Source organism: Podarcis melisellensis (assembly GCF_964234715.1).
Source record: "Podarcis melisellensis genome assembly, chromosome: 3".
Lineage (NCBI taxonomy): Eukaryota > Metazoa > Chordata > Lepidosauria > Squamata > Lacertidae > Podarcis > Podarcis melisellensis.
In genome coordinates this window covers 46,898,379-47,035,233 of record NC_138530.1, presented here as the reverse complement: position 1 = coordinate 47,035,233, position 136,855 = coordinate 46,898,379, and the positions used below count along the sequence as shown (strand labels likewise).

The following is a 136,855-nucleotide window of genomic DNA, read 5'->3' as shown; positions in this document are numbered from 1 at the left end:
TCTGATTCTTCTGGTCATTTTAGCCATTTTGGCATAATCCAGCAACTTGATCTGCCATTCTTAAATAATAATAATAATAATCCTGAAGAAGTGTATCTGAAGAAGTGTGCATGCACACGAAAGCTCATACCAAGAACTAACTTAGTTGATCTTTAAGGTGCTACTGGAAGAATTTTTTTTTGTTTTGACTATGGCAGACCAACACGGCTACCTATCTGTAATAATAATCCTGTCAGACTGGGAATATCCCCTCACTCACTCATGTTTAGAACATCCCACCAATCTTCGGCAGAGTTGCTTTTCTTTCAGCAAAGTAAGTAGCTCACGTATATGTCAAGCAAAGCTTTAATAATGAAGAAAATTGTAACACGATAAACTACTGTCTGAGAGAAACTAAAACAACGTCATGAGGCGAGAATGACAGTTGGCCTCTCTAACTGAACTAAACTGAACACCCAAAGGGAGGGGCCGATTCTAGCGCACAATACTGAAGCCCCGCCCACCAGATAACAGACATTCTACTAATCAAATTAGGCCCCAGTGTTTTTCTTACATTTTGTTCCACTGTCAAACAGCTCTTACTGTCAGAAAGTTATTCCCAATGTTTCCCTACCCCTCTCTGGGTATCATTTTAACCCTTCCATTTTCAAAAAGCATTGTCTTTTATATCTGTAATCTAGATCTGAAGCACCTCAAGAGAAACGGGAGGATTTAACTCTTCCCCCCTCCCATGCTATGGCAGCTCTGTCTCCACCCTCTCTCCTGGTTGCCTGTGGTGCCTGACAAGCAGTATGGACCAACACTTGTGAATGATCCAGGGCCGGAGGACTAGTTTGGCAATTCAAGTAACTCCCTGGGCATGAGTCAGAGTGGTCTTGGGTTGTTCTAATGGGATGTAGGTTGCGTCACATACACATCACGCAACAGCGGCTTAAGCCCTCAGGCACATCCTTCCCTGGGAGACATTTTATTTTTTGATGATGTCAATTATGAAAATGATAAAGCATAAAAAGAAAAGAAAACTCAGGTAGCAATACTTATCAGTTAAGAAAAAGATTCAAAAGAGGCAATGGGGCAATAATGCCTTTCTTAGGACCAGTTAAGTGCTCATTATTTTCTGATGATTTAGCTGGGTTGCTAACAAGGATTCTTTTGTTTTTATGGCATAGTGCATATTAATGCTTTTACATTAAGTCACTTGGATACCTTTGAGTAACAAGGAATTAACTAGTATAACAACAACAACAACAACAACAACAACAACATGTTGTACGCCACCCCAATCTCTGAGTGGTGCGAGATTCCAGGGTTCATGTTGCCTTTACAAGTGAGGCCAAGCGGAGTCTGTCCTGTCTACAGACACACAACCTGAGCCTAAGATGGAAGGATCACAGCATTAACACCACAAAAAGGTCTTGTAACTATAATCTGATACCTTTAAGACCATAGGTTATATAGTTATATGCACAGGGCAAAAAGAGAATGCAAAAAGAGATCAGATTAGCCCTATTCATAATGCATTGGGAGCTGGGAAACAAGTTTGCTTCTAGCACTTTGACTCCTGAGAAATGTTTTTAAAAGAATGTTTGATCCATTACCAGTCTGAAGTGAAATAGGGTGCTGTGTCGCGCTCTAAACACACACACATGTGGAGGCAAACCAGACTCTCAGTTTAGTTTAAACCAAGTTCCCTTACTAAACAACAATTTTCCAGATTTCTAAAAGAAAAAAATACAATAGCTGTATTCAGACTGTATTCAGACTATAGACTGAATCCAGGCCTGTTCTTCCATTGCAGGGGTTGGCATTTGCAGACTGAGATCCAGTGCCAGATCCGTCCCCTACCTCGCAAGGAAAGGGAAATGATTTTTTGTCAATTCTGCCTGAAGCTTTCCCTTATTATTCCAAAGGGTACCCCAATACTCCAGGGCAGATTTGGGATAGTGCAGGGGGAAGGAATTAGTGACAAAAAAGATCTTCCTACTTCTCTAGTGGAGTATCCCATAAGTGGAGTTGCACTTCTAGGCTTCCTGGATTCACACTACACCGGGCACTGCTGAAATTGATAAGTCCAGCATTGACCTATATTCTGACATCCTTAGACAGCAAATCTGAATAGACATAATCTGATCTCTTTTTGCATGTTTTGCTCTACCAAAAAAAAAAAGTTTGTAGGCTGATTTAAATGCCACCAAACCCATTTGAAGCACTGGAGCAAGTTCTGCTGATTATGTGTATTGGCTTAAATCTTTTATCAGAAAGTTGGTTTACATTTTGAAACAAGTTCTGTAATTGGGAGCGTTTAAAACGTCTGCTTGCAATTTACATATTTTTCTGGGTCGTTGTTTTTTTTCTTTCTCATTTCGGTTTACAATACCTAATTTGCTAAAATCCCCATCTGTCACAATAAACGACACTTTTACAGCAGCATTTTTCTTCTGGAAATGTCAGTATGCCTCTCAAATGTCAATTTAGCACCACGTCATTCACGTAGCATACAGGCCTCCAGAGGAGAGAAGACAAAATTCATGTATCAGAAGGGTGTGGCTTTCCATTTTTGAGTAGGGAATAGTTCCTATCAAATGAAGTGGCAAGAACGGGGGGAGGGGTTGTGGCACAATTGGCATAGCTTAAAGAAAGAAGAAGGAGGAGATAAGTGATGGACCCATGGAAATTGTGCCAGAGTATGGCCTGTGCATCTGAAGCAGAAGCAGTCAAGCCAGGGGCGTCTTTAGCAGATGCGGCACTGGGGTGCAAATATCCGCCCAGCGCCCCAAATTTACCATGTAAAGGGGGGGCGAAGGTGCACACTGCCAGCCATGGGGGGGTGCAACCACCCCCTATGCTGCTGCGGGACAGCAATCCCTGCAGAGGCTTGGGAGGGAAGTTGCGCCCCTCCCAAGCCTCCATGGGAGGAGAGCAATCCCCGTGGAGGCTTGGGAAGGAATCTGCCACCTGCCAGCCATATAGTTGGCGGGGTGCAGCCAGCACGCGTGCAGGGAAAGGGGAGGCTGGCAGCAAAGCCGCGCAGCTCCCCCATTCGCTGGGGCACCCCTGAGAGGCCTGCACCCTGGCACAACACACCACTAAGCCCTATGGGAAAGACGGTTCTGAGTCAAACAACATATAGGGCAGAATTAGAATCACATATGAGGAGTCCAGAGGGGGGAAAAACATCGCTAACAGGAAGAGAAATATCTTCTCCTACCACTATGTTCAACTGTGGATTGTCTTTCAGCTCAGTTCATAAGGATTCACAATCCCCAAATCAATCCCATTTTCGAACGTGTTTCTGAGATCCATGACCATGAATGAAAATGCACCGTAAAAACTATCACCACTACTAATGCATCTATATATTGAAAGTAGACGTGTGTCCTACTTTACAAAGGGCAGTCCTTTGTCTATTTTTAGGGGTTGTCCAGCCCAAATCTGGTTAAGAGACAAATAATCAAAAAATGGAGAACAGCAGCCTTGACCTAGCAGTGGTGAGAAAGGAATTACTTGAGGGGAAAGGGGCTAAGGGAAACTGACATGTGTTTGGTAGGGCTAGTAACTTGACTTTACAAAGCAGCCTTATGCTAGCGTCTGTATTTGAAAGCAACTGCTATTTAAAAGAACAATAGCCTCTTAAAAGCAAGCATAAGTCTTAAAGAAACAATTTAAACATAGTATTTATTTTTTATTGACTATAAAGGTAAAATGAACATCTTGTTATTTTTATTGACTTATAAAGTGTGTCAGGTTGGTTGTATCATGTCTAAAGTACCACAGGTTATCATTAAAGATGTTGGTAAACTGCATAGTTTAGCTATATGAAGCTAAAGAATCTGGTTCTTGACATATAAGGAGGGATAACTCCCCACAAGGAGACCAAAAATGAAAGAAACAAACAGCAGCGAATGTCTATAGATTGCCTTTCATATATTTCATAACAAATGTACCATGCTCATTATCATTTTCCATTTGTTATGAAATTGAAAAACATTAGTTAATTAATAGTATTCATCCAGTGGAGACTCCTTTTCCAAACAGCAGCTGTAGGAACTGTTATTAAGTTACCTTCATCTGATTTACAAACCTGGAGTTATCATTATAATTCAGATTCAGAGGAAGGACATATCCAGATACATTTTAAACAAACGGTAACAAAATGTTCAATTTAAATGAAACTGAAAAGAGGACCATTGTATGACCCTTCTAAAAAAAAATGCACAAGGAATGTCATTTATCCAGGCTTCGATACAGTTGATCTTTTTAAAATGAGAATGGGCTGGTTGTCTATTTTGATTCATAAAGTAATTAAAGAATCCCAAGTGGAATGAAAAGAGTCCTGTTTAACCAGTTTCTTCATCAAACTTTCCAGGGAACAAAGAACTTTTTTTTTAGTTAAATCAAACAACCTGAAACTGTTTTCTCTATACTGAAGGTTCCAGAAAGAAAAGGTTAAATCATTCACCAAGGAGAAAGGAATACCACCTATTTTTAAAAAATAAGTCATATGAGATGAGGTCACATGAGTAGTGGTTGCATGCTATCATATGCCTTCCATGACCCTTAAATGGAGTGCATTGTCTGGAGAGGGAATAATATCAGAATATTTTTTATCATGGTCTTCAAAGAATTCTAAGCACAATGAAGATATTTGCTGGTCTGAAAAGGTCCCCTGGCTTCACTCCTGCAAAGAATTGAAGAACTGAATAACAATATAGAATTAATTGTATTTTCACACACCCACACCACCAAATTTAGCATGGATTTGTGTATTCAAAATGGTGCCAAAATTAGACAAAAATCCACGGGAGTACCCACTGACTGTGAACCAGACAAAAAGCCTGAATGCTTTAGTCTTCTGTGGCATCACCCAGACACTACCCACAAGTGTCTCATTAATTTAAACAGTCTCTAACATGACTATTAACTAGCTGACACCTCTGAGGCATAATTTTAGGGGAGGCTTCAAATGAGATCCAAAATTCTTCCTGTTCTTATTGTTATTTCACATCTTCACAGAAGGCTTCATGATTATTGGTTTGGAACATTAACATGCAAATGATAGAGGAAGCAATAGATATTTAAATGTACAGTGTCAGCTCAACGCAAAAGATCTTCTGGAGCAAAATCACAGTATTTCCCTTTGAGTAGGTGAAATAAAAAATGAATGGAAGTGTGTTTGTGCATGTGTGTGTGTCTGTGCGTGTGTGCGTGCGCGCGCACACATGCACACATACACACACAAAGAAAAAGGGGACCCTGCATTTATTTCTACCCATGCTTTGTTGCTCATCCTGAATAGAAAGGCTGTTAGCTGGGGGGTGGAGGGAGGAAGAATGGTGAAATAGTCATTAGTGTAAATGTAACCCTCAGCTCACTTTGGGCTTAGCAGATGTCAAGGATACTTGTAGCACTAAAAATCTGTGCTGGTTTTGGAAAGAAGAGCAACAAAGCAGAGCGTTCCTTCTACAGCCTTTGTCATTTAGAGAATCAGCATCTTTCACACAAAATAACAGAGTGAAGGAAGTGTAAAGGAGGATGAAACATGGACAGAATGTCAAATACCTCCCTTCTTTAAATATGAAATGCAGGTGTTTGTCTTCTCCGTTTGGTTTAGGGCTGATTCACATAAACATCAGGCTTGCCATTGTGGCCTCTTGACATGCCTGGGTGTGCGCTGGCTCCCTGCCGGCAACCAGGCAGTTGAGTGCAGGCAGCCAGCCACCACACCATGAAACCACATGCTGACATACTCACACACAAGCCCTGAATACTGCCTGGTTTGGTGGCTTTACACAACTGGCTCACCATGGGCAGGAAGCTATGAGCACTGATGTGCAGGCTTTCAAAGGGGACTAACACATACTTGAGTGCTTCTATCATTTTTTGGTTTCAGAGAGGCTGGAGAAAAGACTCTGCAGCCTGTTTCCTGGTCTGGTAAAAAGCAATCAAACTGTACGATGGTGCATGGAAAATAAATATTTGGAAGATGGTCCACCTGCCTCCCAGGGACAAAATAAAATGAAGAACCCTTTGTGTGGTTGCTAAGATGACTGATTGTAGTTAGAAGCTCAAGGCCTCTCTAATGTGTTTTTATCCTAGAAACAGTGTAAGTTCATTCACAATATGTGATTTTCATTAATATATGGATTTCATGCACATTTTCCCTAATAGATGCATGCGTTGATGAACTAAAGTGCGCTGCGCTGCAAAATTCAGAGAAATATAAAATATGAAGGACAATTGTGTTTTGGTTCATGTATTGTTTTAAGAAATGTGCAAACCAAATTTATTTTCTCCCCATCCTGATCTGGAACACAGTGTGAAAATCACTGTTGATATTAAAGGGGGAGACTGTTGTTGTTTTCAGATTTGCTGCCTTATCTCTGAAAGCATAACTGTTGTCTGGCACTTTTATGTAGAAATGCAGGTCGGTTACAATTTCCTCTCCTGCCTTGCCCTGCTCCCAAATTAGTGCCGTCAGACTGAAGCCTGTTTACTGTTCTGCGAGTTTGCTTCCCTTTCTGCTGGGTGTTTGGCTTTTTAATCTGGCAAAAGGCAGGGCACAGAGACTTCAGCTGTCTCAGCCGATGACTGAATACGATTTTAAATGATTATGAGTGCAAATAGAATGGAAATAGTTCAGAAACCTCTTCCACATTATGTGAGCGTCAGCGACAGTTTTAAAGGAATGCACACTCAAAAACCTGTAGTAAATTTGCAGAAGTACATCTGAGCCTAACTGGTGCTTTCTGTACAAAAGGTAGTGGGGTTAATTACTGTATTTTTTGCTCTTTAAGACTCACTTTTTCCCTCCTAAAAAGTAAGGGGAAATGTGTGTGTGTCTTATGGAGTGAATGCAGGCTGTGCAGCTATCCCAGAAGCCAGAATAGCAAGAGGGATTGCTGCTTTCACTGCGCAGCGATCCCTCTTGCTGTTCTGGCTTCTGAGATTCATAATATTTTTTTCCTTGTTTTCCTTCTCCAAAAACTAGGTGCGTCTTGTGGTCTGGTGCATCTTATAGAGCGAAAAATGTGGTATTTTGGTTTCGGGGTAGAAAAACAGAGCTGAAATGATAGAGAGAGAAATAGTTCTGCAAACAGTTGGTCCATATTATAAAGCAGATTTCAATTTGGCCTCAAAATTGCAAAGGGGATCCCCAATGATATGCTGCAGAGTGGAATACTGTTGTTTGGGGTTTCCATCAGTCAGCAAAGCCCTCTTCTAGTATACACCATTCCATCCTCTATTCTTATTTTCTAATCTCTTCCACCCTTAACAATCAGTCAGATTTTTGTGCCAGGAGACTTTTACATGCACACCTAACATCAGACAACTAGTTACTCTCAAAGTAATATTGTTCTGTGTTTCAGCAAAAGTGCATCAGATTACAGCAGGAAATTTTGACAAAAAGCACCGTGTGCTTTCATAGCACACATTCCATTTTTTTAATCATTTATTTTGGTTCCTGAGGATGGTTCTGACCTGGCTCTTCTCCATTCACATCTTTAAAACATGTGTAGGGAGGAAATGGCCAAAGATCCCAGATTGTGTAATGTTGTAACAGCCAGATGATTAATTGGCCACAGGCAACCACTGCACAACCTTAGAGAAGCTTTGCTATCTGTATGCATCAAGCTCAGTTCTTACTATTTCCATATTTCAGAGCCTTGTGTCTTCAGCTTTTCTCCCCCCCCCCCCCCGAAGTGGGGCTCTTTCCTCATTCACACAATATGAAATTAGGGTTGCCATATTTCAAAAAGTAAAAACCAGGATACCCTGAAAGTTGTTGAGTGGTTTTTTTTTAAAGAAACCACCAGGAAATCCTCCCCCCCCAAATCAATTCTGCCTTTGAAATCGGGGTAATGTCCAGGAAAATCTGGACATGTGGCAGACCTAATGAAGTTGAATATTGTCCACTGGCCATGAGTCAAGCTGATCACTCACACAACCTGCTAAAGATTACAACTCTGTCCCCACCTTTGTGTGAATTGTGGCCCCACCTAGACATGATGAGCAAGCAAGCAAGCAAGCAAGCAAGACAAACTTATTCATGTGCTAATGCACCTACCTGGATTGGATTAATAGCCTGAACAGCTACTTTATTAGTGTTCTAACAGTGTGTGTGTGTGTGTGTGTGTGTGTGTGTGTGTGTGTGTGTAATATGGCTGACAGCCTGGTTTAAATGACATGCTAGGTTATAAGCAACAAATTCAGATTTGTTCAGTAAGCTAATTTCTACACACTCTCTCTTTCCTTTCAGTAAAAAAATTGGATTTCATATTTTTTCATATGTGGAGCTCCAAATGTATAGTTCCCAAAAGACCAATATATTGGCAGATCTGCTGAGAGCAAACCACAAATAGCCTTCAGAGAAATTTTAGTTGGGTCTAGCAGTGTCCGTTGGGGCCAATGACTTGATCAGGATAAAAAGTCAAATAACTAAGTCAGGTTATTTTTACTTTTATCTGACACAGAAACATTAGCAAATAGATATTTAAGTAGGTAATTTTAAATCTCAGGGAGCAAAATGGCAAAAATAAAAAAATTTAAAAAATGCATTCTTCCAGTTCCTTTTCTTTGTTCAATATAGTATCCGTGCACAAATTCAGTTTAATTTCTCCTGCTCCCTACTTGTAGGGACACAGTTAAGTGAGCTGATGTATAACTTACCTATGACTATGTTTAGTTGTTTGCCTTCCTGCCAATAGCAGGGTATGGTTGGCAGTCCTCAGTGGGAGGACTTAGAAAAGAAAAGGGGAGTCACTCTCATTGAATTTGAGCTACATCTTCTTAACTTATAGAGAGATATGCTAGAATCAGAACCAGGTTTTGCAGCATGCTCTTTTCAAAAATATTTAATTCTTCTTTCACACTCTCCAGCACTGAACTAGAGAAACAATAACCATAGTGGCAACTTGTGGCCAATACACCTCCATTCAAAGCATTCATTCACTTCCAAAAATGGTTGGCAAGTTTGTACATGTGCCTATCTACCTAGAAAATGCATAGCTTTGACCTGAGATGCTGCCCCTCTCTCTATTTTTTCCAGCATGTAGCTTACAAACCCAGTGCTAACCCTTTGCCCCTGTTTATACAACAATGGCATGAATCCCTGCTCACAATAACAGGACTTTGCAGCCGTGCAACAACTTGGCAGGCTTCAGTTTCATAGAGGATCCAGCTGCACAACAGGAGAGAGAGCTCGGTTAGCAAGGAGCAGAGAGCGACACTGTTTCCCTTTCCTAAGCAGTTCAGTTGCTGGGGGGGGGGGGAGCCTTCGCCACAAACCAGAGGCATGTCCGATGCACTCGCCTCCTGTAGCTTTCTGTTTAATTAAGACTGTGCCTGCATCACGGCGGCTGCCATGGCTACTGAGGAATGGCAAAGACATTAGCAAAGCAGAGGCAGCTGTCTCCACTTGCTACCCCACTGACTTGACCCCCTGCTGGAACTCGAGATTTTTCTTCTCTTTCCCCCTCGTGCTTTCTTAATGAGACATGTGTAATCTTATTTCTGCCTCTCCAAAAGTTGGTTTTCCTGGGAAACCCAGCAGCCTCAGTAGCAACACTCTGCATGCTGTGGATTCTGTAAGAGGTGGGAGGAAGAAAAGAGGCTCTTCTGTTTCTAGAGCAGATCATGTGGCGCACTGGCATCCTCTTCCCCTCCCCTCAACACCCCTTCGAGTGAAGATGGTGGTGCTAATGATGGAACCGACCGAAATCCCAGCGGATGACACCATCTGCAGCAAAGCTGATGAATTAGATTCTTAGCACCAGTGGCAGGAACCACAGAGAACATCCTGCAAATGAGACTGATAGGGAGGTAATGGCGGAGGACGCAGTTTGCTTCATTTATAATGACACTATCTTCCAGAACAAATCCCTGCCAAGCTTGTTCTCTCTACGCACCCTCCACTTTCTAATTTATTATGGCAGGTCAAACTGCCAGGATGACTTAGGCAGAAAAGGCGGGCTTTGTATATCCCTGTATTACAGCACAGTCCACTAAAAAAAACCAAACTCCCCTCTGGGTCACCTGAGGATGTGGGTTCTAGCATGGGTTCTAGTCCTGAAAGATCTCTACTGTAACACATTACAGTGGTACCTCGGGTTACATACGCTTCAGGTTACATATGCTTCAGGTTACACACTCCGCTAACCCAGAAATAGTGCTTCAGGTTAAGAACTTTGCTTCAGGATAAGAACAGAAATCAGGCTCTGGAGGCGCGGCAGCAGCAGGAGGCCCCATTAGCTAAAGTGGTGCTTCAGGTTAAGAACAGTTTCAGGTTAAGAACGGACCTCCAGAACGACTTAAGTGCTTAACCCGAGGTACCACTGTATTTATTTATTTTTATTTAACTATGTGTATTTACCCCTTGACAGTACGAAAACTGTTAAGTGCTTTACACAAATATAGAACAAATCATGAAAATTAGGTCATCTGGAAGAGCCCTGAGAGAATGCCGGGGTGATTAATGAGCAGAGTCAAGGAAGCTAAAAAAGAAAAGAAAAAAGGCAAGAAGACTTCCTCTGGAAAACAGCCCAATGGAGAAGAAAGAGGAATGCAAACTCTGGCAAAAGAAATGCAAACAGACAATCAGGGATGCAAAATGAATGAATGAATGAATGAATGAATGAATGAATCAAGGAGCATATCAATAAAAGCATTAAGACCATAACAATTGATTTAAACACAGCAGAAGCAGGAAACCAGCTGGAGAGAGAGAGCTGGACCATTAGACAAAGGTGTGTTAAAGGGGGACAGGGAGACTGCAGTCAAGCTGAATGAATTACTCTACTGAAGAAGGTTTAGAGCAGATACTTGTGCCAGAATCAACCTTTTCTGGAAGGAGTCTGAAAAACTGAGGCTACGGCAGAATCCGAGACCAGGGGAAAGAGACAGTGGAAGAGGACTGGAAGAAGTTTAAATTATATCTTAAAAACTGTTGTAAAATTGAGGAGTGTTGAGATGCCAAGGGGTAAGAAGTAGAGAAATACAGCGGGAACTATTAGGTTTAAGGAAATCTAATGAAAGGAAATTAACAGATAATTTGATCAAAGGGTTGCTAAAGAAGTTTGGAATAAGGATGCAGCGAAAGGGAGGTATGGGGAAGTCGGTATATGTTTAATGTTGTGTATGTTGTTGTTATGTAATGTGTCTGTCTTTTATTATGTGTTTGAAAAATCAATAAAAATTCTTATAAAAAAAAATGAAAAACTGAGGCTAATAGTTGTGACAAGAGCTAAAGTTCTGGGGCTTACTGGCAAGGACTGCTTACCTTTAGCTGGTGAGCAGCGACTGCAGCCTGGGGTAGGCCACTGCAGTGCTGAGGGCAGTCTGCTGGTTCCTGTGCGGCTGGGGATACTGTCATTTCCTCCTCCACTGGCCACATGGGCCTCCGGGGCTAACCCAGGATAAATCCTGCCCAATAATCAACCAGCAGTTGGGTTGCATGATTCAGGATACACACCCAGCGCCAACACCATAAGCAACTTGCATCTGTAATCCATAAAGTTGTAGCCTGTTTCATCACAAAATGATTGTCCTGTGGCCATTGCACCTTCCCATCTCTGGCTCCCCACCACTCACAGCCTCACTGCGCCTGGGCCAGCAAATTAAAAATTAACAAATCACCTGGTCCAGATAGTACCCACCCAAGTGTGATTTTTAAAACATCTAACAGGAATATGTCACATTCATAAGTATCTTTGTCTACACCAGAGCACTGGAAAGAAGCCAATGTAACCCTAATTTATAAAAGGGGATTTAGGAGGAACATGAGAAATTTCAGGCTAGCTAGTTTAACATCTCTTCTGGATATATTGGTGCAAAGCATTTTTAAAGTTAACATGATCAAGCATACAGAAGAACAAGTCTTGCTGAAGAGGAATCAGCATGGCTTCTGGAAAGGTGAACCTGCTCTCATAAAACTCACATCAGTTTGACCCGGTTAAAGAACCGAAAGCAGGGAGTAGGAATAAAGAAACAATTGTCACAATGGAAAGAAGAATAAAGATCTGAATTGGGAACCATTGTTTTAAAACGTGTTCATTAATGATCTGGAGTTAGGATTGAAGAGATAAGAAGAAGAAGAGGAGTTTGGATTTGATATCCAGCTTTATCACTAAGTGGCCAGCCTTGTGTCTGACACCACATTATTCAGGGAGCTAAAGACAAAAAGGTATAGCAAAAAGCTCCAGAAGCATCTCTACAAGCTGAGTCAATGGGCAATGCAAATCTGATTTAAAGGAAGTAAATGCAATGTAAGGCACATAAGGGCAAATATATATATATCTCCTTACTTCACTGATGGAGTCTGAGCTGGTAGTGGCTGTTAAGGGTCATGGTGGACAGGTGAACAAAAATGTTGATCCTGTAAGTGGCAGCTGCAAGCAGACAGACAGACTCCCTGCTACAGAGGTGCCACTTGAATAAACTATGGGGTAAGTCCCACCCACATAAGCAACCACAAGATGCAGCACACATATACCAATTTAAAGGCAATGCCTATTGACTTTGGAGGGGCCCGGTCCCCTCAAATAACTGGGGGAGGGTGTAGCAATCTTGGCTACTAGGAGTTGGCACCTATGCCCTGCTAGAACCATCAGCAAAGGGACTGAAACTAAAGTTGCTAGAGTCCTAATACAGTGGTACCTCAGGTTACAGATGCTTCAGGTTACAGACACCTCAGGTTACAGACTCTGCTAACCCAGAAATGGTACCTCGGGTTAAGAACTTTGCTTCAGGATGAGAACAGAAATCGCATGGTGGCAGCGGTGGCAGCAGGAGGCCCCATTAGCTAAAGTGGTACCTCAGGTTAAGAACAGTTTCAGGTTAAGAATGGACCTCCAGAATGAATTAAGTTCTTAAGCCAAGGTACCACTGTACTTCAAAATTGTGAGAATTTCCCATGGAGTCATATCCTCTGCTTCCTCTTCTTTAACCATTGCTGAGTGGGCAGGTTGCATAGCTCCCTCTCTCCAGTAAGGTGCTTGAGCAGACCAAAACAATGGTGAAGCTTAGGTTCCGGTTCAGTGTCATGCAATGAAATTGCCAAGGAGACAAGCCACCGCGCCTCCCCCTCTGCCACTCTTGAGCCTCCACCCATCGTTTGCATGGGCTGATCACTAATGCCCCACTCCTGACCCTCATGGCTCAAAGTTGCCAGAAAGGCCCGCCAAATGAACCCACCGAGCAACCAAAGAACATTTCCTTATCCTTACTCTGCCTCAAGGAACGTAAGCAGATCTTTTAGGCTTCTCGTAATAAGATGCATGCAAAATGTGATGCACTAAAGCTTTCCCAGTTTGTACAGAGCCGTTACACACTAACCATTTTAATTCCTCATCTAAGCCCAGTGTTTAAATAGGCTTCTGTTTCGGAAGGCTGTTGCTCCACATTGCCCATATGTTTCCTTCACATGTGCCAATGTAGGTAATCTCTCTCAGAGGCAGCAGGCAGCTAATTTATGACAGGTACTTGAAGCGGTGGCCTCCCAGGCCCTTCCATGTATATAGAAGGAGGCATTCATAATACATGTGCAGAACAGGAAGACATTCTAAGAACACCAGCTGAGTATGAATAATTAACACATTAAAATTCTAGCCTAGTTATTGGATTTCATACAAAACATCCTGCCTCTGCTTCGATACCGTCACTCCAATATCAGTTGAAAGTGCTTTGCATCAGCAGAGCTTCAGAGTTAATTCCTGTGATGGACCAACTAAGAGCAGAAAGAGAAGCAGCTTATGTTAAACCAGCCGACTGGCACTGTCCTCAGTTCAGGCGGAGGGGGTGGGGTGGGGTGGGGGCAGGCAAAACCCTCCCTGAATGCAAGGGATGGTCACTGAAGTGATGTATTATGCAATAGTCAATATGAGCAATAGAAAATCTCTGTTGCTTTTAAAGCTAGACTATTTCATATGTCAAGAGACAAAAGTGTACCTAGGCTCCATTGCGCTCATTTTTAAAAAGTAAAGGTAAAGGACCCCTGAACAGGCAACTATGCGGTGCTGTGCTCATCTCGCTTTCAGGCCGAGGGAGCCGGCGTTTGTCCACAGACAGCTTACTAGGTCATGTGGCCAGCATGACTGAACCGCTTCTGGTGCAATGGAACACCACGACGGAAACCAGAGCGAACAGAAATGCTGTTTACCTTCCCAGCACAGCAGTACCTATTTATCAATTTGCACTGGTGTGCTTTCGAACTGCTAGGTTGGCAGGAGCTGGGACAGAGCAATGGGAGCTCACTGCATCGTGGGGATTCGAACTGCCGACCTTCTGATTGGCAAGCCCAAGAGGCTCAGTGGTTTAGATCACAGCGCCACCTGTGCCCATGTACACTGACACACATACACACTGAAGCATGAGGATGCAGCAAGGGCAAATATTTCGTCACCCTGAAGAATAGGCATCATAGGAACGTAGGAACTTGTCTTCTACCGAATCAGAACACTGATCCATCTAGTTCAATCTCGTCCACACTGTCTGGGAGGGCCTCTCTAGAATTATAGTTGGGGTCTCTTGCAGCCCTACCAGGAGGTGCCAGGGATTGAATTTGGACCTTCTGCATGCAAAGCAGATGCTATATCACTGAGCTGCTTGGAAGCAGTCATTGAGATGTACTTGGAAGAGGTCACACTGGAATTTAAAACAAATACATGAACTGATTTAGGATAAAGGTTTTAAAGTACTGGACCTTTGCAGAGATCCTCCCCATGCTTTCTTGCCACACAACTGGAAACTGCCTAGAATTTCCACTCAAATAAAAAAATGGTCTCTCTAACCATTAATTACAGATCTTCCCAAATATATGTCTGGATAACTGAAGAGGGGCTTTTAAAAGTGGAACCACTGGACACAGATTGAAACCAAAGAGTTTTAATGAGTTCATACAAATAATGTAAGACTCTTCCTTTAGTGTACCGGCAGTACACTTACTTGTACATGAAAGCGTTTCATAATAAATAATGTAAATGAAACAATTGTCCCATAAATGACTGGAGGCCATTTTATAATGCATTATGCTTGAGTTTATATGGGAATATTTACTCACTAGTTCAAAATGGACTAATGTGAGAGAGTGAGATGTGCTCCTCTTACCTTCAATCTGCAGACTTCAATCTGATACATTTACGAGGAATATTTTACAAAGTAGCCAACAAAAATGAACTAAATCAGCAATTTGTGGCCCTCTAAATGTTGCTGGACTACAACCCCCATAATCTCTGACTGCTGACCATGCTGGCTGAGGCTGATGGGACAGCTTCTCCACCCCTGAACTACTGTCCATGCTAGTCCCGTTCATTTCAATGGTCTTGAATAAGACAAAGTCTTTGTGGAACGGACCCTAGGATACTAAGAAGAAGTGAGAAACATTCAGAAAATCTCTTTGAGATCTGTCTGACAATCCAACGCTGATCAAAAATTCAGCTCAGCTCCATCGCTGCATTTTTTAGATAATGAAATGTCTGTGTTTTATTCAAGAAGTTTGGGAGGGGCGAATTAGGAAGAAAAGCGTGTTTTAATTAAAAGGTTCAGCTTCAGTGCATATTCCTGTGGAGTAATGTACTGTGTCAGGCTTCCCTTTCCGTCGCCCACTGTGATTAGCACCAGTTCTAGAGAGCGATCATCAGGGTGCAGTCAGGCTCAATGACAACAGCACGTATTCTTCATTCACTTTTAGAGTAGCTGTCTCTTTGAATTATAAAATTTGCTTTCGTTACGAATCGGATACTCTGCACTTCTGGAAGTATAGGTGATATATCCCAAGATTCAGAGGAGACAAGGTACTGTATTCAGGTATGCTATGGAATATCAGCTGCTGGGAGCGACAGGAGGAGGGGGCCACTGTCTTCATATCCTCTTTTGAGGGCTTTATGGAGACTTCTAGTTGACCACTATGGAAAGAGGATGATGGCATTCTAGTTGACCACTATGGAAAGAGGATGAAGGACTCTTCTTATGCTCTTCTGTGACTCAGGTCACATTTGAAAACCTACCTTTCCTGAACAGGGGGAAGTGTTGGTTCAAGGGAAAAATAAATAAATAAATGAAGGATGCCAAGATAGGTTAGGGGCAAGTACTCTGTGGTGAGAGAACCCCAGCAGAGATTTAAAATCACAAAAGTAAAACATGGAAATACAGGCTGTCAGATCTTTAAAATATGCCCTTCTAAGTTCCTTCCAAAATTCTACTCTTCCCCTAGTATAGAAAAAGACCACGCGTTTGGTAAGTTAAAATGGTTTACTTACAAAAAAAGTACAGAAAAAGTACCTTAGGCAGTAAAACTTGGCTTAATTATAGTGTTGAAAGTTTCTAAAGTATTGGTATACAAACTCAAGAGAGGCTTGTTAGAGCCATGTGGTCTGAGCTGGTTGCTGCAGCTCAGACTTCCTCACTTGTTGAGCTTCTCTGGTAGAGTGAAGAAGAAGAAAAGGCTTGATTACCTAGTCCCTCCCAAGGTGAGCTAAGCAGGACAGCTTACTCTAGTTTTAATTCCTTCCCGCGTTAGACTTAAGCATGTTGGTTATATGAGGCTGATTTATTCCACAAATTACAGTTGGAGCAAGTTCCTGTGTAAATCTCCCTACCCCTACCAATCTTCCCATGTATGAGTATTTATCACCTCTGAACCAGTAGCTTTTGCTAAATTCTTTAGCCTTTGAATGATGGCAAAAATGAATAAAGGTGTATTGTGGGAAGGCTGTTACTCAGGTATCCACATTGGAGTCCCATGTTTCTTGGGTGGCCCAAGAATTTAAGCCAGAACTTAATATACAAAGAATTTCACCTAGACATTGGACCTGGACCTGGGTGCTGACCCGAGGGTTGAATAATGGTGTGAATGAATCCAAACTCATGACGGTGGTATAATGTAGTATACAACACTTTTATTGTTTCACTTGAGTGGTATATATATATAGTACAACACCTTTATTGTTTCATTGTCAAGTAGGAAAACTGGCTATTGAAGAACATTAGATGATTCGTATCATTTTACACCTTCTGTAGCCTTATTCCTTTAGGAGACGTTTGGCTGTGAATACAGAAGAATGTCTCTCACTCTGTCTTTCTCACAGCTTAATAATAGGTTGTCAAAATGTTTAGTTTTTTGAAAAATTGTAAGTAGGGGCTTCTCTGTTTGTTGTTTGTCATGCTGTCTTTAAACACCAAGTTGAGATCTTGCTTTTCTGCCAATTTTATTTTCTCAAGGTATGCACATATTGAAGCTCCTGGCCATTTTAACTGTTTTCTTGTGAGCATGCAGACTGCTTCATTCTTCGCTCTTCAAGGATGTCTGTATACCAGGTGCACTGCTGGGTACTGAGGTCTAATTTCCTGGTGTCAGGAACAGCTGACCTCTGCCTCATGTGGCTTAGATCACTACAGCTTCCTAGTAAAGAAACTTCTAGACTGACTCCACCTAGACTCTTCCTGGGCTGGAAGTTGTATTAGAGGGCTTCTTTTGACAGTAGAATTTAACTTGAACAACAGTGACTATCTGGTCTGTCTCTTCTTTGGTCCTGATTCGCCCTCTGATCCCATTCCCAATTCACTCCCAATTACTGCCCACAGCCAAGTCCTCACTCCTGCCAATACATCAAGTACATTAGTTTTAGTGGAAGCAGTTTTCCTATGGCATACTGGGACACAATCTTTCTGCAATTGTTCCTCTCAGATCTAGTTACTGGAAAGATATCAATCCATCTTTAAGATCCATTAGAGTGTTGTATTCAGGATAAAATGTTGGTGGGCTTCCTTGGAATCAGTTCTGAGATTATATCCCATTTATGCAGCGTGATCAGGTCACACAGTCAAGGAGTTAACGTGAAATGGAAGGCAATGAAAACCAAGACTCTTGCCTTATTTCAAGGCAGGTTAACAAAGTATCATGACCATTATCTCTGATAAAGTTCAGAATGCATTGCTACTGCGCAATGATCCAAGCAGGTATGGCTAAAACCCATGGATTCTCTGCTTCCGAAAACAAGATGTATTGATATGTGCTAAAATAATTACACTGATTTAGCCTTAGGGACATAGTCATGAAGAAAGTTGCAGTCACCTCAGAACTATTGGAATGTGATGACTTGTCAGGCCTCCATAGTCATGCCCTATAGCAAGGTCCTCTTTCAAGTATGGGAGATGAGCAGCAGAAGGGCTGGAGGTCTTGCAGTGGATCAGGCATATTAGCAGTAAAGGATCAGAGGCAAGAAGGGAGTCAAGAGATCCTGGCAGAAGGTCAAGTTCCAAGACAGCAAAGAGAGGACTGAACAGGCTCAAAGGCAAGTATCATGATGAAAATACTATATGCAGAATCCTGATGCATTTTCTGAGAACCAACTCTTCATCAGGATATTAATGAAGGGTTTCTTGTAAGTTATCTAAGGCTGCAATTCTTTACACAATTACCAGGAAGTGAGTCTCCTTGAATTAATTTGGCATTACTTTTGAGTAGACATGCTTAGGATTGCACTATAACTTAGTTACTCTTAGGTCCCATTGAAATCAATTTGGAAAAGTTAGTCATCCCTGTATGGGCTTAGCATAGCAGGAACGAGTAAAGCCATTTGAAGGAAAAAAGGAAACTGCCATTCCTGGTAATTAAATTCAGGAGGAAAGCCAGGGTTTATTATGAGGACACGAGATGAGTTATGCTCCAGTATGAAGGATATGTAATGGAAAGCCTGTATTAAAATATAAAATATTCACCATGCATTATGTATAATAGAAATAGTTTCTGTTATGTTAAAACCCTTAATGTGAAATATAAGCTTTTCTCACAAGCCCAGTTGTGACAGGAGTTCCCCCCATGAAATTGTAACGAATGAACAGCCGTAGATTCATAAAGTATTTGTCCATCCATTAGGAAGCCTAATATGGACTAAGCCAGCTGAAGATTGCTTCAAATAACTCCCAAGAATAGACTGCCAATACTGTTGAAGCTTATTGTTGTGGAGCTGCATCTCAGCACCACAGAGGTAAATGGATTTCCTGCCTCTTACAAACATGCATCAGGAAACAATTGCTGAATTGGCCCCAAATGGAGACCAACTACAAGAGAGCAACGGCATCAGAACCAGATGTAAACCAAACTACAGAAGATGCACAGAAAACTAGGTGAACCATCAAAATGTTCAGAATCAAAAATTACGGTGGTCCCAGTTTTGAGATACACGAATACACTGTGGGTGGGAAGGGAAAATGGGTGGAGAGTGAGAGTGGAAACATGCTCCACCCAAAGTCAAATTCAAAAGCACCACACTGTAGACTGCACCATGTCTATTAACATACTGTGGCCCTAACAGACAACCCACATTTGGGGGGCGTTCAGAGGCTCTGATTGTGATGTGGCAAAATATGCAGGTAACCTTCCTTCTAAATGTGCTCCTACCCTCAACCAGAAAAAAATATTTGGTGGGTGGGGGGTACACAGTTGCAGTGAGCAGTGCAACCAACAAGTGTCAATTCAACTGCACTAGTATTTCTTGCTACTAGTCCATACTGGACTGGCCCATCCATGAAGCAGGCAGAATCCTGTGAGCACCCCACCAGACCTCCTGCTGGGGTCGCACAATGTCAGCATAACCCTAGTAAGAGAAGCTGGGTGGGAGATCTTCCTGTTTTGCCTCAGGTGGTGAAATAGGATGGGCCACTCCAGAATCTGTGGGTTCAGTTTTCTGGGAATTGTAGCTCCGTGAGGGGTGAAGACCAGCACCAAGGATTCTTTGGTGGAAGCCATGTGATTCAAATGTGATTTAAACATATGGTGTGTATGCAGGTAGCATCCCAGTTAATTACTGATCACGTAGGGCACAATTGTTTAATTTACCCAGAGCCACAACGAAATCTTGGCCTGGCCCAGTTCTGGATATCATCCTTAATCCAAAGGAGAAGTAGAAATTCAGCCCTAAGATTGCTGAGAAAATAAATATATTCCAGTGTGCTATCACCCCCCCCCTCCAATGAGAGACAGGCAGCTAATAGATAAAGCAAGCAGTGAAGTGGAAACAAAATGTTCCATTTCTATATCGCTGCAATCTGATAACCCCCTCTTTCTACAGAATGCCTTTCAGTTTACCTATTATTTGTGTATGTGTATGTATCTCGGCATCATTAAAGGACCATTTCTGGCAAAATAAGCTGCAAATGAGCCCTCGTTGCCCTTCAGTGTATCATTTTTGGGATGTCACAAAGATAGATTGAGTTGAACCCTCCATAGTTTAGCCAGTTCTGGGGGGGGGGGGGGGACAACATCCTGCATACACCTAACATGCTTAAACAACATTATTTGAGCCAAAAGTAGTTTTCTCCTTTTTAAGAAAAATGTAAGTACAGATTCAGCTCAGAGGATTGTGGTTTCCATTTTCACACCTAATAGGCCTGTGTAAAATATTTTCGCATTTATACAACCATAGGGAAAGGGACGCCAGGCTTGGGCCGGGAAATGAGCAAAAATTGGAAGATAGAAAGATATTTCAAGGGTGACTGGTTTGTGTTGAAAGATTGAGGTCATGAATAGCCATGGGAAAGAGTACATTATTTCTGTATTCATGAAATACAGCTCACATTGCGGTGAGTGCCCTAATACCACTTCAAAGCTATGGATTCACTGGTATTTCCCACATCAAACATATAAAACATTGTATCTTCAGAGAGTTGTGTACACATGATAGGAAACCTGGCTTGGACTAGGAGCACTACATGCATGTACCAATAGGGTTGCGGTTTTCTAAACATGCAGTGATCTTAACTTCCCGTAACTACAGCTGCCCAAAGAGGGAGAGTATATATACAACTGAATGTGTCTTTAATATAAGAGGATTCCTGCTGCATCTGATCAGCTTGTTTTCCACAGTGATGCCTTTTCAGAAGTCTCCAAGTTGGACTTTGGCAAAATGATAGAGAAGTAAGGAAAGTAAAGTGTAAAATCCAAACTAGACTGTACCTTAGATTCCCATCTGTGAGGATATGTATATATACATATTTAAACACAAATTGCCTTTGTAAGGGACCTGATCCTTAGTGGAGAGGATCAGTGAAGGATAGTGAAGAAAGTGTCCATTCTGCAAAGTATCCTGTTGCAAGCTGCAAATTAATCCACAATCTGCTTAAGTATCATCTCCTTAGACTAATATTGGTTTCTGTCACTGAAAAGCAAATAGATCAGCCTCTGAAAGGAAGCTATTAAAGAAAAAACGACAGAGAGGCATATGGCTAACGGAGGATATAAGGGACACCTGGCTGGTCAACATGGGCTGTGATGTCTGGCTATAGTGCAGTTAATCCTTTCCAAGACCACCACCTGCTAAACAACCCAGTTTCCCAACTCAGGAAGTATTTTGACGTAATCTTCTGAGGGGATGCATCACGATCTTCAAAATCTAGCAGGTATTTCACAATGAAGTGACAGAGAGGCGTTTTTGTGTGTGTGTGTGTGTGTGTGTGAGAGAGAGAGAGAGAGAGAGAGAGAGAGAGAGAGAGAGAGAGAGAGGGAGGGAGGGAGGATTTATTGTGTTAAAATATAAAAGGCTTTTCCCTCACCTCACCTCACCCCACCCCACTGCAGCTGTTCAGTGTGACTGCTGGAACTTCACTGCAGCCATGGAGCTGTCCAGCCTTCAAGGGATTCTCTATTGACCTCAGGTGGATTCATGCACCGTCAAGCCAAGCGGCACCGCATGACACAATTGAGCAGCTGCCAAAGGACCCTTGTAGACGACCTTTTCTCTTTCCCTGCCCATGGCACTGCTTCTGCTTCTTTCCCTCATATTGTCACCTCCTCCTCCTCTTTCTCCCTCTGCCCCTGCTCTGTGCAAGGAGGTCTTGCCTACCTGCCTGGCCACCAACAGTGGATTGGTGTAGGATGGAGGAACAGAAGGATGAGAGAGAGGAGATGGCCCAGTGTGGATGGGCATGATGGGAGCAGGGGACAATGAGGAAGCAGGCAAACCTAGTGCCCTGTGTTTGTGTGTGTGCACAGGGCTGGCCTTCCTATGAAATATTCTGCTGCTTATAATGTTTAGGCAGATGCAGAGGGATTGATCCCTGAAACATCAATGCTGAATCCCCTGAACCTCTGTTTTAGTTGCTTTTATATGTTCTTATACTGTTGCTTATACAGGTTGCATTTTTGTTTTATGGACATTGTTTTTTATATTCTATGCACTGTGAGCCATTTAGAGACTTTGGAAATATTAAGTAGTTAAAAAAATGCTTTAGAAACAACATCAAGAAGAAGACTTTGAATTTGTGAAGTACTTTATATACCTTACTGTACTTGCCATCACAATTAGCCAAGAGAGAGACAGAGACAGGCAGGCAGGCAGGCAGACCACCATTCAAATTTTACAGGCGGGAGATCTGAGGCTGAGAAAGAAGCATGACAGAAGTGGGACATGAACACAGTTCCACCAGGTTCCAGCCACTATGCCTTGGAAACACATTGCCTCTTCATTCCTTTTCCTATGTCTTTTCTGAGTAACAGCTAAATCTACCATTTCATTGTTGCATTTATGTGCTTTTATTGGGGGTGGCGAGAGTTGGATTTAATTAACATTTTATCCAGCTGAAAAACCTTCCCCTTCTTTAAGAGCATTATTGTTGTTTTATATGTGAAAGATAACACACGTGTCTCTGTTGCTTTAATTTCACTGTTCCAGGTTTCTGGTCGAGGTGGAGTGGGAGGAGAGAAATGTTAAATACTGTCCTTTCTGCTGCTAATCCTGGTGGCTGAAGAGCCTCATGCTTTGAGAAGATAGAGAGATCCAACTTAGAATCATAGAAGAGAGTTAGATGGCCTTCTGTTTCCTTCAGATGACTCTGAACCAGTACATCCTCCACTGAAACTGGCAAACCTCTAAGAAAATCAGGACGAACATCAACAATGCTGTAATTAATTAATAGCAAATGACACCTCAGGAAAACATTTGATGCAGCGCCATCTGCTCTAGGCTGTAGCAGATCTGGAGCATGGAGAGGATCACAGCAGAAATGTCACTGAGAGAGCTGGAATTCTCCCATCACAGCTTGAACCAGGTGCTCTTTAGTTTGAAAAGGGGTGTCTTTGAAGATATAAGCACTTGCTAATTAATTTTTTAGATCCACTCCATTGTTCCACTGCCACAAAATTTCCATACTTTTGCCTTAGTGAAACTGACATGTGGGGGGCATGGCATTTGGCAGAAGGTCATTTCTCTTCTGTGGGAGGATGTAACCATGAGATCGTAAGAAGAACATGCTGGATCTGACCAATGGTCCATCTTCTCCAGCATCCTGTTCTCATTGTGGCCAACCAGATGCTGGTAGAAGCACACAAGCAGGATCTGAGCACATGAACACTCTAGCGGCTTCCCGCAGCTGGTATTCAGAAGCATTAAGGCCTCCAGCTGTGGAGGCAGAACGGAACAAGCCTGCCAAACACAAAAAAGAGACCTAGGCATCACATCGATTCCCAGCTGGATTGCAGATTTCGCTGTGAGATGTTCAGTTGCTGCTCAAATAAGAGAAGTTATGCATCTGCCAAGACCACAGAGAACAAGGCTGCTTCCCAACAACAAAGTTTTCCTTTGTGGCCCTTCAGATGATTTTGGACCGCAGCTCTCATCACCCCTGACAATTGTCCATGTTGGCAATCTGAAGGGTCACAAATTCTCCACCCTGAGGACTATCGCTTCTATGCAGGAAAACTCTGTGTAGTCCCAGGACAGGTTCTAACTTAATGGGTCCTATCAGTGGGTGTCCTGCAAAAGGCGTTCTACTTGCACAATGGGGCTCCCTCCCCCGGTCTCCTCCAAAATTTGCTTGTGGTGGGGTTCAAGAACAGTGTGTGGAGGGAGGAGGCGAGAGAATTTGGCAAGCCAAAACGTTTGCACCGACAGAATGATCAGAATTAGTGTGGTGTTGAAATAATCTCCCTGTATTTTCCTCCAAGAAAAGTAATGGGTAGGGGAAAAGCAGATGGAGCAAGTATTAAACTGATTTGAATCAAGCAACAGATTTTGTATTATAGAATAGGAGGCATTTAGGAGAGAGACCACAGCCCAGTGGTAGTCAGGACATGCTTGGCATACTGAAAGTCCCTGGTTCAGTCAAAGGATCAGGTTGAAAATATTGTGAAAAATGTCTAGGGAAGACAATAGTCCTGCTGAGGAAGCTTTAATATAACATGAGTGGTATACTTTGAGAGTGTTATTTGGCAGATTCTTACATGGAGCTTAAAGTGAAACAAATGGTTATACTGTATGTCTATTTTTGTAACACACACACACAGAGCGGGAGGCTTGAGGCAGATTGTGTGGGTTGGGTGAGCACACTAAAGAGTAGCAGCCTGGTTGGAACTTGGCACTGGATGAACTGTGAGGTGTGGCGGGAAAGGAGTTATCTGGGGCTCTGAAAAGGAATATTGAGCATTTGCTGCTGTGAGGATGAGAGAGTGAAAGATACCGGAAGTACAACGGCAGGGATCATTCAGTTTGTAACTGAAGGGTTAATTCTGGTACAGTCAAACCTCAGATCCCGAATGCCTCCGTTTCAGAACATTTTGGCTCCCGAATGCCAAAAAGTAAATGCTCCAGTTTTCGAACGTTTTTTGAAAGCCAAACGTCCGGCATGGCTTCTGCTGAGTGCAGGAAGCTCCTGCAACCAATCAGAAGCTGCGCCTCTGTTGTCAAACATTTTGGAAGCTGAACGGGCTTCAGGAACAGATTACGTCCAGCAACCGAGGTTTGACTTATAATGCATACAAAATGTTACAGAAAAGGGCATGGAAAGCGTGTGTGTGTGTGTGTGTTATAATTGAACTCACACATTGTAGCATTTCTAGATGTTGTGAAAGGCATAGTATGCTGACTTCGCCAAGCTCTTAGTTTGTAGCATAATACCTATGAATTATGCTTTTATCTTATAAATCTGTAAGCCATTCTCGTAATAGGCTTGAAAGACAGAAACTGAAACAAATGCCCACACCTTTTTTAGCAGCAGCTACAATGTGCTACTTAGCTCTACCCTTTGGTGTGATTATTATGTTTTCAAGCCATTACGTTAAGATTTTACATTGGAGCAACTTGTCATTTATTGCAGCCACTATTAGCAGGATCGTGGAGGCAGATCTCAGAGCCTAGCAGGATGAACAAAAAAACATGCCGGTCAGTATTAAAAAATGTTGCTCTGGGGAATTATAAATTGCATTTCATGTCAAAAGCAGAAATATAAGATAGCTAGGAAGAGAAGATGAAAGAATGCAGTGAAGAAATCATCCTAGCCAATATTATATCAGTGTACTACAGAGCACACACGCACACAGTTAATGAAGATTTACGACACAATAAAATGAGACAGAATTAGGAAATGCAGCAAAAAGATGGAGAAAAAGGAGGTTAGAATAACTGAATATGGGAATGTAGAGATGTCAAAGGTACAGAGAGGCTGAATTGGAAGCGGGAAGACAGAATGATAAAATGAACAACTGAACCTTTCTTGTAATGTGAATCAGAGATAGGAAACAACGGGTTGGTATCAAAAGAAGATGGTGGTGGAAACAATGCAATTAAAGTATAATAAAGATTATGCAACTGATGATATTTAATGTAATGAATGAAAGCAGGGAAACCTCAACAAATGTAGGCAGCGTGATCATGGAAATTATGAAGCAACATAGACCGAAGGTCACCAGGATTTTTTAAAAAGATAATTAAGACACAAGAAGAATTTTCCTTGCTTAGATCTTTGAGAAATTTGTTCACATCTGGGAAGCCTCATTTGATCAAATACACCTGGAATTTGGAAGACAATTAGAATATTTACATAAATGAACAGATGGATTCAATCGCTTCATGATGAAGGAGCCCTGAAGTGATTTACAAGGACTACAGCATACATATAAAAAGGTAAAGAACCCCTGACAGTTAAGTCCAGTTATGAACGACTATGGGGTTGCGGTGCTCATCTCACTTTACTGGCTGAGGGAGCCGATGTTTGTCTGCAGACAGTTTTTCCGGGCCATGTGGCCAGCATGACTAAGCCGCTTCTGGCAAAACCAGAGTAGTGCACGAAAACGCCGTTTACCTTCCCGCCGGAGCGGTACCTATTTATCTACTTGCACTTTGGCATGCTTTCGAACTGCTAGGTTGGCAGGAGCAGGGACCGAGCAACGGGAGCTCACCCCGTCATGGGGATTCGAACCGCCGACCTTCTGATCAGCATGTCCTAGGCTCTGTGGTTTAACCCACAGCACCACCTGCATCCCTACAGCATACATATATATATGTCATAAAAACCCATTAAAATGAAATAAATATACAGAAAATGTTCTTTCGCAAAAATCACCCAAAGTTAAATTTTATATAGTCTTGCTGGTTTTTTTTTTGGGGGGGGGTTAGTGATTTTATGCGATGGTGTTGTATTTCCATTGTTGTGACCATTCTGGGGTTATTTAGAGATGAAGGCATATGAATTTTACAAGCAAGGAAGCAAACATATAAATGAGCATGCTTGTTTAAGGTAGAGTCCTTGGGGAGCTGCACCCAAGGGCCCATAACTGAAAGGAAAAGAGGGCCAGGATGTGTGTTAGAACTTTTGTAGGTCAGGCAAAGAGAGGATGGCAACATGTTGGCAGGAAATATAGCTAGGAGATGAAGCAGAAGAAGGTTGCAATGAGCCCAGTGGAACCACAGTCAGGATGATGATGGTTGACACTTCTAAGGAGCAAGGCATCTGCATTGCCTATTGGGAAATCCTCAGGCAAAATTCCACCATCTATTACAGAACTGGGTGTCTGCAGGAAACCTGCTCAGTGGAGGGTCCCATTCATATAGCAAAGGAGACTACAATGCCCACAATGAAACTCCAGTCCAGACAGTTGCTGATTCTGGTAAGGGACAAGACATCTCCATTGCATATGAGGAAGGTGTTCTACAAAGAGCACCATCCATATAAGGGTGGGGTATCCTGAGGAAACACACCTAGTGGAGGATATACATGCGCCTATTCTTTGTGGAGGAGATTGTAAAGCCCTTAATGGAGTACACACACACACCTTAGACATCACCCTCTCAAAAAAAAGAGTATCATTCTGGATTCTGGGAGCAACATCATCATCATCATCATTATTATTATTATTATTATTATTATTATTATTATTATTATTATTATAAATTTATATTCAGGTTCACAGGATAAAATCACAATATAAAAACACAGATACAATACAATATAAAAACCTTAGAATATCAAGATAGGAGGCCATTTTCTGTTTGGCTTAGAAGAATAAAAGGATGCCTACATCCAGGTTTGGGCAAGTATTCTTTGGTTGGAGAGCCCCTTGTAGTGATTTCAGCTTTTTAAAGGAATTTTAAAATCCTGATGTTAGAAACAAAGAAACTTGACTTCCCTCCTTCCAAGGTGCGGGTGTGTGACCTAGCTAGGTCTAGGAAAAAGGCTTACTCTGAGGCCTTAACCCCTTCATGCACCAACTAGAGTTGAGCATGCTGGTTATATGAGGCCGATTTATCCCACATTTTCTGCCATAAATTCTAGAGGCCTAGAAGTCAAGCTGTATTACCTCAGATGCTAATAATCCCCCAAAGCCCTTTTCAACAGCCAGAAATGGTTAGGAAGCCAGCAAGGTTGCCCGGAGACCTTGGGGCCTTCTCTCACCAACACCATGCATTCCTGAGGAGCAAGTCCAAGGTGCGAAGGAAAAGTGCTGCCATTCCTGCCGGAACCTATTACTGAGGTTTAAATGGGAAACCCGTCATTCTCCTCCCCATCCCACAAAAATTACATTGCATTTAACTTGCGGTGCTGCGGCTGCATAGCTTGGCTACTGCTCTGCATCAGCTTCCTTGACTTAACTACTGCACACATCAGAATGAATGATATAAGCAGATGTGACTTGGTGCCAAGTTGATGCGTTCAGCTCTAGGGGATCTACAGAGAGAGGGAAAGTAGGTTTAAAAATCCAGAATGAAAAGCCAGCTCACTGCAACTGAGCTCTGAATGGGATGCCAGACATGGGAATTTCACCAGAGGGAAAATGTGCAGGAGGCCATAGAGTGTATATAATGAGAGAGAAAGGAAGAGTGCACTTCTAAACTCATAAAATGCAAGCACTAAGGCATATTTATATGTGAACTGCAGCCTTTCTTGGGTTTGGGAAATAATAAAATCTTGTTTGTTGTTTAGTCGTTTAGTCGTGTCCGACTCTTCGTGACCCCATGGACCAGAGCACGCCAGGCACTCCTGTCTTCCACTGCCTCCCGCAGTTTGGTCAGACTCATGTTTGTAGCTTCGAGAACACTGTCCAACCATCTTGTCCTCTGTCGTCACCTTCTCCTTGTGCCCTCAATCTTTCCCAATATCAGGGTCTTTTCCAGGGAGTCTTCTCGTCTCATGAGGTGGCCAAAGTATTGGAGCCTCAGCTTCATGATCTGTCCTTCTAGTGAGCACTCAGGGCTGATTTCCTTCAGAATGGAAAGGTTTGATCTTCTTGCAGTCCATGGGACTCTCAAGAGTCTCCTCCAGCACCATAATTCAAAAGCATCAATTCTTCGGCGATCAGCCTTCTTTATGGTCCAGCTCTCACTTCCATACATCACTACTGGGAAAACCATAGCTTTAACTATACGGACCTTTGTGTTCCATATGTTCCATAAACAATGTATATTTCACTTTTCAGCCAAAATAGGCTCCTAAATAGCTTATAGATCTTTTAAAAAAGAGCTTGCAATCTAAGAAGTGCATTTTGTCTTTCATATCATTGTGTTTGCAGTAGAGTGTTTTCTAATGCTTTGTCCACATGGTGCAAGCTGCAACCATGTCAGAAACATGGGCTTGCTACCAAACACAGTCCTGGGGTGTGTTTCTCTCCTTCCCAAACTCCTTTAACATAAAACTCTCCCAGCTGGATCAGACCAAGAATCCACTTAGTTAAGCATCCTGCTTACTACAGCAGCCAATCACTGGAGATGTGAGGGCAATTGTCTTCTTCCAAGCAACTGGTACTGAAGGCATTCTGCATTTGAACCCGGATAATGTGCGAAGTTCAATGTATATGGTGTAGTGTTATCATTACACTGAGAATTAGTCCATCCCTGCTCTACATCATAGGACCTATGGCATGGGCTAGTGATTCCCAAATGGATTTGAGGAAAGTACACAGTACAGGAACACTGATAATGTGTAAATCCATGGTTAAACCACTTGTGTTCGATTTAATCACATGATCTCTTCCTTATTGCCATCCCCCTGTTGTCTTTGTGAGCTAACCTTTCAAACATTTGAAGATGGTCACCAAGTCCTATATCAACCTTTTTCCACCCCTGAGGCCTCCCTACCCCTTTCTATTGAAGATGTTTCCTAAGCCCTTTATCATCTTCTTGGCAGAGCCTCTTCCAATGAAAATTATGTGTGTGTGGGGGGGTGTTAAAAAATGAAACATGCTATTTTCTGGGTGGATTTTATCAAGCCCTCACATCTGCCAAAAGGAAATGAAGGGAAATAAAAGCAAAGAAAGAAAAGGCCCTAGCTATTTGGGAAACAATGATTTTTTAACAACAGTTGTGTCATTCCATTTGGAGATACATGAAAATGTTTGTTATCTTTTCTGCCAGAATGTCAAGATGCTATTTTACTGATATTGTCTTGGAAATGACACAGAGGCATATTAATCACGAAAATTGAGAATCTGGGGCTTTGAAAGCATCAGTTGGTGCTTTTCTAAGTGACTGGGAAATTGAAATCAATTGAAATTTTGTGACTCCTCCCTAGTCAATGTTTCTTATACAACTCCGACAACAGGCAGTGTGATCTTCAAAGCACTTTGTTATAGCAAAGAGCATTCATCTGAGAAGAGCATATTCTCCTTGATTTCTGACTACAGGTGTCTCCTTACAGGCTGTGTTCTCAGGAAAACATTCTAGTTGGACATTTTTAGTAGAACAGTTACTTTGCACACACCTAATGGGGAATCCTTCTCAGAAGTAAACAGAATTCCTTTCTCTTGTCAGTCGCCTTCTTTCATAGCTATGACGTTTACATTTCCCTTTCCATCTCAGTTGCCTGCTGAGTTCTAGCCAAATGAATAGAAAAAAGACACCTGACGACTTTATGCAAGGAGCAGCAGCATTGTCTTGCCCCCACAACTGCAGATGCCCAAGGCCTTGTGCCATCAACAGTGTGCATGCGCAAAGTGTGAGGTGTGTGCATGACATCATTACACCCCCCCAGTGTGTGTGCACTATAGTATCACACCTCCCTGGTGTGCTGGTGTCACTCACGCATGTAGAGGGGCACAGTGATGTAGTGCAGGCACGCTGGGGGGAAAGCATGCTCAGATGCACCAAACTTTGTGGGTGCCATTCCCCCTCACTTAAAATGTTGTGGAGCCACAGCACCCAGGGCCCCTGGGACCTGCCACCTATGGCAGGCAGACATTTTCAGAAGCTCAAAGTCTAAGGTACCAATCAAGAGCATCAGTGTATTTAGGCAATTATGTCTTATTGATTTTGGTTTCCCACAAACTACAGGCCCAGATCTCCAGCTCATGTAAGCATGCATTCGTTTAAATTACAGCATACTGATAACAGCATACATTTTTGTATGTACGTGTTAGGCGATGATAATCAGGTACAGTGGTACCTCAGGTTAAGTACTTAATTCATTCTGGAGGTCTGTACTTAACCTGAAACTGTTCTTAACCTGAAGCACCACTTTAGCTAATGGGGCCTCCTGCTGCTGCCGCACCGCCGGAGCCCGCTTTCTGTTCTCATCCTGAAGCAAAGTTCTTAACCTGAAGCACTATTTTTGGGTTAGCGGAGTCTGTAACCTGAAGCGTATGTAACCTGAAGTGTATGTAACCTGAGGTACCACTGTATGTCGGAATTGGAACAAATGTGCTCTATGTAGACTGGGGAAGTCTCTTGCTACAAGAGAAGTTGTTGAACATATGGCGGAGTTCTGTTCCTTGCCTGTTGGCTGACGCATTTAGAGAAAGTACTTGACAATGCACTGTGTTGAAAGGCTACTCTTTTTTAAAAAAAAGTTTTTACTTGTGAGCCACCAAGGGAAATAATTTCATGTACATCAGAGGGGAAAGAGGAGCTTTAGGTTCATTATAAACTGAGGGAGTGAGATGACGAGCAGAAATATTCCTCTTGTCTGCCCAGATGATTCTTCAGATAAGAAGGGCAATATATTTGAGTCTCTCTTGTTTAATGTTTATTTATGGCATTTATATCCCATGTTTTCTCCGAGGAATTCAAGGTGGTGTCTATGTGGCTCTTTGCTTTCCATTTATATCCACACAACAACTCTGATAATTAGCTATGTTGGCTGCCCAGATATACTGGTTGAAACTGACAGTAGCAGGAATCCAAAACAACTGCAAGGCGCGAGGTTGAAGAAGCACGTGCTGGCTGGAGTGTTACCCTTAGTATAGTACAACAGTTGAAGTCATCCTAGCAATAAATGTGCAACAGCTAACACAGACACTATTAAGAATATAAGCAGAGCCTGTTGGATCATGTCAGTGGTCTTGCTAGTCCAGCATCCAGTTCTCAGTGGCCACTCTGTGACAGTTACTTCCACGTACTGATTGTGTTAGCACCTGAGCAACAATCTCAATTCTCAAACATCTTGTACTAACATTATATTGGATCTCACCCACAGAGACTGGCCCAAGATCAGCCAAGTGACTGAGCACCTTGAATTGGGCCAGAAATGAACTGGCAACAAGTAATAATAATAATAATAATAATAATAATAATAATAATAATTTCTTATTTGTACCCCGCCCTTCTGGCTGGGTTTCCCCAGCCACTTTGGGCGGCTTCCAACAAAGATAAAAGATACACTGAAATGTCACATATTAAAAACTTCCCTGAACAGGGCTGCCTTCAGATGTCTTCTGAATGTCAGGTAGATGTTTATTGCTTTGACATCTGATGGGAGGGCGCTCCACAGGGCGGGTGCCACTACCCAGAAGGCCCTCTGCCTGGTTCCCTGTAACTTGGCCTCTCGCAGTGAGGGAACCACCAGAAGGCCCTCGGAGCTGGACCTCAGTGTCCGGGCAGAATGATGGGGGAGGAGACGCTCCTTCAGATATACTGGACCGAGGCCGTTTAGGGCTTTAAAGGTCAGCACCAACACTTTGAATTGTGCTCGGAAACATACTGGGAGCCAATGTAGGTCTTTCAAGACCGGTGTTATATGGTCTCGGCGGCCGCTCCCAGTCACCAGTCTGGCTGCTGTGTTCTGGATTAGTTGTAGTTTCCAGGTCACCTTCAAAGGTAGCCCCACGTAGAGCGCATTGCAGTAGTCCAAGCGGGAGATAACCAGAGCATGTACCACTCTGGCGAGACAGTCTGCAGGCAGATAGGGTCTCAGCCTACGTACTAGATGGAGCTGGTACACAGCTGCCCTGGATACAGATTTGACCTGTGCCTACATGGACATCTGTGAGTCCAAAATGACTCCCAGGCTGCGCACCTGGTCCTTCAGGGGCACAGTTACCCCATTCAGGACCAGGGAATCCTCCACACCTACCCGCCTCCTGTCCCCCCAAAACAGTACTTCTGTCTTGTCAGGATTCAACCTCAATATGTTAGCTGCCATCCATCCTCCAACCGCTTCCAGACACTCACACAGGACCTTCACCGCCTTCACTGGTTCTGATTTAAAAGAGAGGTAGAGCTGGGTATCATCTGCATACTAATGAACACCCAGCCCAAACCTCCTGATGATCTCTCCCAGTGGCTGCATGTAAATGTTAAAAAGCATGGGGGAGAGGACAGAACCCTGAGGTACCCCACAAGTGAGAGCCCAGGGGTCTGAATACTCACCCCCCATACCACCTTCTGAACACGGCCCAGGAGGAAGGAGCGGAACCACTGTATGACAGTGCCCCCAGCTCCCAGCCCCTCTAGACGGTCCAGAAGGATGTTATGGTTGATGGTATCAAACGCCGCTGAGAGATCCAGCAGAACTAGGAAACAGCTCTCACCTTTGTCCCTAGCCCGCCGGAGATCATCAACCAGTGCGACCAAGGCAATTTCAGTCCCATGATGAGGCCTGAATTTGGAAGGGATCCAAATAGTCCGCTTCTTCCAGGCGTGCCTGGAGTTGTTCAGCAACCACTCGCTCAATCACCTTGCCCAAGAATGGAAGGTTTGAGACTGGGCGATAATTGGCCATCGTGGCCGCATCTAAAGATGTTTTTTTAAGAAGCGGTTTAATAACCGCCTCTTTCAGCGGGTCTGGGAAGGCTCCCTCACGGAGGGAAGCATTCACCACCCCACGAAGCCCATCGCCCAGTCCTTCCTGGCTAGCTTTTATAAGCCAGGATGGGCAAGGATCCAGGAGACAGGTGGTTGGCTTCATTCGTCCAAGCAGCCTGTCTATACATACCTTCTGCAAGTGAGGACAGCCAGCCTGATCACATGACTTCAGTACACAGGGACTGTTTCAAGTTAGAACTAAAAGTGAAGGATTGAGAGACAGGGGGCAAGTGTACTACGTAGAACAAGTTCACAGCATTATTACAACACAGACATCTTTTTTAAAAATCAGAGGTTGGGAGGAAAGGCAGGCTACACCAGTTGTGAGGATCATTTTGCCGTCTATTTGTTGTTGAACTACAACCCCCAGCAACAGTTGCAGTTTATCAACATCTGGAGGGCCAAATATTACACTATTTCAACAACCTACTCTTAGGACACTTAAACCTTCATGGGTTTGTTTTGATATGAAAGTTGGACTCACCACGAATTTCCATTCTGATACACAGGTGGAAAAGGATTAACCCATTCTCTGGTCAAAGGCTTGACATGCCCTCTGAAGATGAGAGTCCTCCCATTTTGAGAATATGACTTCTGTCATATACCCAACCTCCCCCCCCCCCAACCCACAACTCATAGACCCTAGACTAGGGTTAACCTTCCCACACATTTTGATGGAAGTAGTGCAACTGTGTCACTGTGTGGGAACCTTGAAGCTTTCCATGTCTGAAGCAGGGTGGGGTATAAAGCCTCTTTGTGAGGCAGTGGCGGCCTTAGCTTTGGCTGGACCTCCCCCCCCCCTTCTGCATTCTACTGACAATGCAGTGGAATTGCTGAAGGACGGTAGGAAAGTAGCCAGCTGGTCTCTTGATCTGTGAGGGGTGGTAGTGGAGCAGCAAGGTCCAGCTACCCCCTAAGATTCTTTCTTTGTGCCTCCTACTAGCTAAAGAGCTGACTGTGGAGGACAGGTTAAGAGATTAGAACCTGAGGTCTTAAGGGCTCTGAGAAAAGAATACTTTGCCTATTTTATTAATGGAGGCCTTTGCACCTAACAGAGTAGAATACAGGAGCAAGAATTGACCTTGCCTTCCTAATGAGCTCTGATAATTTTTTGTGTGACTATGAAATGTCATCATCATCATCATCATCATCATCATCATCATCATCATGGCAGGGTCAAAACTGGAAATTCTGATAAGCTCTGATGCTCCCTTCCAGAAGAACAGTAGTGTCTGGATAGTGAGCCACAACTACTGCAGGTTCAAATTGCAGGCCTCCTGGGAGTCAGCATGGAGCCTTCTGCTTTAAGCCACTGTCGCCCTCCCTGGAGAATCAGATGTCCAAGTAGTTTGGCTCCTGATGAGTTTGGCTCCCATTTCATTTTCTCGTGAGCACAGTTTGGGTTAACAAGTGGATGTGCTTTGGTAGCAGGCAGACTGCTACCTATCCAACATTCGCCTATTCTCTCTACATTTTCTTGACTCTACATGCCTTTTCCTTCTTCCCCAGCCAAGCACTCTCACTTCCCGCTTCTTGCTTCACACCTTCTTTATGCATGTAGCTTGCCTCCAGGGAAAGGCTGGGCATCAATTGAATGCCTTGCCTCTATATTACAGAGGTCATATCTATAAGCAGTGATTTTTTTCTGGAGGTACTCAAAGGTACGCAGTACTATCCCCCCCCCCCAGAAGAAAAGCACTGGTCAGGTGTGGCACTCACTGTCACAACTTCATGGTGAGTACCAGCAACATTTTTTCTAAGAGAAAAGCACTGTCTATAAGGTAGCTTCCCAGCTTGGAACATAACCCCTTCTCTCCTGTGTTGGAGACACCACCTGATGTTTATTTCCCAGTGACAAGGCCTTGGCCACTGTTAAAGGTAAAGGTAAAGGTACCCCTGACCGTCAGGTCCAGTCGTGGACGACTCTGGGGTTGCATGCTCATCTTGCTCTATAGGCCAAGGTAGCCGGCGTTTGTCTGCAGACAGCTTCCGGGTCATGTGGCCAGCATGACTAAGCCGCTTCTGGTGAACCAGAGGAGCGCATGGAAACGCAGTTTACCTTCCCGCTGGAGCGGTTCCTATTTATCTACTTGCACTTTGACGTGCTTTCGAACTGCTAGGTGGGCAGGAGCTGGGAATGAACAATGGGAGCTCACCCCGTCGTGGGGATTCGAACCGTCGACCTTCCAATTGGCAAGCCCTAGGCAATTGAACATTTTCAGATGAGTCAGGAATCATCATAAAAGGACATACATCCTGTTTGTTTTTCTGAAGAGGGATGTACTAAATACATATGCAAGATGCCACCTGCACAATTAGTCATAATTTATTTGGGTTCCAGTGACGGCATTTGAAGCAAACTGATCAAGGCAAAAGATAGCATTTATATAAACAGAACATTTGGTTTCAGAAATGAAGCACAAACACCTCGGATTCCTTTCCAGAATACCTGTCTAGTATCTTCTAGTTACTCACATGTTGCGATTAAGATGTTGTTCCTTGGGCTGACTGCCAACCATGCCTTTCTACAAGATGTTGGGCTGCCTTTCCACCCTGCCTTTCCACAAACAGATAGTAAATCAGTGAACTCGCAGGCCCTGAAGCACTGTTCTGTTGCTACTCTTAAGAGAGACAGTAGAAATAGCTAGGTTTGTGCTCCTGACATCCTGATCTTTCAGCACTTTTCTTCAAGAGAAGAACTGTGGCTTACAAAGGGGTAATCAAGGTATTCAGAATTGCTGCAGGGCAGCAGAAGGAGATGCTGGTCGTGTTGTCACCTGCACACATAATTTGAAAGGGTATACATTTCTTAATAAAAAGAATTAAAATGTTGGCAAAGTATCACAAATTTCTGCCTACAATTCAACTATCCAGTTTGACAACCTGCTGCATGTGGGGCTCTCCAGCTTTAAACAGATTGACACACGTAATGCATTGGGGGTTTTGTGTGGGAAGAATATTATTTGGAGCTTAGTAAAAGGTTTAAACCACATTCACTTCAAAAATCAATCAACCAGCGGACTATGGATTGCCAAGGTCATGGTTAATAAGGACAGACTTCAATTTTATCTTTCTCATTCTTTGTCAAGTTGTTTGACCTCACTTCTAAGAGAGCATCTGGTTATAATTCACCATTTCATCTATGATTGATTCTCTTCTCTATTTTCACTATTGCTCAGCTGATCATTGATTTACTGAAGATGTCACTGAAGATACAGGGCCCCTATACAATACAAAGGTCTACTAATGTATATATTATACTTCATTAAAACCAGCAGTGAACCACCCAGAGTATTGATAGTGGAGAGATGACATATGAACTATCATTGATTAGACCATTTAGGCCAGCATTCCAAAAGCTGCCAACCTGATCGCTCTCAGTAAGTTCACAGAATGGAATGAATTCAACAGCCTTTCCCTGTTTGTTGCAGCATCTGCTACTCAGAGGTGCCTCCCACCACTGGTGTTAGCACTATTTTCAGTAACTTTCTTTTATGTAGATTTAAATTTCAGAAGTGTTATGATTCTCAACTTCGGGTTTTTGCTTTATGCTGCAGTTAGCAAATGTGCTATAAAATAGAAATGTTCATTGATTCCATTCCACGATTCTTAAGAGATAAAAGGAAGAAAGCCTAATCTCAAATCTACTGCTACTCATGTGTAAAAACATGTGTATAAGTAACCACAGTGGGCCACCACAGGAATGACAAACATAGCAAATGTGGAGTGGGAAACATAAATTTCAATTCTGGCTAAAAAGAAACAACTGATAATAAAGGGGAATGATAGACTCTTACTTGCTAAATCCCAGTAAGCAGCTAAATTATCGTTCCTATCACAAGAACTGCAAACATAAGTCAGTGTCTGTTACTGCACCTCAATTAAATCGTTCTCTAAAAAGATATGGAAACTATTTATATAAATGATCATTTATTTGTTCAGGGAAAGTCTGCTTTTCGAAACTACTTAAATTTGCTCATAATTCTAAGGATGATTAGCACCATGTTTTGATGTTTCTTTAAACGGCAGAGCTTGACATTTGGCAAGGCTTTTAGACAGATGGGTTTAACCCAATGCCTTTTATTTGAAACCAAGCTCTAGTGGAACGTGCAAGTGCCACATGTAATTACTTTAAATTAATGGGACTTTTTCAAACAATTGGTCAGAGTTATAGAAACCAAAGCCAGTGCTTGTAAAGTGCAGAGTTTTGCAATACGGTTCCTTTCACAATGACAATTGATCACAAACTGTGGTGTTGGGCACTTGGCCACAGCATTAATCTTCCATCTGCACCATTATAGCCTGTTGACTACTTAATGGTTTTTAACCATGGTTGACCAACTAAAAGAAAATATTTTTGTTACACTTCACATAATTTCACTCAGACCTGTTTTCATGCAGCCACTTAATTACGTGATAGGTTGGTCACTGGACATTTCTGAGAAACCATGAAGGAAAGCACCAACAAGAAAAAATAAATGTGTTAGGTGAGGGAGGATGAAACCTTAACAATACATGAAAAGGGTTCATTGCTCAAAGACATTCAAAGGAACACTATATACCATATTTTTGCCCTATAGGATGCACTTTTTCCCCCTCCAAAAATGAAGGGGAAATCTGTGTGCGTCCTATGGGGCGAAGGGAGGCTTTCGCTGAAGCTGGGAGAGCGTGAGGGGTCGATGCGCACCGACCCCTCTTGCTCTCCAGGCTTCAGAAAGCTATCAGCAAGTCTGGGGAGCCCGCAGGCTGTGGATAGCAGCTGCTGCCCGGAGCGCGGGGCGCGCTGAAGCTGCGGCTGGGGGGGGGGTAATTTTTTTTCTCCCCCCCAAAAAAACTAGGTGCGTCCTATAGGGCGAAAAATATGGTAGAAGAACAATGAACAAGTTGTATACTGTAATATTATAAAAACAAGTATACAAGTATAACAAGTGAAATAATCATTAAAAGGGACGGGGGTGGCGCTGTGGGTTAAACCACAGAGCCTAGGACTTGCCGATCAGAAGGTCAGCGGTTCGAATCCCCGTGACGGGATGAGCTCCCGTTGCTCGGTCCCTGCTCCTGCCAACCTAGCAGTTCGAAGCATGTCAAAGTGCAAGTAGATTAATAGGTACCGCTCCGGTGGGAAGGTAAACGGCATTCTGGTTCACCAGAAGCGGCTTAGTCATGCTGGCCACATGACCTGGAAGCTGTACGCCGGCTCCCTCTGTCAATAAAGCGAGATGAGCGCCACAACCCCAGAGTCGGTCACAACTGGACCTAATGTTCAGGGGTCCCTTTACCTATATCATTAAAACATCAATGAAAAAGCTCAATGTTTTTAAGATTTGCTTCACTTTTATGAAAATGGTTTAATTGTTCACACTGTAGTGTATTTCAAAGCAAGTTGGGCCAATAAAGATTTTTTTTCTTGCACACTTCCAAGATTGTGGGCCTCCAGATGTTGCTGGACTTCCAACTAGCATAGACAGTGGTCTGGGATGATGGGAGTTGGAGTCTAGCAGTTTCATGGTCCAAACGTTTTAAAATGTGGTATCTAATGTGATGCCTAATTTTTATAATATGACAATTAAGATGTTAAAGTAATTGAGAGCACCTCCTTTTAAGATATTGCAAACATTTTTTACCAACATGCATATCAGTACACAGCTAGACATTTTGAAGAAAATATTTCTGTGTAAATATGTATAGGATTGCACCATAAGTCTTGCGATGTTCAATGTGTAAGTGTGTATGGGATTGCAGACTATTTTACAGATATGATCCAGAGTTGTTATTAAATTGCACACTATGAATTAAAAAGGGGAATGTAAAAGTGAATTGAAGCAGTAGCTACTCAACTTCTTGGATTTGGAACCAGAGTGCAAGCGAAATGTTTTAACTGTGCTCTTTCTTTATTGAATCTATCAAACCCGGAAGTTTTTGTTAATAAACAGAGAGTTCTTATTTGTGGTTCACATTTTTAACATTTATTAAAAAAGCAAAATGTATGTTCATTTCAAATGAAACAGTTAAAAATGTTAAAGTATACTTACACAAATTGTGTACTAGCAGCATCCAATAGTTAGAATTTTCTAGAACTCTGCAGTGCCATTTTGGCAAGCTAAACACACATTGTAGCTTGCAATCCACTGTCCTCACCATAGTGCAGATAAAACAAAAGCTTTATAAAATTAACAGGTTAAATAAGCTTAAATAAAGGTGTTAAATATAAGTCACTCGCTCAAAGCTTCTGTACAAAGATAAACAAATCTGGCATTATACAAATGATTGGCTGGCTTGCACCACATATGGTTTCAATAGTTAGTTTCTCTAGAACAATCTTAGCTGAACATGAACTATACAAAAGGAACTGACATTGGAGTGAACTGATTCAAGTGAGCCATTTACAAGGCATGTGTATTTTTTTTTTTTAGAAAAATCAGAACACTGCTTAAATTCAGGCACCATTTTTTCTGCAAATAAATAACCCCTAATATATCTGCATCCAAACTAGTGTTAAACACCTCAGTGCTAATTTTTATAAACACAGTTTTGTGACTATTCAATTCTACTTCCATTCTTATTGCTATGACAATGTGACTGTGGAAATATCTACTGTACATACAAAAAAATAGAGCACCTTTAAACATGAAAGTATATGTCTAGTTTATTATTATTATTTATCTTACAATACTGAAACCCAAGCTACCATAAATTGCTTTAGCATCTTCACTGGAGCAGCTGAAGTACCGAAGATAAACCCCAATTTATTCTTCTTCAGGCAATCCCAAGTCAGAAGTATACTCTAAAATGTCTAAAATGACACCAGGAATTGTACATTCATCTTCACAAAAACAAATGTCTGCTATTCATTCTCTGTTTTCTTCAGATGAATATGAAGATAATTTCTTACTGTCAGTAGCCTGGGGCTGGGCAGAGATTACAGCAGAAAATGTAAAATGGATTGTGGACACAGTGAAATTATATTAGGCTACGTACTTCAAAAGTTACTGGTGTTATGTGGCTTCAACTGTGCTTTTACAGGGACTTTGATATTAGGATTTCTTGTCTATTGTATTGAAAAACCATTCTGTAAATTTTCTTAGCTGAGCAGCTGCTGTTTGAGATTCTTCCTGAAGTCTCATGTTATCTTGTCTCAAATGTTGGACTTCAGCTTGGAGAACAGCTTTGTCTTGTTTTTCCTAGATAACAGAAAAAAGGAGTTGAATGACACTTAGAGCCAGTGTTTTTGTTGCTCGGGTTTCTGAGCGAGTAAACAGACTTCTGTTTTCTTTAGTTCCCTCTTTGCAATGACAGCACTGGAACTCTAAGCTGAATTCCCAAATTTGCTTGCTCGGTTGTTCTAAATCAGATAGCCTTGCAGGCTAAACAAGATAAATGAGATTGTATAACCAAGTTTCTGCAGCAGAGCTGTAGGACTAGGCTACATTTCAGCACACTTCATCATATTCAGAGAGATCACTACACAGAAAGATAAGGAATATTTTTAGAGCTGTACATCAGATTAAGAAAAAGCTACACAGACTTAAAGGTACTTTTAAACAAAATAGAAGGCAACAAAATGTCCCGCTGCGTGATTTCCACCCGTAGATTATTAAACACTGCCATCCAAAATGAACAGTGGGGAAAGAATACATGTTGGACACATGAAGTTGGGAACAGCTTCCAAGTACAATGCAAATGCATCAACATTATTTTTTATCAGCAAGAGACACAGAGTCTGTTACAACGCCAATGTTTAAAGGCTGTGTGATCTATAAGCAAAATCAGGGGGGGGGGAGCCATGTGCTGTCAAGTGTTGGCAAATGGGTAAGAGAAAGCTACAAGGAATCACAGTACAGTACGTGCAAACCACCATTGCACTGCTTAATTTATACTATAAGTTTTACTGCTCTGGATGAGAGCGGAGCAATTGCACTATAATGGAATACTGGGTCATTATACGCAGTTCTACCTTGCTGTACAGAAATGTAGAACACTCAGTACTACAGCTGCCAACCTTAGTACCTATTATAAAACATTTGGGGGCATTAATGTTTTATTGACTTTGAGAGTCATTGGAGGGTTTTAAGCAGAGGTTGGATGGCCATCTGTCATGGTTGCTTTAGTTGAAATTCCTGTATTCCTGGACTGGATGACCCCAGGGTCCCTTCCAACTCTACGATTCTTTGATTCTATGAGAAGCTATTAAAGTCACATCTATACATTTAAAAAATATTGCCCTCCCCCCCAAAATTGTGGGAACTGTAATTTACTCCTCACAAAGATGTATGATTCTTTTCCCTTAAACGACGGTTCCCAGGATTTTGGGGGGAAAGCCATGCATTTTAAATGTATGATGTAGATATGACCTAACAACCATAATCAAGAAGAAATAGCTGTTTGGAAACCCTGACGCAAAAAATGCTCTTGGGCTAAAGCTAGATTAAATCGACCAGTTCAGTTTTGTACCTAGTTGCGTCAGACCTGGGCTTGAATGAAATGGTTGTGTGGGCATGATTTTTAGACTAAAAAGAGCACAAAAAACTAAACCCTTTTCTAGCTTAATGCTCCATAGTGTCTCCTCATGTGCTTTTCAGGAGGATGGCTACCAGATGTAAGTGGTGAGGTAGAACTCCCATCCATGGACCACTTCTTTTCCAGGAAACCCCCAAGCCCAGACACCCAGATTCTCTTTTACTCCCTCATGTAAGAGGGGGTGAGATCCAGCTTTAATCAAGGGGCTATACTGCTGCCACATGTAATGTGAATCTTAGATTTGAGGATAGGTTGCTCAATTTAAAAAGTTCTCTAAACATAACAATAAGTGCTTCCTTTCAGAGAACTTCTGCAAAAGCAGCCATATGCTATTTCTTTAGAGGTTATGAAATAATTCCTTGCAGATGTTTGCAAAAAATATATTTTTGAAAGCAAGTCTTATGTAAGAAGGCAACTGCAAAGAAGTCAAAGTAGTATTGGACCTCCTGTAATATTTGAAAGCAATCTAATTTGTCATTTGTGTGGTAAACAAGTACATCAGTGCCTTCAGACCTTACGCATGTTGAAGCATTTCCCCCTTAATTCTGCTATCATAATAGAAGTATTCATGAAGAAAAATGGTGATATAGTCAAAGGATACACAAAGGAAAATTCCTATTTCTGAGTATACAGTTGGAAAAAAGTAGAATTATATTAATTATTAAAACCTACGATTTAAACAAACTTGACACAACTATTTTTATTACAGAAAATAGCTGTGAACTAAAAAAAAAAGGGGAAAAAGGGCCCACAAATTTGTAGATCTGAAAATGCAGCCTGTATTACTTACTATACTGTGTTAAACACAGGCCAAATATTAGCTTATCTATCACTTAGTATAATTTATCATCGAGGTTATAAGGAACTAGAGAACAGGAAGTGCTAACCCAAGCTTATTATGCCAGAAATACTGAATCTAGCCCTGAGGAAGCAACTAGATTAGCCAGGAGACTAATCGGACTTTCTACATTTTTAAAGGCTTAAATATAGGGAGGTTTTTAATGCTTGATGTTTTCATTATGTTTTAAGATATGCTGTAAGCAGCCCAGAGTAGCTGGGGAAACCCAGTTAGATGGGCAGGGTATAAATAACAAAATTCTTATTCTTATTATTAAATGCAGCTGCTGGGATTCTTGATTTGGGTTTGGGGCTAGATTGCACAAAAACATTTTTTAAGGCCTTTTCTCGAAATTTGTCCAGAGGGTTAGGGGACACGCAGAGCAGATTTTGGGGGGTGCACAGGAGAAGGAGAGAAAGGAGAAGTCCCACTGTGTGAGATGCTTACAGTGTTAGATAAACCCAATGACATTTTATTCTGCTAAACATTTTTACCTTCCGAAGATCAGTTTGCAACTGTCGGAGGATCACTTCCAGCTGGTTTACTTTTCCAGTCAATGTAGTAGGGCTATCCTCCCTACAAAATTAAATTGCACTTAGTTTTGAATTATTTCAAGATGTCCTACCCACGCCCAAGTAAAATAGCTCCCTGTGCAGATGACAATGAATAATGGTTGTAATCAGTGCAAAAAGCACATATAAAAGCTTGTTCAGGTTCAAGCCCACTCAAGATTGACACAAATTGAGATCAAACACCAACAGATATGATTATGGTATCATTCTCAAGGAGCAAGTAAATCTTACTGCTAGGCATTGTGATGAGTGCAAAGTGCTTGTCACAAGGAACACTAACAGCGATACAGGCCATTGCTCTAACCTGGTCGTAATTATGATCTATCATTGGAAATGCATAGTCATTAAGTCCTCATGAATCCACTACCATAATAATTAAGTAATATTCAATCTATATGCATTATGTGAAGGATCAACTGCACCCTGTGTTTCCCACCTGCTCAGAGGCAGAATTAGGGTCCCAGTCAACAAGGCTTGCCAGCAGGCAAGATGGACAAGCTTCTCCTCCTGTTGGGAGAAGACATATCTGTTGGTCTTGGGGCTTCAGAACTCCTTATAGCTCAGGTGAAAGGGAGGAGGCTGGTAGGAGGAGTCTTGGCTGAGCAACAGGCAAGCCGGGAGAAAAACGCTTGGAGGCTGGAGTGATTAGCTGACAAATGGGGAGAGGCATAAGGATGCAGTCTATTTTTTTTTTTATAAATTTTTATTGAGTTTTCAAATTTTTTATAGACAAACACACACACACAAACACCAAACACAAAACAATACATATATGATTTTCATTACCCTCTTTCCTTGACTTCCCCACATCTCTCCTTCCCACATTCCAATTTCAATAGTTAATTCAGCAAGTTTCTAAGGTCGACCTATCTTCTCTCACACGAATCCTTCCATATTAAACAAAACATATCCAAATTAAAAAATCATAAATCAAAAATTCTTGCTATTCTACTCTCCCCCTCCCTCCCTGGCCCAGTTTCTGTCCCTTTCCACATTTCTATTCTAAAAATCAGTTTCAGCCCGGATTTCTCACATCCGAGGCTCTCAAGCCCCAGTTAGTCTCTCTCCGTCTATTTTGTTGCTTGTTGGCCTTCAATTCTCGAAGGAGTTGTACCCCAAGCTCCCTCTTCTTTCCTTCCGCCAAAGTCGATAGCAGTTGCTGCCAAGGATCTGCCAATCTCCCATGCTCAAACTTAAAGAAAAGGTCCCAGTCATACTTGTTCTTTCCTTCCACCGAATCAGTCCATAGCAATTGCTGCCAAGGGTCTGCCAGTCTCCCATACTCAAACTTGAGGAAGAAGTCCCAATCATGCTTGTTTATTCTTTTATATTCCAGTATTTCAAATGTTCCAGGGGCTTCTTCCTTTGTCCTTCTCTCCTTTTGCAAATTTACGGTACACTGGTCCTGTTCATCAAGTCCTTTATTTTCTGAAGCTGCAGGCTTTTGGTTGATACTTTCCATCTGAACGTCCTCTCCTTCTTCTTCGTCCTTTCCCCCTATTTCCAAAACTATCTCTTCTGTTCCGGCTGCCGGGTTATTTTCCAGCTTTTTGTCATCAGCAGAGTTACACAATTTCAAATTCAAGGTCACAAGTTGTTTGCTCATATCTGCAGTCTGTTCTTGTAGAATTCCCACGAGAAAAAACATCCTTTCAATCTCTGCCAGTAATTTTCCTTCTGCAGCCATTGCAGTATCTTTTGTTCCCTCCAGGGGGATTGCCAGTCCAATCGTTCCTTTCCAACAGTTCGTTACTTTGTTATTCACAAATACTTTGTTTCCAATCAGTTCAGATACAATATGTCCCCTTTAATCCAAAAGAAATTTTCTAAATATCTCAATTCCAGCCTTTAGTCGCCCGTTTGACAGCTCTTTTGACAGCTGTCAAACTTTCTTTCTCCTTTTCCTCGGGCTCACACACAGGACCCTCCCGGGTCCAGAATGGGGGGGGGGGAAATTACACAAAAGCTTCTAAAGTTCCTCTCTCCTCTCCAGCACAATAGCTTTTTAATCCAATTCGTGCAAGTTGTCTTTCTAAGCACAAAAGTCTTTCCACCTCAGTGCTCCTCTCCTTGCTTAAATCTTTTTTTTTGGGGGGGGGAGTGTGGACTTCCTTTTAGCACATCCCCCGGTCATACTCCAATCCAAGGTAAAATTTTAGTATCAAATTTCCATTTTACTCACGGGTTCTTTATTTCAGTCCGAATTTCAGGAAGGAAGACAGCGCTCTCCGGCCATGGCTCGCGGCTTCGCTCCGCCGAGGTAGCGATGGACTCTCAGCACCGCGCCGCACCCCAGTCCACTCCGCAGCCTTTAAAAAGGCTCTTCGCGGGTCGGGGAGGGCGTTTAAGGTGCCCACCGAGTCACCAAGTCCGCAGGCTTCAGCGCCTGCGGTTTTTGAGGGTCCCCGTGTCGCCGGCACGGCAAGACCCGTCCTCAGCGGAGCCGATTCCCTCCGGAGCTCGGAGGGAATCCGCCATTACCGGATCGCGCTATCCCGGAAGTCTCCATAAGGATGCAGTCTATGCTTTACCATACCTATGGCTGGTTAGGTGAGTGGAAGGAGGGTGGAGGAACTTGGGGGCCTAGTGAACTGCCCTGCCGAGTCCCTGAAATGCTTGAGCACTGACACAGACCCTCACTCAGTGGACTCCTTTGCCTCAGCCCCCAGGGAGGTGGGTCAGTCCTGGAAGGAAAGATTAATAGGGTCCCCCCCTTTTTTTTGCATGCAGGAAAGAGAGAGGTTAAGCTGCCACACAAGGAACTGTGTGGTATTCACTAGATACCAAAGTGCTTTTGAGTGGATCCACAAATATTGGGGGAATGTCTAAAACCCTAATCCAGGGAGGCTGACTAAATGACCAGGGAGATGTATCTCTAACACTCTTGGAGCTACTATTAGAGTGTACTGTAATAATTAATCCCTAATGAAAGTCATGATCTGAACATCCCAGTGACTGTGGCTGTTTTTGTATCCCTGCCCATGGAAGCCTGACACATTAATAGAAAAAGTGCAGTCAGATGAAATACAAGACTATATCTGCAAGTAAAATAGGAGGCAAAACAAAAATGTTCATTGTTCTTGACAAAATCAACTAAAGCAGGTAATGCTACAGGTTGAAAAAATTCTCTTAAAACGGTTCAGAAAACAACTGTCATCATGAATTTTCTTGCTTCTAAAGGAAGGAAAATGAGATTCTAGCACACTGGTTCTCATTGAATTATTATGCAAATATGTCAAGTTGTATTACAACACTGCTAACTAAAAAAATAAAATAAAGAAAAGATATCAAGAAAAGTGACATCTTATTTAGGATAAAGACTTTGTTTCAATGCCTCTTTCCACATTTTGAAGCTGAAAATTTAAATAGACACTTCAAAATTTTAGTAAATACAATTCTTATCTTAGCAGTGGATGGCACAGTAGGGCTGCACCTCTTACCTGATCTCCCTCTGGCCAAGTCACTGCTGCATTCTGGAGAGAGTTTTACATTGCTATGGATGCTGAGATATATTGATCTGAAATGTTTTTAGTGCTATTATTAGAACTAGGGCTGTGCTGTTTATATCTGATAAGATTTGAATCTTTTTTAAAAAATTATGACGCCACCATGGAGATACAATATTGTATTTTAAATGACAGCTAAACAACTATTAAAATAAAATAGCTGCTTCATATAAATGGCTTCCCCTGCAGTAAGGTGTGTGTGTTGTTTGTTTTGGTGGCAGCCAGAAGACTCCAGCAATATCGGAGGCAGCTCCTAGTCTTTTAAAAAAGCTGACAGATATTGGGAAAGGTATGAGAGCTGATTAAAATTTTAACAGATTTCAAATGAACAATATGATAAATTTAAAATATGCATTCTATGAATTCTGTTGCAGAAAATCTTTGGCAATCTTTCTTATAATCTTAATGCAGCAGTCAGAAAAATACAGTTGTTGTGGCAACTCATGAGGCAGGGAGGATCACTGAACAGTGATATAATGAGCCAAATTACCATTGCATGCAAGCTCCCTTTGGATTTTTATTCCTCTAGGGCAACTGGATTGTGGGGTTACATTGTTTGTCTTGTCGTTTACTATTAAAATGCCTAAGCTGCACTAAGGTTGAATACAACTGGGCAGTGAACCTCTCCACCATTGCTCCCATTAACTTCCCTCTCCCCCCTACCAGAAATCTTAAAACTTCAGAAATGTAAAGAAGTCCCTCACAAACCTTAATCTTTGTGTCAAGTGATTATTTTATGCTCTATTCTACTAAATGCCTAGAGTTTTTAGTAGTAAAATGTTGTACAGTGGTACCTCGGGTTACATACGCTTCAGGTTACATACGCTTCAGGTTACACACCAGGGCAGCCTGGTTCAGAGTGCACTGCAACCATTGAAACACTTGAGGTTACCAATGTACGAATCTTTGTATCCAGGCTATCCCTGTCCAAGAATGGCTGCAAGCTGGTGCACTAGCCAAATGTGGTAAAAGGAACTCCTATCCACTAAAGGTACCTGAACCTCAAGTGACAAAGTTAGATCTAGGAGCACCTCCAAACTACACACCTGGGATTTTTTACAGAGACAGCAAAAGTTGTATTATTATTATTAAATTAAATTTATACATACATGGAGTTTAACAACAACAACGCTAGGCTATTGGAGAGGAGCCAAGTGGGAGACATTAAGCAATCATATGTGAACCCCCTTGAACCGATTCCCCTCGAGCCATGCCTTCTACTCCCCCCAATCTCCCCCAACCCTCTTCATCCTATTTCCTTCCCACACACATCTTCAAGCACCTCCTGCCACAATACACAACTACCCTAGGCTATCACAAGAATCTTAACACCAGCAATAATAATTAGACAGATGCTAATTAATTTGCTTAAGCAACCACACTGTTCTTACCTGGGAAACAATCAAATCCCCCCACACCCCGCCTCTCACTCATGAGTACCAAACACACAGGACTGGGTGAGTCTCACACCCTGACCAGTCCTGGGATCGCTAACATATAAATATGGGGAAAAAGACAATACAAACAATAATATCTCAGCACCACCATACCACTAATTTTTGCAGAGACTGAAACACACACACCAAAAATCAAATAGGGTGGCTCCTTTTCACCAACCCCAAAGTGACAGCAACAGCTATTTTATAAAATCCTTAGACTAGCCAGGCCCTCCCACACAACTCTTAGTAGCAATAAACACAGTAGCAGAAAACAACTATCCAGCCAACCACTTCCCAACTATTCTGCCAACAATCACAGCTCCCAGTCCAACTGGTAAGGACTCAAGAAAGGAAGTCATACAATCTATATCTATCTATCTATCTATCTATCTATCTATCTATCTATCTATCTATCGATCTATCGATCTATCTATCTATCATCTATCTATCTATCTACACACACACACACACACACACACACACACGTCTGTTCTCTCAGTCCTGTGCTCCTTACCAGGAGATGTTAGTGCAAGGATGGGGAACCTCCAGCCCACAAAGCCATTTCTCCCAAACCATGCCGACCTGTCAAGCAGCTGGTGTCATTTATGACATCAACTGATGGCTAGGACTCAATTCTGCAATGTTGCAGGTGCTTGTCCCCAGCAGGAAACAGGTGACTGCAGCCAAAGCAGCAGAATTCTACCTCTGCTTAACAGCTGACAGGCAGAAGTTAAATCCTGCTCAGTTTCTCTCTTGGGAATAGGCACACACAGCTAAAGAAAGCAGCAGGGGAGGGAAAACAGGTCTGCTTGCTTTCATAGCAGGTGCCTGTTCCCTATGAAAAGTTGTGTGCCACAAAAGCAAGAAGACCTGATTTTTTAAAATTGCATTGCTACGTGAAGTCGCACCTCCCAGGAGGAGCGGGGAAAGAACCTCTTAGGGAAGGCTCAACCTGCAAAAGGGATTCTTCCCCCTCTTTCCCTGTGAGATGTGCGCTGGGGTTAAAGACTTCTCACTTTTGCCTGGCAGGCAGAGAACAGGCCTTTTAGCTACATGTTTCCTTCTCTCTCCTTTCTGCTTTCTAGGCTAGCAACTCCTTCTCAGCCTTCCTCAAGTATTTTCCCCACCTCTTTTGGTTTTTTCATTTTAGCTGATGGGGAGCCTATGACTTCAGAATCTGAAGTGAGGTGAGACTCAACCTCTGAGCTGAAGCACAATATCTATCTCAAGTACTGAGGTAAGACAATCCCCTATCCAAGTCCTTGAAGATGTTCCAAGCCAAATACCCCCACCCCCTGTTTATAACCCTATCTATCACTCTGCCTCTCTATTCATTCCAGGAGGAATGCTTTCAGGAATTTGTTCAATCATGTTTCCCCTCAAAGAAAAGAGGCAAGGTTTACATACCCAGTAGTGTCAATGAAGTCCTTTCCATTTGTTGGACTTGCGCCCAAGGCTTGATTACTCTCCAAGCTTTGCACATGCTGCATGTCATTCAAGGTGCAAAAAGATGAAACCCTTTGATCTGGAAGGGAAATAAATAAATAAACATCTAAAATGAAATGATTGTATAAAAATACTCTCAGATTAAACAACCGGTGTTCTTTTATCCAATTCAGCTACAGCCAAGAAACAAGTATATATATTACAGGGAATTCCCGCCCCCATACCCCCTGAATTTCCAACATAAAGCATCTGATAGCAAGACCACTATAGCCTCAGCTTTGCATTTATCAACAAAACAAGACAGATTTGTTTTCACTAAATTATTTTGACAGATATGTACAAAAAATCTGAGACCAAGACCTGTTCAAGCAAACTAATAGCAAATGCAGGCACTTAATAGGACAGAGGAAGATACATAATTCCATAAAAAGTTATGGAATGCAGTATAGCAAGGCACAGTTATTCTACCTGAACAGAATAATATGCAAATGCTACCATTATGACCATCACCATACATTTACCGATCTTCCACATATAATGTTAGCTGTTTCCTTTTAGGATTCTGGAATAAAATCTTTACTCTAGGACTTGCAGAATACATGCTTGCCTTGTTTGGGAACCGAGTTTCTTTACTGAAGGACATGCAGTGTGGCATATAAAAATATACCCAGTTCTAAAAGAAAACGAGTATGCCACACACAAACTGGTATAGAACGTGAGTAAATCACGCTTTGAGGTCTTCCCCCCATGCAAACCGTTTATGCTGCAACAACAGAGATCATTCATTTATATATAGACTGTACTCAGATTTCTCTGGTCCACAGACTTCTGCTGGCCCTGACCATAACATGCCTTCCCCTCACATCTCACAAGGGCCCAATGCTTGCATATAATCATGCAACCGTGCAAACATATAAAAGCATAAAGATAGGGGTTTTTTTTATATATAATATTCAGCAGCCAACCCCAGACCATCACCTAGAAACGGAGTGTGATGACAGACTGGCCCAAGTTCTTCGTCAGAGTCAAAATCTGAAATAAGATTTAGAATGCTCCTATGAACAACAAAGTCCACCGAGCTAACTTTGGAATAATATAGTTGCAATCCTTATGAGACACAACAGTTATGGAATATTACTTAACATCAACTCTTACTGTGGGATCTTTGCTGATTTTCTCAAAACAGTAGTTTCCCTCATCAACTCACCCCACTGCTACATGTGCTAAGTCAAAAAAACGATTTTACTTTTCAGTAATAATGGCAGCATAATAGCTATCAGGATTTCTTCTTTCCAAAAAACAAACTATCCATATTCGTTATTATGCCCTGTAAGCATTATGGGACAAAAATAAAATTGCAGCTTGAGGCCCAGTTATCACTTTCCCTTTTCATTGCAATCTTTTAATTATGAAATAAAAGTAAATATTTGAATCTTTTCCTAAAAATGTTCCCTAGCAGATGATGGGAAATGATAGAGGAGACACAGCAGTTCGTAAACATATGTAAAATTTGAATGCTACACAGTCTTTTTCTTTCGCTTTCTTGGCAAGATGGCATGATGCATGGCAACCTTCAGATATGCTTGACTGTAAATGTAATTTTACCAGGCTGCATGTAAAATACTGTATATTCCTAGTATATGCTTTCTTTTTCCTCTAGAGACTTTTGAACAGTAGATGTCCAGTGTCTAGGACTAGCAGCCAACCTTTAACACTTTTGTTTGATCTACAAAGGGGAAAAGTATAAAAATACAAACAGATGATACATCTGCAGACTATCACTGGCACAACCAGAAGTAGCAAAAGTAAATACTAGAGACGAAATAAGCAAAGGGTGATATTAAATTCTGGAGATATTAAATTTTGGAAAGATTGATTAAAAAATGTTAGACAGGGCAGTCAATGGGGCTCTTCTTATGTTCTTAATATGGCCAAAATACAAACATCTTTCTCAGAGTGTCTCAAGGCCTAAAAATGTCAGACACAGAGAAGAACAAGGAACATAATAATTTTTGACTTGCAATCTTGCAAATTTCCTCTGAAGAACTGAATACTGGCTGCTGTTGAAGACAGAATACAATTACTGATGCTATGGCTTTTTAAATGTAATAGCTTATCCAAGAAGAAAGAGCTATTGCAGATGGATTCCATCTCTGACAAAGGCAATACAGATCTAAGATGTTCATTCTGTCTCTCTCAAAGAGAATGAAATCATGGGAATGCATAACATATCAGGAATCTGAAATCCAGAAGGGAACTGAATGAACAACATTAGACATGAACAATGATCCTTCTCATTAACAACATGTACACCAGGCCCTTGGATCCTGTTTGTGCGTAGAGGCCTCTATTCTGTCCTTCAGCATATAAATACAGATCTGAATTATGCCAACCATTTTTTTTAAAAAAGTATGGTATTAACAGATACCTTTGTTATACCTAGAACAGGAATACTGATTCTGCAAAGAAATATAACTGCTGAAAACAGTAGTCAGCTATGCAAGCAGAGATGTGCTGATCACTGTTACAAACTGGAAGAGGCAAAGAATGAAAACTTATGCAAAGACATTTGAAGGTCTACAAAATAAAAGTTCAGAAACCAGCTGTTAGATCACAATTATGTCAATCATTATAACAGAGGTTAGCTTCAAGTTAACTGAAGTACACCTATAGTAGATACAATGTCTTTGTCAAACTGTTTCGGTTAACATGCTCTGTAAAGTTTAGTCCTAACTTTGATTTTATGTTTTTATTAATGCAGTGCTCTAACAATGTAACATCCTGTTCTTAAACATGTATTCTGGCACAGTTTTAATGCTTTGCTAGGATAACAGGTCTTCTGATGTTGAGGTGGCAACCATAAACCAGAGCTATTGTGATGTAGTGAATAGTGTGAACCTTTGAAAATATGGGTCCCAATCCCTGATCAGTCACAACACTTATTGAGGAACACTGGGCTAGCCACAGTCTCTGACAGCCTAACTCCCCCCCCCCCCCCCGCCGGGTTCCTTGTAGAGAGAAAATTGGGAGAAAACTTTTGTATACTGCCCTGAGGTCCTTTGAAGATGGAAGTGTTAAAAAGTTCAAACAAAGAAAAAACATCTGTTCCATATGCATGATGACTTAGAAGCTGGGTTTCAATAGTATACATCCTTTAACAATCAACCTTATTCTTATTCTTTAAAAAAGATACATCTATTTTCTCTCCTCAGGTTCTTTTTACTAAAGCTATTCATTCATAATTGTTTCCAATGTTTACACTACAATTCTAAACATACTATCAGAGCAATCCTTTGCATGTTTACTGACTGTTCAGTGGTATTTACTCACTTGTAACTATGCATAAGATTGCAGTCTTAGCTACGTTGAAGCTCAAGCGGATTTCCAAACACACACACTATGAAACACAGTAGTTTTATTTAATTTCCATTATGGGCTAAATTGCACAGGTTTATTTATGGTATTGCATCCATGAAAAACAGCAGCGGCAATAACTACTACAGTTGTCTGAAGGAATCAGAAAAGCCTTTTATAGCCAACATTTTGAATATGAATAAAATAAGGCTGGAGAAATCCAGATTCAAATCCCTACTCAGCTTTGAACCTCACTCAGGGTGAGGGAGTACCTTTGGGCCAATCACTGTCTTTCACTCTAATCTATTTAGCATAGTTGTTCTGAGGATAAAATGGAAGATTGGGGCGGGGGGAGAAAAGGAAGTCCTCTTGCATGAGCTGAGCTCCACTTGTTTAAATAACCTCCACCAAGTTTAGCAATTCCCCAACACCCAATTGCAGCTTCCCATACTACAGTCTACAACATTTGGGAGGGTCTACCAAACTTTTGAAAAGATTCTGGAGGTGGCAGGAGTTGAAGGAAGCAACACTGGGGCAAAAAAGTATTTGTGTAAATAACCTTGATGGGCCTACATTCCCTCTGAATGAGTGGATACATAGCTCCTGGCTCCTTTGCTGTTACTTCCAAGTTCAGGTGGCCTCCGTGCCAAAGAGTGCCTTCCATCACCTTTGGGTGGTGGCCCAGCTGCACCCTTATTTGGACAGGGAGCAGTGCTTTTTTCAGGGGTACTCAAGGGTATGCAGCACAGGAACCTCTTTTGTTGTTGCTATAAAGTGTGGCACTTACTGTAACAACTTCATGTTGCGTACTGGCACCTATTTTTCTAGGAAAAAAGCACTGATAGGGACAGCATAACTTATGTCATCTATGCTTTGGTAACCTCTAGGTTAGATTATTGCATTATGTAGGCCTGCCTCTGTAGGCAGGTTGATAAATTCAGCTAGTGCAGAATTCAGGGGCCAGGTTGCTCACTGGGGCAAGACTGTTTGAGTATATTACACCAATCCTGCTCTGACTGCACTTGATACCAATTAGTTGCTGGGCCCAATTCAAAGTGCTGGTTTTGACTTATAAAGTCTTAAATGGCTCAGGACCAAAATATCTCAAGGCCCACCTCTCTCCATATGAACCTACTCACACCCTGAAATCATCCTCTGAGGCCCTTCTTGTGTGCTTCCTCCACAAGAGGCTTGGAGGGTAGCAACATGAGATGAGATAAACTATTTTACTTTTAAAAGACAACTGAAGGCGGCCCTGTTTAGGGAAGTTTTTAATGTCTGACGCCGTATTGTTTTTAATATTCGGTTGGAAGCCGCCCAGAGTAGCTGGGGAGACCCAGCTAGATGGGCGGTGTGTAAATAATAAATTATATTATTATTATTATTATTATTAGCCTTTTTGCAGTGGCTCCCTGCTTGTGGAATGCTCTCCCCGGGGAGGTTTGGCGGGTGCCTTCATTTTACATACTTAGGCGCCAGGCGAAAATGTTCGTCTTTAGCCAGGACTTTGTCTGATTCTTAAGATATTTATAATATGAACTAGTGGCTATGTGTAGAAAAAAAGAAAACTCAGTAATTCAGAATGTCAGCCTATGCTATTCTCTTTCTGGCTCTCCTTATGCTACCTTTGGTCTTAACCTATTGTGCAAAATGACCTGATGGTCCACCAACTAAGTTCTTGGGGTTCACCTATCAACCAGAAGTGACTGATCACTGAATGGCAAAAAACAGGTAAGTCAAGGGTGCATGTGCAGGACTGCCAATAACTAAGGGTAATGAATCATGTTACAACAAGCATTGGACTTTAATTTCTACTAACTACACGTGCAGCGGTTGCAGAAATTCTCACGGTACCTTCAAATGCTTGTGCAGCATCTACAAGGTGAGACCAGTCTAATCCTGTTGCTGTATCTGGAAGGGGCATCAACCCAGGATCAGTGAATCTTGATTTGTCAGATAAAGACCCGTCTGAGAACCAAAACTCATCTAAATTAAGAAGCAGAAGCAGAAGCTATCTTCAGGACAATGTTTCAACAGGTCAGAAAATGAATAATTACAATATTTAAAATGTTTTATTTGTTATGGACTGTGTATATGACATAATATTTTATAGTTTTTAATTAGGCCATCATAAATGTTATGCTTTTAATACAATGTGAACTACTTTGGGAGTGTCTGACCTGAAAGCAAGGTTATGACTGGTCCAAAACCAGAAAATATGTACACACAGTATCAGGCCATCGATATGATACAAGGTGTATTTAGCTAATGGTTACCACTCTAAAATAAATGTTTTTCATTTATGAATCACTTCTCATTGTATATTTTAAAGTGATCAATTAAAACATACAAAAAAAACCTTCAAATCCAACACAGATACCGACTGGGACAAAAATTGCCACTCTTAAAAGGCTTCTTGAAAAAAGGAAGGCTTTCAATAGGCACCAAAACTACAACATAGATGGAACTTGCTTGAGATGTAATGGGAAGGAGTTTGAACAGCTAAGTGGCAGCAGCCTGATCCTTACCTAAGACTGAACAAGCTTCCTAGTGATTGGTTGGATATGAATGAGACAATATTTTAGTTTATGCTGATAGTTTCGAAATCTTGTTTTGAAAACCTTACTTCTAGCTTCCATCCCTCCAAATAGCAATCCTAGCTTTGAAGAACCGACCCTAACCATAGGAGCCAACTCCTAGGGGCCGAGGTCTCCTCAGCTCCAATAAAATATTTGAGGGGGCCAAGGGCCCCCAAAGTTGATGGGCATTGCCATTAAAACAGTGTGTATGTCTTGTGATCAATTATGTGGGGCAGGGCCTACTTGGCACCTCTGACCCAAGCTGTATTTTTTCACAAACTCATCTGCTTACTGGTCCTGATCTCTAACAATGGTAAAAGACTGGGTGGGCATTATTTGGGTGGGCATTACTTGCTGCTCAAGTTCCTTGGTTTTTGTGTGAGAACCTGCACCACTTCCAGGAGATGTGAGAGAGCCCAAGTTTGTTGCCCCACTCTGGGTGCTGCAAGGTCTTCTGAATGGAAGACTTGCCCTTCTGGTGTTGGGAGATGTAGATTTTTGTTTTACTGCTGTCCTCCCTGTGGAGATAAACTTCCCTGGTGCTGATGGCAGTGATCTCAGCCTGGACCAGGTACCCTGTGTGCTCCTTCCCCTACCCTTGATTGAAATAACCACGGTTATGGGTGCTGTCTGAAACAGAATAATTTATTTCTTAAGGCTAATTAGCGTCTTAAACTTTGGTTGCAAACTAGATTCAAACCTGGGATTTTAATCCTGTTTATGATAGGAATCTCAGTTACTGTTAGACATGATTAAGATTCATAGTATCTTTTTCAAGCCGTATTCCACGCTCCCCTATTAGATGATTTGATTAGCAAAAAGCACAATACATTGTAATTACCTCGCAGATAACAGAATTAAGAATAAAGATGACAGACTGAATAGAGGAGCAGAAAGAAGTATCCAAGCAAAAATGTGAAAACAGTCTGAGTGAAACCACCTGACCACTCTTCCCATCTTTTGTAACTGAGGCCCCTTCCCAGAGGGATTTTGTCAACTGGCATTGGACTGGTGTTCATACCCAATGCCCCAAGTTCAAGCTCTACCATCTTCAGGTAGGGCTGGGAAAGAAAACCGGAGAGCTGATCCCAGGTGAACAACTCTGAACTGCTCCTGGTCAGTACTGAACTAGAGGAACTAATGGTTCAATTTGGTTCCTACATTCTGTTTAGAAGATCTACCTTCAATTGCACAGTATCAAATGAGACAGTGTTTAACACACACTTACGTCGTAGGTGTCCAGTACCAGTGGTTAAGCTTGTTCTAGGAGGTAAGGTGCTGTGATATGGTGGTGTAGTACTGAACAAAATATCATTTGGCAAAGCTTGGTCTAGCATTGAGCTCCGCGAGCTAGCATATGAAGATCCTCTCCGATTGCTACATATGCTCTCATCAGAAAGAGTGCGGTATAGCGTCTTCCTTGGAGATAGGTTCCCGTAAAATGAAAACTATGTTTTTTCAAAAATATAAATTAGAAAATATGTTCCATCATCATTATCATCATCACTATTATTAATTTATTCATTTATATACTGTTTAATTGGCGAGGTGGCGTCTAATGATTGCTCTAATAGTTCATTCTGTAGATAAGTCTTACCCACTATAGTACACTAACATCAATCATTTTGGGTTATCTGGCATTTTAGCAAAGTTACTGGATTATTAGATTTTCTTCTGACATACAAGCATTCATCATAATGAATTACTACTTACTGAAATGTTGTATTAACTCCAGAGTAATAAATGAAACCTCTAGCTCTCTGAAGGTAATACTTGCAAGAATTCTTTGAAATCCTTCTAAAACTGTTAATGCGTAGTCTTGATTTAAAGACTGTTCTAATATCTAATCCATGTCATTAGCTATATATAGACTCCAAAATATAACTTGGATTAAACTAATTATCTTCTACTTCTCATTTGCAGAAAGTCCCTTGATCCACTCCAGGGTCCCTCTGATGGAAGGAGGTGGCAATTTTCACCGATTCCCCTTTCCTTTATGCCAGGATTGGGGAAGCTTTCTAGCCCCGAGGGCCAGATTGTTATGTTCTGTCCACCCCTTGCTGCCTTTGTTTGACAGGTGAGTGGAACCAAACACCTGACAGCAGAATCATGGCAGGTGAAATTCCAAAGCTAGGAAATTCTGGGAATGGAAGCATACAGCCAAACTGAGCAAGATTCAACCCCACCCTCCTGTTCAGCAGACGATGTCACGAGTGACGAAAGCTAATAGGTGGAAAGGTATGTTTTGGGTAAAATGGCTTCACAGGCTGGAGGTTCCACACCTCTGCTTTAGGACATCAACCAAGTTCTCTTAAACCCATTTCAGGTATTACTTAACGAGTATGATCAACTACACAATATGGAAAGTGGATTATTGGAAATGGTTCCCATGTGGTTCAGGCTGACTTCCCTCACCTTCCCCCTCAGGTTTATATACTGTCACTAAAGTTATATCTAAAAGAATGTGTTAGTTGCTTTACCTTTCCCAGGGCAACCCAAAGCAGCTTACAACCAACCAAACGGACAGTTATTTCATGATAGCCTCTAAGCTTATTTTCTGGATAACTCTCAAACCTCTCCAGAAATGCCAGTCCAATCCTCTATACTTAAAATACATTTCAAAGAATGTGTTAAAAATGTTCAAGTTACAGCAGCCAAGCTTATCCATCAGATTTAACCATAGTCCAAATATGGAAGTTCAACACCAGCATTTTCAGAAAATTCCATCCCAAATGAGAATCTATACATAGCAACTTAAAAAGCAGGGGTGGATAACCTGTGGACCTTGAAATGTTGCTGGAGCTGATGAGAGTTGGAGACCAACAAAATTTGGAGTCTCAGGGCAGCCACCCCTGCCTTAAAGTGAAGAGCTTTCAGGTTAAATATGCCAAACCTCCTGACTATAACCATACCAGGCTTCATGATGATTATTAGTATTACAAGTTCTACACTCTCTCTCATTTACAGCTCTTTTTAGAACTTATCTCTATATCAAGCAGTGCTCCCACCACCATAACTGCCTCTAACGGTTACACAGAGACAAAGAAAAAAGTAACAGCAGCTAACCTTTCTTCTGCCTTCCTCCACAGAGATGTTGTCTGGCATCATCAACTTCAGAAACTCTTCTTTTGATAAGACTCGCTGACTTTCAGAAACTGTATTCCTTATAGAGGCCTGAAGCTGACTTGACGTTAGGCCCTCAACATCACTATACATTCTGTAGAAACAATTTGTTCTTTACAATTAGAGGGAATGCTGCAAAGTTGTTAACTCTCTAAAATGATGATCAAAACTGACACTAAAACCACAGTAACATCATTCATTAAAAGTTCCAATAAAGTTTTTTTGTTTGTTTTTTAAAGTTGGGTTCCAACATGGAGGAGAAAACACACAACCCAATTCCTTTTTGTTCCTGGATTATTATTAAATAAAAAATAACAAAGCACACATTCATGTTGAGTACAGATTAGGTTACTGGTAATAAAGCATGACATTCTTTATACATTTATGTAATAATATTATTAGAGCACGTTTTCTTATTACCAGAAATTTTGCAAAGCTGTTTTGGATAAGAAATCAACAGCACATAAAAATGAAATATTCAACTGTACACTTTCCTTCTACATAGTGACTTAGAATTTTGATTTCATGCCATATTGATAGAAAGCAGCTAACTTTGTCTGGCCTTTCCCTGCTTCTTCCTAGTCCGGGATTATACATCATCTACCCTGTATTTCCTTTCATGATTTAGGCTCTCCTCCTCCAATCCACACAGACTTTTCTTCCCCAAGAAAACAAACTCTCCCTTACTCTTGGCATTCCGAAGCTTCAGACTCCTCAGGTGTAGGGCTACCTTCTGACTTTTTCCAGCCAATGACATATTTGCTTATAGCTCCTTGTCGAGGGTAGCATTTTGCTATGGAGCCAGAGATCTGTTGACTGCAATTTTGTGACACTATGTACACTTTGGACGTATCTAATGATCCACTGCTTTTAGGGCCATGTGTTGAAGGACTTCCTGAATGATGTGACCCGCTAGAAGAGAGGAAAACACACAAAACAAAATACACAGTGAAGTACATGAGGAAACATGTGACAGGAAAATATATCACATACATATTTTTTTATCCTAAAGTCTTCTCAAAAGGACAGAAGTTAGCCATATTTAATGTTATTTGCTTTCTTTGTCCAATATCAATTCAATACTTTAAAGTCATCCTGGCTTCACTGGATGTATTTATAGAAATTCATAATTTCCCCATTACAGCTGATAGGAAATTTATTTTGAAAATGTATGCTGTACAATTCTCAAGGCTGTATCCATTAAAAATAAATGAATTAGAAATATAACTTAAAACAAGAAAAATGTAGAGAAAAAACACAGCAACAATAAAATCCAGCAAAATGGATGAAGCCACTATTAAGACCAGTACATGCTGGAATACCTAGGCAAATAAAAAATAATTCTCCTACTACCAAAATGATATCAAGGATGGCACCAGATGACCTTCCCTGGGGAGGATATAACATAGGTTGCTACAACCAAAAGCCCCCGCTCCACTTCCTGGATCAGCTATATGATTTCTATCAGGAGCCGGGGAATCTAGAGAATGGCCTCAGAAAATGACCACAGTGTTTGACAGTGTTATTCTTTGGCTAGACTGTGCCCAATCAATTTAAAAGTACATTTTGTTATAGATTATAAAGCATTACTACATATGTCCCACCTTTCTTCAATTTAACTCAATGCTTAAAACACACCAGTATCAGATAAACTATTCAAAAATATACCCAAACATTGCTATAAGAGGCCTTTCAAACATCATAGTTTAAACTGACATTTCAGCAAGAAAGATGAACATGCACATGGAATTCCTATATTTCTGTGGGTTTTATTCTATTTAGCTGAAAGTTTTTATGTTCTTACTTCACTGCAATCTTCTACAACTTAGTTAAGTTGAAACTGAAACTACAGAGACCAGATGTACAAAGACATTTAGTACAGAACTTGAAGTGACAGGATTTCAAGTGCCGAGTTGGTTAGTTTGCAAATGTTTTGTATTTCAGAGAAGTAAAAAATAGGAACAATTTCCACTGGTTAAGTTCTTAAAGTCTTAAAAACTCTAAATGCGGAAATCCCAACACACTTTTTAGAAAGCCTTGTTCTGTTCCACTCAAAGGACATATGCTTTTACTCAGTATTGCTAGGGACTGCCCTGCAAGTCACTACCATCCTAAAACAGACCCACTTGTTCACAAAACAAAGGTAAAATATGTACACACATTTGCATGTCACATTCTTTTCAGTGTCAACATTTTACGCAAAAGTCATGAAGCACTCCATGTACTGAAAGAGTGGTAGGGCTACAGGGCTTGGTTCAACTTACTATCGCTTTCATGCAGGCTAGCTTTGTCCAACACTGTCACACTCCCCTGATGCCAGCACATTCAAATGATGTCAGAAGGTCTACTTACGTACATCTGTGGCGGCAGTGGGTGGAGCTAGACCACACAGCCATGCACTCACCCAAGCTCTCTTTCAATGCATAGAGGGGCTCATGTGAATCTCCCCCCCCCAAAAAAAAATTGCAATAGTCTATATATGCTGGGATAATCCAAAGGGTTTTGCAGATTTAAAAAGTGTAATGTAATTTACAGATTTCATAATTGAAACATAGAGGTAGGGAGATATCTAGTTCAATCTTCTGCCACATGGGAAGACTATCCACTCAACAGTGTCCACATATAAAATCATGTTATCTAAATTATGTTGTTGAACAAGCAGAGACTTGGCATACAGCAAAGAAAACAGGTCACATGCTGTTATGCAATTGTATGGAATATACAGCTCTACACAATATTGCATATTCTTCTCCTTTTATAGTTTTACTCTCAAGCACATGAAGGAAAGTGGCATTTTAGTCTTTCCTCCTCTGTTCTGAAATGTAACATTGTTGAAATGAGGTTTTATAAAATCACTCATGTAAAATGTAATGTTAATAGCAATATATATATATATATATGTAAATCCACACTTTACTCAGAACTATCCATCACAGAATTGTGGAGCTGGAATCTTGGGGAGGGGGGGGGATTGCTTACCTGGAATGTGAAGATATTTCACTGAGGTCTCCCATGCTACCGTCACCTGTATGACTGCTAGAAATGGCAGAAGCATAGCTGTGAACAGCATACATTTTAGTCTCATCATCTGGTCCTGGAGTTTCAGATGATTCAGCCCACTGATCAGTCCGGCTATGTATCCCTGACCGGCTTCCAGCCAGGTGCAAAGGAGCCATAATTGGAGCAGGCATACAAGGAGCTGTATCAATCCCACTGTCAGTAGAAGCCCCTTTAATGTATGTTAATCCAAGCAAGTCAGTGTCCATTAGGTCTTCGGAGCCAAAGTGCTTATCATCACTGTTGCTGGATGTGTTACTTGACAGGGTATTACTGCTGGAATGGCTGGAACAGTTTTTGTCTCCAATCTTAAAGAGAAACATTTTACAATACAGTTTTACTTCCTCTTATTCACAGTTTCATCAATCAAAGAAGCAAGCAGCTGCCTCACTACTTGTTGGAAGTGCCAAATAAAAATGAAGCAGATATAATGAATAATGCTAACAGCATAAACTTGTAATATGGATAAAATAATTAGTATTTGGATTAACACATGCTCAAATGCATCTTGGTGGTGGTGGATTTTTTTGAGTGACTTTTTGAATTAACACGTTTTGCTTATTGCATGATTTAATGGATATGCCATTATCATTTGTATTTTAATTTTTTTTTATAATTTGTAAGCTGCTTCAGGACTCTTGCTATGGGAAGCAAAGAACAAATTTAATAAAGCAAAGTAAAAACAGGATGAGAAATAATTTGCCCATTGTATAGAAGATTTCACTGTGCAGAGTGAATTGTGTTCAGTACAGAATAAATGTTATAATAATGTCCATTTTGTTATAAGAGAACCTCAACATGTTTGCAAGTAATTGAACACAAGATGAACTATTTTAAGAAAAAGACTGGCTTCAGCCTCTGCATTTGCCCCTCCTGAAGCTGGGCAAGCAAGGGACAGCGAAACCCAAACTGTTCTCACCTTCTCTTCCCCACTTTGCCATAACAAGCAAAATATGCAGGATTCAAAATCAAGAAATACAGATAAGGTCAACAGTATCAGTTCCTCTTGTATTGAGGAAAGTCAATGTTTAAAAGGGTGTAAGTGAGGAAAGGAAAAGGGATTTAAAATGCCTGTGTCATATTAAAAAATAGCCAGCACATATCCACCTAAAATGTGTATGTATGCAGAAACATAGGATAAGACACAGAATAACCTTGTGCCAATGTTGCTCCCTCAGGTGGCTTATATAACCAGTGCTGTTTTGATCCTACAATCATCCTTCAGTCATGAAGATGTGCTGTGACCAGCACTGGTTTTGTCCGGACAGAGTGTGGGAATCAAATATGCTGAAATAGTAGCTTTGATGATTGCTCTTTTGTTTCACTGACAAAAAGGCGATGAACATTTGCTAGCTGCAACACGGGGGAGGGACTGCTTATGCATATGAACTAGAGGAAAGCGAAGAATTTGGCTTGGCATAGTTCCCTTGTCATTTAATTTACCACAAAAGTGATATTTGTGCACAAACAGGCTCTATTTTCCAAATCTCACACTTCAGTTCTCACATTATTTAATTCAGCTGGAAATAATTGTTTCTTAACATCAGGTCATCACCACCACCACACAAATTAACAGGAACAAGCATAACAATATCTTCTTATTAGATGCATTCTTTAAATGTGAAATTTTGCCTAAATAAAAGAAGTGCAATTGCTGGTAATTAAAACAGATGCTTATCCCTCACAATATGACAAGAAATGGCAATGTATGAATGTCACTTGAATACAATAGGAAATGTATTCAGGACTATGCAAGTCAATGTAAATTACGTTCTAATCAGACACCAGAGTGATGCTTACATGAAGCTTTAATCCATGCAGTGCCCTAGAAACCTGCACATACCCTTTATAATGAGATTGTTTGAGGTCACTGCCAGAAAGAATACTTGAAACTACTTCTGCATCAGTGATGCTTATTAGTTGTGCACACACTTTAGAAAAAAATTCAAGACTCTTGCAATTTATTCCACATCTGAGATTATAACACTGGCAGATACAACTGGATGGCCTCTTTTCCATTCAATTATTTTTCAGTTTTTCAGTTATTCTATTAAAATGATAGGTCGCCAAACAGAACTGTAGGACATAGCAAGATACAGAAATAAATTTATTAACCCCAATAGCTCATTCATCTTGCAGGATAGTTTACCATCTGTAATTCGTACTTCCCATTTCTATACGGGAAAGCAGGGACAAAACATACACTTTAAATCAAGTTGCTGGCTCAAACGCAACCAGCTATTTGCACAGCTCTCCCAACTTTTGCAACAGAGACTGTGCCCACATATTTGGAAAGATTCCTAATTTGGGAAACCCTAAGAAAAAAGACTTACATGAGAAAATTTGTTTGGTGAATCCTTGCCACTGTTCTCTTTCTGTAAAGCGCGGTCTTTATAGGAACTCAAGACTTTGGTTGATGGTGCATGCCACTTGGTTTCTGCCATAAATAATTATGTGTTTTAATTTCTAAACGCACAAAACATATTGTACAATGAAAAGAAGCTCACAACTTAATGCTATATGCATCAGGTTGAAACAGTGATGTTCTTTGAAATTTCCTAGAGCAGAGAGTTTACTCTTGCCCATCATCTTAAAAGATAATTAAACTTATGTCTATACAGCTTACTAAATGAGAGTTCTGAATAAGAAGGGCCTGTTTGTACATGTCCTTTTGCTGTGTCATTTCTACAAAACATGGAAATGCAAGCACAATGCAAAATCAATACACACATCCTCTTAATGTTCTGATGATCAAAAACAGAGGGAGATAAACAGTATAATTTTAAAAGGAGTCATCCCAGTAGCTTTGAGGAAAAAGTAATTTAGCTTGCATGTGGATAAAAAATATCTTAAAACTCTCTGCAAACAACAAATGTGATGAGATACATATGCAGCTGATTCTAGTCTTTATTCAAGAGAGTATTATGCGCAGGTGCACAAGACTGTGTGAAAATATGGTAGAAAATGGTGTGTGCAAGGATGTTTGCAATTATATGAGGAAGACAGAAACAGGGAAATAGGAATATAAAAAGAGAGAAAGGAAGTAGCAGAACTGTATTAGAAAAAAACAGCCTTGTGGGACCATATACACATTTAGCTGCAGCAAAAGCTCCCGATCATGCCACAGCACTAATTCTTGTAAGTTCCATGCAAGGACAAAAATGGTACCTGATAACTATAAATCTTGAGATTTAGCATGAGTGAATCTGTATTTTCAGCAATCACACTCTCACATGAAGAAAAATCCTCTGTAGGTTTACACACAAATATGCAAATCTCATATGGGAAGAAATCAGGTTTTGGAACAGAGATAGCCTTGATTGGCCTGGTGGAGGATTTATAAAAGGAGCTGGGCCAGGAGAGTGCTGATTCTTGACCTCTCACTAGCTTCCAATACGATCAACCATGGCATCCTTCTAGATCACTGAGCTGGGATGAGACTTGGAGAAAACGTCCTTCTTGGCCAGATTTCAGAATGTGCCAGTGGGAATAATCTTTGGGATTTAATTGTGTCATAGGGCTGATATTCTCAACCATGTTGCTTAACATTTACATAAAATGGCTAGGAAAGATTTCCAAAGGTTTTGCATTTGTTACCATCAGTATTCCAGTGACAAAGAGTTCTGTATGTCCTTCCCCTCTCAAGCCAGGATGTCCTTCCCCTCTCAAGCCTGTATGTCCTTAACTAGTGAGATCACTGATTGGATGTGGGCTAACAAACTAAAACTTAATATAGACAAGACAGAAGTGTTCATGGTTTGGAAGACTGTTGAGCAGTGATTGTATTTCAACCTCATTTGAGATGGGTAGCAGTCCTCTTGGAAAAATCAGGTTTGTAGCCTTGCCCATGAATACACAGGTGATGGCTGTGGCTAGGAGCCTCATTGCTCAGTTTAGGCTACTGCATTGACTGCACCCCTTTCTGAAAACTGCGTACGTGGCTGTGATCAGTCATGCCTTGAGACTAGCCAGTGCAATGTACCCTACCTGAAGACTGCAGGAAATCACTCTTTATGGAGTACAACCTTCACTGGTTACCAGAAAATTTCCAAAAACAATTCTGGGTATCACTTTTAAACCTCTAAACCAGCATAGTAAGTAAGCCCATAGAAGCTGGAGATTGTGCAGTGCTTTGTGCTTCTTTTAAAAAAATATTCTAAGGCCTTTAAGATAGTTTATAGAACACAAAACATTATACAAGTGGAAAACAAACCAGCAAAGCTGTAATTAAACTGAAACAGAATAATAATTACCATTGGGATGCCTGGTTGCTTCCAAAGATTCTTCATGTTCTCTACCTCCTTCACTCTCCAGTGGACCTGAACCCTGGTGATCATGAAGTAAAGGGGACTGGCACCTATTAACAAAGAAAGAAATTGTTGCTTTCCCCTGCTCACTAGGAAAGCTTCTCATCCAGTTTATCAAATCCCTGCTGTAAAATGGCATATATATTTTCAGGATTGACAACTGGTAAGCAAAGAAGAGTAAGACATTCCACAGTAGTTAGCACAATTTAAATATATTCTTCTTAAGTTATTATTTATCTAAGACTTATACACAAAGTTGCCCAAATATAGCTGCTGATACCCCTGCTCAACACATTAGATCTTATGTTGATTTCTTTTTTAAATGGGTGGTTTTGTTACAAGCTGAACCGCTTTCACTTGAGCAAAGCAGGGTACCAGTTTTTCAGTAATCAGGTCTACCCAACCTAGCCCGCTCCCCCCACCCACAGCCAAATGCTGCTCCAAAGGCTTCTCCTGAGGATTGGGAGACCCTCTTGACCAGTATGAGATATGACACAGGGGGCTGCAATTGCTACAGGGGACTGGTGAAAAACAGCTCCCTCTTCTTGTGCTAGTTGATGCACTTCCACTAGCAAATAGACACCACTAGATACCACCACCACTCAGCTATGTATGGATTGCCTCCAAGCCTTCACAGATGGGGCAGACTGACTATAGCAGCACATACCATATTTACTTGAATCTAATGCGCCATCGAATCTAATGCACACCTCAGTTTTTAGAACCTTGAAACCAAAAAAAGTATTTGCTGGTGAATGTAAATGTGCCATCAAATCTAATGTGCATCTTAATTTTCACAATGTAATTTGGCCAAAAATGGTGAGCATTAGAATTGAGTAAATACGGTAATTAAATTATTATCTTTACAAAGCCACCTATGAAACATTCTACAACAGCCAGTTGGATAGTCCAGACGTAAATTAGCTTCTACAGTTACTGTTCATAAAAAAGGGATTCAGATGTAAAGAAACAAATACCCATCATATCCCACTTGGTGTCTCCACTGACTACTCCCACTTGGTCCTGGGTCACTGGAGGATGATTGGTTGCTTGGTGAACTTCTGAAATAGTGACTCAAGTAATTAACCATGTACACAGATCTGTGATGCTTCAACAACAATCAATTTTTGATATAAATTCCTAATGAAATTAGAAATACAGACAACAATATGAAGACATTGGAATAGTTTTCATGAAATTTAAACCATTTTTAGATGCAGGGACATCTAATGATATGCAGCCTCCCTTCATCCCCACTTCAGTAGCCCTAAAATCTGCTCTGGAGGGGCCTGCAACGAGGGAGCAAGAGCACGGTCTGCTTGTGTGATACTGGATGTTTCCTACAGTCTGCACATTTTCGCATAATGACCACAATTCAGCACTTTTTAAAGTACATATAGATAGATCCTTGCAAGCAATAGTGTCTTTGGGCTCATCCGCACTTCCATTTGTCCTGTGATTTCTAGGTAAAGGCCTGAGAGGGGATTTTTTTTTTGTCCAGCCACATTCCCTGGAAAAAACCCGCTACCTACTACTGAATTGGAACAAACGTCAATTGGGTTTTCATTTAACTTTTAAGTCATTTCAGTTTTTAAACAAAGACATCATTCCACAAATATCCATTTGCTCTTGGACGTTTATAGCCATGTTCTATTGACGTTACAAATATAATAAAACTCTCTTGGAATGAGATGAAAGTATTAACCTGCAAGCAACTAATTTCATTTTTTTAAATGCTTGATGCTCTTATTCAGAAGTTCTTATTTTATTGGTCGACTACCACAGCGGCCGAAATTGCCTGGTACCTAGCCTTTATATTCCATTATAAATAGAGAGGAGGGTGTGAGTTTTAATGTCGTCTACCTTTTAAAGTATCATTAGCACTGACCATTGTTTCAACAAGGATTAGTGGAGGCGAACACTAAGCTCACTGCAGCTCAAATCTGTTAAAACCTTGTACAGTAGTATGTGAATGAGGTTTAAAAAGAAAACAGCTTTTAAAAAATCACTTCATACCAAAGACCAGAAAGGTTTACTAATAAAGCACTAAGAAAATACAGGAATTAATAACAGAGAGAACATATTACCTTGCACCATCTGGCAGCTTTCTGTCAAATGAAGTACTGCGAGGAATGGCTGTTTGCGCCTGCTGGAGAAGCTGCTGGCACTGCAACCTATCAGATGTTCCTAGGATTGGAGAGGCACGAGAAAGAGGCTGCCCTGCAGGAGCTGGCACCCGATGCCAAGTAGTATTCCTCCTGAAAGGGGTTTTATACTCACATGGGGTGCCTTCACTGTCAAGTTTGTACTCCACCATGGGAATTCGACACAGTTCTGAGCAACCCCTGCAGTATACATAAACATAATAATCCCTGAGTCTTGTAGAGATACAGCCCATCATTTTTTAAAAAGAAGTATAGCATGTGCATGTCATAAAATTATATATTATATCATTTATATCATAATATAATATATGACCCATCATCTGTACTCTTACACTAGGATTATGTAAAATTTAAGTTGTCAGAGATAAAACTGAATGCAAAGCAGCTTTTCCATTCCAAGGAAAACCTGCCTGCTGAACGTGCTGCTAGTAACCCTGGTGTCCAAGATATCTTAGCGTAAACAAGGAAGACTTCAGTGGGGTTGAGGGGTTATTTTATTACCCACAAGTTCACTGAGGGCCCAACTAGAGGATACATTAGCTCCATATCTGTGTTGTTTAAGTGCAGAGGACCATTTTTTTAAACACATACTCCCTGCCCAGGTGGCCAAGCAGTATTAAGACCCTATTATGGAGTAAGGGGTTTTTAACCCTTTAGCCTCCTTATGGTACCAATTCAGACCAGGCTTCCCATGCTGGCTTCTTGCATGGGGAAAGCGAGCTTTAAAAAACACACTGTGCTAATTGCAAGTTTGAGGGGCCAAATTGACTGCAAAGGGTTAAAACCTTCATGCCCCATTATTCTAAGGTCCCAATCTAGATTGCCAGTAGAGGAATGGGCAATCTTTTTTAAAAATAATAATAATAACAGCACCACAATACCTGGCACTTAAAGGCAAACATACGGAGCCTTAAAACTCATCTAGAGGTTATTTGAATGGCTTCTCAGCAGGAAAAGAGCCCTACAAAGCCCAAAGCTTGAATAAGTGGCGTTTTCTACCTATAGTGGTCACTAACACAACAAAAACTGAAGTCGATGCTAGGACAGCATCACCTACGTTAAGTATGGCTAGATTTTTTTTAAAATCAATGATCTGATCAAGCCTGAGTTTTGAGATAATATAACATGGACCTTTGATTTCAATGGATTTTCCAGAGTTTGATTTCAATGGTCTGTAGACTCATGAGGCTGAAAATCTTTAGCCGTGGGAAGCATAGGGTCTAGCCCTTCTGTCCACATTGGGAAGGAAAATATGCTGAACATGTCAATAGAACAGGGATAGAGCCTGGGAATAGATTAAGCTAGCAAATTAGCTATCCCTCCTGTTCACTGGACATATGCCTGTGGTTGTGAAATGCAGTGACAGAAGCTTGATCTGGATATGGGGTAACAAAACTTAGGGCAGTGGTGTCTTTAACATTTTGACAAGCACAGAAGGTGGGAAACTGGACACACATAATCTATTATAATTTGTCCCAGTTGCTGATTGTGGACTGGAGTTTTAACCTTTATAGAAAAGTATTGGAAAGAAAATCATGTGAGAAAAATTTTGGAAGTGGAGACTACTCTTTTTCCAGGGGCAGATAACTTGGAAAACCTCGTAAGTTTCATGATCATGTCTTCATCTTAGGATTTCCATCATAAGCGATGTCCACTAGTATTGTCTCTAAGTCCTCTGCTGTCATATTTTCTGGTCTCTGAAGGAAAGGTAGTTGAAGAGCAAAACAGTGTTTTCGCCATGAGATGTAAAGTGAATTCCTTGTTGTTTGGGTGGTAGAGTCATAAACATTGTACAATTCAGATAGTTGGGCATCAAACAGGACAACAAGATACATATGGGATCAGTTATAAGGCAAGTCATGACATCATATGAATTTTAGAACTTGTGATGACTTCCTTGTCTCTAGTCTCTTGAATCAGGGTTTAAGATGTGATCTAGTATGTTGTATATCCCCCCATGAACAAATATTTTGCAGCACAGACCTGTCTTTGCAAAGGAAAGGAAAGGAAAGGAAAGGAAAGGAGTCTTTCACAAGAGGGTTCTATGTTCATATTTAAGAGATTATATGTTTATATTAAGGTCAGTTTTAGTTTTAAACCAATTCCCAAATGAATAGTTGAGTTTGCCTGTTCTTGCAAAAAAAGAGTCTTACGGCACCTTGAGCCTTTGATGTTTTGCAATAACCTTCATGGTTTCAACCACATTATTTTTAGAAGAGAAACAGATTATAGACTGAACTTTTTAAAAATGTAAGATTACACTTTTATCCATTTTTATTTTACCTTGGTTGGAAGTAGTAAAAAACAGTGGACTCTGGGGAAAACTATACTCAGTCCAGTCTGCTAAGAAGGCTTCAAAGAGTCGGATAATCCAGGAAGATCAGACATTCTTTTAAAGAGGCAGTTGAAGATTCTCATATCACAGTAAGTTTATACTGCAGAAAATCCCTTCTCCTTCTGTTGGGGTAGATGATGACTTAGGAGCCTGTAGAAGGACTCTGACTTTTCTAGACTTTTTGCAGTCTGCAGCCTATCCTAAGCTATGGATCCAACTGTTTTGGAATGGCACCAGTGATAATCAGGAGAATAAGTACCAAAAAGTGTTATTTCATACTTGGAAGCAGATGGCAAAAATCTCCAAATGAAGCTGAGAAAATCTTTCAGCTGCCAATTATATGCAACTTGAAAAAAACAATGATATACAGACATATTTCTATGTCTTCCAAAGGCAGCACATGTGTGGCAATACGAGTGGCAGCAATAAAGGCATAATTTCCCCCATTTCACTCTAAGAAATTAATTTTTGGAGAACATCCATAAATAAAATGCAACATATATATCACCAATTCTACAATGCTATAGTTAAATATGTTAATGTGGCAGTCATACACAGCAAACACTCTCCCTATTAAAGAAAGCTATCTGAACGCTTGAATTAGCTGAGATAAAAAAATCAGTCATTTATTAAAGCGGGTATAACGGACATATTTTCTGTCCTCATAATATCCATCTGCCTAGCTACAAAGGTACATCTAGAACAAGGCTGCCTCTTTTAGCCTAAGTTTCCCCTTCTACTTTCTCAATTTCTTCCTTGCTCCATCTGTTCTGGATACTTTTAATGTTAGTTGAAAGTGAAAAATGGAAGAAAACATTGATTGCCCAGTCTCAAAAGGAATATTGGAGAGCTGAAAAAGGTGCAAAAAAGTGCAAGCAAAATGATTTGGGTTTGGAATACCTTCCCTATGAGGACAGAGCATGCGGGCAAGCAGTAGCTAACCTTTTTGGTGCTGAGGACTACATCAACCCATGGCCAATCCCTCCAGGGGCTGCATGTCAATGTGAGTGTAGTCAAAGCCAAACTTTCTTAACCATTTGCCTCATTAAATATACTGAGCAATCCCACCCCTTTCCTCAATATTCCTTATTACCTTCTACCCTTTCCCCCCTTATTCTTCATTAATTTCCATTCCATTCCAAAAGCCATTTTAATTTCTACTCTATTTCCCTATTTCAAATCCCTTATTAATTTTCACTCTTTTCAAAAACATTGATTAATTGCCACCACTTCCCCCTTATTCCCATATTGATGCTTTCCCTATTCTATAGTAAACAGTTCACTTTATTCAGAAAGCACTGCTTACTTAACTAAAAACAACCAGTCCCCCCAGTATACAATCCATCCTTTATTAAAATAACTTATAAGATCCATTCCATCTATTACAAGATAGCACTTCTCTCACAGACTGTGTTAGCTGCAAGTCTCATTAGCACCAAATGAGCACTACCCATTTAACAAGAAAGCCATCTGTGAAAAGGGCAAAAGAATGTCAGCAATGAAGACACAAATAACCTACTAGCTACTGTGACTTCTTACCGTCTAGGTGATCCATCTTCATGTGGCTGGATAATCACCACCTTTACAGTCACAGAAGTGCGCAGCAGGTCAATCATTTGTTCATGAGTCAGGGTTGCTACAGCTACTTTACAGATCTCCACAAGGCGACTGCCTTGACGTAGGCCAGCTTTCCAGGCAAAACCAAATGGCTCCACATCTGCTACAATCCCTTCAAAGTTAACATGGAATCCGAGCTGTCCCAAGCCATTTCTCCTTAAGGTCATTTCTGTTGTTTCACATCCTCTAGTTACTATCTAAAGGAATATGAAATTAATGAGACCACAGCATAAAAGAATAGTGATGTAAAAATTCCAGAAATGGTGAGCTGTGGGTAAGGTGATATTGAAATGGTTTTTAAAATGTGATTTATCCCCCTGCCATTAAGAACATGAAGTGTAATATTTATTATAACCTATAAGATAAAATTTTATTGTTTGATATGTTTCTGAAATCCAAAAGTAATAATAACTTTGTTTTATTAGAACAATTATAAATCAGTGTCATGATGGAACCAATACATAAGAGCCACACCACTCCCAGCTAAGTGTTTAGGATTGCAGACTTAAGGTCTTCCAATTATTCTATCTGTGCTAGCATTCCAGCTTGCCAAATGGAACAATACGCTTCCCCCTGCACATTGTTCTGGAGGTTCTCCCAACCCTCTAAGCCAATTCTGGAAGGCATGGGGTGTGTGTGGGGGAGAGAGAGATGGGGGAAGCCTTATAGCACAAGTGGAAGTCCTTGCACAGGGCTTCCACTGACAGGGCTGGTTAGGTGAATCCTAACCTAAGTTACCTAAAAACAAGATGAAAATAAAAATTGTTTGCTATATTACAGTGTATAGTAGTTGTGTTATTGTGAGACACCCTGGATTTTTTTTTTATTGCGGGCCATGCATAAATATTTTAAACAAATTCTAAAAAGAGGAGTCAAAAGCCAGCCTGTACAAAGTCCACCAGGTTTCAGAATCAAAATGACTGGTATACTCTCATAATGGACTTCTGGACTAAACACTCACAAGATGTATTCTGCAATTCTGAAGTAGGTTTCCAACATCAAGATAGAAAATAATTACTTATTCAGTAATCCTGTCAGACACAGTATCAGTCTTATTACTGCTTTGGAATCTTGAGACTAAACATTTTCAGCAGGGTAAATTAACTGTAGGATTCTTTTATACACATTAGTATTACACATTCTGAAAGGTGCATTTCCTAAGAGATCCCCCCTCCCAACTACCAATTGTTCAGTAATCTGTTTCTAGTCTTGCATGCACACCCACACCCACTTTTCATATACACCCGTTTCTTTTCCACCACTTTCCATTTTTTTTTACCAAGTCTTCACATCTCCCGCACTGGACACATGCTTTCTGAAACATGTAAGGAACTGCTTTCAAACAATGCAGAGTCACATGTACTAATATATTATACCCCTCGGGTAGCTAATAGCGTTTTTGTCATTCATGGCTGACTAGAGATTTCTGAATAAAGATGTTCTTCTCCAAGCTCTAACAATTGATGTCCCTGGAGCAACCATCTGTGCTGTGTCCAGTTTCTAGGACAGTACATTTCTCTTACTGATTATTATAACAGTTCAGGGACTGTTTTGTTTGTAGAAGACTTAGCAGCTGCCTTATATTAAACAAGGAAGCAAAATAGTAATTTACTGAAGTCTTTACAGGTACAGATCACTTTTTTTTATTAGAACAATGCTAAATTATTGTAACCTGACTCATTTGACTGGGTCAGGTTATATATCTGAACAATATAACACACTTAAAGAGAATCTGAATTAAGTGAAAATTCTCTATTATGCTTAGTAGAATTGTCTGGATTTTTACTTCTTGAAATAAGGCAACCCTAACTGTACTAAAAAGGGAGAATTCTGTTTCAGACTACAGCTGCCACATTTCCAGTTTAAGCCTGGAATACAGAAATATCCCTGAAATGGTCTGGTAAACTTTTCATTTTTAAAATTCTATAGTCAGGTATCATATTTATCCATCTCCATTATCTTGAAAAATTACTGACAATAGCATTTGAAATTGCCAAGCACTTAAAAGAAACCATACTTACTTCCAGTCTTTGAACCATTTCTCTGATGTCATCAGCACAGTTATCAAGTGCTGAGAGAAGAACACATTCTCCTCTTTCATAAAAAACTTTAACACTCATTAATCCAGATGTCCATCCAATAACATCTCTGCAGGAGCAGTTGAAAACAACATTCTTTGATTCCTTTTCAATCAACACGATGAACTCATTTGAGATACCAAGAAGACATTCAATGTCAAGGGACTGACCAAAGTCTCGTGCTATCACATTCCATATCACTGCTCCAATGCTGAATAAGTGGGCATCCTTCCTTGGTTTCACTCTCTCTTTTTTCTTTGCTCCCAGTGTAATAAAACTAAACTTGACTGAGGTGTCTACTGTAGCAGTAGTAACAAAGTTTTCTGCAAGATCTTTCAAGTACTCTTGCCGTGTTCTAGTGGCCATGGCTCGAAATTTTTCTGACTTGTGTGCTGCATTTTCTGCATTAATAACTTTGGCCAAAAGGAAGTCCCGGAAAACTGCTGATTTAGGGAAAGTCACTCCTTTAGGTATTGGTGGCCCGAAAGGTGGTACATCTTTTGACCTTGAAACTCCAACACTAGGAAGTGAAGAAAACTTATTATAGGATCAATGTTTTGTAAGTTATTTTAACTAAAACACTATTTGTTTATACATAAGATATTCATGCATCTACCAAGGAGAAGAAAAATTTATATAATAAACTACCTCAAAACTCTTCAAAAGAAGAAATTGTCAGGAATTACATTTGCAGCAAAATGAGAAAAATAAAATCATAGAATTGTAGAGTTGGATGGGACCACTAGGATCACCCAGTCCAACCCCCTACGGAACTCTTTCTAACTGAATATATTTTTTATCAAATTGAAAATGTGCCGCATCAAGAAATTAAATATTCACAGAACACAAATGTTGTTGTACCAACCCATCATAAAATGGTGTGTTACATGAACACTAAATATTTAGATCAGGGTACTAGTGTATAAACAAATGCACATTTTTTTATGCCATATGCCTAGAATGCACTTCTATACAGTATTGATCCATGGTATGAACATATAAGCATGCCATGTTCCATTATGGGCTACCTTGGAACTGAGTCAGTTACCCCACTTCTCCAGTCTAGAGTCCCCATGCATATAGAAATTTGTATTAACAAAAGGGCTCAGCTTTCATAAGATTGCTTCTTGTCCTCGAATAATTCAGAGATTTAAATATAGAGACTACGTTCTATAGGTACCATACAAATTATTTTTATTGAAGCTAGCAAGTTTCCTGAACCTTACTAATATTTCTTTAAAGTACTGCCGTTTTTAGTTTTAGGGTGCAATCCAAACCCTCTCGAGCCATCATTTGGGATTTTTGGAGCAGTACATCCACCACCCATCTGCACTCTGGTTGCTCACTGTGGACAAAGATGAGGAGGTTCAGGACAACTGGAACAAATTCCATCATCTGATGGCAGTGATTCCAGTGGATCCCAGTGTTGTTTAGCTCCTCCCTGAGGCACCCCATTTGGGGACTTGCTACCAGCCCCCACAGGCAAGGATATGGCCAGTGGGTCTCCCACTAAGCTCATTCATTGAATGGAAGGGGGAGGCTGGTGCCATGATGGTTGGCTGGGTGAGCTGGGAGCACAGGTACATGGAAAATGCAGAGAAGGCTGATAAAGCAAATAAACAATGGCCCCAGCATTTTCCAATGAAAGCCTAAGAAACTAAGGCAATTGACAAACCTGTACTCACCTATAGCACACATTTTCAGTGCAAGGGTTGTGGACTTTAACAATGACAAACACATGTTGAAAATGAGAACGGATATTTTTTGGAGTAAAAGGAAGCGCTCCAGGCTCTTGGAAGACAATGGTAACAATGTCATTTCCTATGTGCCTTTTCCTTAAAAGCTAGATGCAAAACAAAAAAACAAAAAAAAACCTTAAAATGGTGACTCCAATTTCCTTCACATCCACTAGAAAAAAAGATAACTATTAAAAATATTAAAAATGGCAATTATGTATTTTAAAAAACCCTACACTTTGATTAGTCACAATGTTATTGTCTTGGCACAGGCAGCACGCAGCCTAAGTACGGTATGTTTTACAGGTCTTGTCTATACCTTTGAAATACACAGTTCTTTAAAAAGAGGAAAGTGGTGGGTTGAGAATAGGTAAAATCATAAATCAGTCTTGTTCAAGTATATGAAGTACTAAATAGCCTTTCAATCATTTTGTTGCTCATCATTTCCAAGATGCAAAATAACTTTTCATATCTGAAATACAACATTTCTTGTTTCCTTAAGATGTTTTTCCTCACTGTAGTAGTTTCTATATCTACTAGAAATTCTCAACATTTTAAACCAATCTTTCCCCACCATAGAAAGCACAACAGTCGCCAAATATCTTCAAAGGACAATTTTATTTTAAATAAGTTTGGAAATGCAGCAGTGGACAAAGGCAGGCCAAGATCCAAGGATTCCTAAATGTACATTGAAGCGGTTCAACACAGCTTTTGCCTTTTATTTCCAGCTGCAACTTTCCACACTATTACTGTAACCTCCCAGACTTTTGGGAACAGCTTTTTGGGTAGTGTGTCTGCAGCAGAGTCTATGAAAGAAAGGGGACCTCAGATATCCTGGCACACATTTAGAATCTCTCATGTAGTCCTTTGGATATTGCCCCAAACATGTACATGCAGACATTCATATTACAGCTAAAGATGATATTTTGAAGTAACATATCTTAAGTAACATAACCTAGTATCAATTTAAATAACTTGTAACCATGTAACAAGTATGTAATTAAAACATCAACATTTTCTATAATTATTTGGAAAGCTGAAAAGGTGTTGGAAATGTTACAATCCAGGAGCTCCACAGACACATACCGATGTTCACATGCAGTTTTCTGGTGAATTTTTACCTCAGTAGTCCACAATAGTAAACAAGAAGCTATTTCAGCTTTTCTTTGTTAGCTTAAAAGAAGAGCTGTCAGCGAAATGAAATATTGAAGCAACACAAAGTCTCTGTTAAGTCTATCTACCAGAAAGTTTCGATCTCAAGGCTTTTGGAAATGGTGCAATACCTTTTTGTTTACTGTGTAAATTTGGGATGTCCAGGATTAAGCTGGTAGAAAATTGGAGATATGACCTCTGCTGTATTCTGAGGTCTTATAACTGAATTTTATTTAAAACATTACCTATTACTGGCTTTTGAAATGATGTAGATGACAGACATATGTAAATGAAAATCACAACTGTGGGTATGCATCTGGTGCACACTAAGCTATGGTATAGGGTACAACCCAACTCTATTAAAATCAATGAAAGTTTTGCCATACCATTATAAGCCAGTAGCTGCAATCCATTTTACAGCTACAGACACTAATTTCAGTGTGTTTTTAGTGGGGCATAAATACTTGGGTGTACAGGTGGACTAAAGTAATTGGACTGGATTGAACTAATCTGTTGCACTAGCAGAAGCCAGTGCAACAAGTCCTAAGAGATCAACAGGACTTGCCCCCCTCACCTTCACACCAATGCCCTCCCCATATCTGATTGGGAGAGTCAGGAGAGCCCCCAAAACAGGGTGCAGAGGGAGGAGTTCATTTTGCCTGGCAAGGAAAAGTAACTGTACCGATGGAATGATCTCCTTGGGGCAATGCTGAATCCCCCCCCCCAAAGGCTCTATGGAAGTGAGTTTTATCACTGCTAACACATCACCAAAATAAAAGTTCATGATCAGAGGTAGTTTCCCATATATTCAAATTATTCTAAAGTTGCAGAAAGTGACAATAATACCTTTGATTTCAGATTCATCTGTTAACAGTAACAGATTAAAAATCAGGAAACAGAAGTAAGAAGTAAATACTTCAGGGGTAGCCAACATGGTGACTTCCAGATGATTTGGATTACAACTCCCATCAGCCTTGATCATTAGCCATGCTGGCTCAGACTGAAAGAAGTTGCACCACATTGGCTATGCCTGCAGGAAAGTGTACAAACAGAATGAACATTTTGCCTACTCCAGTCTGTGTGAGGAAAGGCATGTAAAAGCTAGTTGAGTGGAGGACAGATTTTTTCCAGAGGATCTCTAGAAGGCCCGCTTATGGGCTACAAAGGTTCCTGAGTTTGGATGACATGCTAAGCCAAAACATAACTTAGCTCGGCACAGTGCAGCAGCAAAACAAACTAGAGAGGAGCAAAATGGACAATTTCCTCTTTGGGATCCCACATATTTGCCTCAAGCCATGGCTTGGCTTAGATATTAGGTGCTAATTGGGTTGAATAATAAATAACAGACATTTGCAATATAAACCTTTCTAAACTATTTTAAAAGGCATCAATAGTTCCTGAAAGGAATTTGAGTCTTGTCACCAACATGCATAAGCATATTCATTAACGTAATTGGATTAACCTAACCATATAAAACAAATTGGAACTTGTTCATTCTTTAAAATGTTAGCAAATAGGGTGAGATTTCTGAGGTACAACTAATATTTCAGTTAACATAGCAGACAACCATTATAATCAGTACCATAAAGGTCTGTACAACATCATAAAAAAACAGTAATAGAACCATATAAATATAAATGGGGAATTGAAATGCAAGGAACAGGCAAGGAGAGTTAAATAGATGATATTGATATGTAATACATTGATCTCGGTAGGATTGTATAAATGGAATGCAAATTGAATGGAGAAAAAGGTATGAAAAAAAGAGAGACACTGTTCTGAAAACTGAAGAAAATGGTATGTAACTATTATACAGAGCTTGTTTTCATATCTCTAAGTTATTTTTCCCTTCCTCTCCTTATTTGTTCAACTGCCCTTCCAACACACTCTTAACAATGATACAATTCAATTGGAATTTTAAATATAGTACATAGGTCAAGTGGGATTATGTTCAGGAAGTAACACAACATTGACAACAAGACCCTAATAACAGTTTTCACCTTAGTTCTAACACAATATTTACTTGGAAGTAAGGTCCAGTGATAATAGTAATTTATTTATTTTTTTAAAAAAGGTAGATCACAACCTTACTTGGGGTGGTAAATCTAAATATGAATCCAGTAAAATATCAGCATTAATGAACTTAATTTTAATATGAAATAGTATCAAGTTAAGAGAATGTTAGAAAAGAAATATCTACCACCTTTTAAAAATAATGTATTAGTTCTGATCTGACCTTAATTGTGGCCCTTCAATTTACTTTACTGGCTCTGTTTTCCCTAACGTGCTAATCAAATGTGATTTTAAGTTTTCCAGATAATCTGAAATGGGATGCACCACCTTTAGCGTATTTTTATTCATCTCTAAGCTTCCCAAGCTAAATTGACCATTATCGGACAGCTAAAGCCACAGCAATCTATTTCTGTAAGCCTTAATTGCTTGCTCAAGCTAAAGCAACAAAGCTATCCTGTCATATTGCATAAAGCATCTTTCTTCATTCAATTTAATGGGGGGGGAATGAAAAGACATCACAAGAAACCTTCAAGCTTATTTTAGTTTAGTAATAAAATAAGTGGTTTCATAGTAAGTTTGTATTATAATATGTTAATATTTACATATACAAAGATCACATATTTCAATCAGACCTGATTAAAACTAGGAAAATTCCAAACACTGAAGAAGCATTTAATCTTACATACCAAGACAGTAACTCGTTTTCAATTTTTTTTTATTATTATATCAGACAAGGAGATAACTTGACAACAGATTTGGATTAATCAGATCTGACCAAAGATAACAAAAGCAAATGGCAGAAGTGTGAGGAAATATTGCAAGGAAATGATCTGGAAAGGGTGTCTACAAGGGTAAAAGTTCAACAGGAGAAGCCTTTAACTGTGATGTGTAAGGAAAGCCAATACAAGGAGGTGGTACTGGCCACACCAGAGTGGGTAGCTCCCTCTGTTCTGATCAGAACACAGAGTGAAGACTCCCCACCCTATATTGCAGCCAAAGTGAAAAATTACCTGTGTGTTTGGATCTCCTGCTCGCTCTAAAACTAGAGGGATGTCCTGATCAGTGACCAAGCAGGGCGTAGTTATTTCCTAGAAAAAGCAACAGACAGTTCTGGTGTGGCCTATTTCTGGCTCACAGGTAATTGGATTTTATGAAATGTTCATTGGAGATAGTGCTCACAGTAGCTGGCTACATACCTTGGCCAGTGACCATACGGGGTATAATGGATGTATAAACCTATTCACACATAGAGGCTAGACCTCTAGATCCCATTCAAATCTAAGATGGGAAGTTCCCAAATGACTCGGATAAGTGGATGAAACAAGATAAGCCCTGTACACAAAGTAAAATTTCTATACCACAGGGCTGGTAAGACTGTTCCTTGAGGACAGCAGCAACTTTATCTGTGATGCTGAATCTTAGCTTCCTGTGTGTCTCAGAGGGAAAGGTTTGTTATTTTATGTGAATTGTTCCTAGCTTGTCAAGAATACTTCCATGGGTACATTCTACATTATATAGTTTGGCAATGAGGTACCAACAGAAAGAGAAAATAAACATTCATTAATTATTTCTTCTACACATTAAGGCTGGCTAAATGTTGATTACTGGAGTGTGCTTATCACATTTTATTGAAAAGTGTCCATGCTGTGCAAATACCACTGGCATCCAGTATCATAAAAAATAATGTGGGGGGCCTTCAGATCTCAGTTGCCTGATTTGTGCATAACGCTAAATCAAATTATGGTTTAGTGTGAACAAAGAAGTGTACTTTGCTCCTGCAGCAACACTACCAATAGCTAAGCCATGTCTTTGCTTAGCCTTATGAACTAGAGCTCATGGTTCATCTCACTCCAAACAAACCACACTGTGTAGCCAAAGTTTGTTCTCAGCTTACTGTTCTTGGTTTGATTTGGGGGAGACAACTGTAAGCCCAAGTTTGCTAAGTCAAACCATGGTTTACCTATTGGTAGTGAAACAGCAGGGAAGGAGCTAAGCAGCCACAATTTTCACTATGTGCATCAGCACACTGTTTTGTTCAAATTAAGTCATAGTTTGGCTTAGTGATACGTGCAAATCAGGCCAATGTTACCTAAATATGGAAAACTTCCACATTATTTTATCCAAAGAAATCCATAGAACATACGGTACTATGATATTACTGCTAAATATACCAAGACTGTCCAAGGTACAAAGACTGATGAGTGTTTACTAAAACATTGTGGAAGGGTGTGATTGTTACTGGGGAAATAATAGAACTAGGTTGGAAAATTTTGAGGATAAACCAAGAACAGGCTTTAGTTTGTCTAGAGAGGAAGACACATTAGGGAATATTTAGGTAAAGATATAAGCAAAGGTAAGAAAACTGAAGAGTGAAATGAGTGGCTCAAGCAAACACAATAGTGAGGGTGACAAACACCATACAATTCTGGAAGAAGTGAATCAAGGTAAAAGGTTATTTTCTATGCTCACAGATTAGGTAAAACCGAGACAAAGACTAACATTCAACATCAAGTAAGGGTTTAATGTATTGTCATTGCCTGCAATTAGGAACAAAAATATTTGAAATCAACACTGAGTATATCTTTTGTAGAAGTATTTTCTACAATAGTTAAACTTTGCAATTTAAACCCATCCACAGATAGATTACAGTTTCTCAAACATTTTGTTATTCCAGTGTATACTGTCTTTTGTTGGAGGGAATAAAATATTTGCAAATAAATGCAGTAAGCTCCTTGTTCACAACTTTAATATGTTAACCTATCACTTTAATCACCTTGGGCATGTGCACTGGATCACAAAGAAATTAGGTGTTTCTAAATTACATGGAAATATAATTAACTTCATGTGATAGATGGATTTTTTTCTATCATCATAAATGGTCAAAATGGTCTCCAAAACCATAGGTAGACCAAATATGGAAGGTGTATAGCGGAAGGGACATAGTTCACTGGTAGAGCATTCGCTTTGTGTGCGGAAGGTCCCAAGTTCAGTTCCTGGCATTTCTAGCTGTACGGCTGGAAATGTCCCCTATCAGAAACCCTAGTTTCTGTTGCTGGTTAGTGTCGACAGTACTGACGTAGATGTACAGTGGTGCCCCGCAAGACGAATGCCTCGCAAGACGGAAAACTCGCTAGACGAAAGGGTTTTCCGTTTTTTGAGCTGCTTCGCAAGACGAATTTCCCTATGGGCTTGCTTCGCAAGACGAAAACGTCTTGCAAGTTTGTTTCCTTTTTCTTAACACCGTTAATACAGTTGCGACTTGACTTCGAGGAGCAACTCATAGAACACAGTGTACATAGTAGCCTTTTTGGGGGGTTTTAAAGACTTTGGTGATTTTTGAAGCTTTTCCAAAACTTCTTTTGCAGCCATTTGGTAAGTTAAGCTTTTAAAACTTTTTTTGGGGGGGTTGGATTTTGGGTTGGGGTGTTTGGAATTCAAGGACTTGGTGTTGGGGAGGGGTTTGCAAGAATCTGGAAGCTTGTTTTTCCCCCCTGCATTTTTATGATTTTCTGTGACCATTGGGCCACTCTGTTGTTTTTTTAAAAAAAATTCTGGGTTTGAGTTTTGAAATGCTCTTTACAGTATGTGTGACTTTAAAGAGCACTTAATAAACTCTTGTTATACCAAATTTGGCTTTGTTTGGACTTTTTTTGACCATAGGAACGCATTAATTGATTTTCAATGCATTCCTATGGGATTTCGTGCTTCGCAAGACGAAAAATTCGCTAGATGAAAAAATTCGCAGAACGAATTAATTTTGTCTTGCGAGGCACCACTGTATTCTAAAGCCGTTTTCTATATGCCTTTCACGTATAATTTCCAGCTCCATTTTAAAAGGTGTTGCTACAATATTTTCTCTTTAGATAGAACTGTGCAGGTCTACTATTAAGACTTTCTCTTTATCCAACTAAGGCTTCGTTCTATCCTCTGGGCATTTGCCTTGGGAATAGTTCCCACTGAAAACAATAGAAAGTACACCTGAGTTAAAACAGTACCAAACAAGCTATAAAGTTCTGATAGTGGTTGAAATAACAAAGAGATCCTAGTTTGGTGAGTTTGGTAAACAAGACAGCCGGTTACCCCTACCCACTTCTAGGAAAGTGATTTGCCAATTATTATAAAACTATTTTAATTTTTATACATCTACGAAGCTATTCTTTTAGAACTCCAGAATTGCAAGTTCTGCCACATTCTCAACTTGCCCACTTTAAGTATAAATCTAATATCATACAACCTAACTACTACAATTTTAGCTACTCTCCCAAAACAAATTCACCATAGATAAGGAAATAACTTTTATATATCTGCCAATAAGTCTGAAAATATGTTTGCAGAAATCCTTATTCTTTGTGCAGATACACAAGGAACTGTTGTTTCTTCTTTTATCTACACACACTGGCTTGTGGAATGTTACACTCTGAGCAGTAATCTCATTTGTGAATGGCTACTTTATTCACACATTAAATTCATAGAAGTGGGAATATATTATACATTTAAAAATATCTATTTCTTTTAAACCCCATTTATAAAGCAAACTTATGCCAAAAGTATTATATCAATTAGTACAGGCAAAGACAGGGTTAACCTTACAAAAACAAAAAGAAAATCATAATTCAATTCAAGCCAATGGCAAAAGCCCATTAACTTCAAATCATTCAAGACTGCAACCATTAGGATTCTACAAAACCTCTGATGCAATGTCATTTTTAGCCATCCTTAATGCTGCAAAATATTCTAAACTAGAACAGAATGGTACATGTTCAAACATTAACTGTATTTGCTATATAATGCTGTATTATCTATGTGCATAACAGACAAGCAGTATGTTAAGTTATTAGAATACCAAAACTTACACCATGAAAAATCAAATTACATATACTTGCATCTTTTAAATGCACATTATTAAAAATTAGGCTGGATTCAGTTTGTTTTGGTAGGAGAGGAAGTATTTAAGTTTCCAGAAGTATCTGTATCACTGCATACTGGCAATTCAGTGAAATAATTTATTCTCTCTTTTTTAAAAAAATAGTTAACAGAATAAACTTTTGGGTCAAAGCAGAAGTAATAAACCTAAGCATTTTAATCCGTAAGCAATATGCAATCCTCAAGTTAAAATAATAACAACTATAATTTTTACTGAGTATTCATAACAAACATTTCAACAAAAAAAATACATTCTACAAACAACTTCTCAGACAAGAAATCATGCATGATTCCCTAAAGCTGGTTTGAGACATACCTGTTGCCTGTTACTGGGCATATATGGAAGCATAGTTGACACATGAAACATTATTTCGTAATCTTTGTAGGTAGTATAAAGGGAATGTGTTCCAGTTGAATCGGCTGAAATTAAAGTCCACAAGTGGGTCAGTGATGACAATGCAGAAATTCAAGTATAATATAAACATCTCTCCTCCCCACCACTGGGCCGCAAAAAAAAACCCATCCAGCAAATATGACAGTTCCATATAAATTCCAAATAGTTTCAGAAGCCCTTTCCAAGCCATATGTCCCTATTGTAATTTGGCATTCAACTATTTCCTGTGGCAAGTGAAAGTTGCATGCCATTCAATGGGTGCAGCACAACCACTAAGACGGAGCACGCAAAACACAACCACTTACGTAACCCCTTGTTTTCCTCAACAAGGAAACCAGCTGCTGGGTCTGGTCTCCCTAGAGCAAGGATGAGGAACCCCAGGTCCAAATGTGGCCCCTCCAGGCCCCTCTGTCCAGTCCTCATGCCTCTTCGGAATGCCTCTCTACCACTTCAGGCTACACCCCTCACTGGTCCTACTCCATGCCCTCATCTGCAGTATGTCCTTCAATTGTAATGATGCCTCCTGCTTGCCTGGATGGAGGATGGAGATGGGTGTCAGTGTGGGTGTGTCTGGACAGCTCCGCATGGTTGGAATGTAGTCAACTGCACAAAGATAAAACTCATCTGTTGCTATGACTCTGGCCCTAAGCATCAGCATGCAGGCCTGGAACACCGTCTGGCCCCACTGTAGGGTGACTGTGCTCAGACTGGAAGGGAAGAAGGAAATGCAGTGTAGATGCTGTCTCTGTGATCTCTGTGTAATCTGCATTTACAGAAGGAAAGCACTTTGGCATAACAGATTCCCTTATTTTTATAATTTTAGTGTTTATTACAATTTATTATTAAAACTTACTTTTATTGTCTAGCTGAGCTCGGTATTTACTGAAACCTTTCAGCCATACTCTCTGACCTAGGAGATCAAGGAATTCGTCAAAAGCCGGTCCTGCGGTCTCATTGTTATACATCTCCTCCTCAGTGCTTTGGCCTGCTTTGCAATACAGGATCCCAATCTTGTGCTGAAAACTCAGCTGTAATTAGGAAAAAACTAGTCAGAACAGAAAAAGTCTCTAAAACAGGGTCTGACAGATATATTTTGTAACCCTAGTAAGAATTTTTCAGTTTAGGGTCGACATATTTAAACTTCCCCAGAACAGCAGCTAATGCCAATTCTGGCACACTAACGGAACTTTACTTCTTTAGCATGTGATGGATAAATCATGCCTTCCCAAAGCCCCTGTGCAGTATTAATCATTGGATCATTTGCAGCTGAGTATCTTCATTCTCTCTAAGGTTTTTTCTTCTCTTTTCAGAGGCCAATATATATATTATACCTATTGAGATAATCTCTGAAGTGAAATGTGATTTTAGGATTGCTTTGTATACTATAGTACTGTCTACATCTTCATCTAGCAAAATGGGACACCTTATGTTGATCCCAGTGCAAATGCATTTGGGCTAATTTAAGATATTGCCTGCAAAAGCAGGAACATCAGCTTCTGCTGCTCTGAGTGAATGAATTCCCCATTTGTCTTTCGTAAGTGGTTGTCTGTAAAGAATATGAAGTGTAAGCAGAAAGCACCATATATGGAAGATGTGAGTACTAATAGCTCTGGAATATTCAACCCAAAAAGACCACACAAATTAGTTACTCTTGCATTAGGAAAAAAATACTGTTTTTTCTAACTTAAATTTCAGATACTTGAAGTTCAATGGACTCTCCTCCTCTTTGCAATAATACCAGCCATTTCCTCTATTTTCCCAATTATGTGAAGGATTTTGGTGGAGGTGGGGGTGAAGTTTATACAAGTTCCCTTTTAGATTGTAACTACTGTTGACACAATCAGCCTGCTTATTTCTGACAATAATTGCAGGTGAACTAAACCATCTATAACGTAAGTATGTATTGCCAATTGATTGTAACAAATAGTGATTATTTTCACCATAGCGACTGATTTGATCTCTTCTATTTTCAACTTTATTAAAAACTTCTAGTAGTATCAAAATAGGATGAATCCAGTGTTCCTACATCCATTCTATTAGCATTTCCTCTTCCTATTAAAAATTAACCAAGTGATAGAAAGCAGCAGTCTTCCTGTACTGCTTTCAGATATCCAGCCATGCTCAAGGCTCATAATCACATACACTGAAAAATACTTATTTGGTCAAATTACATCCTCTGGCTACAGAATAAAAAATGTATGTCATTGAATCAATGAGGTGTGCTGTATAAAGAATATTGCTCTATGGAATGAGGAATCAAGGGGACAAATCCCAGCTCAAAAACCCCGGATTGGTTTATTATTTATTAATTTGTTTCAAAAAAATTATATATTGCCGATTGTAAGAAAAAACCTCAAATGCTGGTTGACTGGTCCAAGGTCACCTTGGAGTCAAGACGTGAGAATAAAATGAGACATCCTCATATATGGTGTCCTGAGCTCCTTGGAAGAAGCCGGATATTTACCTTATTCATAATATTTGTATAAGGCTGACTAAAATGATGCTCTTTTTTCTGTATCTATATATGCATTTCTATATAAAATGATCAATTATGCCTTTATAATCTTGCAGAACAGTGTCTGCCTTATCAAACCAATTAATCTCACCATTATTCACTCTGAATTTAAAGTATATGTTCATTTCATTGCTCATGCAGTGTTAACTTGTTAAATAGTCCCAATTAGAATTTCAGCTGTTTGATCTATCATATATTCCACATAAAGTAAGAAGACTGCCGCTGCGAATAAGGTGTGCTAATTATAATTAGGAAAGGAAAATCTGAAAAGGTGAAAGATTGACAAACCAATGATTTTCCCTTTAATACAATATGCAGCTTTCTAATGTTGGGTGTTTACCAAAAATGGCTTACTAAACTGTATTTTACCTCCATGGAAAGTACAGCCATTTGTGCTTGTGATTAGTATGTGTAAATGTTTATTTTGTATATTTATTGTTTTATGTGAACCACTTTTATCTGAAGCAGTATATAAATAAGACAACATGTAAAAACAACCTACAAAATTATCTTACTGTAATATAAATACACAGAAAGTCCCCTTTTGTTAAAGTTCCTCAAAAATCTCCTTCACTTATCGTAAGTTAACTGCATTTCCACAGACAGGTCAGATCAAATTCAGTTGTATTTATGACAACAAAACACTGCAATAAGACAACTCACAGGCATGCAAGTTCAGGCAAGGCATGCAATACCTACCCCTTGTTCGTCAAGTTTAAGCAGCTGTTCAGAAACTTTGGGTGAGTTGGAAGCTTGCCGTAGGCACTGAATGCTCAGTTCTGGTATTACATATTCCAATACTTCTTTAAGAGGTAAACCGCGTGCTGTGCCATGTCTAGCAGTAGATGGAATAGCATCTTCTAAAATGGCTCCCCTCAACGTGGTAAGCTACAGCAAGAGTATAAGTCTTACTAAATGTTTATCATTGTAACACAATCTTCAACAAGGAAAAGGAAGATACAAATTCTATTAAGCTGTTACTGCCTGAACCTGCGTAGGGAGAAGTAGGAACATGCATGCTAGCCTTACCCCCAACCTTGCTATGCTGAATGGGAAGGTTTGACAGGGGATTAAGTGCATTTGACTGAACTTCTATAGAACTGCACTATCAAGGATTGTAGAGAGTATTCTAAATGCATTCATCCGGCACACGGTGCTAGGTTGGGGAACCTACACTAGCTTGAGCAATAATAGCACTTGGAGGTTAGCATGAAACCATCACTTTGGGCTCAGTTTCCAGCCCTCAAGAAGGTTTTATATAAACTTCATAAACTGCACCAGCAAACTATATGGCAAAATGCATCCTTTAATTCTGTGTATGCTAGCCAATGTAAGATCTGAGAAACTTTTAACAAAGATTTATCACAAATGTCATATACAGCCGTTCCCATGATTAATTAACAAGAGAAGGAAAACTGAACTGAAAAACTACCTCTAACTGAAATTAACGGTGGACAACCAGATTTTGGTATGTGGTTTGTTAAATCTGCCTAAGAAAGTGCCTGAGGCTTAATTAGCATCCCTCCTACAACTTCAGATGCTATTGTTTTTTAAACCTTGAACATGCCATTATTTTACAACAAATCACCCTACTGTGCTTTACACAGTTAGTACACTGAAAAAAGAAATAGCTAGAACATCCAACAACACAAAATAAAATAGACATTTAAAGTATTTTGTTAAAGAGGAATTCTATGTCACATCCCCTTTCTCCCTTCCCCCTCTCAAAACATTATTCCTTTCCACTCTCTTCCCAAGCCTGCTTATACTTTTATAATCCTCTTCTGTCAAGCATCTGCAGCCATACTTATCTTCTACATTCTCAGGCTCACCATCTGTTTATTTTTGAAAAGTGTACCCATTTCCTTCATTCCTCAATAGGGAAAATGAATTTCTGACATAAGAACTGCTAGGCTCCAATATGCTTTGATTCTACAAGAGCCATCATATTCTATCTATCTATAAGCACATCCACAAAATAATGTAAAACTACTGCAATCCTATACACACACACACACAGGACTAAATCCTTTTGATTTAGTGGGACTTTCTAACGGCATTTACCAATGTTTTTAGAGGTATCAGACAACTTGGAAATGAAATACAGAATGACATAAAACCAATAGCAATTACAAAATTGAAAAGGCATTTGAACACAAATGGTAAGAGTACAGAAAGGCACAATAACTTGAGGTCAAACCCAGTGGAACACAGATTTGGAAACATGAATAGACTTTCCTCACAGGTGGCACTTCACAAAGGACTTCCCACTGTTAACCCCATGAACAGAAACAAGATAATAATGGAAATCAGGGTTACAGTACATAAAATAGGAAGAAAAAACAGAGATTGTGGGTTGGTAGAGTTGCTGGATTATACTGGCAAGATCTCTCTCACACACACATATGTATGTGTGTTATGTTACTTCTTTCCCTAGAAAAATGTTTGTTTTTCATCTGTGTCATTCTGAACGTTAACTTTCTCCAGAATTCTGTAAGAGACAGGTGCTGTATAAAAGACTAGGGTATATTTGCCCAAATTAATCTCACTCTTTGCTGGCTATATTCAGATGTAATTACTCTCAAATCCTGGAGCAGGGACACAGTAGCCCCCTTTCTCCTGCCAATTCCATAGATCACTCTGAAACCTGGGCACACAAGAACATGGCCTAATGTTGATCAGCTTGTGATGCAGGGACAAGCTTTTTCATTGGTGGCACCAGAATTCTGGAATGCACTCCCTGCTGAAATCTATATTGGCATGTCACCAGCTTTTGAAGATGCACCTGTTTACACAAACATTATCTTGATTTCTTGACCTGATTCTCTTGTTTGAATTGCTGTGCTGTTTTAATGTGATTGTTTTATTGCATATTTTAATTATGACATATCTTTAATTATTCTGTACTTTATCAATGTTGTACAATTGGTTTTAAGTTTTATAAACAACTTACAAACAACTTGGAAGTCATCAGGACCTTAAGCAGTATATCAATTAATAACAATAATTAAAGACTATATTTCTTACATGGGATATTATATTTCTTACAATCTAGACTGGGCAAAATAAGTTTACTCTCTATCAGAACAGAGTAACATCACCAGACTGTCAGGCAGCAAAAAGCATGTATCACTCACTCTTAGTAATAAACTGGGGGAATCACCCATAGCTCCCATCCATCTAGTGTGCTGAACCAAGATGTAGTATACATCTAATTTACACCAAACTGCTAAACAGGAAGGAAACAGATAATTATTTATGATTCTGTGGTTTTGTTTTAACCACAGTGGCACTTTCTCCAGCCACTGCAGCTTATGGGAATTGCTGCTAGTAATTGCCTGTTTCTCCTTGCAAGTGCCTACATGTCCACATGCAGAAACAGAAATGGGATTCTGCCTTCTCAACATACCGTATTTTTTGCTCTATAAGACTCATTTTTTCCCTCCTAAAAAGTAAGGGGAAATGTGTGTGCGTCTTATGGAGCGAATGCAGGCTGCACAGCTATCCCAAAAGCCAGAACAGCAAGAGGGATCGCTGGACAGTGATCCCTCTTGTTCTGGCTTCTGAGATTAGGAATATTTTTTTTCTTGTTTTCCTCCTCCAAAAACTAGGTGCATCTTATGGTCTGGGTAACTTCACTTTCTCTTCTTCTCTCATGCACCCCTCAAATCTGCTCTGGAGGATAGGGGACCCTCTGGAGCAGATTTCGTGAGGTATGAGGGGGAGAAAGGGAAGTTCAGTTGTGTGAGCAGAGCAGAAGTCAGCTCACATTATATCTCTTCTTATATATGGAATGAAAGCTCTGTGAATTTATTATTTCTCTTTGAATATATTTCAGTACTTTCTGGAGCAGTGTGGAAAGCAGGGGAATTGTCAAGGGGTGATCCACAGGGCTTAAGTGAGAGTATTTTGCACTAGTTCCCAGACTTCTGACCCTTTCCCCTTCTTCTAATTATTTTTTTTTAAAGCAAACTTTGTTCACAGGGCAGCAGGGCAGATTGCAGCACTAGTAAAAACTCTTGGGCACCTGCTATGTCCCAGGCTTTAGCATCATATTCCCATCTTTAAAATAGACTAATTTTCCTAAATTATCTGCTTTGTACATCCAGTATTTTCCTGCACATCTGGTATTCTTTTAATCTGGGGTTGCCAGGTGTTATGTGTGGATAGCACTGAGTTTTTAAAACAACATGTAAGCATATGTGTATGTGTGAAACAGATATTAGTTGTTGTTGTTTGAGCACATAAGTCCCAAGGTATGGTCTGGCCATTAATTTGCTGAAACTAAGCTAGTTAGTGCCTCAGTGGAAAATTGCCTGGAAACCACATTTATGCTACCTTGGGCTCTATTACTGAAGGAAGGCAGAACAGGAGAAAAAATACAAGCAAACACCTGCTCTTACCAATAGATTACAGATAGGACAGAGGGCATAATACAGTATACATTGCCCAGAAAATCCTCATGACACCACCATAGCTCAGAATAAGCCCTTTCAGCAACCCCAGCATTTATTTCCCCCACTTTGAAAGTCTATTTAAATTTGCTTCTATGCATATAAATAAGCATATGTTAATTTTATTCAAATTTGTGTCATAGGACTGTGTCCCAAGTCCTTTAACTACCTATCAACACACCTGGCAGAAACCCTACCTCACTTGTTCTGAACACTACACGGTAGTTGAACTGTGAACCTTCTTTCTCTTTTGCATCTTCAAACTTCTCCCTTCTGATGCTGACTGCTACTGGTCCTAAATTTTCATCTGTTCCAAAGTAGTTTTGATGCTCTGTTGTACATAAAGAGGAGAAGACAATAATGAAATATTAGACTGACAAATTCCTGTTCGTTTGTCAGATAAATGTTACTGGTTGAGATTGGAAAGTCCCTCAGACCTATTTGTTTACACTTTTATTATGTCTTATGTGCAGGCAGGACAACGAACCTAAAAGCATAATAAGTGTATTGCAAGTTAGGACATCTGTTCAGCATAGATCTGTATTGTAGCTGAAAACTGTCAGCCATTAAAAAAAATGCAAATAACTAAAATATTTTTTCATAGACACTAGTTTATGACCTATTCTGCAGCATATGGGATGCCAGAGCAATACTTTGTTAGTCTTGTATGTTTGGGCACACATGAAATTATGGCAATCCACAGATCAGGTTCTCTTACCTTACAAATGAGGCAACTGTAATTTCAACTATATTAGAAGTAAATTAACTCTCTTTTACAGGAAAACTCACATTTCTAAATACACACACAAAGTACAATCCAACCTAAGTTAATAATATTTAAACCCTATTGATTTAAAGTGGGTGGTAGGGAACTTCCAAACTGTGTGCCAAACTATAATTAAGATTAATAATTACTTATAATTAAAATTAAGAATTAAAATTTCCCCATCTGGCCCACTAGCTCCTGACAGTTCCTTTGCTGGAGCAAGGCATGCTCCCAATCATCTAGCATGTGATGGTAAGGAGGAGTGTGCCTTGCTCAAAGAGGAAAAAGCAGTTTCCATCCAATGAAAGCCAACTCTCGCTACCAGCACTGCTCTTTGAAGCTGCCCCATGTTGTTCCTTTCCACCTCACACATCAGGGGTGGAAAGATGCAGCAAAGAGAGGCTTGCAAAGCTGAGAGCTGGCAACACTGCTTGCACTGTAGTTCCCAAGTTTGGGAACACCAAGCAAGGGATTCGGACAAGTAGGTGGGACAATCCACCCATCAGTCTTCTGATGTCATAATACTGACATGTGACTGGCAGGTGAGTTGCCCTGATGGGTCATGCCCATGGCCCATCTAGTCCAGCAGCTTGTTCTCACAGTAGCCAAAGAGGTACCCATTGATAACCTGAAAACAAGAGCTGAGCACAACAGAACTCTGCCCAGCCCCCTGCGATTTCCAGCAACTGGTATTCAGAAGCATACTGCCTATGGCCGTGGACACAGAGTAAGAAAGAAAATCAAGCACATCATTAATAGCCTCACTGAGGCCAGTGGTATTTAAATGTCCTTAACTCTGGCTGGATTGTGTTTGCAATATTTATTTAGAAAGGAATCCAAACTTCCCTTCTTCCCCAGCAGCAGAAGTTTGGTGCGGTGGGGCAACCTGGAACTGGGGAAGAGCTTAGAGCCAATGCCCCACTCAGACATTTAGAGGGCAAAAGGGGGGAGCACCACAACAGCAGAATGATGCTGGTGTCTCTCTCCAGGCACTGGACATTGGGAGGATGACAAAGCTGGTGAAGGGACATTTCTGCCCAGTCCTATCCACCCATCCCCATCTGATGCAAAGTGGGGTTTGATACAAATTACGGTATTAAATATATTCTGTGTCAAAAGACATTTTATTGCTATCCAATGTTCCTTTGATATTGATATTTTTAGACGCAAGTGTTTTAGTAACTAAGTTGTTATTCAGCACCCTACGGCACTAGAAAGACTAAAACATGTATTATGGGAAAAGCTTTTGTGGACTATTGTCTTCTTCATCAGATGCATGAAGTGTTTCCCTGAGCTGCAGGTTACAACTCAGCAAAACACATCACAAATTTGATGAAGGGGAATATCTGTTTTTCTTGAATAGTAGTCAAATAAGTCATACATGCACCTTGCCTTTAAAACTGAGAAAGTGCCAAGAACTGTACAGTGGTACCTTGGGTTAAGTACTTAATTCATTCCGGAGGTTTGTTCTTAACCTGAAACTGTTCTTAACCTGAAGCACCACTTTAGCTAATGGGGCCTCCTGCTGCTGCACATTCGGAGCACGATTTCTGTTCTCATCCTGAAGCAAAGTTCTTAACCCGAGGTACTATTTCTGGGTTAGCGGAGTCTGTAACCTGAAGCCTATGTAATCTGAAGCATATGTAATATGAGGTACCACTGTACTGATATGGCATTCAAAGGAGAAAGAAGTGAAACATTCCACTGGACTACGGCAAGCCCCTTGCATCAACCTTCTTAGCTCTTTTAAACCAAGGCTTAGTTCTCTACACACAGGGCTCCTTACTACTCATATTTATCATCATAGTAATGCCATTAATAAGGTGAGCCTGAGTAGCATCTAGCCTTCTGGCTAAACAGAATTCTTATTTGCATCTGCCAAGCCCCCACAAAATATGGTCAAAACCTATGTGTATTCAAAACTAGCTAACATCCTTTTAAGTTTGATGAGAAGGGTAGGAGATGTTGAGTTGTAATCCTTCCTGCAACTTATTTTTCCTACTCTGATTGAATGACTGAGGGAGGACACTGAGACTTTTGGGTGAGACAGAACAAGGGATGCAAATCCTCCCACTCCCTCAAACCCTACATGTTAAGGAGAAGTGCAGGCAGAATGGGAGCTCCACATTGCCTAGAGCCTCCTAAAATATATTCCTGGGATAGGACTAAAGAGGAGGGGAGAAGAAGCTGTTCAGAGGAGGGGGGTTGAATATTGCTTCACCTATTAGATTTCTCATGTTAGAAGTTGGGATACCCACTGTCTGAAGGTTTTGCCCACTTTATTTTTTTCTTACACAAAGTGAATAGCTGCTATTCACTTATATGGAAGTAAGAGATGACATACATGGATGAGCACAGTTCTTAAGAGGATAGTTAAACTGACAGTGCAGTAAATGTCATTGTGACTATTTTCATAGACTAGTCAAATGTGTTTTAACTGACATTTCATAACTGACAAGTCTGTATACATAGTTTCTATTAAGATAGTAGGTTTTAGTTTACACAGATTATATTCCAAAACAATTTTTTTTTCAAAAAAAGTCGCAATGGGTCTAAAATAAAGAATTCCCACATTTTTGGAAGGTGGACAGACAGAATTTTCTTTTTGCCAAATCTGACTATTTATACACATGCAAGTCCCCAAATCAAGCAATTATTTGTTTAATAAGAAATAATCTGAATATATTGTCCTTCTAGCTTTGCCTTCACTGGCAGTAGGACTGGGAAATTTAATCCCCATTTCTTCTTTGAACTTAACCGATACCTCAAGAGTACTCACAGAACCTTACTTTTCCATTTTTTGAATTTTAAATGTTTTCCTCTACTTACTGTTTTATATTTTCCATTTTGAATTGTTGCTTTTAGCTTATGATTGCACATTTTAATTAAAGATTTTATTTTGAAATTTTGGTAGCTGTCATGGAAACCTACTTGAAGCATGGGGCAAATATGGCTAAAACTAATGAAAAGTATTTACTAGTTACTTTACAGTCTTGCTTGAGTACCTTTCTCAAACCTGACCTCCTTTGATGAGTCCTAACTGATACATCATTTTCTGGTGCATTCCTTTTGTCCAGAGTTCACACAGCTCAAATTCTCTTAGGCTGTGAATAAATGCCATTGAAGTCAATGGGACTTACTTCTAGAAAACATTAAATAATCCTGCTGTTATTCCTTCAGCTATTTCCAAACCCGCCTGTGCTTTTAGTGTACTGTCTACCTGGCTGAACTACTACCTCCCTTTCTGAGCTGATGGAGGTAATCTTGGCTGTGGTGTTGGAGAGCCCTTTTACAGCAATGACATCCATGCTGAGGCTGTCTCCAGTGGGCAGGCTTAGGCCTTCAAGGTTCAAAATAGCTTCAGTTTTCTGTGAGAGGCTTATAGCATTGTATCTTGTCTGGTCCAGAGGGACCCTAGAAGCTTTCAATCTCCCATGGGGTTTCTGTCTACATTCTGTTGCCCATCACAGAGGAAGAAGGATCATGTTCTTAATGTATTTCACCTAACACCACATACCATGAATAAGAATCAACATTAAAAGTTACTTCATAGTCCATATATACCATGCAGACAGGAACGCGGGTGGCGCTGTGGGTTAAACCACAGAGCCTAGGACTTGCCGATCAGAAGGTCGCCGGTTCAAATCCCCGTGATGGGGTGAGCTCCCATTGCTCAGTCCCAGCTCCTGCCAACCTAGCATTTCGAAAGCACGTCAAAGTGCAAGTAGATAAATAGGCACTACTCCAGCGGGAAGGTAAACGGCATTTCCGTGCACTGCTCTGGTTCGCCAGAAGCGACTTAGTCATGCTGGCTACATGGCCCAGAAGCTATACGCCGGCTCCCTCAGCCAATAAAGCGAGATGAGCGCCGCAACCCCAGAGTTGGCCACGACTGGACCTAATGTTCAGGGGTCCCTTTACCTTTTTACATAGCATACAAACATTTAATAATAAATAAAAATATCTGCTTCCACTTAAAGCTAGGTAGAGGCAGGTATTTATTATATAGCTAACTTTTACCACACTTTGTTTTAAAACCCATATTTTGTCCAATTCTCAAAGCAGCAGCCCCCTAATACATATTTTAGACAATTACAATTCTGCATTGTAGCTTTTGTAAATAAGAAACTAGTAAGAATGGCACCTAAACTTTGAGAAAATAGTTTGAATATTTTTATAAATATGCTCAGAAACAAAGAAACAGCATGTGTATGCACATGCACAACATACTACTGAATGACTCTTAACAAGAAGAATACACTCAGGGGAATACAGTACACTCATTGTACCAAAACTATGTGGAAGATGGTCAAATGCACTGAACGCTTTATATCAAATATGGTTTAATGATTATTATTTTTTACCCAAAAGCAATTCCTCGAAGGGCCACATGCCAGTGACTGACATGGCCAATGCATGTCAATGTGAACACACATTCCCAGAAAAACACTGTACATACAGCACACTCAGACCCTCCCTGCCCCCGTAACACATTCCTTAGATATGTGGGCACAGCCCACAAACATGCTCTCACAAAATACACAGGGACAGATATGCACGTGCACACATTTTAACCCTCTCCACTCAAATGCTGGGGTAGGTGGAAATGCTGCCATTTATTCTTAAAGAGCAGGTACTAGACTCTTTCTCTGATCTTGTGTGTTCTGCTGCTTAGCACCAAGACTGAAGATAAAATCTCTCTCCCTCCCCTTTAGAAAAGATCTTTAGAGAAGAGTTAGTTCTTTAAAGAGTAGATAGAGCTCTATCTCCTGATCAGATTGAGAGATAAAGTTGGAGGTGCTGGCACTACTTCCTGTGCCTTGGTGAGCCAGATCCAGACCATGGTTTAATCACACTTTATGCACTTTATAAAGTTAAAATGCAGCATTTTGAATATTTTTAAATGTATCTGTAGCAATATTAAACCCTTGTTTGCACTAACTATAGAATTTAAAACTCATCACATCACCCTCACATGTATTAGGCGCTTATGAAATTAGCTAGTTTATTTGTATAAAATACTAGTTAGAGAATAAGAGCATATCACTTATGGCATTTTGATGGAAGACAGTTTTTTGTACTTGTAAACAATGATGCTGCAACCTCTGACAGTGCGATACTCCCCTAAAGAATATTTGTCACGGTCCTCCTTTAATCTTGTAGTTCAGAATAGGAGACCAGATTATGGTTTTCATTAAAGATGTCAAAGCATATGTAAGAATATGACACCAAATTCAAAGAAACACAACCCCAATCATTAATATTAAATAAGTACGTTGGGGCTTTCAATGCTTTAAGGATGGCCATAATGATGCCCTCCAAGACACACATTAAAAAAAGCAGAGCTACATTTTACATTAGATATTTTCACATCTCACAACACTACCCACAAGTTCAGCAAATGTTCTGAAACCTTTGGGAGCAAGAGATTCCAGAAAAAAATTGCTTACCTTTTCCATAGAAAAATTTTCTATAGTAATATGCACCCAGATCAATGTGTTCGATGATATAACGTTTCACTTTCTCCCTGTGGATTGGTTGATTCTCCCTGGGTACTTCCAGCACCGAAACACCGGCATTCGTGCAATGTGAACTTAGCGAAGACTCAAAAGAACAACTATCTCCTGCACAAAAAGAGGCTGAGTTTGCCCTAGAGAGTGCAATCCGCCTATCACCTTCCCCACCAGTTTCATTCCTGAAATAAGGACAGCTCAATACTAGGTCATTACTTTTCCCATCACCTTCATCAGCATCTAAGTTCTCTTTTGAATTGAGATCCTCTTTACTCCCCATAGGAGATTCACAGCTTCCAAGCTGTCCGGCTACTGTTGAAGTTTGTGATGCAGCAGATGCCCCAGTGGTTATATTTTTTCTTTTCCCCACATTAATTCTGGTAACCATTGCTTCATTAATGTTAAACAGAATGCTCTGGACATCATAATGTGCAAAACACTTCTGACAATTCCAAGGATGAACATTTTTATCAAGTCTACTTTCTTCTAGTTCAGATGAGAATTTAAGAGTTTCATGTTCACTTTTAGCAGTCCGCAATTTTCTAAAGAGTGACGTTTCTACAGATTCTGACTTCAATCTCCATTTGAAAGATTTGTCCCGGTCTCTGCCAATTAGCAGGGCACTATCCATGTAGTCAAGTCCAGAAATTCTTACAAATTCTCCTCTGGATATCTGTGCTGCAGCATGGAGACTTGGAGAAATTGAGGGATCGCAGTGAAAAAATTCAGGAAATCCAAATGGCATGTGTGTTTTATGCTCAAAGTTTTCCACCCTGTAGCCTCGAAGCATTGCAAAAAAATTCTCACCAGATAAACCTTGTCTGTCAATTGATGAAGTGCTTCCATATTCCCTATGGAGAGATGCTCCTGTATTTGGATTAACAGCATTCTGGTCTAGTACATCCTCTGTGTCAATGTCACTGATTGTAACATCACTGTTGCTTCTTTGTCTTATAGGGTGAAGCCCTCTGTGTGGTGAATGGAGAAAAATGTCTCCTAATGCATACTTTGCCTCTGCAAATTCTATATCAAGGGGTTCTTTTTGCTGCCCCTCATTCTGATCACCATTTGCTGACCCAGCACCGTCATAACTAACTTGAGGTCTACTTTCCCATGTAGCTTTGCTTAATTCCTTGGTACAATCTTTCTTAGGAGGCCATTCAGATACTCTGGCTCGGACACCCATCTTAGGCATAGCTGGGGTACCATTGGCTGGGTTGCTGCTTTCACCTTTGTTGGTTGCGCTTAAAGAAGAAGGGGGGCCCATATTACCATTTAGAGCCTTAAACTTTCTTGCAAAATAGTCATCAGATTGCATAATTCTTGCTGATTCCTTAAACTTTAAGGAAGTTCTGCTGGATTTGTGTTTTTCTTCCTGTGATGTGTGATCACTCATATCCAAGCAATGAGAAGGGAATGCAAAGCCTTATCTTCAAGAGCAGTGCTCTTGGCCTGACATTTCCATTATTTATGAAGTGAGGTAAGAAAGAGTTACAGTGTCTGTGTGTATCAAAAGATCTTTCAGGTTGCCATTCCAGAAGGTAGTTCAGTAGGACTCATTTCTGGGCCTGCATTTTATAACTTCGGATCAAGATCAAGTTGATAGCAATTCACTTTTACTCCACATACCTGTCAACCAAAAGGGAAGAAGAAATCAATTAACACATAGTCTATTCGAAATGTAGAGCCTTACTCTAAAACACCACCAGCATCAGAACCATCTCCTATACATAAGAAATTAATTTAAACAAAGAAGAAATCCATTTGGACTGATTTCAAATGTCCCAATACGACACATTCAAAATTATATAAAGGTATATACAATTATCTTCCATATCAGGGTACCGCAATATTGGCCCTTCTAGCTGTGACAAGCTGCCATCTCATGGGATTAGTAGCCCTGAGGCAACTTTGTATATTCAGCTATTTGTAGTTCAAAATGCACATTTTAGAGAGCCCTGAAATAATCTTTTAGTAGTAGCATAAGGGTGGGATACAACAGAACAAACTTTAAAGAAATATCCAATCACTTATATTTCACACAAACCAGGTTTGCACATCACACTAAACCAAACCTTGGCTTAACAAGACTGCTCAAGCTACAGTATGTGGCTAGTGACAAGAGAGCTTAACCATGATTTTCCAAATACTGTAAAGAAGGCTGACACTGCAGAGACTTCAGTTGACTACAGTTATTTGTAGCTACATCCTTTGCTTCTCATTCTGTAGCTAATGTTATTTATGAATGAAACTAGACTGTATGCTGTCTTTTCTTAGTAGTGTGTTTTCTGCATGATTTCAGCACAAGGTATAATGATGATATAATATTTTACGCAGAGATAATGTGTTAGCCCAGTCAATTTAACTAAGCAGTGATAGTTTGGACTGATTAAGCAAGATTCAGTTCCCATTACCCACTCATGTGGCTTCCTCCTCTACGGTCTTTGCCTCCTCTGTGGCTGGCATGGCCTTGGGAGAAGTCACTGCGGCCTATAGCTCCTCCGCAGATGTGCTTCTGGAAGCCAATTTCCAGAAGTCCCACAACGGAAGGAGAAAAAAGAGTGGTGACGCACAGGGGCAAGGTAGGCTTTGCTTCTGTTTTTTGGTCCTACGTTCTGGTGTGAGCCAACTGACCACAGGGAGAGATGAAAAAACATCCATCTTTTGGTCCCATGTTCTGGCAGGGCCAGAGCACAGAAGCCAGAATGGGACATCCAGGATTGGGATCAGAAACCAGGGCGGCTTCTGTCAATCCAGGATGTCTCGCTTAAAATGGGACAGTTGCACCATATATGATTCAGGGAAGGAGAATACAAACTTTTGATTTTTAAATCCCAGTCCATTTCCTATCAAAATGTCTAAAAAGATTTATTGCTAGTCTTTTCCAACATTTCAGAAGCATTATGTACTACAAAAGTATACATATAAAACTACCTGCAGCTAAGAAGTTTTGTAATGTACATCGTCTTCTTGCGTCAGTAGCAGAGGAAGCTACTAGATTCAAAACCTTGCTCAACTTGAAAGAATACCAAACGACCTTCAGACACAATGCTAAGCCAAACCATGGCTTAGACCTGGGTGAAATGGTGGCAGCAGAACTAAGGCAGGAGCAATACAGCTGCAACCTTTGGCCTGGAAATATGCACATTTAGTTGTATGTGCTAAATCATGTTTTGGCTTAGCATTATGTGTGGCATACTGACTATTTTTTTTAGTTACATAGCTCTTTTAATGCCTATCTGGAATAGAAAGATTTGGGAGTATACAGGTAGAAGCAAATTAAAATATTAGTCTTCAACTTAATGGGTTTCCATTTATACTATGTAACAAAAAGGTTTCTTCTTCTTTTGGAAACACTATTACATTAAATTATCTTAGTGATTAAAATTATTTTACAGACAGAGAATAAAAGTACAATGAATATTCCATAATGAATTGATACTGTGTAACATACATTCACTACATATAAAATTATATCAGTGCATACTACAGACCCAAGAATATCCAGCTAAATAGAAAGTAAAATAAAATGATTGCACCTAAGACTTAACTGGGAAGCACACAGGTGCTGAATAATCTGTACTACAACATCCTCCCCAGACAAGATACTGGAGTACAATCTAATAATTAGAACACAAAAGATGAAGGGGTAGAAAGAAACCAGAAGCATTTTTACTAGGAATAATAGGTAATGAGATAGATAAGAAAGTTAGGAAGATATTTTTATATGCAGTGTCAGCAGCAAGAACTTCGATGGCCCAGAAGTGGAAACAAGAAGAGTTACCTACGAATGGAGAATGAAAATGATGGATTATGCGGAGCTCAATAGACTAACAGGAAGGATCCGGAACTGACGTGATCAAAGATTTACAGAAGATTGGATGAAATTTATTGAATATATGCAAAAATTAAATGATAATCAGATAACGTTTGTAAGTTTTAAGGAAGCTCTGTGAAGAGAAAAGGTAGGAATATTGTTAGATTGTAAAAAATCAATTAATAATATGGTGGTGTAATTTACATTTAAGAAATGTGGAGAAAGTAAGTACTAGGAAGGTTTTTCAGGCAGGAGGAGGGAAGTCAATAAGGAGGAATTTGGATGTAAAAAAGATGTTTTGGATGTATAATTTGTTATGGAAAAAGAATAAAAAATACATTTTTTAAAAAAAAGATGAAGGGGTAGAGTAGTAGACCATGACATCAACGTATCTGCTTCACAGAATCAAATGTTTGGAAACACATCTAAACTAGCCCACTAGAACTTCAGAAATTCTAAATAAATGTCTGCTGATAAAGGAACAGCAAGGGAGAATACATTTTAAAATTAAATCCACGAATGAGAATCCATTTCTAAGAATGCACAAAATAAGAGAAATCCTTCCCTGCCAACCTGACAAGACAAATCTAGATCTGTAAACATATAAAATTATGAGCCATTATAACACCTAGCAATTCCTAGAGTTCCCTGGGAAGAGTGATTCAAAGAATTGCAGTTGCTTATGGAAACAGAGGTCTCCTAACAACTCTCAGCACCCTTAACAAATGACTTTTCCCAGGAATCTTTAGGGGATGCCATAACTGTTTAAAGTGGCACGATACTGTTTTAAACGTATAGTGCAGGTGGGGCCATAGATCTGTTAAGAAGCAGCTTTCTAAAAATAACTATCATGCTCATGACAAAACAATAAAGGGGCAAAACTTGCAAGGAGGGATCCTTAGTGACTGCTCACTGGTTCACTTTTAAGATCTGTCAAATTGGTGGGATTCACAGACAGAGACTTCAAAGTACAGTGGTCTCCACTTTATGGATCTCCCTCTCAAGGGATGTGCTGTGTTCAAAAAGACAAACACCTGTTTCATGTGGTTTTTAACACGTTATTTTATTGTATATACTTTTTATTGCTGTGGCTTTGGAAACTATTCTGTACTGCCTGAATTATATTTTAATGTATTCTTGCTTGTTTGTTTCTGCAATTTAATGTTTGAAACATCATGTTACATTATTGCAATTTTATGTTTATATTGTAGTACAATGCCTTGGATAGACTTAATTCTAAGCAAATAGCTACATGGAAAGGTAATGGTGGGCTATTAAGTCTTGTGTGAAGCCTCCAGCCAATGAAAAGCAAGGTCTCAGTTGCAGTAAAGTGTTCTAGTTGGGAAACAACCTTTATTTCACTTCAAGGCAGGGTGGGTGCAGAGACTTACTGGAGTCCTGTTATCACGCATCCTCCAAAATGTCAAACTACAGACTATCAGGCTACATATTTCCTAGCTAATTTGTTCAGATTGCATTCAAAATTGCCGCACATCTTTGCTTCAAAATTTGAAAAAGGCAGTGCACAAACAGCAAACTTCCTGTTTAAAATCACATTCATTTAACTGTGAAAATCCCCTGTTCATAAACTATGAATAGGGATGGTTATGAGATCTATAAGCTTCAACTTGAACCACTAATGTAAAGAGTTATGAAGTTTTTAGGACTCAAAATAGATGCACCTATTTTGCAGCTAATTTCCCCAAACTATTCTAAAATCAATTTTGCCAGCAATGTAGCCTCAACACAATGAGCTGATCTCTGTAAAAGAACATTTCCTTCCGTTCATACAGCAAGCATCCTGCAAATAAACAATTTCCCATTCTGCTAACTGATTGCTTTTGTTTACATACAGGAAACACAACTGGCAGCAAGAGCAGAATGTGTTTCATTTCCTATCATACTGATGTGTACATGAAGCAGGTATTACAGTAGCAGGTAGTGCTACATTTGATGTCTTGTTTCAGAAGAAGCATGCTGATTAATAGCAATATATTTGAGGACACAGGCTGCTGCACTGGGGCTGGGGGGTGTATTTAACCCATTGATTAAAAACTTCACTTATTTCATTCGCACGAGGGACAAATATACTGCAGTATTATGCAGATGAGGGAGCCTAAGTCTCCCTCATTTTACCTCTCCACTTCCATTGCTTCAAGACGACCTCCTAGGCCAGGCCGACAAATGCCTGAAGAAACAAAGTATGGTGGGGGAGGGTGGAAGGAAAGACAAGGTACCCCTCTCTATTTGCACTCATTTTTAATATAAAAATCAGCCTCACTCCAATTTAATGTGGCAGCCCGAGTCACATCTAGTGCTGATAACACATCTAAAATGAGCTTTCCTTGCTTCCCATTAGCCCTCAAACTATTCTTACCACAGTGAGGACAAACAACTGTAAAGATTTACAAGGATTCTTAACTTTGTCATGTCCCTTATAATCCAAAGCCTCTTTAAATGGTCAGCCAACCAACAGCTCGGGAACTGAATAAAGTCGATAGATGCATACCAAGGCTGAGTTCAGAGCAGGAACTGGGTATGCAGAAAGGTCTGCTGCACACCTGAGAACCATGGACACTGTGGCAAGCTGCATCTAACAGTGGCGGGAACACCATAAAGCATACACATGAGGAGCTCTGCCATAGTGGCTCATGTTTAAGAATTCTTTAACATGGATTCATTCAAATACTTGGCTTGTCCTCTCTCACCTCTCTTACCTAGTGCTTTCTACAATGTATTTCAGTTCCTTAATTTCACAATATGTATAACCTGACCTGTAGTGTGCAGCTGTTATCTGTTCTACATAAACTTCTTTCTTCTGCTTGTGGCCCATCTGTTCTCTGATTGTGATGGCCTTGATTCACTATTCTCCTCTAGGCAGGACATGAACACAACATCACACTCGCCCCACTTGTGCTTTCCAGCAACTGACATTCAGGGCCATATTGCCTCCAATACTGGAGGAGGCAACTAATAGCCTTATTCTCCGTGAACTTTTCTTTTAAAGGTGAGTAGTTTGGTGGAAATCACTACATCTTGTGGGAACAGTTTCCAGTTTAACTGAATTAAGTACTTTTTTTCATCTGTCATAAATCTTTCAACATGCAGCTTCATTGGGCGGCCCCCACTCTAGTATTGTGAGGGGATGGGGACTTCTGTCCATCCACTTTTTCCTACAACTCTGTCATGTCCAAATGTTGTAATCTTTCCTCATAGGAGAGTTGTTCCAATCCCTTGATCATTTTGGCTGCCTTAATCTGAACCTTCTCCAACTCTACGTCTTTTTTTGAGGTATGAAGACCAGAAATGAACACAGTATTCCAAGTGTGATTTCATGACAGATTTGTATAATGGCATTATGATACTAATTGTTTTCTTTTCAATCCTTTTCCTAATTATCACTAACATGAAATTCACATTTCTATAGTTAAGTTGACATCTTCACTGAGTTATCCACTACAACTCCAAGATCACTTTACTGCTCAAACCACTGCAAAGTCACATATCTGTGAAGTTAGGCTTTTTGTTCCAGTGTGCATCACTTTACATTTTCTTACATTTAATCACATCTAATGCCCATTTACTCAGTTTGGAGATTTCATTTTGGATTCCTCAAAATCCCTTTTTATTTTAACCACAAGACTAATCCTTATACAAATCACACTGATTCTTCATCAGCAAAACTTGTTCCTCAAGACTTGCTCAGTAATTTCCAGGAATAGATGTTAAGCTAACCAGATTGCCATTTCTCAGATCACTCCTGGATCCTGCCTCCCTCTTTTAAAGTTGCATTGGCCTCTTTCCAGTCCTCAAGTACAGAGACTGATCTTACAGACAAATTACACTGGGTTATATCCGATAGTGTTGATCAGCTGACAGCAAGGCTTCTCTCAGAAGAATGGAGAGAATTGTTTTTTTCACAATTCCCCTCCACATTCCCCTTAAATTTGCTCAAGCTGACTCCTCCAGAGCAATTTTGGAGGAACTTGGGAGCTGCAGGGAGGAGTGGGGTTCACTGAAAATTGTTTTCCTCCCGATTCCTCTGATAGATGTTTTGCTATCAGCTGAGCAACACAGTTGGATATCTTCTAACAAAAGTATGGATCATAAACAAGTTCATATTTGAGTTCTTTAAGAACTCTTGGGTGGGTGTCATCTGTCGTTACGTAGTTGCCTATCTCACTTGTCTTGACGTGTCATCACTGAGGCTGAAATGCTTCATCAGCTGAGCCCCCCCCCCCCGCCGTCCCCCAACATGCTTGGGCAGAGCCACAATCACAAGACAACTTTAATCAGAAATATAAGGAATGGTATATATATGAATCAAGTACACTGACTGTTGCAATTGACCTGAAAAAGAGTTACAACAGTTGAATATTTAGTGGTGGTAACTGCAAGATTTGGGCCAAAATCATGCCTCAAAATCTTCTAGAACATAGATGGTCATTATTGAATCAAGTAGCATTGTGAAAGCCATTAGTTAAGGATTTATGGTAAAGCTTCTAGAAAGAAGCTGGTCAAGATCTCAAGCAGGCTACTAAGATTCAACACAGTAAGCACATCTCAGTAAATAATCATTCTACCATTCCCTATGTTTTTGAAGTCCAGGCTGTGAGCACTAATAGCCAAAAACAGCATAATCCACACATAACATTGATATATTAGTGGGCTTGCGAGAGCCCAAGTTGCTCAGAAGTACAAAAATGCTTAGGAGATAAAAACCAAGAGGGGAACACAAAATAATCCAATGAGAACTATGCTTACTCAATGGCCAATAAATACTGACTGATAGTTGGAGGGAAGGGTAGAAAACCAGAGGAGACATGAACTGAGTTGTGTTATCATGCATTAGAGCATGGATGAGTGATAGTAACAGTGAACAGAACTCGCAAAGCTACAACATTTTGCTTCAGATCTCTTGTGTATTACAAACAAGCATTGTACCATTGACAGCTCATTTGTATTAATCATAGTCTGAATATGTGAGTGTCTATGTAGAGAATTATTACTAAGCACAATTACATAAAAAATAAATTGAAAGTTTGTGAGAACATACAAAATAATCCTGTAGGTGCCTTTCCTTTCAGTGACTTACTATACTGTTATACACAGCAGGGGGGGTGGGGAATCTGTACTGTGTGTAGTTGAAACTAAGTGACCTTCATCTAGCTGCTCAAGCATCAAACTACCTTTGTTGGATAGGCAGAAGTAGAGTAACTTTCCAACTGCCACAGCTTGTGATGAAAATACACAATCTGCAGCTGTTCAGCTACACTACCTACCAAAATCAAGTGAATGCTAAAAATGCACACACACCAGTACTTAATGTTATTTTTAAAAGCAGCTGTTATTTTGAAATGTCATTAACTCCTATAGTATTTATGCTATGCTTTAGAAAAGGCTATTTACAAGTATAATTGTTGCTTTTAAAATGGAAGCAAGTGATTAAATCACACTATGTGAAACATATATAGAACACATCTTCTCACTCAAGTTTTTTTGAAGGCCATACAAAATAAATCTATTTAAGGCAAATATCTATCACGATCATTTTAACGAAGCTTATAAATTTCTTATGCATTAATAAACTAATTTCAAGGTTCCACAATACAGGTTACAATTCTGACCACACTGGGCTTATATATATGAGCAATTCAGTGGGAACATTTATGCAAGCAACCCTGGATATAGCATGAAACCATTCATATAGTTTCAATGGCATTTGTGCCAGAGACATTTCCACTGAACGGTGTCCTCAGTAGCAATAAGAAATAATGTGTTAATAAATGGTAGACCTTACTATAGGTTACTATGTGTTATAAGACCTTTTAAAGGGGATTATTTATTACACTTTTAACAAATACGGTACTATTCTTTAGGGTTTTCACAACTTCACTCCTATCTACGTTGAGTTTTTACAATACAGTACATATTCTGAAAAATATTTTAAACAAAATCTGTAAATACTTTGTTTTGCATGCTATTCCATCTATGAAAACCCCTGATTCCAGTTTATTCCCACCTCTTAAAATTCTTGTCTCACCACAATGCTGTCCACATTTTATCCATCCATGCACTTCCTTGCCAGTCCCCTCTCCAACCCCCATATGTGGTCAACTCTGGAAATTGTACATTAACATCACATTTGTTTTCCCTCTTTTAAACAAAGCACCACTCAACACAATCATTTGTAGTGGTACAGCTGGTATACGAAGCCCACGGAGGACAATTGTACTGCTGGTCAAACAGCAAATGTGTTAGCTTACCTCAAATGGCTCAGCAAGAATAATCTTCTTGCTGGAATGTTGCTTGGATGTTACAGTACAAAAATGAAACTATGTACTGTATTTGCATGTAAGCCACAATTGAGATTTCAGTAGGACAGAGTTTATTTCCATGTTAGTGAAAGATGTTTGAATAAATTGTCTAAACCAAGATGCAACACATCAATGGCAGGGTCTTTCATCTGGTGATAAAATCAGCCTCATTAGGAAGTTGAAAGAGCAAGTGATGACTCAACAGCTTATTTTAATTCTGTCTAGGAACTTGGTTTAATTTTCATCTTACTTATCAATGAAATTAAATTCTACCTCTAGGTTTCTCTCCTATCCTTTTATTTTCACTCCTCAACTTCCCAACAAAGCTCTCTTCCCAACTTTGAAGCTTTAGAGGTGAGTGGAGGTCATCCAGACAAGTATGTGGTTATGTCTGCCACCTCCAAAATTGTAAGGAATGATGGAGATTAGCAGCTGCATTGCAAAATGTCTGATGAGCCTTGGCCACACAGGGCCAAACCAACAACCCCCATACTGGATCTTCCTGCTTTGGAACAGGAATGGAATGCTATTTTCTGAAGGCACTCAGAGTGTTTTCAAACCAGCAGTACCAAACCTGGTAAACTTCCTACTGGTCTTTTCTTTGAGAAATGCCTGTTAGATTATTGCCCAGAGAGAAGAGGGCTGGAGGCTTGATTGGGAGGTGGGTGTCTACTAGCTAGACTTTTTGGCTTGGTGAGCAATGCCAACCAAAAATGGTAGACCCCTGTCCTTTACACATTCCAACCATGTAGATGCTGACACTATTACAACAACCTAAACCCAGTGCTCTTTATCAAGCCACATATATATGGAGAGGTGCCGTATTTTCAGTACTGCAAGTCTCAAGCTGGAAGCTTTCTGATTAGATCACTTGTGCCCCTTGTGCTAAGGCTGATAAGAGCATTCTCTTTGAATGCTTCACTACCCAGACAATCCATTGTTTCTCTGACTTGTCTTAAATACTGATCAACAGCCAGATCTTGGTCTTATTTCCATTTGGCTGAAGTCTTTCTCTAGCTGCCTCTGCTTGTCAGCTGCAAATACATTCTCACTTCCCTGCTTTTTCCCCTCTGAGTCTTCCAAATTTCTTGCCCACCTACCTTCCAGGCAGCTCATCGCTTGACTGCAACCCTGCTTCAGCCTCTCTAAATGGAATAGATTGACCTCCCTATGCTTTGTTCATTTGGTCTCTACATCTTAAAATGTTCCTAGAACCTTCTGTAATACTCCACAGATATCTGCTCTATTCAGTCATCTTGCTAGGACGTTCCACATGCCATGCTGTTTTGCAACAAAAATAAAGGGATAAATCCTAAACATACAAGCTATTTCCATGAAGTTTGTTGTAATTTCAACACAAATTGAGCCCAGTACTCTATTATGCATCTCTAATAAATAAAGGAAGACATACTGCTTATGGGTCACTGATATTTAAATACAATTAAATGTGGATATTCAATTCTAATCAGAACAATCTTATTGTATCTGTATTTTTGTTCCCTATACCATAATTTCATTCTCCAGCTCTCCATTTTCTGGATGCTTTGCCACACTGGTATTTGAAAAGCTAAAAAGGCACAAAAGAAACACTAAATACTATGATCCTATACAGCAGAAGGTATGCCCACACTGCCAGACCAACACTTCTCTCCGTAAACTGCTCCCAACTTTGCTGCTACAATGACCAGCTGGAGATACTATAGAACACTTTTCATGTTAATAAATGTTCAAAGTCACCTAACATGACTATTTATTTATTATACATGTTTTATTCATGTTGAACAGCTGTCAGTTGTAGGGGTTCTTTTTCTTCTTACTACAGAATACTTATGCAGGAGTGTGTGACTATCCAGAGTGGTTCACACTGTGTAGACAGTGAAGTACATGCTATGATATTCTTGCAAGGAATCTGGTAAAATCTGGGTTGAACGAGGTGGATTTGTAGCTGGCTGGCTGAACCCAAAGAGTACTCATTAATGGTTCCTTGTCAAACTGGGAAAAAAGTGACAAGTGGGGTGCCATACTGTTCTGTCCTGGGCCCATTATTGTTTAACGTCTTTATAAATGACTTGGATGAAGGAATTGAGGGGATGCTCATCAAATTTGCAGATGACACCAAACTGCGAGGGGTAGCTAATGCTGCAAAAGACAGAATCAGAATTCAAAATGACCATAACAGATTGGATGCAAGCTAACAAAATAAATTTCAATAGGGACAAATATAAGGTCCTACACTTTGGCAGGAAGAACCAGATGCACAAGCTTAACTTGAGTCAACAGTGTGATGCAGCAGCAAAACACCTAACACTATACTAGGCTGCATCAACAGAAGTACATGTCCAGATCAAAGGAAGCAAGAGTACCACTCTATTACACCTTGGTCAGGCCACACTTGGAATACTGTGTCCAATTCTGGGCACCACAATTTAAGAAGGATGTTGACAAGCTGGAACGTTTGTAGAGGAGGACAACCAAGATGATCAAGGGTCTGGAAATGAAGCCTTACAAGGAGTGCTTGAAGGGGCTGGATATGTTTAGCTTGGAAAAGAGGAGACTAAGAGGAGATATGATAGCCATCTTCAAATATCTTAAGGGCTGTCACATGTAAGAGGGAACATGCTTGTTTTCTCCTGTTCTGGAGGGTAGGACTCGAACCAATGGCTTCAAGTTACATGAAAGAAGATTCTGACTAAACATTTGGAAAAACTTTCTGACAGTAACAGCTTTTCAACGCCACAAGAAGTGGTGGACTCTCCTTCACTGGAAGTTTTTAAGCAGAGGTTGGATGGCCATTTGTCATGGATGCTTTAGCTGAGATTCCGGCATTGCAGGGGGTTGGACAAGATGACCCTTAGGACACTTCCACCTCTATGATTATAATTCTCACCCAATTAAAGAAAGTCAAATAACTACACGAGTTTGGAAGAACAATCCTACCCACCCCCCATTCATTCACTGGCTGGAGGTAGCTGGCGCTGGTGAAGAGCTACACTGGTAGATAGGCACATCTGCTGCACAGGCTCCTGCTGCACTCTGACAGATACTTCTATGAACATAGTTCTACTGCTGGCAGTAGTCAATGTTAGGCCCTGAAATGGTTCATTCCAGGCGTGGGGTAGAGGCAGTCTTCAATCTGAAACCCTTCATTCCTTGAAGAAGCTTCAGTTTGGAACTGGCATAATTAATTATCCTGCATTGGTTATTTTTTATTTTTTGGAGGGGGGGGCATTTTATTAAAAGGAGATCCACCAAGGACAGACAGAAAAACTTGTCCTCCTCCACCCCTGGCCAGCACAACCTTGGAAACACTTTTTCCTCTACTGTTATTAGAAGTATTTACACATCTACTCAATTAGTTGGGGGAACTTTTTACTTCATCAGGAAGTTTTAAAATCAATTCTTCCACAACTTTTTGTAAATGCTCCGTTTATTTAATTTAGTGCCATCAATGTACATGAGGCAGATATTTCAAAACTCTGATTAAACAAGTGTTTCTCACACATCAAAATAGCTTGACAAAATATTCTAACTAATATAAATTCAAAGAAAACTGAAAAGATAGGAGTTTGCAAGATTGAAATTATGTTAATGAATTACAAAAGTACAGGTAGGCAACTTTTATTCCAGAAATTTATTCCGTTGCAAATTAACAGATGATGTCAAATATTCTGAGTGTCTTCTATAAAAGCCAAATGAGCTGATTACTTACAAGACACCTGCCAATCAACCTTGACAAATCCAGAAACATGGAACTGGATACACAAACCTAACTAAAGTGCATGGATAAGAGCACATAAAATGTAAGTAGCTTTTACATACAGAATGTAAACAATTTGACTTATTGTAGTCATGTTATAAAGCATACCAAGTGAGTAGATTATACTCTAACCCTCTGTCAGATCTAGGGATAGACATAACACTGAAGTACATTTTAAAATGAGGCCAAATCATACATATAAAGTAACATCCACCAAGACAATTTCAGTTGTAACATTCAATGATGGAATTTACCAATGTGAGAAACAACAAGCAGAAGCAGAAGTGACCAACTATCTCAATCTACGTCCTGTAGCATCAACCTACAAGAAAAGCCTACTACTGGGTAACAGACAACATTAGTCACAGCCTGCATAAACAAACCAAATAAATAAATAAATAAATAAATATTTACTCTAGTCTTGAAACTTATGAAACTCAAACCTGTGGATGCTTACTCAGAAGTAACTCCCACTAAGGGCAGTTGGACTTTCTCCCTAGGAAGCATGCCTAAGGTTAGGGCAGAGCAATTAAAACTGGAGCTGGGATGGCACTGACCAGTCAATTGACCACTACAACTGCAGCCCTATAGCTCCCTGACAGCCAGAGTAGAGGACATGAGGCAATAATCCTCTGCTTTTAGCTGTGCCAACTCCAAGCTGACACAGCAGAGAAGCCCATATTAGGCCCCTTGTCAGGAAATGGGGCAGTTTTGAATACAATGAATTGGGCACTTCACAACTTTAATACCTCATTTGGGGGCTTTATTATGGCTGCCAGGGGCAGAAACATTGCACTTGGTCAGAGCATACAATGGGGGCCTCCACAGTGGCAAAGCTTACCCCATAGCAGAGCCGAGAAAACTTATGCCTTATTCTAACCCCTTCCAGTATCAAATATTGGGATTTAAGATTCTTCACTAGGCCTACAGAGGAAATCCCAAGAATGCTTATTAGGAAATTCTATTGAAATTGACAAGACTTCCTTCCAAGTGAATATTCAGAATCATAATATTGGAAGTAATGAATGATGAAATGTCTGACATTGGCCCAAGAAAAATGTCATCTTGGCTTAGACCCAGTGGCGTAGGAAGGGCATGTGGTGGGTGAGAGCCACCCTGGGTGTCATCACTGAGGGGGGGGGTGAGAAAATGGCAAAAATTGTGTTTTTAAATAAATAAAAATTGGGCTCATGACACATTTTTTGAAAAAATAACTCCCTCACCCACCACACCCCCTTCCTCTGCCACTGCGGGCAGCCGATCCACCTAGGAAGTGGAAAACCATCTGGCGACAGGCAGCGCTTTTCCTTCACCACCGACGAAGGGGCGGGCTGGGACAGTCTCAGCACCGGTTGTGGCTGGGCACTGCCTGCCGAGGCCGCCCAAAATCTTCCGGAGCATCCTCAATGGCCCAACAAGCCCAGCGGACACAGCTCCACCCAGCGATGGCAGATAAGTTCAGGTGTGGTGGTCGCCAATGCAGCTCTGTGAATTTCTCTCTCTCCACTAGCTAATGAAACTGTGGGATCCTCCTGGGCTCGTTTTCTGCCAGTTAGGTGAGGCAGGGGGCACTGGGCGCCATACCGCTGGGCCTGCAGTGTACCTGAGCCATGCGTCTCTCCTGAGGGTGAGGCAGCGGGTGGACTGCCTGCAAGCTCGGCACTGCTTTTTTGAGCAGCGCAGGGCTTGCGTCTGCCCACCACCTCAGCCACCTTATAGCTGAGGGGGAGGCTGCGGAGAGGCTCCACGCAGCACACCCTGCCTTGGCTCACCCCGCCCCCATGTGCTGTTCGCTTTGCCCCCAGCTGCAGGGCGCGTGCGCCGCACCAGGCACCCAATTGGCTAGCTACACTGCTGCTTAGACCATCTATACAATTTTTTTCAAAACTGCAGAAATATTATCTCATTCTTCCTTTTCAAGTTCAAAGCAGTAAGAGACAGCTACTGCAGCAAACACAAGTCAATGGTTAAGAATTAGCTGGGATCCATTTTAATTTATATGAACATTCAGAGTAAGCCAACAATTCTGAAGCCAAACTGTGTTTTTAATGTCCTTAAAGTTGCACTATTGGAATAATTTCATCTGTAATTATTTCTTAGGTAGTAAGCAGTTTTTTCACTGGGGTCCTACATTTCATGTTTTCCATCAACAATAGTTCAGAAAACAGCACAGATAAAGGATAACCATAATGAGCCCAATATCCTTCCTAAATTCAAATGCAGCACCTCTACATTTCAATCCTCTGTACTGATATGCAGTCTAAGGGTGCTGATATTCGGGGGGGGGGGGGACATTTTTACTCTTCAGAGCATGACCCAAGTAGAAGACAGGCCACAACAACAGCACAGTCTCTATTTCATACTGTGCTCCTATAAATGGAGAGAAGCATATCTACACTAATTGCATAGTCACCTAGTTCATAGGAAGAAAAACATCATGCACTAATAAAGAACTGTTCTATGGCCACTTTTTGTACAAACAAAATACAAGTGTATTAGCTACACAGAAGCTAATGAAACCTGACTTGGAGTAGCATCATTTTGGCCAAAATTAACAACAAAAACACAAAACTAGAGAAAATATTGATTTGTTTGTATTAAATCAGTTAAAGAGGTTATACCAGTTTCAAAGAGAATGTAAAGCAATGCAATTTTGATTAATCAATATATGCATCAATAAAGCAGCCCTTTTCATGGAAAAAATATGTTCACAGCTTTTCCTGAGCATCGCTTACCACAGAATTATAGAAATTGCAAACTGTACATATAGCACTTCTGTAAAGAAGAATGTCAAAACAAAACTGCCAAGAACGGAACTGCTTAAATTTGGTTTTACTGTAATTCCATTTACTATAAAACAAATCAGGGCACTAGCATTTTATAAGCAGCAAGTGCTAGGATATAACCTAGCAAAGTCACCAGCTCTGAACTGTACTGTACTTTCTGGACGATGCAAGAAAGCCATCTAGTGTTAACATTTAGGAATGAAAATTGAACACAAAAATAAGGTAAAAGAATTAACAGCAGTCTTTTCGTTAGCAAGAATCTTTACTACAAAAATATAGATATCTGTTTTCAAACAATGTTTTGCCAAAAACCAACCCTATAAAAATAGGATAACCATGCTGCAAGTATTCAAAGGTATCCTCTAACATACATTAAAAATGTAGCTTACAAACTCACTTTATATGTTAATAGGTGCATTAGATAATTATCAGCTTCAGAGCAGTCTACTGTCAAAATAAAGCAGTGAGCTAGCTACCCAGTAACAGTGGAAAGCCCTGCAAATGTTGTTAAATCAAAATCCATAAAATAATGGTAAAAGTTTTCCACAAAATTACAAAGGCACTTGTGTTCCATTAAATACAGCATAAGACAAGACATTAACAAGGAGAAAGCTTTCTTTTAAAAAAATGAATTGGTGGCCATGCTTCAGACTCGAAGAAAAACAAGGGGGTAGCAGAGGGGGGGGGGAGAAAACACACAGGACATCGTTTGCCATTTGCTATACATAAAAATCAAACTGCTGAAAAATCATTTAGCTGGACCAGACAATGAGAAAATAAATAACCGTATTCTAGCACCTACGATTGATATGCATACATTGTTTTTCAAAACCAAAGGGAAGAGAAAATCGCCCCATTTCCTCCCTTCCGATATGCCCATTTGGGGAAGGGGGAGCCTTATAAAAACATCCCAGCAATTAGCACACAGCATTCCTTAAAAAGTTAGACTAAACTTGAGGTGCCGGTTTTAGACAACTGTCCAGCGAAATGACGTCGGCAGTCCAACAGATACCACCGTTGTGCCAACCTATGCCCTAGTCCAAGCAGAATCATTTGTTTTGCAAAACTTATAAATAAATACAGTAGATGAAATCAAGCGATGCATGGCAATGCTGCAGCAGGCACAAAAGCTGTGCGCCAGAGAGGCGAACTCTGTGCTGGGCGGGGGGGGGGGGAGGGAGGCGAATTCCGACCCCTAGCCCCTCTCCCCCCCCCCCGTGCTATTTTTCCATCCACGGGAGTGGGGGTGGCTAAGCAGAGATCCCTGAGGGAGGGAGGAAAAGGCAACTCCCTGCTGCCTTCGCCTCCTCACCTATTCCCAGGCCAGAATAACCTCCTCCAACTTTCCATCTTGACTGCCTGTCTGTCTCCCGGAGGGGAGAGGAAGAAAGTAACGTGAGGAACCTTTGCACCATCTGCAGCAAGTGCATGAAGAAAGTGTCGCTTCGCCAACCCCCCCACCAGAAACTACACACACACACACACACACACACACACAAAGAGAGTTCCTGGTGCTGTGGAGAACTAATCCCCAAAAGCCCTCCATTAATTCCTCCCTCTCTCTTTCTCTTCCACCAAAGGGGGGGAGGGGGAGGGGATGGCACCGACCTGCCCCTCCTCGGAAGACCCGCTTTCCCCTCAGCCGGACTGGAGGAGCCGCTTCTGCCCCTCAGTCTCGAACCCAGCCCGGCTCGGCTCCCCTTCCAGACTCCACTTTCTCAGGAGAACCGACGCGAGAGAGACCGGCGGCGGCGGCGGCTCCCTTACCTCCTTTCCACACCCCAGCAGCGAAGCCGGGCTGCTCCCAGGCGAAGGAGCTCCGTCCGGTTACCTTCCTCTCCCCCCTCGAAACCAACTGACTGACTGACTGAGGGAGCGTCTCTCCCTCAAAGGGCGGCGGGGAGGGGAAGGAGGGGGGGCGACCCGAGCGAGCGCCGCGCGCGCCGCCCGTCCGCTTTAGCCGGCGCAGCTGCCCGCGCGAGGCAAGCTCCGGCTCGGTCCGTCTCAGCCGCCGGATAGGCTGGGGAGGAAAGGAGCACAGCTTCGCTGCAAGGCGCGGCTACGCCTCCCTGGCTCCTCATTGGCTGAGGCCGCCCCTCGGAGGGCGCCCTGACGCCCCATTGGACAGGGAAGATGCTTCTTGTGGGGAGGGGAGGAGGCCCCGCCTACGTATTAGCGGCGATCCCACCTTCTGCTGTTCCCCTCTCCCTCTCTTTCTCGGTAATTGTCTTCCTTGCCTTATAGAGCCCGCTGAGATCCGCAGCCGCCGCTCTTTCCTCCCCCCCCCCCCCGTTTCCCAGGCGGTGCGCGGGGCGGGTTCCTAAAGTTCTGCCTCTTAGGACAGCTCCGCTGGGGAAAGTCTCTAAGCCGGGGGAGGAGGCCGGCGGGAAGCCCGGAGCGAAGCAGCTCACCGCCAGAGAGAGAGAGACTGTAACCAGCCTTGCGCGCTGCGTCTCGGATCCCGGTGGGATTCCTCATAGCGCGGCTCTGGGGGGCCAAAGGGGTTTTTAAAATGCGAATATGAAACCTACGTTGACCAGGACGCCGATATGCACCGCAAACTCCTCTCTTGCGTGGACGGCGATCGGACCTTGGCACGAGTCGCTGTTTAAGCGGGGGGTGGCGGGGTGGGATGAAAAGAAAAGCGGCCATCGGCAAACTTTAATAAACGTGCCAGCCTCTAAAACTCCGGTGGGGACTCCGTAGCCCTACAGGGCGCATAGGGCAGCCCTTTGCAGAGAGAAGGAGCATCCTCGAAGCATTCAATGGCATCTCGGTTTCAAGACCCTGGACAACTCCATCGTTGCAAGGCGTTGCCATTTCCTGCTCTCTTTCTGGGGCAGGTGGTGTCCTCGCAGCGAAATCAGAGTCACAGAATTGTAAGGGACCATGAGGGTCAGGTGTGCCAACTTGAATAAAATAGGGGGAAGAGAGGTAAGCCCCGCCCCGCATAATCGATCACATGACACTGTGAACATTTATATGGCAATGCCCATCAGTTTGGAGGGGCAACCTCCTCAAATATTTTATTGGGGGGCCAATCCCCCTCAGCCCCTAGGAGTTGGCTCCTATGGTACAGGAATCTTTTGCCCAACCCTGAGATTAAAAGTCTCGTGTTCAGTTCACTGAGCTATCCCAGCTGAGTGCCAAAACGCACAAACTACCTCAAAGTCTATTTAAAAACGTAATGTACACATCTGTGGTAGCCACTGTAAAACAGTGGAAATGAAAAAAACGAGAGACAGACAGCATGTAAGGACAGCTCTTTAGAAGCAGGAAGTAAATTTGCACCATGAGTTTTTATCTGAAAAGACAAAATAACTTACATTTCTCTCAAACGTATAATGATAAAAGCTATTACAGTAACTTCTGTTCTGAAAACCTTACGGTTACAAATTTGCTGTTGTTGGGTGTGTAAAGCAACCTGCCCATCTCTCTAATGAGAAGCCTTTTGCTGACTTCTTACATTATTTCTTATTAAAACATCCACCATAAGAAAAATCTGATTTGACCAGGTCTGGGTACTGATACTTGATAGGAATGCATGGAATGCAGAGACACAGAGAATTGTGCAGCTCATTCTGAAGGAATTATGTACCAGGTACCCAGATACAGGAAGGTCATCCTGAGAAGAAAGAAGTCATCAACATTGATTCTGACAGTGCAATTGTACTCAGAAATAAGTCTGAGTTTCATGGGGCTTACTCCCAAGTAAGTGTGTGCAGGATTCAGCCCAAAGCACAGTTCCCTTGTTGCACTTTGTCTTGAGAACAAGCACAGGGTTTTCAGTAAAGTGCAGATGTACTATAGCCCTATTATTCCCTCTAAAATTTAGAATAATGCACTAAAGTTTTGGAAACAATAATTTTAAGACTTAATGCAGTTTCCAGAAGAAGTGCACTTTCATCTTTATATATATGTGAAAAATATTAGCCCCATAAATTCAAACAGGTGTACTCCAGGGGGAAAGATGTTATGACTTCAGTATGCTCTGGAAGGCTATTTAATTGATTCTTTTGGGTGTTTCCCATTAGTAAAGTAGTGATGGGAGAAGGTGTTGTTTTCTTGGCTTCATTTCTTCAGCCCCCTTGGACAAAAATAATTTGAGAAGTGAAGAAGAGTTTGGATTTGATATCCTGCTTTATCACTACCCGAAGGAGTCTCAAAGCGGCTAACATTCTCCTTTCCCTTCCTCCCCCACAACAAACACTCTGTGAGGTGAGTGAAGCTGAGAGACTTCAGAGAAGTGTGACTAGCCCAAGGTCACCCAGCAGCTGCATGTGGAGGAGCGGGGATGCGAACCCGGTTCACCAGATTACGAGTCCACCACTCTTAACCACTACACCACACTGGCACTTAGTGAGAGGCCCCCTCACAGGAATACATGGTCTTGATCCTCCTAAAGTTGACTCAGAATTCATCCACTAGGTGAAATCATATCTAGAGATGGGCAGTTGCAAGAGTCCAGGCAGTACAGTAGGCAAGACATCATTCAATTTAATAAAAGTGCTACTGCCGCCAACTCTTTTAATCATAACTGTGACATGACAGTAATGAACTCAAGGATAAAGTAGGTACTACAAAGCCCAGAGTTTTTGCAATAGAAAAGCAGCCCCAATATATCCTGCCTTGTAGTGCTCTCTGATTTTATTAATTTTATTTTAAGTTTATGGATATTGTTCATGTATTTTGTTGTGGAAATAATCTGAAGTGGGTTTTTTGTATTTATTGTGTATGTAAGCCACTTTGAGATCTTTGAGATAGTAAAGTGATTTATGATGTCCTTTTTTTAAAAAAAAAAAGGCTGCAATTTTGCGCAAAAGAATGGTAGGAGGAATGGGTGCTTAACCCCTCCCCATGATGATTTTTAGTTTAAAATCACAAACACAAATACCCTTTTTCACAAATACACATATGGAAGCAGAGGAAGAGAAGCTGGGAGGGGAAAAAATACTTGGCAGGGAAAAGGTTACACATAGGCAAAGTGCTCCTCTGCTCAAAAACACAATCTCCTGAGGCTGTTTTCATTACAAAACTCATCAGGCCTTCATTACATGCATTTTCATGTAGTGCATAGTCTGCCCCTCAAAGTTTCAATTGCTCACTAGGAAGGCATGGGGATTAACCATTCAGTAACCCTAGTTTTCACATGGCTTGGAAACAAGCAACAGACTGACATTTACAAGAATTCCCTTGTCTTGTAAATTTCAGTTTTACTGCTAACCTTATTGAAACAGAGCAGGCAGACACAATGAAAATGCCACATGCTCCAGGTTGTTCTAAAATACTCAACCAATCAAGTTTACATTTTAACCTTAATATATCTGCTGTTGGGTTGTTGTTGTTGTTTTTACCCCAGCTGCTAATGTTCATGTTTTTGTGTTGCCTTAGGTTTTAATTAATTTGTTGCCTATATTACTGAAGACAATCCTGGCATCTGCTTTGATGAAGAGTGGCCTAGAAATGTTTTAAATAAGTAAAACATCACACACAACCTGACTGCATTCCCCAACTGTTTAATCAAATCCATTAATTTTTTCCTAGGCAATCTTTGTTTCAAATTGTATACAACATTACCCAGTGTAGATAGTTGCCTCTCTCTCTCTCTCCATATATAAAAAGAATCCTGTGTTTATTTATTGATTTTTACAAATGTAATTACAAATGAGCATTTTAATTGATTAAATGAAGGTGGCATTCTGTTGAGTCATTAGGTAGCTACTCCCCAGCGAGTGCTAACTGAAAGTGCACTCTTATAAACTCAGGGTAGACATACAGTGGTACCTCGCAAGACGAATGCCTCGCAAGACGAAAAACGCGCAAGACGAAAGAGTTTTCCGTTTTTTGAGTCGTTCCACAAGACGAATTTCCCTATGGGCTTGCTTCGCAAGATGAAACGTCTTGCGAGTTCTTGCGAGTTTGTTTCCTTTTTCTTAAAGCTGCTAAGCCATTAATAGCCGCTAAGCCGCTAATAGCTGTGCTTCACAAGAAGAAAAAACCGCAAGATGAAGAGACTCGCGGAATGGATTAATTTCGTCTTGCGAGGCACCACTGTATATCCATCTAGGATACAAAGGTTTGTGGAGAATTTGTACATGGTACATATATTGTAGAAATATATACACTGCACATATATGCACAATGTTAATATGCTATGGCACTGAATGGCTGGTTTTAGTAGTGCCACCTAGAGACTACAGTATTAAACAGTATATGAATAGTTTTTTTAAAAAATCAGACAAGTAATAGTGTGGTGTTGGCTGGCACATTATCAACATTGATCAGCTCACACTCGTTTTGCATTGTGTGGGCAACACATAGTTTTAGTGTGTCTGAATTGTTTTAGTAAATATTTTGAGGGCTGCATTGAAAGCACAACTGCAATATAAAGGTGAAACACCTGCTTTTAAAACAAAAGGAAACAAGATTTGATAGTCATCTTCAAATATCACAAGGGCCATCACAAGCTTGTTTTCTCCTGCTCCGGAGGGCAGGACCTGAACCAATGGATTCAAGTTACAAGAAAGGAGATTACAACTAAACATCAGGACTCCCTTGGAAGGTAGTGGACTCTCCACTGAAGGTTTTTAAGCTGCCATGCATGCCTTAGTTGAGATTCCTGCATTGCAAGGAGCTGAATTAGATGACCCTCAGGATCCCTTAAACTCTACTATGTTTCTAAGTGGGACCTGCACTTGTTGCAGTGTGGAATGTTCCCATTGAGTGCTCCAGCCTGCCAGTGGGTCATGGCATCTTCGAGGACATTCTGTAACTCACCCTGCCATCCTGGCCTTCTTTGGGGGGAGGAGCATGATATAAATTATACAAACAAACAAATACCCATTTTTTTACCAGCATCCCTTTAACAGACACTCAGTATTCAATGCCCACTCAGCACACACTACCCTCATCAGACTGGGAGGGGGTCTTCTTCCTCCATAGGGCCTTTCTAATGTACGTTTCTGCTTCTGCAAACCTTGAGGTTCCCCCAAGTCCGTTGGCACCTACCTCTTGTGCATAGATGGTTTTTGGCTATGTAAGAATTAGCAGCTGAAGAATGAAATCGTTACTGGTGTACTATATAAACTACCTTTTGCTTGGTAGGTGGATGTGAATTCTCTTTAAAGGTGGGCAGGTGGAATCTATATTACTTCCGCCTTTTAAAGACTGTTCATGCCGAACAATTGAAGGTACACCTATATTTCTTCTTGTCGTGCTATCTCCAGTATCCAGAGTCCCACATTACGCCTACAAAGCATTCTGGCTGTGTTTGAAGCCTTTTCTTCATAGCTTGTCACTGTTGTTCCTAGAAATAACTGACAAGTGTATTAAGGGAATGAGCAAAAAATGCTATTCCCTGGATAATCCCTCTGCTTACAGTAGTTTGAAACAAAATTGAGGACACAAATGATTTTATTTCACATGTATTTAAAACTTTCTGATTCTTTCATTAGCATATTTTCTCCAGAACCATCGAGGCCCCAATCTCTGTAAAATCATTATACAAGAATTTGCATTACAGGCAATTTCATTGTGCAGTTTACATAATGTACATTGTCTTAAGAAGTAACCTGTTATGGTTCTCCACCACTAGGTGTCCTCTGTTAATACTTGCTGCTGTGGTTATTTCTGGACATGAAATCTCTGGTCCTTTTTAAAAATATGAACATTTACAGGTCGCCCTTCCTAACCATTGATTTTTCTCTCTTACCTATCACATTTCAGTAATGCTGAAATATTTATTGCATTATTGGCTACTATTACATGTGAGCTCATTTTGATGGGACCCCCCTGCTGTGCTAAATGCTGTGCAGAATTCTTGACCTTTTGCAAGCAATTTTTGGACTGAAACCAACCTGTATTATTAAGAGGTCAGGAGTGTTTCAGATCCAGGGTCTGTTTGCTGCAGATTTATACTTCAGCAACCTTGCCTGGAAATACTATTCCCTAAGACCAGTGCTTTTTTCTTCTTAAAAAAAGTATGTTTGGGGGTACTCTCATTTTGACTCAAGAAAATCACCATTTTATAGTTCAAATCAGGGAAAATAAGCACAGTAAATGGACAAAAGTGCAGAGATTCACAAAATGTTTAGGGGTCCCCCCAGAAAAAAGCACTGCCTAAGACCATGGAAATGCCAGCTATATTAATTTGAAATAGTGCATATTGCATCCCTTATAGACATGCTAGCACATCCCCCTAAAATTTCCTTTCTCTGTAGGCTTGGCTTTCACTTGTACAGCTAACAGTGCAATGCTACATTTGTCTACTTGATGTGAATCCCCTTAAATTAAAAGGGGCTTACTCCCAGGTAAGTGAGCACAGGGCTTCAGCCCTCGACAATAATCCTATACGTACACACTTGCACTTCCAAGCTTTCATATAATTCCAGTGGACCTTTGTTACCTCCTAACATGCCCTTCGCCTAGTTCCCTTCCTGTTATATTTAGATTCTGATGTTGGCACGTGTTCTAATCTCCATGGGTGATCCTTCAACCAAACCAAATGCCATTTTCTTCCCAGTTCATAACTACGCAGGAGCAGAGGAAGGAGGGTAGGGCTGTTCTTCCACCCTGCTCCCACCTCCTGACCTAGCTGTCGCTTGTGCTATCTGTTACAGTGTCAACAGTAGCTGGGAATCCTTTGTCCATCTTCTTTTCTCCCCTTCCTTCTCCTCTTCCATCCCCCACCCTCCTTAGCACCTATTCCTGGTGCCGGAGAGAAAGTGAGGAAAAGAAGGTTCATTCTTCATCTCTGCCACCACCACCACCAGACCTGCTGCAACCACAGTCCAGGAACTGGTGGATGAATGGGGTGGGGTGGGGTGGGGTCAGGACAGCAATTCTGAGTACCTTGGGAGCTTTGCGGGTGTGTGTGTGTGTGATAACTTTAATCTGCAGACACTTAGTCGTGAGATGGTATACAGGAAAGGAAGGCAGCTGCTTTAAAAATCCACAGAAAACCACATGCATTTAAAATTAAATTTTAAATTAAATTAAATTGCATTTTAAAAAATCCTCAATTTTATCTGTATGTAATAAAGGTGAAGAAGTCTTCACCTGAACACATAAAACAGATGTCTTGTGATGGAGTCTGCCGCAGTGGCTTACCTCAATCAGCACTAACTCCCATGAAGTAGACTTTACTGTGCATTCCGTGAAATCCATTTCCAGAGCCCATGAAATGGGGAAAGCACTGCTTGTTTTAATTAGCAATATCCTTCAAATAAGTGTGCCTTTATATTAATTGCAGAAGCAAAGTTTCATCTAATTTTCCCCAGTTGACTAACCCCTGCCTCCCTTGTCTGTGGTTTACCAGCAGGAAACCACTAGAGGGGACTTATCAATATAAGATTAGAGAACATACAACGATAATCTGTACACTTGCCATGCTGACATTTCCCAGCCTTTCAGATTTGCTAAAATGAGCTGCGCAGCCACACTAACTTAATTATGCTGGGGAAGGAAATCGTTTTAAAGTTCAGCTGTCACCCCCTCCTGATCCAGATGTGGTATCTGAGATCTCCGAACACTGTAACATAAATAATTGCGCACCGCCACCCATCATACGGCCGGCAGCTAATGAGCTGGATGAACCCCGATTGTAATTTCCCCACCACCTTTGAGAAAGGAGCCCAGCAGAAATGGCCTTTTCAATAAGAGCGTAAGTAAGCAGAGGCACTGCAAGCCACTGTTGGAGTATCAGAGCTTGGCATTCTGTGTTGGCCCTACCACGAAACAAGCTGAGGCAGTCAATTTGCTGGCGATGGCTCGTGACTTGTTGTGAATGCCACTAGGGGCAGCAGAATGGGTGACAGAGTGATAGGACTTAAGGGACACAATCCACTCATATATTCAGGGGAAATGCATCCCGTTTCACTACTTGAGGCCAAACGAGAAGTGCTGCCCTGCTCTGCCACCGCTGTGCCGCTCACCACAACAGTTCTCACCAAAATTTCACAAGACTTTGCACGCCAGAGCAGGTGCCGCTTCTCTGGGGTGGGGTGGGCACTCACAGGGGCTCCACCTTGGGAACCTCTGCTGCCTGAGGCAGCTGCTTCACCCCACCTTGTGTGTGGGCCAGGACTACATATTCTCTCCTGCACACACCGAATGGAAACAGAAATGCAAGACTTGTTTTCCATACCACTTTACTAAGCACACAGAAACGAGACTTTGGAAAATAAAACAAATTTGAAATTACATTATAAACATGGGAAGTATATTCTAGGAAGGATGAGCGGGCATGTTCCTGTCAAGTCCCAGTGTTCCCCCCACTCAGGCGAGTGCCCTTAACACCTCCTTCAGTACCATCCCAGCCTGAGGACGTGGCTCTGCCACCATCTTCTGACTTTGGGGTTGTTCACTCTTCACATGTGCCCTGGCTCTGAGGCTGCCTCTTTCTCTTTGAGAAAGTTTATTTAGAAAGCACAAGGGAGTCGTGACAACTTAAGAAGAAGGCCATGAAGTAAAGATGCCTGCCCTAGTTAGGTCAAAGGAAATAATCTGGCCTGCAAGATAAATCAAGCAGCTGTGTGTTTGAGAGTATGAAGGAGTGGGGAAATTCCATGGGCTAAGGGGCCTGGTCACCATGACAACCAGGAGGTACAAGATGGAAGTAGTGCCCCATTCTCCATATACTGCTCCAATCAGAGAAGTTTCACCAGTCTCCTTGGCTCCTTCTTAAAGTGCCCTCCTCCATAGCCACTCAAGGACATGTGATGACAGAATCAGTTATGGGCCCCTTACGGTTTGCAGATACCTGTCCCAGAAGGGTGGAGCCACTGGAAAGAAAGGCCTTGTCAGCAGACAAAGCTGGTGTGTTGCTGAGACAACATCTTCCTTAGCTCAGCCAGTGGGGACCACAGTGAGCCAGGCTCTGATAAGTGCTGCCCCTTCTCCATCAAACACCAAACCCCAGCAGGGCAGGGGAGCTTCCCATGCTCCACCACCAAGCGCCGGGTTTACACAGTTCCCGAAATATTACTTAATCACACAAAAGCTGTCCTCCTCTGCCTTTCAGCTCTTTGTTGGGGAACATTCCTGGTGTGTTTTTATTTGCAAGTGAATGCCCTTGGAACACCCATGACCTATCAAATCAAAATTCTCCACATGGCAGTGGCTATTTTCTATAGTCATTGATAATGCTGCATCACACCAGAGAGAATCAGATTTTGTAGTGTGGCCTTGGTTACTCAGAAGCCCGGATGGGTGAATCTGCCAGTGTTGGTTTCTCTCAGTTGCTCATTTTCCCAATCTTATCTTCGGTTCTCCACATTCCCACATTATATATGGGAAATTCACCAGTATGTTCCTGCAAATTTCTCATAAAATACACATTTTTGCAAAGAATTTTTCCTTTTGTATTTCCTTCCTTCATACACACACACACACACACACACACACACACATTTATATGCACACTTTACACTAGTATGTGTATCTTTGTACACATTATTGCATTCCAAAATTCAGACAAGTGTGCATTTCAAAAGATGGCTGTGTTTCGGTTTCATCTTATTTGGAAATTGTGCATTGGGCAGATTTGCCTTTAAATGCAAACTGAAGTGCACTCACATGTTACCCCTATAGAGTTCAATGGCACTTACTCTCAAGTATGTACAGGATTGTAGCTTTAAGGTAGTAATTTAAAACTCACAATCCTTGCATCCATCATGCCTCTTCCTATAACAATGAAAACTTTGAGGCTTGTTTCCTGGCCAGTTCTCACACAAGCAAAGCACATTAGAAAGCTGCCTAAAATTCCTCTGTACTTTCAACAGGATTCACATTGTGTTAAAGCACGCTAGACTGGCTGCATTTCAGCAAATGTGAAATATAATACTGCTAATCCACTGTTTGCTTTTCTGAGAATGAAGCTTAACTCTTTAAGGAGGCTTAATTTTCTCCTAAACTTCTTTGGGGGGGGGTGTATGTGTGTGTACACACACACACACACACACACACACACGTATATACAAGTATCTTGCAATGTCCTGGTATCCTCGGAAGATCTCAGCTGCAAGAATCACAATCTGTTCATGCAGTGCACAACTTGTGGCTCACTAAGCCTGTAGAATTTGTAGCCCACCAAGTTAAGCGCAACCCACACCCCCGGACAGTGGCAAACAAAGGGTACAACAATCCTTCCCCCCCCCCCCCCGCCTAGAAGTGCAAAAAAGAAAGGGTGTCAAGAACTTCAGAAGCTACTGGGTATCTTGGGCTTGGGGAGTCGTCCGTCATGCAGGCCTGTTGCAAACAGTGTCTCTCACATACATACTTGGATACTGGAGACAAACCACCCACACTGATTTCTAGCCATTTGAAATCCTAGGAAGCAGGGTGTCAGGAGTGTGTGCAGGAGCCAGGCCCTGTGACCAGTAGGGCTTCGCAGGACTGGGACCTTCCTAAATTTGTTCTGGAGAGGCAAGGCACAGCCACACAGGTGAGACCGCTTGGTAACTCACTGCACCTGGTGGCAAGAGCCGGGAATGGCTATAAGGTTGGCATTTCCCTTTGGCTCTTTGCCACAGAAACACATTTCCTGCCTTGCTGTGTTTGGCTTCTTGCTTCCTGATCCCCGGACATTGGCTTCCTGACTCCCTGACTGTTGATCCTCGGACCCTTGACTTCGTGACCCCTTGCTTCTTGACCCTCGGACCCTTGACTTTGTGACTCCTTGCTTCCTAACACTCGGACCCCCGGCTTCTGGACTCTCGTTCCTGCTCTCACCCCGCCATCTTGCTCCCAGTCCTTACATTGTCAGCCGGGACTTTGATCCCCCGTAGACTGGACCGTGACACAAGGTGCAACAGAACAAGGGCTCATTCCTGTGTATGCAGGGGTGCACCTAGCGGTTGGCCAGGCTGACCACCACCAAGGACGCAGGCCCAGGGTGTGTGTGCAAAAACCGTGCCTCTCCACTCTGGCTTTGAGTTGCTAGGAAGCCATCTGCCTGTCTCCGTGCTCCTTGGGTCACTGCTCTTCTGCTCCTTCTGGCCAACATCTTCTTGCCAAGGGCACGAGGGTGTCTAGGTACACCTCTGTGTGACTGTGATGGAATTCAAAGTTCCTGTTTGCCTCCTTCGTTCAGCTGCATGTGACAGAACCATATGCCAGGCAAGCAATCAGCTATTCATTTGAAGGTCTGAAAAATTGAGGCAGTCAGGCAGTTATAGGATTAGACCATAATCCAAAGCATGCTCAGCCAGAGGGAAAAACATACACAATCAAAATGCTGCACACAAAACAGACGTCCTTAACTTTAGTTTGTTCCGTTGATTTTGGTGAGTGTACTCAAATGTTGAGCTGGGGGGGGGGGACCTTTAGAAAAGGTTAGGAAAACCTTAGAAGTGATATCTCAGGCAACTCAATTTTCAGATGTTTCTTTTTTTTTAAAAAAAAGTTTCACTTAATTGTGTGGCTCACAGGAGAGCCGTATGTTGCCTCTGCCAGCGCCCCCCCCCCAATCGGGTACCGTTTGTGCATGTCATGTTATCACCATCTCCTCTGTGTTTTGACCCATCCCACTGTTTCTCCTTTTGCACGTCATGCTGACCAAGGCTCCTGACTCATCCATCACATGAGACAACAGAAAGGAGACCTGGTTTTATCTTTTGTTTCATACTGTTTCCCCACTGTTCTAACAAGTACAATGACACAGACTTTATGTAATTTTTCACCCTCTGGGCAAAGACAGGCTGGGACTGGGGGGGAGGTGAATTAGTTCACTGCTCAGTCTCAGAAATCAGCAGGTCTCAAAACACATTGCAAATAGTCTCTGTTTTGTAACATTTACAGCAGAGACACTTTGAACTGGTTCTTGAAGTTGTTGGTCCTGTTTTGTATTTATAGAAGACCCACCACACTGCTTCGAAAGTGGACAAGTCCACTCACGTGTACATGGATTGGGAATGCTCTCTGTCTGAGGCCAAAAACTGGAGAAAAGCTGAAGAAGGACTCTGGATGTAGCCATTTAAAACCCCAACTTCTTTTCCCTGCAGTGGTTTTCCAGGGAAGATCCACACTATGCATTTACAGCACATCCAGCACACATTTAAAGCACATGACTTCCCCCAGAGAAGCCTGGGAATTATAGTTTGTTAAGGGTCCTAGGAATGTTACTCTGTGAGGAGGAAACTGCAGTTCCCAGAATTCTTTGGGGGAAATCAAGTGGAATGTGCTTTAAATGTGTAGTGTGGATCTGCCCTAAGACAGCTTGGTTCTTTATCATATCAGCATCACTTTTCCTCTTACCTAAGACATGGGAAAGCTCAGCCAAATGCAGCCCTCCAGGCTACTCTATCCAGCCAATGAGACTCTCCCTAGAACATGGGTAGGTAACCTAAGGCCTGGGGGCCAGATGCGGCCCCATCGCCTTTTAAATCTGGCCTGCGGACGGTCTGGGAATCATGAGTAGAATATGTCCTTTTATTTAAAATGCATCTCTGGGTTATTTGTGGGGCGTGCCTGGTGTTTTTACATGAGTAGAATGTGTGCATTTACAATCATACCTCGGGTTAAATATGCTTCAGGTTGAGCATTTTCAGGTTACGCTCTACAGTTTCGCCGCTCGCGCATGCGCAGACACTCAAAATGACGTCACACGCATGCGCAGACGTAACAAATCGCGACCAGCAGATGTGGGTTGCGTTCACTTCAGTGGTACCTCTGGATGCGAATGGGATCCGTTCCAGAGCCCCGTTCGCATCCAGAGGTACCACTGTATTTAAAATGCACCTCTGGGTTATATGTGGGGCATAGGAATTTGTTCATCCCCCCCCGCAAAAAAAAATAGTCTGGCCCCCACAAGGTCTGAGGGACAGGGAACCGGCCCCCTGCTAAAAAAGTTTGCTGACCCCTGCCCTAGAATATGCCTCCTTCCTAGGCCATACCACTTTCCCCTCACCGGCCTAGAGACTGTTGGGCAGTGAGGCAGGCAATACACCAACACAATGCCTTTCCTCTCCAGAGCACCCCATTTTCAGAAACACACACTCCAAACCTGGCAAAGGCTGCACTGGGTCCCTGGTGATATTTTACCTCAGGTTACAAACGCTTCAGGTTACAAATGCTTCAGGTTACAGACTCCGCTAACCCATAAATAGTACCAATAGTACCTCGGGTTAAGAACTTTACTTCAGGATGAGAACAGAAATTGCACGGTGGCGGCGCAACGGCAGCAGCAGGCCCCATTAGCTAAAGTGGTACCTCAGGTTAAGAACAGTTTCAGGTTAAGAATGGACCTCCGGAACGAATTAAGTTCTTAACCTGAGGTACCACTGTACATTTATACAGGTATGTTAGAAGCAATATTGCCTATGGTGTATCTGGTAAGTGGGTTTCATAGTGCTTCAAAAACCTGAAAAAGCTACTGGACCAAACCATCAGATCAAAGAAGGAAGGAAACCCTACTCTGTTGCAATGCCTTCAACTCTCTTAAAAGCTATTGTTTGTCTCCATCCTTAGATGCATTCCGTTTCATGCTGGTAAAATACAGCAATGCCACGATCTGCCCTCTTAATATGAATCAGGCAGTGTAGGCTATTCATCGTCAGCTGTGTACAGGTAAGAGGGATAAATGTATTTCTTTATTATAAATCAATATTTCACTTCAAAACAAACCTCAAAGTGGTTTACAACACTATAGTAACACAGCAGCAATAACAATATCTCAACAGAGCATCACATTTGCTGCATTGTACGCTATCTTCCATTTGGGCACTGCTGTCACATTAAAGAGCTTATATTTGTATAACTCCAGGTCTTGCTTCTGGTAAAATCCATTTCCCATCAACTTTACATGGAGCAGGGTGAAACCTGGAAATGACACCCACGCCACCTTTTGTTTAGACTGTCATCGCTTTTTTACAAGCCTGCTTGCAAATTTTGCCTTAGGTCACAGCACAAGAGCTACCACAACCAACAGACTTTATAAATGACCTGCCCACATTCTCTAGCTAGGCTCAGATGAGCTTGCATAGACGAAAATATGTAGAAAGCAGCATAGTTCTTACTCATGTACTTTTGAAAATCAGGAACTGCAGAACTCACCATCCACCAAGTCAGATTTGTAGTCCGTGTCTACTATTACTGTTACACCACTTTTTATTGCTCATGAGCAAGGATGGGCCAATGTATCAGTTTCCATTTCAGTTTCTCGTTTTTCCCCAGTCCTAAGTGCAGTTCTTTACATTTCCACATCAGTTCGCTTAAAAAAAAAGAAAGGTCATCATGGAAAGTCATCAGCATTTTGACACAAAGTTCTCCTTATACTGTATGCACATGTTAGCATGTAATTTCCCCAAATATACTCATTTTTGCAAAAGCAGTTGTCTCTGATATAATGCACTTCCATATGTCCTTTTTACTAGTATATGCATTTGTCTGCACATTTCATCCTAGCATATGCATTTGTGTGTATTACTTGGCACTGCAAGATTCAGAGAAGTCCAACATTTGAAGGGTGGATATGTTGCATTCACTAAAACTGATAATTAGGTAGGTTCATCTTTAAATGAACCTCAAGATGTTTTGAATAGCAAAACATTTGTGCCACCATTCAGACATTTCAAGGCATGTGCTTTCTTTTAAAAACAAACAAAACCTTGAAAATTAAATTTTGCACCTTAGAAAATAATGCTATTTATTTATTTAAAATATTTCTACCCCATTCTTCCATCATAACAAGATGATCCCACAGAGGTTTACCATTAACAATAAAATACATAAACAATAAAGCATAGGCAACAAAAAATATATCTAAAAATAGTATGTATCATTGCACCTGGCTTTGTGGCTCAGACTAGCAAAGCTTAAGACTTCAAAGAGGTTTTCATTCAGAAGACCTGAATTCTAAGCCCAACTGCAATTTTAAGAATCATTTATGCAGTTAAAAAAGCAAACTAGCTTTTTGGATTATCTCCTAGGCCCTGCTTTGGTTGATCAAATCCGAATTTGAAGTTTTCAGTGGACTTGTCTGGACTCATCCCAGCAGGTTATGAAAGGAATATGTGGTTTTCATGATGTGCTGAAAGGAATAACAATTTGTAGAATTCTATGCATCCCAGATCCCATTCTGACGCAAGATGAACATTAAAAACACGAAGACGCCGAAACAGATATAATTAAGTGTATCTAAAACAGTTTATGCCTTGTGACTTCAGTCACTGGTTTATTTCTGAAAATAATTCCTTCAGATATATCTATTTAAAAATCTGAATATAGAATAGAAAACCTCCCAAATTGGAAATATCATATAGGGTGCTTTGTAAGAAAATGATTAGGTTTATTGCTAAGGATTTAATCCCAGGGTTTACTGAGAATTAACTTCCATTCTGCTTTCAATACTGCATAGCCAATTTCTTCACATAAAAAAGGGAGGGGGGAACAGTCAGCTTGCTAAGATCAGAATAAAAAGAACAACAATTGAATGAAATTTGCATCTCTGAAAACCCAAATTATATTTGTGAGTAATCAGTGTATTAATTCAGGGACTTTTCTATGGTGCTAATCACTGTCATTATGTTTCTGAGCACTTCAGATGCATTAATGAATTTATTCTTGTAGCATTCTTGTACAAAAGAGCAGTGCTGTCCCAGTTTAATAGATGGTGTTTTGAAGCACAGGGAGAAGACGTAGTTGATGTAAAGTTGCCCAAAATTTCTGACCCGCTGTTTGAACAAAGAGCTCTTAAATTCTGCTCTAAATCAGCAGGAATGCGCTGGGCACTGGCGTGATCATTACATCAGCTATTGCAGTTCAGATGCATATTTGTCAAATGCAGAGCATGAAACAATGAGCAGCTTGTTTCAGTTTATGTTACCCATGCTATGGCTTCTGTTGTGTTCAGAACAAATTGGTTTGCATTGATCAGCGAATAAATGGTGAACGAAATCAAAGTGAGCAAGATTCAAAGAGATTTGGTCTGATTCTTATATCAGGGCAAAGGGGCACTTTAGATATTCAGAAAACAGAGGTGGTGCTTGCTTAACCGCCACCTGACACAAACTAGGAAATTGCCATCTTGCTGCCGCCACCACTCTGCCACTGCCACTTCCCTTACCTGGGTTGTGGGGCAGCACTTGCAAAGCAGAAATCTTGCCAGTGGTGGAGATGCCCACAGGTGTGGCACCTCGTGAGCTTCCATTGCACAAGGCAGCTGCCTCAGCCTGCCTCGTAGGTAGGCCAGCTCTGTCAGAAAATGAATAGAGTCAATAGACCATTAAAAAGGTAAAGGGATCCCTGACAGTTAAGTCCAGTCGCCAACAACTCTGGGGTTGCGGCACACATCTCGCTTTACTGGCTGAGGGAGCTGACGTTTATCCACAAACAGTTTTTCTGGGTCATGTGGCCAGCATGACTAAGCCGCTTCTGGTGAAACCAGAGCAGCACACAGAAACGCCATTTACCTTCCCGTCGGAGCGGTACCTATTTATCTACTTGCTTTGGTGTGCTTTCAAACTGCTAGGTTGGCAGGAGCAGGGACCGAGCAACAGGAGCTCACCCCGTCGCGGGGATTTAAAGCGCCGACCTTCCAATCGGCAAGCCCAAGGCTCAGTGGTTTAGACCACAGTGCCACCCGTGTCCAATAATAGACCATTAGTGAGACACTTATCACTTCAGAATGGAGGAGAGAGATGCTCATTCCCATGGATGCTTCCGCCCTGTAAACTAGCATGTCATAGGGAAAATAAGGCTAGAAATTTTCCATTCTTGGGCATTTGGATCTCTTCCAATTGGGATTCAGGCCTCATCGTGGGACTGAAACTTGCTTGTTTGCGCTGGTCAATGATCTCTGGCAGGCTAGGGAGAGAGGTGAAATGTGGTGGTGGGGTTTTGGTCAATCAACCCAACAACATCAACTAGCTAAGTGTTTGGAATGTGCACAGGGCACACAATCCCTCCAAGTTTGGAAGCACAGTTGAAGAAGTGCCATAAAGCTTCAAATTAAGGCTGGAGAGAGTAACCCCCTCCCTCACATAAATCAACGTGAGGATAAAATGCGGAGGAGGAGAACCACCTTGAGCTCCTTGAAGGAAAGGTGGGATATACTGTAAATGTAATTTTGAAAAAAACACACCCAACAATTTGAGATTGTTGTTAAGGTCTCTGCTGCTTAATCTGTAGCCAAGAAAAAGCCTTTTGTTTCACCTTTCAGGGAGAATACAAAGAAAATATTCACTTCTTTATCTTTTTTGCACAACAGAACCATGTGAAAATACAGACATGATTAGGTATGTAGACAGACAGACATATGGATCACCCACTTATACATATCTATGGACTTGCTTCTAAGCTATTTGCCTTGCAGACATCTTAGCTAATTTAATAGAACTTATTCCCATGGCCACACAGTGGTGTGAAATAAATGCTGCAACGAGAGTATGCACTAACACAGACTCAGATTTTGCGTGCAAAGGGGTCTGAAGGCCAGCGATGGACATGGGAATTTCCCCTGCATCTGGACACGTTTCCAGTCCTCAGAAGCCTTACATGGTGGTTTTTGTGCTATTCTGTGTGCTGCCATGTGAAAAGATGCATGGAATCAGGAAATGTCATGTCACTTTGTGCTGACTCTGAGCTCCCCTGAATTAATGCAGCTTTGCTGAGCATATCTGTCGTGCATGACCAGCACGAAATATGGGACTGGTCCTGCCTGTACACTTCTCATGACCTCCCACAATGTCACTCCTCGTTCCTGCTAAGAAAGGACATTCACAAAGGTTGACCATCCAGCACTCTTCTTGACATTATCACGTGTAGTTCATATACATGGTTAGAGAAGGATTTTGAGTTTTATCTGGGTATAAACTTCGAACATCAATAAAATGAATTTTATTTTTGTAGCAGGCTGTGTACACATTACTGGCTTAAAATGCAGCTAGGTTGTTCTTTTTCTCAATTCAGATGGAAGGTGGCTTGGGAGAAAGCACATCAAAACACAGCAGTTCATGAGGAACAGTAGGATAGATACGGATTGTGGTTAATGTCACGTGTACACCACTCCCCAAATCAGTGGTGGGAGTGCCCTAGATGCAGAGTAAACAAGTGTCTGTACACAGCCCTGGGTTCACTTTGTGCCACATTTCCCCACAATTCTGTATCATCAAAAGATGACAATGAGAATCCAGAAATAGGATAATTGGCATTGCAACTGGATTGTGCCACCCAGCAATCTAAAATATGTGAAGAGTTATTTCCATTACCCGGCAAATATGGAATCATCCTTCAGACATCTTGTAAGCATATAGCTTTTTGATCAGGCTTTCCCTGACACATGAGATTGGACCCTGTTATTACGGAAGTCCTGCTTTCAGAATATTGTACTGGTTTACTGGTTTTTGTTACACTGTTTTATTGTTTTCATGTTATATTTTTGCATACAGCATAAGGTTCAGTCATTAAGTGACTCAAAACTACTTTTATCCACTCACTCTGAACTACAAAATCATAACATATATGTTACCGCATAAGCTCAGCATCTTATAAAGGGAATAAACAGCACTGGTAGCAGACAATAATATTAATCTTATTCTCTTGGTAACTACAGATGGCAAAAGGATGCCAGAAAACTGTTTAGATGGGCCTCTTAAGATGCACTCTTCTTTGAAGAAGTGGAATTAATTTTACCCCCTTGCAAAAGCACATGATGTGTCTCCCCTCACCCCCCCCCGTAACACCATGAGACCTCCCCTGATATACGCCTGTCTTTGGGAGATTCATTTCTGACTCATTCACTGTAACTTTATGCTCTGCATGCATGGGGTTCTCTTATCTGATGGCTGGAATGAGCTGGAATGTTATTACAGAAGTTTCACTGACTCAGTCGGGGAGCGGCTTCACTAATATTTCTCAATATTGGCCAAAGAGTGAAAAGGGTGAGGATAAATCCCATTCCACAGGAAAGGAGTTGACATTATCAGTTGCTTTTACAGTGTACCTTTCTTGGCAGAAGATCGCTTTACAGATTGCATGTCTAGAGAGCTATCCATTTTCAGCACAGGGTCTACTTGACACCCGTCTGTGAGAACATCAACAACCGGATTTGTCAGAAAAAGTCACAAGTAACTTCTGAGAATGTGTGTAAAATATGCTTTTTCAAAACTTCTTTTTTCTAGTTTTTTAGTTCAAGGTGACCACAGACTACAGACCACAATATTTGCTTTTTTATTTTAGTTCACACAATACAGACCTTGTAAAGAGGAGAAAGGGCCAGAGGTTTTGCATATAGATATAGGCAACGACTGTTTTGCACAGAGGATTGTTCTCCTGACACCCATGCACACCAGTGGAGTGCGCGTAAACCCCTTCTGCCCTTCACACACTGCCCCACCCCACTTTCCAGCCACTTCCAGCTTGAAGTAATGCACACATGCACAGGCCTGAGTCAATTGGATGTTGGCTGTATACCATATTTTTCGCTCTATAAGATGCACTTTTCCCCTCCTAAAAAGTAAGGAGAAATGGGTGTGCATCTTATGGAGAGAATGCAGGCTGCACAGCTATCACTGAAGCCAGAAGAGCAAGAGGGAGCGTTCCTGCCTCTTCGCTCAAGAGGCTTTGCGTTCCTTTCTTGTTTCTTGTTTTCCTCCTCTATAAATGAGGTGCATCTTATGGTTGGGTGTGTATTATAGAGTGAAAAATACGGTAGATATAGACAGACAGACAGACAGACACACACACACACACACACACACACACGACCCAAGCTACTGGGTTATAGGGTCATTTTCAGAAATGAATCCTCCCACCTCCATATATAAATACAGTCATACCTTGGAAGTCGAACAGCTTAGTTCCCGAACGTTTTGGCTCCCAAATGTCACAAACCCATAAGTGACTGTTCCGGTTTGCGAACTATTTTTGGAAGCCAAACATGCGACGGGGCTTTGGTTTTGAACATTTTAGAAGTCAAACGGACTTCTGGAATGGCTTCTGTTCGACTTCCAAGTTACGACTGTGTATGGAGGTGGGAGGATGCATTTCTGAAAATGACCCTATGACCCAGTAGCTTGGACACCCTCGGCTACTGAATATATAGTAAACCAATCAATTCCCACATTCCCTTCTTCTTTAGACTTTCCCACTCAATGCATGAAGGTGAGGTTGGAGACGGTGCCCCCAGTGTGCAAGAATATTGGGTGTGGGGTTGGCACACGTTCCCCTGGCCGCTACTCATTCAGCCCTCGTGCTTTGGCTGAACAGCTGAATAGGGCTTTTGTGGCTGGTCACATAGGTGTGGTGTAGAAGGATCTCTTTTCCCCACACCCTATTATGTTTCCGCTTTCTACTTCTACGTCTGGAAGTTGGTTTTACACAGCATGACCTTTCCCCCACATTTAGCTGCTGGTAGTGGTATGATGGTTTTATAACTCACACTTGATCCACTGTTTTGTGAGTAGCAGCAGGAAAATGATAGTTTAAGCCCTTGCTAACTTGGGGTGAAACACTGCTGGGCTGCACTGTTTCAAAAACCCGGACTGTGTTTTTTTTTTTTATTCTGCCGTTT

General features: G+C 40.9%; 1 protein-coding gene and 1 long non-coding RNA gene across 7 annotated transcripts; both read right to left on the bottom strand.

The window, feature by feature from the left end:
- Window positions 1-39,900: 39,900 nt before the first annotated feature.
- SIPA1L2 (signal induced proliferation associated 1 like 2) lies at window positions 39,901-116,348 on the bottom strand. Of its 6 annotated transcripts, none has more exons than XM_081906762.1 (23): window positions 116,116-116,348; window positions 97,609-99,300; window positions 91,590-91,723; window positions 87,638-87,826; window positions 85,277-85,451; window positions 84,346-84,449; window positions 80,117-80,194; window positions 75,891-76,048; window positions 74,149-74,725; window positions 72,050-72,324; window positions 68,098-68,355; window positions 66,988-67,071; window positions 65,957-66,060; window positions 64,037-64,140; window positions 61,626-62,011; window positions 59,334-59,558; window positions 58,590-58,740; window positions 56,752-56,971; window positions 54,799-54,930; window positions 50,569-50,622; window positions 49,552-49,669; window positions 43,122-43,203; window positions 39,901-40,453 (listed from the first exon to the last, which is right to left on the bottom strand). In XM_081906762.1, exons 2-23 carry the CDS (start codon window positions 99,065-99,067, stop codon window positions 40,307-40,309), a joined length of 5,214 nt encoding a protein of 1,737 aa, XP_081762888.1. In that variant the 5' UTR covers window positions 99,068-99,300; window positions 116,116-116,348; the 3' UTR covers window positions 39,901-40,306. The 6 variants fall into 6 exon arrangements, with proteins under 6 accessions (XP_081762888.1, XP_081762889.1, XP_081762890.1 ...); XM_081906763.1 differs by having other exon boundaries at window positions 116,129-116,348; XM_081906764.1 differs by lacking the exon at window positions 116,116-116,348 and adding an exon at window positions 115,957-116,042.
- A 14,044-nt stretch (window positions 116,349-130,392) lies between these two features.
- Window positions 130,393-136,170, bottom strand: LOC309367583. Its single transcript, XR_014167242.1, has 3 exons — window positions 136,122-136,170; window positions 132,410-132,537; window positions 130,393-130,555 (listed from the first exon to the last, which is right to left on the bottom strand). It is a non-coding gene; the product is annotated as an uncharacterized lncRNA (long non-coding RNA).
- Between the last annotated feature and the right edge of the window lie 685 nt (window positions 136,171-136,855).

What these genes read in the sequence shown, in the direction of transcription:
- SIPA1L2 (XM_081906762.1), bottom strand. Translation starts at nt 99,067, where the DNA reads ATGAGTGATCACACATCACAGGAAGAAAAACACAAATCCAGCAGAACT. An exon ending in AGCTCAGCTAGACAATAAAA is followed by an intron (nt 84,450 to 85,276) that starts GTAAGTTTTAAT and finishes CTTTAATTTCAG; the next exon opens with CCGATTCAACTGGAACACAT. An exon ending in ACTGAAAATGTGTGCTATAG is followed by an intron (nt 74,726 to 75,890) that starts GTGAGTACAGGT and finishes TTCACTTCCTAG; the next exon opens with TGTTGGAGTTTCAAGGTCAA.